The 142,285-nt window shown below is 50.3% G+C and overlaps 1 protein-coding gene and 1 pseudogene across 2 annotated transcripts; one reads left to right on the top strand and one right to left on the bottom strand.

Annotated features, from left to right (window-relative positions):
* Positions 1-3,597: 3,597 nt before the first annotated feature.
* Positions 3,598-6,947, bottom strand: LOC126059969 (perforin-1-like; annotated as a pseudogene).
* Positions 6,948-21,627: 14,680 nt separating this feature from the next.
* On the top strand, positions 21,628-126,727 carry ADAMTS14 (ADAM metallopeptidase with thrombospondin type 1 motif 14). 2 transcript variants are annotated; one of them, XM_049855787.1, is made up of 22 exons: positions 21,628-21,713; positions 23,583-24,025; positions 59,972-60,128; positions 68,088-68,278; positions 85,740-85,823; positions 86,575-86,722; positions 88,850-88,955; positions 91,785-91,928; positions 92,933-93,065; positions 94,451-94,564; positions 96,742-96,890; positions 99,187-99,362; positions 102,737-102,870; positions 103,272-103,395; positions 104,395-104,475; positions 110,546-110,709; positions 111,761-111,929; positions 112,453-112,585; positions 115,186-115,393; positions 121,698-121,827; positions 122,175-122,279; positions 124,780-126,727. In XM_049855787.1, the coding sequence occupies exons 1-22, from the start codon at positions 21,632-21,634 to the stop codon at positions 125,244-125,246; spliced, it is 3,642 nt and encodes a 1,213-aa protein (XP_049711744.1). In that variant the 5' UTR covers positions 21,628-21,631; the 3' UTR covers positions 125,247-126,727. The 2 variants fall into 2 exon arrangements, with proteins under 2 accessions (XP_049711744.1, XP_049711743.1); XM_049855786.1 differs by having other exon boundaries at positions 124,777-126,727.
* Positions 126,728-142,285: the final 15,558 nt, after the last annotated feature.

The raw sequence follows: 142,285 nt of genomic DNA, 5'->3' as shown, positions 1-142,285 counted from the left end.
AGTTCGTTTGATGGGGAAAGGAGAGTCTCTTCAATAAATGGTGCTGGGAAAATTGAAATTTCCACATGCACAAAAATGAAACAGGATCCATTCCTCACACCATACAGAGAGACAAATTCAAAATGGATTAAGGACTTAAATGTGCAAATCGAAACCATAAGATCCTTAGAAGAATAAACAGAGGTAATGCTGTCAGGCTTAGCTTTCAACAATGGATTATCTAGTATAATAACAAAAGCACAAACAGCAAAGACAAAATAAATAAATAAGACTTCATAAAAATAAAAAATTTTGTTCATCAAAAACTTTACAAAAAAATGAAAAGACAAGCTACCAACTGGGAGAATATTTTTAGAAACCATACATCTGACAAGAATCTAATAACCAAAATACACATATAAAACTCTGACAACTTAACAACAAAAAGACAAATAATCGTAAAATGGACAAAGGACTTGGAAGGCATTTCACAAAAAAAGACATTCAAATGGCCACCAAACACATGAAAAGATGCTCAGCGCCATTAGCCATCAGAGAGATGCAAATCAAAACCACAATGAGATACCATTTCGCTCCCACTGGAACGTCTAAGTTAAAAAAAAATAACAGAAAATAATGAATGTTGGCCAGTATGTGGGGAAATTGGAACCTTTATTCATTGCTAGTGGGAATGCAAAAGGGTACAGATGCTGTGGAAAGCAATGTGGCAGTTCCTCAAAAAATTAAAAATGAAACTACCATATAATTCAGCAACTCCCCTCCTAGGTGTATACCCAAAAGACTTGAAAGCAGAGACTCAAAAAGAGACTTGTGCACTAATGTTCATTACAGCACTATTTACAATAGCCAAAAGGTGGAAACGACCTACATGCCCTTCAACAGATGAATGGATAAACAAAATGTGGTACATACATACATACAATGGACTACTACTCAGCCGTAGGAGAAATGAAGTCTTGATACATGCTATGGTGTGGATGGAGCATGAAGACATGCTGAGCGAAATAAGCCAATCACAAAAGGATAAATATTGTACGACCTTACTTATATAAAAAGACGAGAAAAGGCAAATGTATAGTTTTTTAGTGGTTTCCGGGGTGGGAGTGAGGGTAAAAGGGAGTTAACGATGTTGGAAAAACCGCACTGATTAAGGGTTGGGTTGCACAGTCAATTATCGTGATTGCTATCAATAAAAAGGTGAATTGGCGAAAGTTGTATTATAGATGTATTCACAACATCAGCAGTAACAACAACAAAAGAACAGGCGCTGACTCTGCTTATATGCAACCAAAAACTTCATGAGATTTGGTTCCTTGGTTTTGAGGTTCGGGGTTATGGTTTCATGGGACATCCCAGTTAATTGATCTAATAATGTATTCTACTTCCTAGCTCGTTTCGTAGGGTCTGGCGTCTTTTTTTTTTTTTAAACCTTTTTTTTTGTGTCTGGGGCCTTAATAGCTTTCAAGGCGCAATAGTTAGTCTCTACTGGCCTGGAGTAACAGAGGAAGAGGGGGAGTCAGGAATAGGAGGAGGATATGGAATGTGTGGCTAATCGCCTCCATGAAAAACTGCCTCCTTTGCCATCAGACCAGGAGAACTGGATGGTGTTCAGCTACCATTTTTGAAGATTTTGATCAAAGATTCCATAGAAGAATTCTCAGCAAGAGAGAGAAAATGCAGAACAGAATTTCAAACCCTCGTAGAGTCCAGACTTCCTGGGGCCATGGAGTTTGTATGAATCCCTGAAACTATTGCCCTGAGATCATCTTTAAACCTTAAACCAGAAATATCACCCAACATCTTCTTAAAACCAAACAATAGCTTAAATTGACTAGTAAAAAAGGTCTGCCTGGAGCATTATGCTGTTTTAAGAACTCTCTATATGGGATCAAACTGACAACATCAACTTGATAGGAACATTAGAAAGCAGTGAGTTTATGTTAATGGAGGAGGAACAACTCAGAAAAAGAGGGTGAGAATGGTTACACAACTCAAAGAATATAATTAATATCACTAAATTGTACATGTAGAAACTGTTGAACTGGTATTTTGCTGTGTACATTCTCAAAAAAAAAAAGTGAGGGAAAATGCTATTTTAAGTTTACCAGCCGTCCCCCCTCCCCCCCATTTAATTTGGGGTAGAGTCAGAAGACAGAATTTATCTTTGGAGCAAAGACTGAACTTTTGTTATAGAAAAAGAACATTAAAAATGGGCATTAGAGAAGCAGAGGAATAGGCGAGACCCCGAAGGGCCTCTGGGGACAGGAACGATCTTGAATGGAAGCTGGTCTGAGTGGGAAATGAGTGATGGAGGGATTTTTCCTGAGATTAGGCCCCCCCAGACAAGGCTTCAGGGCCTGGCCTCCAGCTGAGGGCTGAGGGAGTGTGGTTATCTCCTCTCCCACTAGGGCTGGTAATGCACCAGGCAGCAGGTGTGAGAGGGTGCTGAGTCAGTGGCTGGTGAGTCTTGAGTCTCCTTGGAGGTGTTGAGTCAGGAGACTCCGTGTGCATCAAATCCAGTGAAGCCTTCTTTGCTGTGGTCTAAGTCCACCTTCTACCAGGCCAGAGGCAGAGTGGGAATAAAAGGTGGGCTGAGCAGGGACCAGCAACGTGTGGAACTTGCCACCTTTCCTCAGGGGCTGGCAGAATTTACCTGGATGGGGAAAGCTTGGATAAAGCCTGAGTTCCTCTGGTCAATTTGATAAGGGCTTGGATGAAAGCAAATCGGTTCATGGAGGGAAGAGTGATCCCTTAGAGTTGGAGAAGGACAAAGGATTCCATGAGTCTAAGGCACTTCAGAAGGAGGACATCAGTAGAACGGTCCATATTGCAGAAAGACTTGTATGAATCTTTCATTTTCCTTGGAAAGAGTTTCCATCAAGAGAAATGGACTCAAGACAGTCATGTTTTTGTTTCTTGCAACCCCAAACCAGCTTCTGCCAATTTCAGAGTGTTATTTTTCCATAAATACACGCACTTGGAGAGGGTTATTAGGACTAGGAGGAGATGGAGGAGGTGGAGAGAGCGATAAGGAGGTAGGAACATCTCATTCCAGCACTGGAAGAAGGAAAGAAGGCCAATAAGTGGTCCGAGGAGATTTTGGATTTAAGCAAAGCGAGTATCACTGAAGCCTATTGGCTGCCCAGCAGCAAGGGGCTTTGAGAGGGCAGGCAGGACCAGCAGCAGCCCAAAGCCCACATTCCAGAATGCTCACACTTTGCAATGGGCCATCCTCATTCTCAGAGCGCGGCAGCCCCAGGAACCAGCCTCTCAGATCTTATCACCCACCGTCAGAGTCCAGTTAAGAATTTTATAAAAATTTGTGAATGCATTACGTTGCATGCATTCATTTCCAGAAAGCAGCTGGTGGGATGAAAAGTGGATGAGGGCCTGTTCCCATCCCTACCTCCCCCCACTAGCCCTTGATCTGCCCCTGCACCAGCCCCCGGGTAAATGACGCCATCTTTTTTCTCTCTTTCCTGGGACACAGGCCCTGGGAGCAGCTACGCACCTTGCTTTCCAGCTTCCTGGTGACCCAGCTGCTCTTGAAGAAGCTAGCGGGCCAGGCCTTGGGTGGGTGGGATGAGCCACCAGCCCTCACCACAGGGCACTGCTGTGGTTCTCCAGGCGCTCCCCTGTGACTCCCCAAGGGCTGTACTGCACGCACCTAAGACCTCTCAGGTAAGGGGCCCAAGTCACCTTGTATGTGAACTCCAGAGACCCTTCATTTAAATAACAGGTGTCTTTGATCTCTGACTTCTGGGCAGTAACCTTCCAGTCACAAGATCTGAGGAGGTCATCATTCCAGCCATAGTCCGAGTTCCAGACCTGCACCCTTAGGGGTCCCCTCGTGGCCAGGATCACCTCCCCAAAGCCCAAGGGTGTCATCCACCTGGGGTTGTCATTGTTCCATATGGTGCCTGTCCTCAGCTGCTGGTCACCAAAGAAGACCTCACATGGGTGTGTGTGACAGCGACACTGTCTCCCCACAGATTCCACACTTGGATGATGGTTATGTCCAGCTACCTGGGCCAGACCCCTCTGCCGAGGACAGCAGTCCTGGGTGGTGACCACCGGGCCATGGCATACGTACTGGCATGGGTCATCGGGGTTCTTCTGCTGCCCGGGGGGGGGGGGGGGGGCAGGGCCGGCTGCAATTCTTCCACCACGCCCTGTTCACAGCCTGCCTCAGGACCTCCTGCTACGGGTTGCGGGGAGGGGGCCCAGGAGTATGTGCAGAGGCTCCAGGCTGTAGTCCACCAGGCTGGGTGGGGTCTGCAGTGAGGCCACCCAGGGGGAGAACTACTCGGGCCCAGCCTGTTTCCCTAACAGTAGGTCATGAATGGAGGTGTGGTGGCCCCCAACCACTTTGGAATAGCGCTCCCTGCAGGCCTGGTAGAAGGAGCCTACCACCTTGTGCTACTGCTGCTTTTCCTCACAGGCCTTGGCTTCTGCTGAAGAGCCGGCTTTGCCACCTATGCTGACCGCGGCCTGGAGGCAGTCACTCACCCGGTTGTCCATGAGTGAGCCCTTCAAGGGCCAGCTTGCAGGTGCGCAGGAAAGTGATGGGTGAGACCCGGCACTCCAGCTTCACAGCCTGGATGAAGTGGGTGCCGTACTTAGAGATGAGCCTGAGGTAGACGGGCTCTGTGGAGGCGTTCAAGTCAGGGGGCAGAGTCCTGAGGGCCTCCGTGAAATCAGGGCAGAGAGGAGGAGTGTGCACTAGGCAAAAGCTGCAAAGGGAGAAAGCAGAGAAAAAAAAATAGAGACATCCATTAATTCATTTACACAAACTGATTGAGTACCAGTTCTGTTCAAGTTGATAAAAATGTATATGAAAGACCCTGAAAGTACTTTCCAATGGACTAAAGGAAGGAGATGAGCAAATGCCCCGTCACCTTTAGCGAGACAAACGCTGCAAAAGCAGAAGCGGCGCACTGCCCAGGGGGCTGGGTGTCTGGTATCAGCAGGAGGGTCGGTCAAGGCTCCATGGAAGAGCAAACATTTTAAGATGGATCTTGATGGACTCGTAGCCTTGATTTTGTTTGTTTTTTCCTGATTATCAAAGCAATAGTTGCCAATTTTGAAAATTTGGAAAGTACAGAAAAATCATTTGAATAATGTATTAAGCATTCTCCCATCCGAATTTTCCATCCACATCACCAAGAGCACTGACCTTCCTCTTAGTTACTGTCTGCTTGATTCTGACTCATGGTGACCCCATGTGGGTTAGAGCAGAACTAGGCTCCATAGGGTTTTCAACGGCTGATTTTTCAGAAGTAGATTCCCAGGTCTTTCTTGCAAGATGCCCCTGGGTGGACTCGAACCTCCAACCTTTTGGTTAGCAGCCGAGTGTGTTAACTATTAGCACCACCCAGGAACAACTCTTAGTAAACTAGCACTGCTCAATTAGCCTTGACCCAGGTGAGGTTTCCAGGTGGCATTTTGAGGGACTTTTGTTCTAGCCACCTAAGGCCTCCGTTTGTCCACATGTTTATGTCTGTATTGTCTCTCGTCGCAGATAGAAAGATGTTACTCCTTCCTCCTTACCAACATTACGCTCACCTTGACCTTTCCCCCAGCCCGGCAAGCTCCCCTGTGCCTGCTCACCTGTACAAGCAACACTCCACCAAGCTTGTGCTGAAGCTGTACTGGACCCAGAGCATCTTCTGGGCCATGAAGTCAGCTGCCTTGGAGTGTGAGACGGCCATGGTCACTGACGTGTTGACTCCCGACATTAGGGCTACTTTCAGCCCAACCCGCCAGTCATTGCATATGCTGCCAGCCACCTCCTGGACCACTTCCTCTGGAGAGCCGAACTTGGCATTGGCCATGTAATGGTGGCAGCTGGAGCTTTGGACATGCCAGTTGGTGAGTGCCGGGCCAGGCGCTGGAGGGTGCCCTGCTGCAGGGTGTTTTCACAGAGGGTGCAGGAGCCATCTGGCCACTGGAACTTATATGTGCCCCCTGGGAAGAAGCCTGAGCCACAGAGGCTGGTCACATCCATGTCCTCCCCAGCCAGCCATATGAGGGGTACAGACCTTTGAACATGGTGGCACTAGGAGCTGTTGGCCGTGCAGCTGTTGGCCAGCAACTGCAAGAGGAGGCTGCCCTGGAGGAGCACGCAAGTGGCCATGGATCCTCAGAGAGAGGCGACGCCATCTCCCATGGAGCTGAGTCCGGAAAGGCAACATAAGGAGATCAGGTATCTGTAGTTTCTCACCCTTTCCATACACTGCTCCAGTCCCCTTTCTAGCACTTCTATCTGCCGTCAGGAGTACCCCCGGGCAGGTCCCCTGTGTGGAGCTGTGGAGTGCACAACAGGAGCCAGGAATGGCTCAGCTCACGGTACTTAGGGGCTTTCAGGAAGGGAACAGGCTCCATTCTGGGGCAAGGGGTTCTTGGTCAAGCTGCATGACCAAACATCTCAGTTTGCCCGGGCGGCATCCTTTTATCAGTTTGATACCCTTTTGGAAGGAAACTTCCTTGCCGCCTCTCTTTAGGTACCTGGCTTCCCCACCAGCACTCACCTGGATTGTCCCTGACCCTGCTGCCAGGTGCCCCAGTCCAGTGCAGGGCACGGTGGAAGGAAGAAAAGAATGTGACTCATTTCTTCCCCTTAGCTTATGGAGACAGGTGACGTGTCAGGCCACGGGCTTATAGGGAGTATCTGTTGGAAGGCATTCCTGTGTATCTCTGTAGGAGCTGTCTCAACTTTTGTTTGGGACTACCTCTTGAAGAATTTTGACATAGCAAACAGCCTTGGAAGATAGACTCTTACCTCCCTCCAGGGCAGGGGCAGGCTTGTTTGCCGTCCCCTGGGGCAAACTCCAGGATGCTCAACAGTGACACAAACCCGCTGTGGGCACAGCATCCACCTGGGCCTGCCTCTGAATCACCCCGTGGGACTTGGGGGGCAAGGGCACCCACGTGAGCACGAAGCTCATGCTGCCTGCTGGGCTGTGAGCAATAAAGGCCTTGGTCTCTGACATAGGAGTTCAGTGTCTCCTGCCAGTACCTGTGTAAGACCTCAGACCCTCCATAGGCCTTGGCAGTTTTGGTGATGAGGATAGGATTGGAGAGTTGGCTTTCTGGAAAGGACAGGGCCCTATGCAGGCTGTGGAGTGGGGTATGAGAAGACCCCCAAAGATCTGATAACAAAGGCTATATCACCCAAATGGTGGTGAAGGCTGGGAGTAAGGATCCCACACCATCCTCCCTGTGAGCGAGGCTGTGAGGCTGGAGGTGGGATTGAAACAAGTTGCCAGAATGGTACCTTGGCTGTTGTTCCCTCTCCTGCAGGCAGGAGGAGGAGAAAGGGTCAGGAGTCCCCAAAGCTGACCAAAAGCTCTGGGTGGATGCAGAGCTGCAGGCTTCTGGGTACCAAAGCACAGGCGCTGCCCCTCCTAGCGGACTGATGACCAACCACCCACTGTTGGCATTTCTTGAGATTACTGATAAACTCACCTTTGCGGCCCTAGAAAGGAATCTGTGTCTTGTGTTTGGCTTTCTGGGCTATTTGCAGTTTGACAATGACGAATGGCATGTCTTTCATCACCAAAGCCATTCCAAAAGGGATTACCGGTCTCACTCTACCTGTCCCAGCTCCTCCTGGTCTGTGTGCCTTAGTAAGGCAGTCTGGTCAGAGCGAGGCTGCCCCCAGCGAGGGGCTATGTCCTCTTGGCTGTTTCCTGGTAATAATCAGGATGAAAGGGGTAGGGTGCTATACCCAAACCAAACCCACTGCCGTTGACTAGATTCTGACTCATGGCAACCCCATAGGTAGAACCGCTCCAAGGGGTTGTCTTGGCTGTAATCTTTATGAAATTCCCTAGGTGGTGCAAATGATTTGCACTTGACCCCTAACCTAAAGGTTGGCAGTTTGAAACCCACACAGCAGTACAGCAGAAGAAAGTCCTGGCAATTTTGCATCCATGAAGCTTGTAGCCAAGAAAACCCTACGGAGCGGTTTTGTTCTGTAACATGTGGGATGGCCATGAGTCGAAATCTACTCTGGCAATGGGTTTTTTTTGTTTTAAATCTTTATGACAGGGGCTACCTGAGTAAAGGTAGTGAAATCACTTTTAACCTGACATTGGGTCCTAAGGAAAGAAGCTATCCTGATTGGGTTTGCACTTGGTACATCCAGTGCTCCTGGCTGAAGGTCTGTGCTTCCTAACTGCAGCCTGTACTGCTCACACTTTGCTCCATGAACATATTATTATTACTATTGACGTGTTAATAGAAGAGGTTCTCTCCTTGGGGATTTGTTTTTAAGCCTGGGAATGCCCCCAGGTCCATAAAGCATGGTGGTGATGGTCGTCTTGGGCATGTTATGAAAGCAGATGGGGTTTTCTTTGGTAGCACCACTCTGCCACCATGGGCCTGGCCTGCGGTCCCCACAGTAGTTCAAGTGTGGATATTTTGATTCTACTCTCATCCCTAATCCACACGCTCCTCCTGGGAATGCGGTCACCCTGCTCAGAGAAATCTTTCGGTCCCCTGGAGAGAGCTGTTCACCCAGTGCAGAGGCCTTGGAGGTCAGTGCACCTCAATGCCATTCAATGCAATATGCATTTATTGAACACCTCTGTGTGCTGAGCTCTTGTGAGACAAAAGGTAAGTGATTCCTACCCTGGAGGAATTCATGAGAAATGCTTCAAAAAGAGGTGGTACGTCTTTCTCCAGATCTTAGTAAACCAGTTGCCACTGAAACAATTCTAACTCATGGCGACCCCATGTGTTGCAGAGTAGAACTGTGCTCCATAGGGTTTTCAAGGCCGTGACCTTTTGGAAACAGGCATATTTCTTCCAAGGAGCCTCTGAGTGGGTTTGAACACCAACCTTTCGGCTAGCAGTTGAGTACATAACCATTTGCCACCCAGGGACTGCCCAAACCTTAGTAGGAATCTCTTAACACTACGTAGGCTTTGTTGTGGTGGTGGTGTGCTATTGAGTTGATTCCGACTCATGGCGGCCCTATAGGACAGAGTAGAACTGTTCTATTGGATTTCCTTGGCTGTAATTTTTACGGGAACAGATTGCCTGGTCTTTTCTCCCGAGGAGTGTGGCTGGTGGGTTTGAACCACTGACCTTTCAGTTAGCAGCCAAGTGCTTAACGATTGCACCACCAGGGCTTCTTACATGGGCTTAAGAAACCATAAATAATTAATTCATGCATGCATGCATTCATTCATTGATTCATCAAGCATTTTTTGAGCATCTACTGTGTTCCAGGCCATAGGAAGGCAAGGGAAAAAGACTTCTCACGCACAGCTATTGAGCCAATGGATATTTCAGTGCAGGGGGTCTCACAGTAGACAAGCTACAAGCGTGGAGTGGAAGAAGGAGTGGTTGAGTGGTTTGCTGGTGGGAGGGTGTGGTGGCCCTGTGTCTGGATGTGTTTTATGGAGCAGGTGACCACTGAAAAAGGATTTAAAGGAGAGTCAGACCTTGCCAGGTGGAGAGGAGGCAACCCAGGCTGAGAAGACAGCCTGTGGAAGGCAGTGGCTGAATCACGGGCGGTCAGCCGCTCCACAGAGATGATCTCAACGACCCACTCCAGCTGCAGATAGGGCTGGGGGCAGAGGGTGGAAGTGGCTGCCTAGAGCAGCCCAGCCAGCTGACCACAGGGTTTTGACCAGGACTCTGGTCTCCTACCCCCCTGGCTGGAGGTTTTCTCTAGCTGGACAAACACTAGACATTCTGTAAAATGCCATCTTCACCACTTGATGAATCACAAGCAGGTGTAAGTTCAAAGCTTGACAATGGAGAGCAGATCCGGAGGTGCCCACTGTTCTGGGCTCTGTCTGTGGTGCAGGGCTTTCCTGTGGGCCAGGCACAAGCTACCTGCTTGCTGAATGCTTGCTGAATGCATGCTGCTTTTTCCATGGCTGAGTGAGGGGCACACAGGCCACAGCTTTCCACTTGTGACAATTCATATGAGAGCCTGTAAAAGCTCTGGGCACATTGGAAGGCAAGCATTCTGTAGGCAGAACTCAGGTAACGGTGGTGCCTGCAGTGTGAAACGGGGAGTTCCTCTGGAAATAAGCCAATGTAGATTTACCTCTAGGATCTTGGGTGGCCCAAGTGGTTTTCAATTGCCTGCTAACCTAAAGGTTGGTGGTTTGAACCCACCCAGAGTCTCTACGGAAGAAAGGCCTGGAGATCTGCTTTTGTAAAGACTACAGCCCAGGAAACCCTATGGAGCACATGCGATCACCATGAGTCAACAGCTGCTAACAACAAGATTCACCTCTGCCCGGGTCTGCTCTTTGAGCGGGAGCAGTGAGAGGCCTCCTCAGTCACTCAGGACCTTTCCGTTTTATGGAACTAAGAAGGAAGCAGAAATGCCAGTAGTACTCTCCCTCTTCTGCCCCTGGTTCTTAAAGAGCTTCTGGACATTTGGCTGGTTGTATGTATCATTTCTGGCAGGAGATAGGTAGTACTGTTCTCATTTAGCAGATCTAGAAAACTGAGGTTCAGAGAGGATGTGGCAGAGGGTGACATACTGGAGCAAAGTTAGCCATGAGCAAAGGGAAAAATCTTCACCTCTGTGGTGTGCTTGGAGCCCTGGTGACGCAGTGGTTAAGAGCTCAGCTGCTAACTGAAAGGTCAGCAGTTCAAATCCACCAGCTGCTCCTTGGAAACCCTGTGGGGCAGTTCAACTCTGTCCTTTAGGGTCACTGTGAGTTGGAGTCAACTCAATGGCAATGAATTTGGGTTTTTTGGTTTGTGGTGTGATTGCAGGGGCTCAATTCGACCATTGGATCACTACCCCACCAAGTTTAAAAAATACACATGTGCACAGACACACGTATGTATATACATATACGTAACCCATTAAACCTGTTGCTATCAAGTTGATTCGGACTCATAGCGACCCTACAGGACAGAGCAGAACTGCCTCACAGGGTTTCCAAGGAGTGGCTGGTAGATTTGAACTGCTGACTTTCTGGTTAGCAACCTGAGCTCTTAACTCACTGATGGCACACTGGTTAAGAGCTCGGCTGCTAACCAAAATGTCAGCAGTTCAAATCTACCAGTTGCTCCTTGGGAACCCTGTGGAGCAGTTTTACTCTGTCCTACAGGGTAGCCATGAGTTGGAATCGACTCGACAACAATGGGTTTGAAATATACATATACATAATATTAAAAAAAAACCAAACCCACTGCCATGGAGCCAATTCCGACTCATGGCAACCCCATGTGTTACAGAGTAGAACTTCCCCATAGGGTTTTCTTGGCTGTAATCTTTACGGGAGCAGATTGCCAGGTCTTTCTCTCATGGAGAGGCTGGGTGGGTTTGAATCGCCAACCTTTTGGTTAGCGGCCAAGCACTTAACCAAGGCTCTTTTATATATATATTGAACATATTATATATTTAAAAAAATACAGAGAATAATATTACAAGCACGTATTCCGCTATAACTTGAAGCTCTCACCCTGTTTGGCTCTAAAGACCCCAGTCCACAAACACGGTTTACTGGAATGCCTCAGTGTGGGTGGGGAATTCGAGAACAGGTTTTACATCTTAACACCTTTCTATAGCACGCTTCTGCTCCTGTTCCCTTCTAAGAACACCCCCAGTGTCTCCCAGGAACCCTCTTGGATAAAGGCCCTAAATATGGCCTTTCAGGCTCTCTGCAGCTGGATCCCTGCCCCCTTTTCCCCATGAGCCCCTCAGGCTCTTTTCTTCAGCCATACTGGCCTTAATTTAATTTCTTCCATCAGCCAAGGGTTTGTCTCTGCCTTAGACCTTCTCCCCATCCACTTGCCCTCGCTAACACCTGCGCATCCTTCAGGTCTCTGCTGAGATGGTGCTTCCTCCAGGAAACCTTCTCTGACTGCTCAAGATGAGTTTGGTGCCCCTTCTCTGTGCCCCCACAGTGCCTGTGACCACCCGCATCCCAGCATGTCATCCCCCACTCTGGAACGCCCTGCTCCTTGGCACCCAGCATTGTGGATGATGTTGTTTTGTTTTTAAAGAAGAGAAAGTTCTCATCTATTAGCTATAGATACTGAATGAGAGAAGACTTCTGGGGTTCGCTTTCAAATAATCCAGGGTTCAGAGGAAGGGGCTAAAGTTGAAATATGACTGGCCATGTGATGATAATTATTGAGGTTGGATGATGGGTAAATGTGAGATCTTCATGCAATTCTGTCGTCTTTTGTGTATGTTTAAAAAATCTTCATAATAAAATCTTTAAAAATGGGGGATGAAAGAAGCCTCTCTTCCATTACCTCTGGTCACTAGACAGTGAGTTCAGAACCCGAGGACCAGTCTACCATGGTTATCCCTATACCCCGGCGTCCAGCACAGAGCTGGGAGAGGGTGTGCCCACCAAGTGCTTGTTAAACGTTGAGCAAACATTGGAAGATAGAGCAGGAGAATCTGTGTCCTGGCAGTTGAGGGAGGAGCCCTGAACGGTTAGCGCTAGCTGAAGGAGACTTGACCAGCTCTGCCATTTTGCTGAGTTGGTCCATTCTGGAAGGTTGGAATCATCCTTGTCTCCTGCTTAAAACCCATTCACTACCCTTCCTCCTTTCTGATAAAAACCTGATTTTGTTCATCTAACGAGCAACCATGTGCTCCTGAGGAGGGGACTCAGCCCTCTCAGGGACTGGCTAAGGAAATAAATGAGGGTAAGTCTGGGCACTCACACTTGAAGAAAAAGTCTGCTACAAAGGTTTCTGGAAGGCCTTTACCTTGCTCGTCAAAAGGGGCAGAACAATACATGAAATTCTACAGGACAAATGTCCAGGTTTCTTCAACCAGAAAAAAAAAGGGAAGGGGAAACTGTTTAGATCACAGCCAGTAAACTTTTCCTGTAAAGGGTCACATAGTAAACATTTTAGGCTTTGCAGCCCATACTGTCTCTGACAACTACTCAGCTCTGCCTTTGTAGCAGGAAATAAGCCACTGACAATAAGTAAACAAATGGATCTGGCTGGGTTCCCATGAAGTTTATTGACAAAAATAGGCAGTGGACTGGCTTTGGCCCCAGGTGTAGTTTGCCCACCCACAGTGGCTCTGAGATACATGACCAAATGCAATGTATGGACTTTGGATCCCTATTTGAACAAACCAAGTCTTAACAACAAAACAAAAATGAAGGCCTGATTGATACATGCTACAATATAGGTGGAAACTGAAAACATTATGGGGAGTGAAATAAGTCAGTCACAAAAGGACAAATGTTGTATGATCCCACTTATATAAAATATCTAGAACAAGCAAGTATATACAGACCAAAGCTTATTAATGGTTACCAAGGTTGGGTGGGAGGGAGGGGAAAAGGAAGGTGCAAAGCCTAGGGGGACCGAGCTTCTGTTAAGGGTGATGGAAAAATTCAGGAATGGTGACGAATGAACAGCACGATGAACGTATTTAATGTCACTGAACAGTGCCTGTGACGATGGTTGAAATGGCAAGGGTTTTGTTACCTATATCTTTACCACAACAAAAAACACAAAACAAAGCACGTTTTTCCAACAGTTGGGAAAATCTGAACAATGATTGGGCATGAGATGGTTTTAAGGAGTTTATTGTTACTTTTGTTAGATATGACAAAGGCATTATGGCTTTTGTTGTATTGTTTTTGTTTTTTTGAAAAAGAGAGAGTTCTTATCTGTTAGCTGTTGATAAGAAATGGGAGATGATGCCTGGGATTTGCTTTCAAATAATCCAGCGTATAGAGGGGAGGGGGATAAAGATGAAGTAAGACTGGCCTTGTGATGATAATTATTGAAGCTGCCTGATAGGTAAATGGGAGATCCTCATGCTATTCTCTCTTGTGTATGTTTGAAATTTTCATAATAATATCTTTAAAAAGAGGGGAGAACAAGGCAGAACCTAGTCACATTGGGTAAACATGTGATGCCTGGAGCTAATGCAGCCATATTGTGACTAAGAGAAGACAAGCCAAAGGACAAGACTAACTACCAAGCATGGCCGAGTAGAAAAAAGGAGGAACTGGGGGCTTGATGATTCTGTTGGGCTGCCAAACTAGTTCCAGAACATGTCTGCTTCAGGATTTCTTGTTATGTGATATAATAAATTAAGCCATATTTAATTTGTTGTTGTTACATTTTAGCAAAAGCATCCTAACTAATCTACAAAGGGAACAGCATGGAGACCAAGTCACTCTTTGCTGCAGGATACCAGCCATGGCATCTAAAGGGGTAACAGAGTTGGAAAAAACTTGTGAGACATAGGCCCTTGCCAAATCTGAGTCCTTTTATCGCACCCAAGGGGCCCCAGGAAATGGAGGGGAGAGTATCTGCTTTGTGCCTTTTCTCTCTTGAACCTCAATGCCAGGGGCCGCACTGGACTTTGGTTATGAGGATGTTGATGTTGCAATCATAGACCTACAGTTTTGGGAGAGGAAATGACCGAGAGCTCCCAGAAGGACAGCTGGCCTTTCTGGCAGCCCTTATTACAAGAACAAGGAGCCCTCCTCTCCCTGTGCCCCTCAACATGCAGCAACCACAACCACACAACGTCTACACACAGGGCACAAACAGCATTGTTTCTAGCTGATCTCATGGTTCAGCCCGTCTCAGGGGTATCGGCTGTTCTATAATGGATGACAAATCACTGTGGTTAACTTAACCCTCTGAGTTTCCTAGATACAGCCATGAGACGCTTGCCAAAAGCTGTGCGGAGGGGGCCCTGGGAAGAGAAAGGAAAGGGGTGATGTGAAGAGAGGCCCTGAGGCCTGGTCTCTGGTTCATCTGGAAGCCCCTGGAGCTCTGCCCAGGCCCCTGGAGTTCAGGTCCAGCTCCAGCTCAGGCTTTGGAGACCGGGGATAGGAGGTGAGGGCCACAGCCTTTAACGAGGGGCAGACTACAGAGCCTCAGTTAGTGAGCCTGTTCCCTGACATAATTTGGCCCCAGTTTTCAAAGCTTTGCTTAGAATGGAGATTCTTAAATTTAAGCGAGCATCAGAATGCCCTGGAGGGTTTTAAAAACACAGACTGCTGGGCCCCACCCCCCTGAGTTTCTGATTCCATAGGCTGGGGTAGGGCCTGAGGATTTGCATGCCTTACAAATTTTCAAGTGAGATCAATGGCACTGGAGGTGGTGGGGACACCCCAAGGTGAGAAGCCAGTGCCCTTGAAGTGGAGTCCCTGGGTGGTGTAAATGGTTAACACGTTTGGCTGCTAACCTAAAGGTTGGAGGTTGTAGCCCACCCAGAGGTGCCTTGGAAGAAAGACCTAGTGATGTACTTCCAAAAAAATCAGCCATTGAAAACCCTGTGGAGCACAGTTCTACTCTGACATACATGGAGTCGTCATGTTAGAATCAAATCCATGGCAACTCATTACATGTTGGCCTTGAACTTCTTAGGAGAGCTGTGGCCCTCAGGAGGCTGGAGGAAGAGATCCACACTCTTCCTCCTCTTCCTTCTGGGCTGACATGTGAACTGAAGAGGAATAGTCAAAGGGCTTCACAGTCTTGGGTGAGAGGAACCAAGCGCCTGGATGTTTTCAGATCACTGGGTGGGAGTCAGAAGACCTGCGGTGTAATCCTGCCCCAGAACAACCTCAGTGTGACCTTGGGGAAGTTATCTCTACTCTCTGGGCTTCAGTTTGCCGCTCTGTAAAATGAGCGAAAGGACACTTTTTCTGTATGTATTATTTTTCAAAACAACAACAAAGTTTAAAAAAAATAAGGCAATAGCCAAAAGGTGAAAACAACCGGCAGGTACATCAATAGACAAAGGGATAAGTCAATTGGCAAAATAATTCTATTATGAAATCATTCTGCATCCCACTTTGAAATGTGGCGTCTGGGGTCTTAAATGCTAACAAGCGGCCATCTAAGATGCATCAATTGGTCTCAACCCACCTGGAGCAAAGGAAAATGACAAACACCAAGGCCACATGACAACTAAGAGCCCAAGAGACAGAAAAGGCCACATGAACCAGAGACCTACATCATCCTGAGACCAGAAGAACTAGTTGGTGCCCAGTCACAATCGATGACTGCCCTGACAGGGAGCACAGCAGAGGACCCCTGAGGGAGCAGGAGATCAGTGGGATGCAGACCCCAAATTCTCATAAAAAGACCAAACTTAATGGTCTGACTGAGACTAGAGGAATCCTGGCGGCCATGCTCCCCAGACCTTCTGTTGGCACAGGACAGGAACCAGCCCCGAAGACAACTCATCAGACATGTAAGGGACTGGTCAGCGGGTGGGAGAGTGACGCTGATGAAGAGTGAGCTAATTATATCAGGTGGACACTTGAGATTGTGTTGGCAACTCTTGTCTGGAGAGGGGATGGGAGGATAGAGAGAGAGGAAAGCCGGCAAAATTGTCAAGAAAGGAGAGACTGAAAGGGCTGACTCAAGAGGGGGAGAGCAATTGGGAATAGGGAGTGAGATGTATGTAAACTTATATGTGACAGACTGATTGGATTTGTAAACGTTCACTTGAAGCTTAATAAAAGTTATTAAAAAAAAAAAACACTAGGGAAACTTAAAAAAAAAAAATGTGATACAATCATACCATGGAATATCTGGAGCTGTAAAGAGAAATGAAGTCCTGATGCATGCCACACCGTGGGTAAACTCAGAAAACGTTATGCTGAGTGAAATAGTTGCGAAAGACCAAATACTGTACGATCTATCTTGTTGATATGAAATAAGTATATAGAAACCAAAGGTTGTTAATGGTTACCAGAGGTGGGAGGGAGGAGGAGAGGGGGAGTGTCCGTTTGGGAGGCATTGAGTTTGTGTTAATGGGGGGGGGAATATTCTGGAAAAGGATAGTGATAACGGTGGCACCACAAGGAAAATGTAATCAATCCAAGTCACTGAATTGTAAATGTGGAAGCTGCGCTGAAGATGTTTTGGTGAGTATATTTCCACCACGATTTAAAAAAAGAAAAAGAAAAATGAACTAGGTGATCTGTAAGGGTGGATGAGCCTGGAAGTTATCCGCCCCTCCCCCAGCCTGCACCCCTTTGTGATTTCAGCCAGCCCCTTCCCTGCTCCACTTAGAGCTTTCGCACCCCCTCCTCCCCCACTGCTTTCCAAAGCTCCAGGGTGGGGTGGGCCTGGGAAATCTCTCCCAGGCGTCAACAATCTGCCTGGAAGCTTGTGGGTTGGAATAAGACTCTGGTTTGTCTATGGCTCTGACGTTTACTAGCTGGTGTCGCCTAACCTGGGTTACCTCATCTGTAAGTGGGGATAATGACACTGACCTCGCAAAGCTGTTGTGGTAATTGAAATAAATATGTAAATGCCTGGCCAACAAAAACCAAACAAAACCCGTTGCCGTGGAGTTGATTCCGACTCATAGTGACCCTATAGCTATAATGCTCTTTGTTGTCATTGTTGTTATTTTCATTTTGTTTTCAAGGCTTGGGGGGACAAAAAGGCAACTCTTCTTTCCCACTCCCACTCTGCAGCCTGGTGACCTTCATGTGGTTGGTGGACTCAGGACTCGAAAGTGTGTGTCTCAGATTTTCCCCTGGAATGATTATTATGGAAAATGCGTAACTTCCCAAAATTTCCATGAACTACTCCTTCCCCAGCTCCTGCTCATTTGATTATTAATTTAACTAATATTTATTGAGGGCACTGGGAATACAGTGGCAAAAAAAAAAAAAAAAAAGCAACCCAGTGTGGTCCCTGTGGATTTCACAGTCCGGGAAGAAGCAGATGTTGATCAAGAATGGAACACGATCAAGTGAAACTCAACAGTGAGGAGGCTGGGAAGGAGGCAGAGCTTGTACAACAGGGGAATTGACGTAGCTGGGAGGCCTGAACAGGCTTCAGGAGGTGACTGAGGATATCTGAAGGATAAGCAGGATGAAGAGGGAGGGTAGAACGCTCAGGGCAGGGGGAACAGCCTATGCAAGGGCCTGTGGCAAGATAAGCATGGTTGAGTCCAAGGAGCTAGGCTGGAGGGCAGTGAGTGTAGGGGATGTGGAGGCAGAAGGGTTGGCAGGACCACCCCATGCAGAACCTGGTACACCAAGTTGGGAATCTGATCTTTATCCCCAAAGCAGTAGGAAGACTTCAGGTTTTACAGCAGAGCGGGTGACACGATTTGAAGTTCGTTTCAAGTATCTCCTCCACCAGGAATGCCTCCTCCTCTCGGCCTTCTTCTGGGCCCTTTCTTTCCCGGCAGCCCAGTGACCTCACTTGTGCCCCAGCTCCTTAATCTAGAGCACGTTTCTCTTTCCATTCCTACCTGGCCTTCAGGCTTTCTCTTTTAAGTGTCTGGGCTTCCCATTGGCTGCTGGTTCCACGCCCTGCAAACTTCTCACATCTTCCCCCACCCCCTCCCAGAACCTTGAACTGAAAGAGTTGGAGAAGTGTTGGGGATACGTTTGCAAGAGAAACGCCTAACCCATTCTCCCCTGTGAGAACTGCCAAGACGAGAGACTGGGAAACCCAGAACTTGCTTTCCTAGGAGGGTCCCAAGCTGACACCTGTGGGTGTCTTTGCTTTGGCCCTGTTCATCTCCAGAAACGGGGCTATCCAGCCATTCCCCACCTTCTACCCCAGATTCTGAGCTGTGCTCCTGAGTCCCCTCTTCCAAACAAAGGCTTCCTCAGTAGGAAAGGGCTCGGACACACAATACTTGCCAACAAAAGCAAGCACTGTAGCCCCGCAGAACGGGGTCGGGGTAGCCAACCAGGGAGAGGTTTTGCTAGAAAGCCCCAGCCCACAGCTCATGGGGTCTTGGCTGTATTGGGTCGCTTTAAACTTGCCCTGTCCGAGGCAGGAAGTAGGAGGTGGGAGAGGAGAGGGGGGCTCAGGCCATAAGTTTTCTGGGTGAGCTTTCCTAGGATTGTCCCGTAGCAGGGAAAAAGCAAGCAATCTTCGCGCCATGACTTTTCCCTCCTGTCCCCACAGGGTCTCCACTCTGCAGCTGGGAAAACTGAGACCCTGAGAAGGGAAGCCATTTTATCCTAGGTCATTTAGCAGGTTTGGGGAAGACGGCTAGAACCAAACAGCTCCAGCCTTCTTATCTCACACCTTCTCCACCAAGCTCCCATTATCTCCCTCTCTCACTCTCTCTCACACACACACACACACAAACACGCCCCTCACATTCTTGCTCCATCAGCCCTCACACACAAAACCCACAGCCTGGCTCTTGCCTTAAGGAATCTTAAAGGGCCAGAGGAGTCCCTGGGTGGTACAAATGGTTAGCACACTTGGCTACTAACCAAAAGGTTAGAGGTTCAAATCCACCCAGAGGTACCTTGGAAGACAGGCCTGGTGTTCTGCTTCCAAAAAAAAATCAGCCATTGAAAACTCTATGGAGCACAGTTCTACTCTGACACACATGGGGTTGTCATGAGTCAAAATCTAATTGACTCGAAGCCAACTGGTTTTTAAAAAAAGGACCAGAGAGAGGAGAATTAACTACTCTTTGTGAATTTAATATAAATCAGTTTGGTGGTGTCATTTCTGAATAACTGGGTGCTCTGATGTTGCCTGGATATTATAAACTTTGCATCTCCACAGGACTTCAGAGTTTATGTCCCTGTCTTCCCTGATCCTCACCTTTGGCAGGTGAGGTACTGAAACTCACAGAAGTAAATGACTTGCCCTTGGCCACATGGCCCGTACTTGGCAAAGTTCATTCTAGAACAGTCTCCAGACCCTCAGTGTTGTCTCTCTCTACTTCTCAGCCTTTACCCTGGGTTCTGTTTCTAGCTCTGCTACTAACACCTGTGTGGCCTGGGACATATCACTTCAGCCCTCTGAACCTGCTTCATAAAGGCACTGGACCTCCAGAGCCTCGGTGCCATTTCCTGCATCCTTTTCTTCATCAGCACTGCCTCTCAGGTGGCCCTGAGCCAGGTGCTGGGTCCACAGAGATGAAGAACCCACTCTTAGAGCTCAGTAAGGGTGTAAGACTGGAAGAGCTCACACGGGGAGAAGCATGCAGGAATCCGTCTTTCTCTCAGGGGCCCAGGATTCCCAAGAGAAGTCTGGTCAGATTTTTTCAACCCACAAGTCAGCTTCCCTTTAAGAAAGCCTCACAACAAAATGACTGAACTCAAAACCAGAAAGATTAGGGGGCTGCTTTATGTCCTTCACACAAAGATTCTTTATTCCACAGTTCTTAAAAAAAAAAAAAAAAACTCCTTTCTCCAATTCCCACTTCTTGATTGCTTGAAACAGCACTGGCTTGCAGACTGTGAGGAACACATTTACAGAGTTAAGCAAGTTGCACCAACTTTCTGTGGTCCTGGGCTGGTCACCCTGACTGCTGAGCCGGTCTCAGCACTGTTTGGATGAGGCATTATACCCACTCAGTATCCAGTCTCCTCTCCTTGCCTCTTCGCGCTTTCCACCTTGGGCTGTGGCAAGTGTTTCTGGTGCCATGAGTGGAAGTGGACCAAAACCAAACCCATTGCCATCGAGTTGATTCTGACTCATAGTGACCCAGTTATCATTTATTGAGCACCTCCTATGTGCATGGGTTTTTTTTTTTTTTTTTTTTTGTTTATGTGCTATAGGTCTCGGGGTGTCACAAACGGTTTGCACCTGACTGCTAATCTAAAGGTTTTCAGTTATAATCTACCTAGCAGCACCATGGAAGAAAGGCCTGGCAATCTGCTTTCATTAAGATTGCAGCCAAGAAAACCCTACGGAACAGTTCTACTCTGTAACACATGAGGTTACCATGAGTGGAATCAATGCTAGGACAACAGGTTTGGTTCTTTGGTTTGGTTTACTATGTGCTATAGTTAACACCCTTTTTACAGATGAGGAAACAGGCTCAGAGGTAGGGTTTCAGTCAGAGCTAACTGACTGGAAAGCAAGAGCTCTCAATTCATCTTGCTCTTGACTAGGATGCGGGCTAGTCATTGTACCCTGGGACTCAGGGGAGCTGCAGTCTGCAAAATGGATAGATCCCAGAAGTCAGTGGTTAGTGGAGACATGGAGACCACCACGAGAGACAGAGACAGGCGTCCTCTCTTCCTGAGGCTTACAGTCTCCCTTCACTAAAGTAGTTGGCCATACCTTCTGCCAGTGGCTGCGGAACAGCGCGGAGTGTGGGACAGTGGGCCCTACTGCCGAGCAAACAGTGCTCAAGGGCCAAGGAGAGAAGATTCGGACTGTCACTCTGGCAGAGGCGTCTGAGGGGGCCGTCGCCCCGCGCGCCGGGAGCCCCAGTCCCGGCTCCGCGTGGCACTTCCGATCCTGGGCCAGGCCACACGCGGCTCCGCGCCCCAGCCCCGCCCCCGGGCCGCGGCGCCCCTGGTTCCGACCCCCTCCCGGCCCCGCCTATCCCGGTGTGCCCACCCCCGGCCCGCCCCGCCGTCCCCTCGCCCGGCTACCGCCGCGTCCCGGAGCGTCACGGTATGAGCTGACCGGCCGACAGACAGTTGGCACCGGGGACGCTGGCGCTGAGTGACTGCACTCTCCCGCCGGCAGCCTCGGGCGCCCGGAGCCAGCGGTCCAGGCGGCGGTGCCGCGCGGGGGGCCGGAGCTGGCAGGCGGGAGGCGGCAAGGACCGGAGGAGGCGGTGGTGGAGGTGGTGGCGGAGGCAGGCCGGCTGGCTCTGGGGCAGCCCAGCGCGCGCGGCAGCCTCTCCCGTAGCCGGGGGCTCGGGGCTTGGGCGCCCACCCGGCCCGCATCCCCTCGCCGCCCCATGGCTCGGCTCCGCGCGCTGCTGTCCTGCCTGCTGTCCCTGCACTGCGGGCTCTGCGCCGCCGCAGGCAGCCGGATCCCAGGTGCGTGCGTGCGTGCGTGCAGGCGCGCGGGGCCCGGGGTGCACTCGGGGCAGGGTGGCCAGAGGGAGCCCGAGCGAGCCGGAGAGCGTCTAAGCGGGAGGCAGGCGGTGCGCACGCTAGGGCTGAGGTCACTTCTCCGTGTGCCATCGGCGCTGTCCCGCGCTTTATCTCCCTTTCTGGCACAAGAGGGAGGGGGGGACCCCAGGACAGGGCTTGGGAAGCGGGCCCGGCCGAGGAGGGAACACTGGGTATCTTTTTAGGGGCTGTGTATCTTGGTCTTTCTCTCTACATCTCTCTCACTATCAGTTTCTTTTCTTTGCACCCTTCTCTGTCTCTCCCTCTCCATCTTGTGTGTGTGTCTGACCCTTTCACACACGCAGGCAGGCCGGCAGGTGATTACCCCCACCTCGGGGAACACAGAAACACATCTACACACCTCTGCCCTCCCCCACCCCAGCCTTCTCACACTCTGGACAGACATCCTCACACACGGCAGGCACACTCCACCCTCACCTTGCAGGGTGGGGTGGCCCTCCTGGTGGCTCGGGGCATGGGCAGGAAGCTCCTGTCATTTTCAGGCAGGGTGCCTGCTGGCCTGTGAGCTCTGTCCACGCGCCAAAGTGAGGTTCCTTTTGCAGCAGACCTGGGGGTCTTCTGCTGGAATGGGTAAAAACAGGGGGGGAGAGTTAGCCCCCTTACCCATAACCACCTTGGGCATAGGTGATTTTCCGAACACATCACTTCTGGGTTTTATCAGTGCTGTGATGAGGGAGGCAGTGTGGAAATGAAAATTCCTCCCAAACTCCTATCCATGAATCACCAGGCCTGGAAGCCAGGGAGCTGTCATTCCCATCCGGCTGGCGGACTCAGGGAGAACGGTGTGAGGACGGGGCGGCTGGCGTGCAGCCTGGAGCATGGGGCCATGACCTCACACTTAATTCAGCCCAAATGGGCAGGTCACCCTGCGAGTCTCCTTTTATTTTTGAAGATCTATATTTACCCAGCTTGGAGCTGGGCCATGGAGAAATCTCTGCTGCCCCTGTGCTTCTTAAAAAAGTTTTCTTTCTAAACTTGGAAAAACAGAACCGTGTCTTCCCTCCCTCTCTCTCTGGCTCCTCCTTTCTCCTAGACTCGTGCCCACGGTCCCCTGGGTTTCTAGGTGTGTTTGTTTTGCCAGCTGCATTCTTGAGAGTGTAGTGAGGAGGGCCCTACCCCAGGTGGGCCGGTGACTTCAGCCCACTGGGGGAGTTTGGGCAGACCTGGCTTTTCTTCTTTGCCCTGGGGGCTTTTGGAGAATTTCAGTCCTTTCCGAGGCAGTCCCATGGTTGGATCACTGTTGCTAGAGTGACAGTCCTGTTTGGCATGGTTTTCTCCCCTTCTGCTAAGTTTAAAAAAAGGAGTCCCTGAGTGGCGCGAATAGTTAAGCTCTGGGATACTAATCAAAATCTTGGTGGTTTGAACCCACACAGAGGTGCCTTGGAAGAAAGGCCTGGCAATCTGCTTCTGAAAGGTCACAGCCTTGAAATGGAGCTCAGTTCTACTCTGTAACACATGGGGTCACTCTGAGTTGGAAACAACTCGATGACAACTGGTTTGGTTTTTTGGTTTAAGTTTAACAAGGCCCTGGGGATAGAGGGGGTAATTTATGTCCACAAAATATTTGAACACCATTCATCCAAGTGTAGAGACCTAGAGGCTCAGAAAGCAATGGATGGAAAATGGGTGAACTTGGGCTAAGGGGTGCATGCAGTTGACACTCAAGGTTGCCTACTAGGCAGCGCATCCAGTCTTCTGCCCCCATGGGATTTCAGGCTTCCCCTTACCTCTGCACGGACTGCATTGAAGTCACTCCTTGTTTACTTCCACCAGAACTGCGCCTCTCTGGAAAGCTCCACGACTATGGGGTGACGGTGCCCTGCAGCACAGATTTTCGGGGACGGTTCCTCTCCCATGTGGTGTCGGACCCAGCAGCAGTCTCTGCGAGAAGCACAGTGGTGGGTAGGCCACCCACACCACCGTCACGCTCCAGGCACCGCCGGGTGGCCCGCAGCCCCCTGCACCCCGACAGAGAGAACCTGCAGCCTGGCAGGATGGGACGCCACTCCCTGTACTTCAACGTCACTGTTTTTGGGAGGGAACTACACTTGTACCTGCGGCCCAACCGGCGGCTGGTGGTGCCGGGAGCTTCGGTGGAGTGGCAGGAAGACTTTCAGGAGCTGTTCCGGCAGCCTTTGTGGCAGGAGTGTGTCTACACCGGTGGTATCACAGGCATGCCGGGGGCAGCTGTCGCCATCAGCAACTGCGATGGATTGGTAAGGGACGAGCTTCTTGTCAAGCCGCATTCCCCCCACCACTCCCCTGCCCAAGCCCGGCCGGCTGAGCCAGGCCGACATGGTTTTCTCCTTGGCTGCCCTGTGTTTGGGATTCCTGTGGGTATACTGTAGTTGGAGCCAAGTCAGGGGATGTGCTGCCTTCCAGACAGAGAGCAGCGCACTTGGCCCGATGTGAAGTGGCTGAGTTGGGATAGGTCCTTTTTCTCATCCGTTCCCTTGTCATCCATGGGATCCATCTGGACCACAGCTTACCTGGTTGGGACCTTTGAGCCCAGACAAACACAGGGGTTAGGAAGGCGGGCTCTGGTGGCTGACTGCTGAGTTTGAATCCTGCTGAGCTACTTGCTAGCTATGAGGACTTGGATAAGTTACTTAACCTCTCTGCGGTTTTTTCCTTTACGCACAAAATGAGGATTTATTTATTCACTCTGCACATATTTACTGCACATATCCTGTGTGCTCAGCACTGTCCCAGGCACTGGGGGATATGGTAGAGCCTGGGCAGATGTGGTCCCTGCCCTCGTGGAGCTGCTGTGCTGGTGATAGCGATACGAACTACCTCTCCGGCAGCGCACTGGGTGGGTGGCACATGCCTGGCACGTGGTCAGGGCTCTGCATTAGCTGCTGTTGTGTGTTATTCTCACTGTTACTTCCTTCTTCTTCTCCTATGGACCTCTCTTCCCAAAGCCTGCTGGCTCTTTCTGGCTGCTCTGATGTTCCCTTTCTTAGCACCTCCCCTCCTCCCAGGTGCTGGGAATGCCCCCTGCTAGTTGGCTCCAGATTGCAAATGAGAAAGCCATAGGGTGGGTCCTCTCCCTCACTGTCAACTTGAGCTAGGTCTCCTTCCCCTCGCCACCGGTCCTGGGGGGGCTCAGGCCCTCAGGAGCCTGTGTGGCAGCCTCTGAGCCCCAGTGGGCAGCTCTTCCCATGGTTTCTACTTTGCCAGCGACAGCAGGTATGAGCTAATGTTTGCCAAGAAAGGACCTGCTTGTCCTCTGTCACACACCTTTAAGAGGGGTGAGTCAGATGGGGATGCTGGTAAGGGGGTGGGGGTCCCCTTCACTGGCAGGACTGAAAGGACTTCTCACTTATCAATCTCTTCCATCCTCAAGAGGTGTCTTCCTGCTGAATATCGTGGCTGCCTTTGTCTATGCCAGTATTTTCCAATCTTTTTTTTTTTTTTTCATTATTGGCCCCCTAAGGAGCCTTTTTGGGGGCATTGGTTGTTCAATGGTAGAATTCTTGCCTTTCATGTGGGAGACCTGGGTTCGATTCCCAGCTGATACACCTCAAGTGTAGCCACCATCTGTCTGTCAGAACAGGTTTCAGAGGAGCTTCCAGACTAAGACAGACTAGGAAGAAAGGCCTGGTGATCTATTTCTGAAAACCAGCCAATGAAAGCCCTGTGGATCACAATGGTCCAATCCTCAGTTGATGATGGGGAAGGTGCAGGGCTGGGCAGCAATTCATTCTGTTGTACTTAGAGTCCGGGGCCAACTTGACAACAGCTAACAGCAACAACAAGGAAACTTTTAAGAGATTTTTTCCTTAATCATCCCCCCGCCATGGAATTTTAATACCAGCACTCCAATCTCTGTCTCTTTTGTCACATGGCTGTCTTCCCTCTGTGTCTCTTCTCCTCTTTGTGTAAGGACATCAGTCATTTTAGATTAGGTCCCACTCTATTACAGTATAACTTCATGTTGACTAATAAAAGTCAGAAACCCTATTTCCAAACCAGGTCACATTCATAGATACTAGGGGTTAGGACTTCAACATGTCTTTTGGGGGACACATTCAAGCTGTAACACCCCTGCTTTGTCGCAAGTCAAGTTCCTGCCTACCTAGCAGAGGGGAGACCCCACATGTAGTAGTTTTAACATCTACTTGGTTGGTTTTCCAGAACACTATGGGTACTCAGTAAATGGGAATGATGATTATTTTTTGTATCGGAGGTGGTGATATTTGAATTGGGCCTTGATGGATGAGTAGAAGTTGGGTGGAGGCAGAAGATGGGGAGTGGCCTCTGCTGGGCAGAGGAAAGCTTGAGCAAGAGAGTGATGGTTGGACAGAGGACAGAGCGCCCTGTCCAGTGGGGCTAGGGAGTGGATCCCAGAAGCTGTGCTGGGCAGGTGGGCTTTGTTGTGACCTTGAGGGAATGCTAGAGGGGGCATGAGGCAGGGATGGACCAGCTTGCTGTAGGAAAAGAGGCTGGGCTGGGAGTTGGGAGACACCTTTGCATGGCTGTGTGGCCCCAGGCAAGTTGCCCTCCCTGTCTGGGCCCACTTGCCTCCTTGGTGCCTGGAGGAGGCTGGAATGGATGAGGTCAGGCCCCTTCTAGCTTGATATTGGTGCTTCATGACCATGGGGCAGGCCTGGCTAGAGGAATTTGAAGCCTGGCCGCTGTAAATAGACTCCTTCCTCCCCTGGTGGGTACCGGGGCCTGCTGGTGCCAGGCCTGGGCAGGGCTGCAGGTACAGAGCGGATGGAGAACTTCCCAGTAGAAGACATGGTCTGAACAAGCCCTGCTCTGTGTGGACAAGTCCCTGAGGTAGAGTCGACTTGATGGCAGCGGGTTTTGGTTGGGTGTGGACAAGACTTGCTGCTACTTGGCTCTTCACTGCTCTGGTGAGGAGTGCAGTGTCTAAACTGGTGGCCCAATTGTCTTTTCCAGCTGGAACCTACAGTGGTGGGGAGAGACCACCATCTTCCACTTCTGCCATCTGGTAGTGCCACTCGCCTTTGAGCCCCTGAGACAGATGCTGGGCAGGGTTGTGTGCAGTGCGGTTAATCAAGCTTAAGAGTGACCTCCCTTCCCATCCACTTTTCTGGAGGGCCTTGTATGTGTCACAGCTGGTGGTGGTGGTAGTGGGGTGGATTCCAGGAATGAGGAAGCCAGCATCCCTGTCCTGGATGAGTTCCTAGGCTAATTGGAGTCCCAGAGATGGAAGCAGACCGATTGTAATCCTGTGAGGGGCAGCAGCAGCGGGACCAATTTATTTTGGTTAGAGCATTTAGGAAGGCTCCCTGGAGGAGGTGGCATTGGCTCAAGATTATTCAAATATTGTAAATATGAAAGAGAAGTTCTGGATCCCTGGCCAGCAGAGAGAATGACTGACCCAGCCAGGCTTGAGGGTATTTGGGGCAGGAAATAAGGAATGTAGCAGAGGCCCAGTTCTACTCCCAAAATATTCCCTCTGGGATCAGGAGCAGCTACTCTGGGATGCTGTCAGGCCCGAGGGTCCCCAGATTGAGAAGCAACCCAGTGGCCACCTGTTCACAGAGCCTTCCTTAGGGCGCCCTGCCAATCAATCCAGGACTCCTCCCGACACCCTGTGACGCCCAACCTCTGTGATTGCCTATGGGCGGGGAGAGCCTGGGTCTTCTTGAGTCTTCTTCAGACTCTCTGTCAGTGTTTGTGGCTCTGGATTCCCGGGAAGAACATAGGGACCTGGGATGGGGGCCGGTTCTTTGGGTGCCCTAGAGGGAGTGTGGGCAGCAGGGTTCATCAGAGGGGGGTCCCCACTCCAGGGTGAGGCCATGTGACCCCTCCTGCAGGTCTGCCTCCCAGTGTCCTGGCCTTCTCCTGGCCTGGCTGTTCCTGCACTGGCAGGATCAGGGCTTGGCTGCACTGCGCTTCCCTCTTTGCTTCCAGAGCCTTCTGTGAGTCACGGGCCTGGCGTGGGAGCAGCCACACATGTAGGATTTGTCACCATCTGGTTCCGCTTTCCCCTCTTCGGATGCCGCATTTTTGACGGGTTACACTGAGTGGAGCCCTGGCAGGCTGTGTTGGGGGTGGGGGGCTGGCCCCCAGGCTGGCCTCTTCCAGCAAGTCACTGAATCTCTGAGCTCCTTTTGTGTCTAAAACAGATCACCTTGGAGCGGCTGGGGGCTGATAGGTAAAGGGTGTGGGGCTTCTTTCTAGGGTGATAAAATGTTCTAAAATGGACTGATGACGGTTACACAACTCTAAATGTACTAAAAACCATTGAATGGTACACCGTAAATGGGTGAGTTGTATGGCATTGTGAATTAGATCTCAGCTAGCTGTTACCAGAAAATAAGAAACAAAACAAAACAAAAAACGGGATCGCAAAACCTTCTTGTGGGGTTGCTGTGAGCATGAATGGTATTATACACATAAAGGGCCCGGCCTGCCTCTCAGTGCCTGTGAAGGGCATCGTGAGTATAATCCCAAGGAGGCAGTCTAACCCATTGCCCTTGAGTTGGTTCCGACTCATAGAGACCCTATAGGACAGGGTAGAACTGCTCCATAGAGTTTCCAAGGGTATAAATCCTTACGGCAGTAGACTGCCACATCTTTCTCCCAAGGTGGATTTGATCTGCCAACCTTTCAGTCAGCAGCCGAGCGCTTAACTGCTATACCACCAGGGCTTCTTGGAGGCAGTCTACGGTGGTGGAATGTATGAGGTTGTTTTACCCGGTACAGACTAGTTGTGTGACCTTCAGTAGTTTCTCAGCCTCTCCGTGAGGATTAAATGAGATGATAAAAAGTGCAGTGTCTGCTGTATGGTGGGGCCCTAAAAAATGGGCATCATTTCAGTGATCACTATGAGGAGTGAACAACGGTGATAAATACTAAAAATATTGTTAGAGTCCCTCCTACCGTGGGGATACATAGGTCATCGGGGTTATTGCTTCCAGTCATGTGTCTAGGAACCGAGGCCACCTCTGGTTCCTGGGCTGGCCATGCCCTGTTCCCTTCTGCCCTGCTGGGTTTTTTGCAGAGTGCTCCTGCGTGCGTGGGAGACTTGAGTATCACAGATGACCCGTAGTAACCCAGGTGCCTCCCTGGGCAGCAGTGCTGAGAGGGGCCAAGTGGAGTATCTGCTAAGCATCTGTGGGCCTCTGCCCCAGGCCAACTCTGGGCTGGGACACAGGGATGAAAGTCACCCCTCCATGCCCATACTGCAGAGCCCACAGTTTAAAGAAAAGGCTGACATGCTCATGAGACAGCATGGAACCACACAGACCATGCTAAACCTCTGTGGGAGTGCAGGGAAGCCGTATGGACTCAGTCGGGGCTCCTGGAGGCAGGTGCCAGGAAGGAGATGTGGTCCAGGGAGAGGACATTTGGGCTGGGTTTTAAAAGAGCTGGAGGATTTTTTCAAGCAAAGGGGTAAAAATTATGGGCATTAAATTTTTTTCTATGGTGGTAAAATAGAGCAAAATTTGCCATTTTATCCATTTTCAAGTGTACAATTCAGTGACGTTAATTACATTTACAATGTTGGGCAACGATCACCTGTCTAGTTCCGAAACTTATATCACCTCAAACAGAAACGCTGGACCTATTAAGCAATAACTCTTCACTCTTCCCTCCCCCTGCCCCTGGTGACCACTCATCTGCTTTGGTCTGTATGCATTTGCCGATTCTAGATAGTTCCTATAAGTGGGATCATACACTATTTGTCTCTCTGTGCCTGACTGATTTCAGTCGGCATGATGTTTTCAAGGTTCGTCCATGTTATAACAAGTATCAGGACTTATTTCTCTCTGTGGCTAGATAATACTCCATTGTATGGATATATTGCATTTTGTTTATCTGTTCATCTGTTCATGGACACTTGGGCTATTATAAATAACAGTGCAGTGAACGTTGGTACACAGGTATCTGTTTGAGTCCCTGCCCAGTTCTCTTGGGCATATACCTAGGAGTGAAATTGCTGGGTCGTATGGTAATTCTGTGTTTAAATTTTTGAGGAACCGCCAAAATTGTTTTCCACAGTGGCTGCTCCATTTTATATTCCCTCCGGCAATGCATGGGGGTTCCCATTTCTCCACATTTTTGTGAACACTCGTTGTTTTCCTTTTTCTGATAATAGCCGTCTTAGTGGCTGTGAAGCGGTATCTCATTGTAGCTTTGACTTGTATTTTCTTAATGACTAAATGATGTTGAACATTTTTTCGTGTGCTTATTTACCATTTGTTTATCTTCTTTGGAGAAATGCCTCCTCAAGCCCATTTTTTTGATTGGGTGGTTGGTCTTTTTGTTGTATGGTATGCATTTTTTTTTATGCATTTTTCAGGGAGGAAAATTGTATACCTTCACAGGGTTCAGGAATAGCGAGTCATCCCAGCTCTCCGTGGGAGAGAGGGAGAAGTGAAAATGTAGTATGGAAAATCACCAGGGACCTTAGACTTGTTCTGGGGCCCTAGGGAGCCATGGGAGGTGTGTAAGCTGGAGTCCTATGAGTATGTTTGGAAAAGGTACTAATCTTTCTAGCCGAGATGCTGTGTGGGTCGATTTGCCTGTGGCTTGTTGGTATCCTTATGACAAATGCACGCCCTGGACCCTGGAGCTGCTCCTTTGCTGTCAGTAAAGTGAATACGCTTTCCCAGTGACCCCTTGGGAAGCCTCTGGCTCAGTCCCACTTTCCACCCCTGACCTGGGGATGTGGAGTATGGAGGCCAGAAGTCTTGGCTGTGGCTGTGTCGCCACCCAGCCACCCAGCTGGTCTGTCCACATACATGTTGGTCTGTGGGCTGCCTGCCCTCATGCCTCTGGGAGGAGGGGGTGCCCTGGAGCCTCGTATCTGACCCCGCGCTGTGTAGGTCTCACCACCCTGCCCCACCTACTTCTCTGGCCTCATTGCCAGCATCTCCTTGCAGATGCCGGGCCCCAGCCAGGCTGGTCAGCTCCCTCCTCACCTCCAGCCTTTGCTCCTGCTGGTCATTCCTCCCACAGTGCCTTCTCTTACCTCACTTCTAGGAGGTGCATCACCCATCTCCACTACCTGGCTCCTAGAAATCAGAGACTGTGCCATCGTTTGCGTTCCTCTGAGCACCGAGCACAGGGCTAGTGTTTTAGTTCCCGGAGGCTGCTGTAACAAAGGTCCACAAAGCAGACGGCTTTAAACAACACTTCAGGAGGTCAGAAATCCAATATCAAGATGTCAGCCAGGCTGTGCTTTCCCTGAAGTCTCTAAGGGAACATTTTTCTTGTCGACCTAGGGGGGTCCTTGGTTTGTAGCTACAGCTCTACAATTTCTGCCTCTGTCTTCATATGGCCGTCTTCCCTGTATGTCTGTCTCTCTGTGTCACTTTTCCTTTTCTTAGAAGGACACGGTCATATTGAATCAGGTCCACCCGACTCCAGTATGACCTCATTGAACTAATTACATCCGCACAGACCCTGTTTCCAAAGAAGGTCATGCTCACAGGTGCCTGGGATTTTCAAACTTCAACATATCTTTTTAGGAGACAAAATTCAACCCATAACACAAGAAAGAGAAGAGGCCCACATAATAGTAGGGAGGGGTGGGTGTTGTGGCAAATTGGGGAATTCTAGTCTAGTGTTGCAAGATCTTTGAATTTTTTAAGGAGAAATCAGAAATATGAATTTGTAAGTAAAGTGTTCTAAGTTTTGTAAGTCAAGTGTTCTAACAGCCACAGCATGGCTGTTAGCAGTATGTATATGGGGATGAGAGTGTAACCCCTGGATGCAGACTGCCTGGATTGACATCCCAGCTCTGCCCTTTACACGCTGTGTGACCTTGGGCAATTACCTAACCTCTCTGTGCCTCAGTTTCCTTATCTTTAAAATGGGGCTAGTCATAGGACTCAACCTCATAGAGTTGTCATGTATATAAAGGGTTTAGCACAGTACTCAGTACTCATTGCTATTCATTGGAAACCCTGGTGGTGTAGTGGTTAAGCGCTGCAGCTGCTAACCAAAGGGTCGGCAGTTGGAATCCGCCAGGCGCTCCTTGGAAACTCTCTGGGGCAGTTCTTCTCTGTCTTGTAGGGTTGCTATGAGTCGGAATCGACTCGACAGCAGCCGGTTTGGTTTTTTTTTTTTTTTTTTTTGGTTTATTCAATAATGACGATTTATTGGTTGTGTTGGGGAGTTTGAGGAGATATGCGGCAGAAAAGAAGAGGAAGTCAAGAGCACCCCATTGGTCTGGCTGCTACCCCCCAGATTGCCTTGAGGTCTTCAGCTTGCAGGCAGAGCCTATCCTGGGGAAGACTAGCAGGAGTCCCAACCTCACCCAAGCCTGCTGGTTTTTCTAAGGGTGCAGTCACAGTTTTTATTCTTACCTGAACATTCCCGCTGGCAGTTCTGGAAAGGCAGGGTCTGAGGCTTGGTCCCCATGTGTCCTTAAGGCTCTGGCATGGGCCTGACCAGGGTAGACTCTCAGCGACACTGGGTCTACCGACCAGGAGGGGAAACGTGAGGAGTCTCGCTCTTGGAGGGGATGTAAGGCGCACGTCTGGATCTTTTCACCCCAGTAGATGAGGAGGAGCATCACATCTGTCACTCTACCCCTGGCCAGAGATGACAACTGGGTCATGTACTCCCAGGGGCCCCCTCCTGTGCCCTGGCAAGCCTAGCAGATCAGCTGTGGCCCGGGGGCGAGGGGTGAGGCCTGCTTGCCTTCCTGCCCTCAGCATTCCCTTCACAGGCAAGTTTCTCTCTCCGTGAGTGTGACCTGGTTTCTCATGTTTGTTATTCACATAAACCAGTTCCCTGAGAAACACAGCCCGAGACTGTCTCTGGGCCTACTTTGCAAAACTTATGCATGTAGAATGAAAATAAGGAATTGTCTATTTGCGGAGGAGGGGGGAGTACCATGACCTAAGGTGACCTGCCATGGTGACCATGGGTCTTCAGTGGGGAAGTTGGCCTATAGCTCCCTCTTGTTCTTTGTACATTGGTCCTTCTATGGCCACTCCTTGATTGTGGAGGTGTAGGGCCTGGAGGCCGCAGGTAGGGGCAGTGGTCAGGACAGGCAGCCAGGTTTTCCCGGAGAGACAGGCAGATGGGGAAAGGGTTCTGCACTTGCCCCCTTGGTAACTGAGTGCCTGTATCAGTCGTTCATTGCTGTGTAACAAACCAGCCTGAACCTTAGGAACTTAAAACAACAACAGTTAATTCTTTCTTATGATCCTGTGGTTTGACCAGGCGGTTCCTGGTGGCGCCTGGTTCCTCTGGAGGGTTGGCTGGCCTGGCAGGTCCAAGCTGGTCTCATTCACATGTCTGGCAGTTGATGCTGGCTATTAGCTGGGCAGCCTCAGTTTTCCTCCATGTCGCCTCTCATCCTCCAAAAGGCAAGACAGGCTTCTTTCACTCCAGCCTCAGGGTGACATTCCAAGAGGGCAAAGGTGGAAGCTGCAAGGCCTCTTAAGACCTAGCCTCGGAAGTTGCACAACATCACTTCTGCTGCATTCTGCTGGTCAAAGCAAGTCACGAGGCCATGCAGAGTCTCTGCAAAGAAGCGTGTGTACAGGAACAGAAGGAATTGCTGCAATCATCTTAGCAAACATTCTTCCGTGTTGACCTTTAGGCAAGTGATTTGACCTCTGGGAGCCCCAGATTCCTCATCTGTAAAGTCGGTGTGCCTAACTTATGGTTTTGTTGGTTAGAAAGCGTGTACTTAAAATGCTGTCAGCGTGCCTGGAACGATAATGGTAACTTTTATTATTATTATTGCTGATGTCTTGAAATAAATAAGGAAACTGAGCATGACCCAGAATAGATTTGTTTCCAGACCCTGGATGTCCATTCCAGTGCCCTTGCTCTTGCTTCCTAGAAGGCCCCATCCTGTCTGTGCCTCTGTCTGAGTAGAGTCCAGCGCCTGGGTCCCGGGTGGTTTTCCAGTCCTCTAGGCGGCCTTTTTTTTTTTAGGCGGCCTGGTCTTGTAGGGTTTCACCTCCGTAGTCTACTCCTGGCCCTGCTTCACTGTCTGCCCTGGATTCAGATATGGAATACAAGTCAGCTGACCCCTCACTGCTGTGCCCCTGGAGCAGGGCCTTCCATTCCAGCAAGGGCTGCTCTGGGGGCTGGTTTTATTGTTCTTTCTCTGCATCTTCAGGCAGTGGCTGGAGGGAGGCGGCCTCTGGGCTGCCCTGGGGCTGGTGATGTGGCAGGGGCTCAGCTTGCCTTTCCATCAGCCTCGCAGACCCAGAGTGGTAGAGGCCCAGTGGTGGGCTGTCAGTGAGGACCCAGGGAATTTCCACATTCCCTGGCCTCCGCAGTGGAAAGTTCCCAAACCATCTCCAGGCCCAGCATTCCATTTCCCGCATGTGGGCTGGCCCTGCCTGCAGAGCTCTAAGAAATAATAATGATGATGATGATGATAATAATATTTACAGGCTACCTCACCCCTGGCAGTCCAGAAAGCTCCCTGTCAACACAAACCCAGCATCTTCAGATCATCCTCGCATTATGAAAACCTCCTGTCCCGAATCTCAGTTCAGCGGAATTTCAACAATTCACTCTGCCTTTGGTCTCAGTTGTAGACAGATGTGGTGGGAAGAAACTTCAGGCGCCTCTAGGTCCTGTCTTCATTTTTCACATGAGGAAACCGAGGCTCAGGGAGAGAAAGAGACTCACACGCAGGGCCACACAGCAGGTGAATGTCAGAGCCCAGCAGGGTCCAGGGTCTCTGATGCCCAGTCCAGTGCCTCTCCCGTGATCCCACGTGGCCTCTCCTGAGTCAGTGGTAAAGCACTGAGTATATTGAAATGGAGGAGCCCCTGTGTGGTGCAAATGGTAAACACATTCAGCTGCTAACCGAAAAGTTGGTGCTTTGAATCCACCCAGTGGCACTTCAGAAGAAAAGCCTGGTGATCTATTTCTGAAAAATCCACCATCTAAAAACCTATGGAGCAGTTCTACTCTGACCTACATGAGATTGGAATCAACTCCACGGCAATGTCTTTTTCTTTATTTTTTTTCTAATAGTATGTGAACTAGGAACTCAAGTCACAAACCATGTGACGGCCAGTGATACGCGGTAGCCATAACAACAATTTCCGAGTGATGAATGCTAAAAGCAATTGGTCCAATGGTTGCCCTCTGTGTGTGTGTGTAGGGGGGGGGGGTCTCATGGGAGTTCTTGGGCCTGGGTACTTATTCAAGCTGTTTACACAGCCCCCACAGCGTTTCCAAAGGTTGGAAGGAGGGAGGACAGCAGGGTGGGGTGCTCAATTTTCGCATGTCATTCTCATCCGCAAAACTTGGAAAGCAACTGAGAAAAAACAAATGCACAGTTAGTGGGATTTGAAACTCGGGGAACCTTTTGGCATGTTTTGGCCCAAGATACCATTGCTGCTCGCTGCCTTTTCCATTTTCAGAATATTTAGGGGTGGGGTGGGGTGCTGTTATGTACACATGATTTGTCATGGAACATTAAAAAAAAAAAAACCCTGTAGTCTAATTTTCTTCCGCATTCAGTAACACAACTGACAAGGCAACAGAAGGGGTCCCTTTCAGAGACACAGCTGAAGGCGCAGTGATTTGTCAGGACACGGTGAGGCCTCAGTGAAACCCTGTTTAAGTGTGTTGGTTGAAGCCCTTTGTCAGCCTTTGCTTTTCAGTCAACCAAATATTTACGTCTTTGATCTGACTGGAAAAGTCCCACCCCCTCCCCACCCCAGCCGCCCCAGCCCAAAGTCCAGGTTCATTACCGTCCATGCTCTGGATTGGCTCCACCAGCCCAAAGCGGCCTGTGTTCATAGCCTGGCAAACCGCTGGCCTGGACCTGTGGAGACTTTGATACTTTGTCACCTCATAATTCATGGGGAGACTTTGGGTAAAATACGCTGCCACTAATCTACGGCCACATTTTGTTGGAGAGCAAATCTCTCGTTAAGGGCGATATACCCAAGGGAGCTCAAACTGGAAGTCTGACCCAGAGGATGTTGATTTAAGGTGGTTTCATTCTGAAGGCAGTCTCAAGGCTGGGAGCAGTACTTGTCCTCCTGAAACTCACATCTAGAAGACGGACAGACAGAAGTACCTGGAAGCAGGGAGGAGGGAGCAATGCTGGCCATCTGAGCTGGGCCGGAAGGGCTTCCTGGGGAGTTCACAACAGAAGCAAATGTGTGAAGTGTGTGAACACGTGGGGCCCGTGGGTGGAGCAGGCACCGGGCAGACGTTTGTTTGCTAGTGGTCTTAGTTTCCCAGGGCGGCCGTACGTAACCACCACAAAGTAGGTGGTTTTGAAGAACAGAAATTTATTGCCTCACAGTTCTGAGGCTAGAAGTCCACATCAGGGTGTCGGCTGTGTTGATTCCATCTGAGGGCTCTGAGGGAGGGACTCTTCCATACCGCTCCCCTAGCTTCCGATGACTGCCAGTGATCCTTGGCGTTCTTCGCCTTGTAAATGCATCTTCCCGTGGTGTCTTCCCCTGTATCTGTAACTGTGTCTGTTCTCCTCCAGTATGACCTCATGCTAACCTAACTGGTAACATCTCAAAGAAGCTATTGCCAGACAAGGTCACTTTCCTTTGCCCCTCTAGATGTATATCCCTATGGCGTCTTCCTCCTTCCTGTAATTGTCTTCCTCTCTGTTCTCCCCTTTTATAAAACACAACTCAGAAGGGATTAGGACTAAGACCCACCCTACTCTGGTATGACTTAACAGATAATATTTACAAAGAAGGACTTGATTTCCCCAAACGGGGTCACATTCACAGGTACAAGAATTAGGACTTCAGTGTATCTTTTGGGGGGCTACAATTCAATCTATAACACTGCTAATTCCAAAGGGAACCAAACAAGGCTTAACAAGAATGACAAGTGTTGGGGTGGTCTGAGCCCCTCTCTCTCCTAGATTATGGCAGTGGCCTTCCTGACGGACACCCCTGCTTCCACCCTTGCCCTCTGCAGTCTATTCTCCAAGAGCAGCCTGAGCTGTTGTGAGCTGTTGGTGAGTTGACCCTGGCTCATGGCACCCCATGCACATCCGAACAAAAACCTGCCTGGTCCTGCACCATCCGGGTGTTTGGCTGGGGATCAGACCGTTGTGATACATAGGCTTTTCAAAAGTAGATCACCAGGCCTCTCTTCCTAGTCCTCCTTAGTCTGAAAGCTCTGCTGAAATCTGTTAAGCATCATAGTGACTTGCAAACCTCTCTCCCGCAGAGTGGCTGGTGGGTTCAAACCGCTGACCTCTTGGTTAGCAGCTGAGCACTTAACCACTGCGCCACCAGGGCTTCCTGTTTGATGCAAAATGGCAGAGATATACATGAACATGTATGAATGGGAACCTGGCGAATGGGCCCGAGTGCTGGAACATGGGCATTTTTGTTGCTAGTAACTAACAGGGCTTAACACAAACTAACTTCAGTAGAGGTTCAGCGTTCTGAGAAATCTGGAAAACTTGCCAGTGGAGCTGGTCCCTGGGCAGGATGAAAGATGGCAATGTGCCACATTGGATGGGGCTTTGTAGTAAACGGTGTTTCCTCTGCTCCCCGACTTGTGCAGAGGAACGCAGTGATGCATGGAGGGTGAAGTATCTTAGGGCACGAGAGCTGCACCCAGCACAGGGGCTCAGGTGTCTGGGTCCCTGGCTCTTTCCATTCTGTCGTGCTCCCCCTGCACTTCTGAAGGGAACCCTGCCTATCCCTCCACATCCTTCATTTTACCTCTCAATACAGATCTGCCATGTGTGTTAGACCCTGTGACAGTGAGCATCTTACCTGCACGATCTCACTTAAGGAAGACATGGTTGAAAACCAAGTCAGCACCCCTGGGCCCAGCCAATTAGGGATTGAATGAAACAACCTCTGCAGGAGGGAGGCCTGGCTGGACCATGCCCGTCAGGGCCCTATCTCGGACTGCCCTCAGCTGTGGGAGGGACTGGAGGTGCCTTTCCCTGGGTGCGCCCCTGCTGTCAGCTCCCCCTTGCATTTGACCAGTTGGGGTCCAAATGCAGAGCCTTACTTGGTGAAGAAAGCTGCTCCTCAGCTCGGGGCCTGGCAGCCTGCATGGCCTCCTGGCTGCTTCCTGTCTCCTTGTCCCAAAGCCACTGGGCTCTGCCAGGACTTGGGGCCAAGCAGGGCCCAGGTGACGCTCCCAACCCTGTGGTTGGTGAGCCAGGGTAGTGACAGAGGGGAAGCCTTTGGAGCACGTGGCTCTGGGCACTGGGGAGTGGAAAGTGGGGGTGGCTGCAGGCCTGGCAAGGGCTGCCCTGGGCTCTGGCTGGACTCCAGAGTGGGGGTTTGCAGCAGAAGCTCATCTCTGAGCACCTGCGGTGTGAGGCCCTGCCTGCCTCTAGGCTGGGACCCCTGCCACTGGGGGTGAAGTGGTCGGGGAGGGGGGGTAGGAGGGGAATAAGTAGAAAAAAGCAAGCACACTTTTTGGGGGGTCTCTGGATGGTGCAAATGGTTAACCCTCTGGACTGCTAACTGGAATGTTGGAAGTTTGATTCCATCCAGAGGCATCTCAGAAGAAAGGCCTGGCAATCTCCTTCTGAAAAATAAACCATTGGAAAATCTATGGAGCACAGTTCTGTTCTGACACACATGGGGCCGCCATGAATTGGAATCAGTCATTGCCAGCGTCAGCATCACCATACAGCTCATACTAGTAATTGTCCCCACTCTGCGCTGTGGGCTCCCCAGCTGGGTTGACATCGCTGACTTGCCGTTGGCTGCCCGGCAGACCACGCCCCATACTGCCCTGGGCGGTTTTGGTGAATCACAGTGGGGTTGTAGCTGGTAGGGCAGGAGGTCAGTGAGTTGTAAGACAGCACGTAGGGTGCAAATCATAGATGTTCCAGATGATCATTAGTTTCATTCCCCCAGATGCACTCGATGCAAGAGGTAGGCAGGAACCCAGCCTGGTGCTATCCCCCTTCCCTTGCTTAGGGTCTGCACCGTTGTTCTTTCCTCTCTTTCTTACCCATTTCCTGTATTATGACTAACAAATTCAGGTCAGACAGCCCCATGCTGCTGCTACTCTCTAAGCAAAACATGGGTGGATCACTCAAACATTCCTTTTAGTACCATTCCATTGCTTCAGAGCGTCCAGGATTTAGATCCATGGTCCTCAGCCCTGGCTGCACATTACAAACCCCTGGGCAGCTTTGAGAAAATGCTGATGCCCTTGCCTCCCTCACTGAGATTCTGATTTCATTGTTCTGCGGTGTGGCCTCGGTGTCAGGAGTTTGGGAAACTCCTCAGGTGATTTCAATGTGCAATTCAGGGTGAGAACCACTTTGGTGTCCTCTTGGGCAAGTCTACTGTGTGTATGACAGAGAAGCTGGGGTCAAGCAGGTAAGCCAGGCCGAAGAAGGGAAGAAAGGAGAACACCGCCACTCAAAGGCCCTGAGATGGGCATTTCTTGTTCACTATTTCATTGAATCCTCCCAACAATCCTTTGGCTTTAGATGTGGAAACTGAGGCTAAGAGAAGGTGGGTGACTTGCCTGAGCCCCAATCTGGGCAGGGGCCTGGCTGGGAAGGAACCCCTGTGCAGCCTCCTCTACCTCATTAGACGGCAGGAAGTTGGGGAGAGAAAAGGAGAGCTGCATTGTGTTTGTTTCTCTCCCTTTTCAGTTTTGTTTTGGGGGAGGAGGATTACACGGTGATGACCTGCTCCCTGTAGTAATGCGTGTGTTACGGATTGAATTGTGTCCCCCAAAACGTCTGTCCACTTGGCTAGGCCGGGTTCCCAGTACTGTGTGATTGGCCTCCATTTTGTCATCTGATGTGATTTTCTGTGTTGTAAACCCTACTTCTATGATGTTAATGAGGCAGGACTCAATCTACAAGATTAGGTTGTGTTTTGAGTCAATCTCCTGTGGAATATAAAAGAGATAAGCAAGCAGAGAGAAGGGGGGACCTCATACCACCAAGGAAGCAGAGGTCCTTTGGACCTGAGGTTCCTGAGCTGAGAAACTTGTAGATCAAGGGACGATTGATGACAAGGACCTTCGTCTAGAGCCGACAGAGACAGAGAGCCTTCGCCTGGAGCTGGCGTCCTGAGTTCCGACTTCTAGTCTCCTAAGCTGTGAGAGAGTAAATTTCTGTCTGTTAAAGCCAGCCACTTGTGGTATTTCTGTTACTGCAGCACTCGATAACTGAGATGACATGTGTCCACAGACATCCTGCGAAGAGTTGGCTTTCCTTTTGAGATAAGGAAAATTATAGCAAAGTTAAAAAAATACCTAAGACTTTAAAAAAACAGTTGCCGTCGAGTCGACTGTGACTCATGGCAACTGCACGTGTGTCAGGACAGGACTGTGCGTGCTGCACAGGGTTTGCGATGGCTGAGTTTTTGGAAGCATAGCTCCGGGCCTTTCTTCTCAGGCACCTCTGGGTGGACTCGAACTGCCAACCTTTTGGATAGCAGCTGAGTGCATTAACTGTTTGCACCACCCCAGGGACTCCCCTAAGAGTTTAGAGAAAAGGCAATTGCTGGCAATTTTGCCACCCAACCTTCTGTCTCTGCGTGTGCTTTTTCATCTTTACAATTACCCTGTTCCCGTCTCTCTTTCTGGGTAAGGACTTAGCCCTCCTAAGGGCACTCAGCCACTGGTGTTTTTTTCTCATGGATTTCTTTCAGTTTATAGGCAGGTGGAAGCCAGTCCACATTGGAGCCAGGAGTTAAGGACACACCCTCACTTGGTCCCAGGTTGTCGCTCCCATCACTGGACCACCGGCTCCCCCCGTGAGCCACTGGGGTGCCAAGAATAATTTGGACGATGGTCGTGGCAGGAAAGGAAGATACTTGAATAGCCCTTGCTGCACGGCAGGGACCATTCTAGGCGCTCCGTGATATTACTTTCCTGGAGCGACCCTACAAGATAGGTGCTGTTATCATCCTGAGGCACAGGGATATTACATGATGGAAGAATGACAGAGCCGGGATTTGAACCCAGCCTCTCTGGCTCTAGGGCCTCTGCATTTACCCACCAGCCCCACCATATTGCCTTTTCTCTCCTGAGAAGGATTCTTGCTGCAAATGGGCTGAGCCCAACAGGACCTCAGTAGCCTTTCACTCAGCATCTCCCAGGTCGTGCAGTCCAGTGGCCATGCCAGATAACTGCGTCCAGCTGGTGGAGCCTCTCCACTTCCTGGTGTTTCTTCTGCACCTCTGGCCTGTTCCGGAGTTCTCATGGTACCAGCGTGGGGCGTGCCAGGACATGCCAGTGCAGGGCCAACCTGACAGTTCTCCATCCTCCAAGTGCTCCTGCTTCTTGCCTGTCCCCAAGGCTGTGGCTCCATGTTAATCAGCTTCCAGACTTTCCTTGGCTGGGGCCCGAGGCCTTGGCAGCCCCAGCCTCCAGCACAGCTCCTGGGGCTCAGGGCTTCCACATCAGGTTTGAATTATATGGAATCTCAGCATCACAGGCCTTCATCTGAGCCACCCTGACTCATGCTTCCGTGGAAGCCGGTAGCCTAGGCGCCTCATGCTTGTGTGCCGTCTCCCTGCATGTGCGCCATCTGCCTGCCTGTGTGCCGTCTTCCTGCATGTGTGCCGTCTCCCTGCATGTGTGCCATCTCCCTGCATGTGTGGCGTCTCTCTGCAAGTGTGTCGTTTCCATGCATATGTGTCATCCTATGTGTTGTGTTGCCTCCGTGTGTGCCTGTTGGTTCTGCATGTTTGTCATCTCCATGCATACATGTGATTACCATGAGTCTCTTGTCTCCTCCCATGTCCGTCTTGTCTGTGTGTGTTGTCTTCCTGCATGTAGGTTGTTTCTATACATGTGTGTCACCTTGGGGCGTGTGTGTCCTCTCCATACGTGCTGTTCATTTCCATGTGTGTTGTCCCCATACACGCATGCCATCTCAGGGGCTGTGTTCTCTCCCTGCATGCATGTTGTTGTCATGCATGTCTCATAGCTTTGTGTGTGAGTGTCATTTCCACATCTATGAGTTGGAATTGACTCGATGGCAGTGGGTTTGGTTTGGTCATCTCTGTGCATCTCTGTCGTCTTCACTTGCACGTGTTGTCTCCATATGCGTGTGTCAGCTCTGTGTGTATGTGTGATCTTTGTGCATGTGTGTCACCTTCTGGTATGTGTGTTGTCTCGATGTATGTGTGTCAGTTCATGGGTTCCTGTCATCTCCCTCCATGTGTCATCTCCATATATGCATGTTGTCTCCACACGTGTGTTATCTCTGTACCTGTGTGTCATCTCTGTGCATGTTGCCTCCCTACATGTGTGTCATCTCTGCACATGTATGTTTTCTCTGTACATATGTGTCATCTCTGCATGTGTGTCATTTCTGTGCATGTGTGTATCAGAGCACACATGTTCTCTCTGCTTAGAGTTTAGCAGCATGATCTACACATACAGCTCAAACACCCTGATGTTTTAAAGCCCAGCCCAGGCCCCATCCTCCAGGAAGCCCTCCTCCTTCTAGAAACAGTCACTGTTTGCGCCTCTCACTCTCCACTTAATCTCAATTGCCAGGTCTGATTTCCTGACTTAATTTCCTTGAGAACAGAGGCTGGCCTTTCCCCCTCTTCCTTCCCCCCATTAAGCCCAGCCTGTGGTAGAAGCTTCATAAAAACATAAAGATGTCTTGAGTGAGGCTGAAGGTGGGAGGGATCTGGACCACCTTGAAGAGTCCTGGCAGTGGAAGTATTCCCGGGGTCTGGGGGTTAGTAATGATTTAGGTCTTGTTGGGTGCAGCCCTGGGTTTTCAGCTGAACTGACCATGACAGAACCACATGAGAACTTGAAAAGACTCAAACCCTTGGGTCCCGCTCTTCCCTTGATTATTGGCTTGAGCAACTGGGAAAATGATAGTGCTATTTACTGAGATGGAGAAGACAGGGGAGGACTAGGTCTGGAAGTCAAACCAAGAGTTCTCCTTTCAAGTTTGAGATGCGTAGTGGAGACCCTGGGCTTCTGTCAAGAATAATAATGTATTATATTGCTATGGAATCATATGCAATTATTATGGAATCATACATATGGTCAGGAGCCCCTGGGTAATGCAAACGGTTAACACACTCAGCTCCTAAACAAAAGGTTGGAGGTTCAAGGCCTGGCGATCTACTTCTGAAAAATCACCAGTTGAAAGCCCTGTGGAGCACAGTTCTGCTCGGACACACATGGGGTCGTCATGAGTTGGAGTCAATGGCAAATGTATTTTTTATATGGGATCAAGGCCAGAGATGCAATTTGGGAGTTATCTGCAGATGCATGATATTTAGAGCCATGGGATCAGGGGAATGCCTGGGTAGAGCCTGTGGCTGGAGGAGCTGAGTAGAACCAGGTTAAAGTCGTGATCATGGGCTTTGGTCACACCGAGGGTGAACCTGGTGAGGGCAGTTTCAGGGAAGTGGTGGCTTTAGAAGCCCATCTGGGGCAGGTAGAGAAGAGATACTGAAGTATAGAAGTGAAGGCAGTGAGTGAAAATGGTGTGGGAGTGGCGCCTAATCTCCTCTAACTTCACAAGGGAGGAAGGAGAATCAGGATCAACAGCCTAAGGCTGATTCCTATGAGGTGGAAGTCAGACATGCCTCCTCTCTCCGCCATCTATACCAATTTCGACACCAACTGTCACTCCACGGGCACTCTCTACTTCTCTGCTGAGTTCAATAATTCGTTGCAGTGTCTCACAGAACTCAGAGCCGTATCAAGGAAATGGCTCACATGGTTGTGGAGGCTTTTTGTTGTTGTTAGGTGCCATCGAGCCAGTTCCAACTCATAGACCCACGCATGACAAAACGAAACGCCGCTGCGTGCTGCACCATCCTCGCAATTTTTGCTATGTTTTAGCCCATTGTTGCAGCCACTGTGTCAGTCCATCTCACTAAGGGTCTTCGTCTTTTTCGCTGATCCTCTACTTTACCAATCATGATGTCCTTCTCCAGAGACTGATCCCTCCTGATAACATGTCCAAAGTATGTGAGATGCAGTCTCGCCATCCTTGCTTCCAAGGAGCATTCTGGTTGTGCATCTTCCAAGACAGATTTGTTCATTCTTTTATCAGTCTATGGTATATTCAATATTCTTTGCCAACACCACAATTCAAAGGCGTCAATTCTTCTTCTGTCTTCTGCCGGGGGCCAGCCTCAGCAATGAACAGGGTTACCAGAGGAGGGGTAGAGTTCGGCGAAAAAAGAATGAGCGGTAGAGTGTCTTATATTTTCATTCTGCAGAAAAAAAAGGCTCTGCTCTTTATTTTTTACATGGTCTTTTATATCATAAGCTTACAAAAGCATAACATCGCATGATCAATAAAGGGGCAGTACAAGATATAATCATAAACATCATTTCCCAGAGACATAATTTTCCAAGTGACACATAGTACAGTTCCGCATACATACACAAGTACAATGAGTTTTTTGTTTAATTGAAGAGAATATTTTGTTGATATATTTTTACACAAAATAATAATTGACTTCATATTGCTTTACACTTATGCTTAATTTTGCAATACCTTCCACAGTTTTTATAACAATTAATCTTTTTGCAAAATCATTGTTACATAGGCTTTGTCCATCTTGTCCAGGGTGGTCAAGTTCCTGAAGTCCAGCCACTTTGGGTTACGTCATATTGTCCACGATTATGCCAAGGACAATTAGCCCAATCTCTATACCCAAAGACCAGTCAAGCGCAGCAGTGAGCGGGGTGGACGAGAAAGTTGACCTGTAATTGGCTGAGAGATTGGCTGAGAGAACTCACTACCTTTTGTTTTTCCACTTTTATGGGGTCATGTGTGGGTGGTGGTTTAATCACAAAAAAGGGCCTTGGTAAATACCAGGATTTCACCATCCTATTCTTGTTTTCCATAGTCGAGCTATTTGTTTTTCCCCTAAGACAACTTCATGTTGATCCCCAAGTAACACACGGGCTGTCCCTACCCGAGATTTCACCAGGGGATTATGAGTAGGACGCCCCCCGTCCAAAGGTCCCTAAATCTATAATGGAATTTTATGCTTATACATTCTGCTATACACAGGCTGAAAATGAAACAGACACATAACACAGATGACAGAGATATTCCTGACTTTTCAGGAATTCTTCGATGTTTATGCTGGGGGCAGTGGATGCAGAGGGGCCGCCCTTGCAGCCTGGCTCCCAGCAGTCTTCCTTATTCATTGTCCAGCTTTCACATGCATACGAAGTGATTGAAAACACAATGGCTTGTCAGGCTGCACCTTAGTCCTCAAGGTGATATCTTTGCTTTTCAACACTTTAAAGAGCTCTTTTGCAGCCATTTTGCCCAATGCAGCACGTTTTTTAATTAAAAAAATTTTTTTTATTGTGCTTTAAGTGAAAGCTTACAAATCAAGTCAGTCTCTCATACAAAAATTTATATACACCTTGCTATATATATATTTTTTTATATATACATACTCCTAGTTGGTCTCCCCATAATGAGACAGCACACTCCTTCTCTCCACCCTGTATTCCTGTGTCCATTCAGCCAGCTTCTGGCCCCCTCTGCCCTCTCATCTCCCCTCCAGACAGGAGCTGCCTACGTAGTCTCATGTGTCTACTTGAGCCAAGAAGCTGACTCCTCACCAGTATCATTTTCTATCTTATAGTCCAGTCTAATCTCTGTCTGAAGAGTTGGCTTTGGGAATGGTTCCAGCCTTAGGCTAACAGAAAGTCTGGGGACCATGACCTCCAGGGTCCTTCTAGTCTCAGTCAGACAATTACGTCTGGTCTTTTTATGAGGATTTGAGGTCTGCATCCCACTGTTCTCCTGCTCCGTAAGGGATGCTCTGTTGTGTTCCCTGTCAGAGCAGTCATTGGTTCTAGCCAGGCACCATCTAGTTCTTCTGGTCTCAGGCTGATGTGGCCACTTCTGTCTTTTGATTTGACTGCTGCTTCCATGGATGTTGATTGTGGATTCAAGTAAAATTAAATCCTTGACACCCTCAATCTTTTCTCCGTTTATCATGATGTTGTTTATTGGTCCAGTTTTGGGGATTTTTTTTTTTTTTTTTTTATGTTGAGGTATAATCCATACTGAAGGCTCTGGTCTTTGATTTTCATCAGTAAGTACTTCAAGCCCTCTTCACTTTTAGCCAGCAAGGTTGTGTCTTCTGCATAGTGCAGGTTGTTAATGAGTCTATCTCCAATCCTGATGCCCAGTCTTCTTCGTATAGTCCACCTTCTCGGTTTATTTATTGGCATACAGGTGATGAAAGGATACAACCCTGATGCACACCCTTCCTGACTTTAAACCATGCAGTATCCCCTTGTTCTGTTCAAACAACTGCCTCTTGATCCCTGTACAGATTTCTCATGAGTCTGATTAAGTGTTCCGGAATTCCCATTCTCCACAGTATTATCCACAATTTGTTATGCTCCACACAGTCAAATGCATTTGCACAGTCAATAAAACACAGGTAAACATCCTTCTGGTGTTCTCTGCTTTCAGCCAGGATCCGTCTGACATCAGCAATGATATCTCTGGCTCCACGTCCTCTTCTGAAACCGGCCTGAATTTCTAGCAGCTCCCTGTCAATATACTGTGGAGGCTGGCAAGTCCCAAATCCACAGGCCCAGCGTAGGCTTTTCCTGACTCACGTGGACATCGGGGCCGACAAACCCAGATTGGTGGGCCAGATGACACACAGCTGGTTCACAAGGATGTGGAAGCTGGTGCATCTGGTCAGAGGATAGACTACTGGCACATGGGGCTGCAGAAGCTGGTGAATCCCAGAACTGGCAGATCGGATGGCAGGCTGCTGGCTCAGGTCCGAAGAACCCGAGGTCAGCAGTGATGCAGGATCCAGGGGCAGAGAAGTAGAGAGTGCCTTAGGAGGAACCTTTGGTGTCAGAACTGGTAAAGACGATAGAGAGAGAAGGCGTGTCTGACTTCCATCTCCCAGGAATCAGCTTCGGGTTGTTGATCTTGATTCTCTTTCCCTCTTGTGAAGTTAGACGTCAGACACCATGCCCACGCCATTTTCACAGTTGGTGTCAGAAGCGGGCACCTTGCAATGACTCCAGACTCTTGGAAGCATGTTGTTGTTGTTGTTGTTAGGTGCCCTCGAGTTGGCTCCGACTCACAGCGACCCTATGCACAACAGAATGAAACACTGCCCGGTCCTGGACCATCCTCACAATCGTTGTTATGCTTGAGCTCATTGTTGCAGCCACTGTGTCAATCCACCTCGTTGAGGGTCTTCCTCTTTTCCGCTGACCCTGTACTCTGCCAAGCGTGATGTCCTTCTCCAGGGACTGATCCCTCCTGACAACATGTCCAAAGTATGTAAGACGCAGCCTCACCATCCTTGCCTCTAAGGAGCATTCTGGCTGCACTTCTTCCAAGACAGATTTGTTCATTCTTTTGGCAGTCCATGGTATATTCAATATTCTTCGCCAACACCACAATTCAAAGACGTCACCTCTTCTTCGGTCTTCCTTATTCATTGCCCAGCTTTCACATGCATATGATGCAATGGAAAATACCATGGCTTGGGTCAGGCGCACCTTAGTCTTCAGGGTGACACCTTTGCTCTTCAACACTTTGAAGAGGTCCTTTGCAGCAGATTTGCCCAATGCAATGCGTCTTTTGATTTCTTGACTGCTGCTTCCATGGCTGTTGATTGTGGATCCAAGTCAAATGAAATCCTTGACAACTTCGATCTTTTCTCCATTTATCATGATGTTGCTCGTTGGTCCAGTTGTGAGGATTTTTGTTTTCTTTATGTTGAGGTGTAATCCATACTGAAGGCTGTGGTCTTTGATCTTCATCAGTAAGTGCTTCAAGCCCTCTTCACTTTCAGCAAGCAAGGTTGTGTCATCTGCATAACGCAAGTTGTTAATGAGTCTTCTTCCAATCCTGATGCCCCGTTCTTCTTCATATAGTCCAGCTTCTCACATTATTTGTTCAGCTTACAGATTAAATAGGTATGGTGAAAGAATACAACCCTGACATACACCTTTCCTGACTTTAAACCAATCAGTATCCCCTTGTTCTGTCCAAACCACTGCCTCTTGATCTATGTAAAGGTTCCTTGTGAGCACAATTAAGTGTTCTGGAATTCCCATTCTTTGCAGTGTTTTCCATAGTTTGTTATGATCCACACAGTCGAATGCCTTTGCATAGTCAGTAACACACAGGTAAACATCCTTCTGGTATTCTCTGCTTTCAGCCAAGATCCATCTGACATCAGCAATGATATCCCTGGTTCCACGTCCTCTTCTGAAACTGGCCTGAATTTCTGACAGTTTCCTGTTAATATACTGCTGCAGCCGTTTTTGAATGATCTTCAGCAAAATTTTAGTTGCGTGTGATATTAACGATATTGTTCTATAATTTCTGCATTGGGTTGGATCACCTTTCTTGGGAATAGGCATAAATATGGCCAGGAAGCTGTCTTCCATATTTCTTGGCATAGATGAGTGAGCACCTCCAGCGCTGCATCTGTTTGTAGAAACATCTCAATTGATATTCCATCAATTCCGGAGCTTTGTTTTTCACCAGTCCCTTCAGAGCAGTTTGGACTCCTTCCTTCAGTACCATCGGTTCCTGATCATATGCCACCTCTTGAAATGGTTGAATATCGACTAATTCTTTTTGATATAATGAGTCTGTGTATTCCTGCCCTCTTCTTTTGATGCTTCCTGCGTTGTTTAGTATTTTCCCCATGGAATGCTTCACTATTGCAACTCGAGGCTTGAATTTTTTCTTCCATTCTTTCAGCTTGAGAAATGCCGAGCATGTTCTTCCCTTTTGGTTTTCCATTTCCAGCTCTTTGCACATGTCATTATAATACTTTACTTTGTCTTCTCGAGAGGCCCTTTGAAATCTTCTGTTTAGTTCTTTTACTTCATCAATTCTTCCTTTTGCTTTAGCTGCTCGACGCTCAAGAGCAAGTTTTGGAGTCTCCTCTGACATCCACCTTGGTCTTTTCTTTCTTTCCTGTCTTTTCAGTGACCTCTTGCTTTCTTCATGGATGATGTCCTTGATGTCATTCCACAACTCGTCTGGTCTTCGGTCACTAGTGTTCAATGCGTCAAATCTCTTCTTCAGATGGTCTCTAAATTCAGGTGGGATATACTCAAGGTCATATTTGGCTCTTGTGGACTTGCTCTGTTTTCCTTCAGCTTCAGCTTGAACTTGCATAAGAGCAATTGATGGTCTGTTCCACAGTCGGCCCCGGCCTTGTTCTGACTGATGATATTGAGGTTTTCCATCATCTCTTTCCACAGATGTAGTCAATTTTATTTCTGTCCCCCACATGTCTGTCAGTTTGTCGTACTGTGGGGGCTTGCATGTTGCTGTGATGCTGGAAGCTATGCCACCGGTATGCAGATACCAGCAGGGTCACCGATGGAGGACAGGTTTCAGCTGAGCTTCCAGACTAAAACAGACTAGGAAGAAGGACCTGGCAGTCTACTTCTGAAAAGCATTAGCCAGTGAAAACCTTATGAATAGCAGTGGAACATTGTCTGATATAGTGCTGGAAGATGAGCCCCCCAGGTTGGAAGGCACTCAAAAGATGACTGGGAAAGAGCTGCCTCCTCAGAGTAGAGTCGACCTTAATGACGTGGTTGGAGTCAAGCTTTTGGAACCTTCATTTGCTGATGTGGCATGACTCAAAATGAGAAGAAACAGCTGCAAACATCCATTATAATCGGAACCTGGCATGTACGAAGTATGAATCTAGGAAAATTGGAAATCATCAAAAATGAAAGGGAATGCATAAATATCGATATCCTAGGCATTAGTGAGCTGCAATGGACTGGTATTGGCCGTTTTGGATCAGACAATCATATAGTCTACTATGCTGGGAATGACAACTTGAAGAGGAATGGTGTTGCATCGTCAAATAGAACGTTTCAAGATCTATCCTGAAGTACAACGCTGTCAGTGATAGGATAATATCCATATGCCTACAAGGAAGACCAGTTATTCAAATTTACGCACCAACCACTAGGGCCAAAGATGAAGAAATAGAAGATTTTTATTAGCTGCTGCAGTCTGAAATTGATCGAACATGCAATCAAGATCCATTGATAATTACTGGTGATTGGAACGCGAAAGTTGGAAACAAAGAAGAAGGATCAGTAGTTGGAAAATATGGCCTTGGTGATAGAAACAATGCTGGAGATCGAATGATAGAATTTTGCAAGACCAACGACTTCTTTGTTGCAAATACCTTCTTTCACCAACATAAACGGCGACTATACACATAGACCTCGCCAGATGGAACACTTGGAAGCATGGGACTTGGGAAGTGAAACTTTCAGTTCTTGGGTGGTTACTTAGGTTATTGTTATCTGTAATGGCTGAAAGGAAAGTGAGAGATGGTATGCTGCAGCTAAGGGGAGAAAAGCCACATCTGGAGTGGTGAGGGGCAAGGGTCAGGCCTGTTAAATGGCATGATTGGTAGGGGGCAGCAGCTAGAGGCCCAAGGCCATATGCGTATGAATGGGTGGAGAAGATGAAACTGGAATGTTTTTTAAAAGGGTCAGGTGTTTATCTGAATGTACTATGAGTATTGGATGCTTCTCCTACCTAGTGTTGTAAACATAAAACAGAAATCCTCACAACTGGACAAATAAACAACATCATCATAAACAGAGAAGAGACTGAGGTTGTCAAGGATTTAATTTTACTCGGATCCGAAATCAACACCATGGAAGTAGCAATCAAGACATCAAAAGACGCATTGCATTGGGCAAATTGGCTGCAAGAGATCTCTTTAAAGTGTTAAAAAGCAAAGATATCACCTTGAGGACTGAGGTGCTCCTGACCGAAGCCATGGTATTTTCAATCGCATCATATGTATGTGAAAGCTAGACAATGAATAAGGAAGAGCTAAGAAGAGTTGATGTCTTTGAATTGTGGTGTTGGCGAAGAATATACACCATGGACTGCTAAAAGAAGGAACAAGTCTTTCTTGGAAGAAGTACAACCAGAATGCTTCTTAGAAGCAAGGATGGCGAGACTGCATCTCACATACTTTGGACATATTGTCAGGAGGGATCAGTCCCTGGAGAAGGACATCATGCTTGGTAAAGTAAAGGGCCAGTGAAAAAGAGGAAGGCCCTCAAAAAGATAGATTGACACAGTGGCTGCAATAATGGGCTCAAGCATAGCAACAATTGTGAGGATGGCACAGGACGGAGCAGTGTTTCGTTCTGTTGTATGTAGGGCTGCTATGAGTCGTAACCGACTTGATGGTACCTAACAACAACAACAATGTTGTAAAACAAACCTTAATGTATGATAGAAGTTATATTGGGTATTATAGATTACAGAGGGCTTGCAATTCAGCCTTCAGCCAGTATTTGATCAGATATGCTAAAAGGGGAACTAGGATTTGCCTGAAAAAAACAGAGGCTTTTTGTTTCAAGCCAGTAGACCTGTGCATAGAGTGGGGGCTTAGGTCAAAAACCTGAGCCCCACCCAGATTTTGCATTTGAAAAGACATGCAAATCTATTCAGCGTGCTGGGAAAGGAGAAGCTTTGCATTTGAAGGAAAGAGCTGCAGAAAAAAATAAAATCAAATCAATGTTCTGCTTTTTGAATTTCCAGCAAGCAGTTTGCCTTTGGATGCATTGAAGCAGGAAAAAAGACAGTGACCATCAGAAGGAGCCCCCTTCCATGACTGGAAGTTAAAGGGAGCCAGTGACCTACCTGGGTCCACTCATGAGTGGACGTGGGGGAAGTGCAGCAGTGAGGAGACAGGCTGAGTTTGGACATGTTCCATTCGCAGCTGTTGACTAGCCCATGGGGGCTAGGGATGGGAGAGAGAGAGGAAGGTCTGGTTGGTCAGAAATGCAGGGAATTGTGTGGAGTTCTGAGCTTAAGGGTGGTGCCTGTTGACCTAGCCCATTGCGGCTAGGCATGGGAGAGAGAGAAAGGGCCGGCTAGTCTGAAGTGCTGGGAGGTGTGAGTGAATTCCTGAGCCTACATGACCTAGCTTGGATGGCTAGGCATGAGCTGACCAGAACTTGAGTGAATGAAGAGAAAGATGTTTGACACTGGGAACTGGTGTAGATTGCTGCAAGTCAGTGGCTTCTTCTGGACTGAACTTTGCTTACGGAAGCAGATGCTCAAAGTTCCAGTTGGAACAAAAGATTCTTCAAGGCCAAGGAATACAGTCTCCTCAGAGAACTGATTTGATAGGGATGGGAGATTTAAACATTGGCTATCCAAAACTGGGGGTTGCGGGGGGCAGGAAGATAAAGGTATGAAGTGCCTGGTTTACACACTTTTGTAGGTGTGGTTACACTCAAAATGAGAGGGACAGGGAGGATCCCCACTGAATAGATTCTTCTTTTCCTGTTGGATCTGGGAAAGAGAGAGTGGGGGAGGATGCTGGTAGGATTATATGACTCAGCTGTGAGTGTTGATTGTTAACGGGGTTCAACGTGATTGTAAAAAATGTAATTGTGGAGGCAGGAACTGTGAAAGAGTGGACTAAGAGGGAGGCACTGCTGGACTGGAGTACAGTGGCCACCGAGCCTAAAGTCTCTTAAAGGTTTTGCTATGCTGATACCTGTGTGAGGCTCAAAGCAAGGGAACATTCTTCTCTCAGTCAAATTTTATCAGACGCTAGGAAGGGCGAAGCTGAGATGACTTTTGGAGAACCTGACCAGATCGGATGGATACCTGCAGCAGACGACCTGAATGGCTGGTACCTGAGTAGTCTCACCCTTAGAACCCTTGCGCTACCTACCGCAGGACTAATTGTTAATGACTGTTTTGGACTGGTGTGATGGTTAAGGTTGTGTGTCAACTTGACTGGGCCATGATTCTCAGTGGTTTGCAGTGATGACGTAGTTCGGCAGTCGTATGATGGTGTAATCACTTCCATGATGAGATCTGATATAATGTGATCACCTCCACGATGGGATCTGCTATGAGTAGCCAATCAGTTGAAAGGGAGTTTCCTTGGGTGTGGGGCCTGCGTTGAACATAAGTGGACATTCTGGCAAGGCTCGTGGGCTTTTGCCTGCTTTGGAGCCTGCGGCTGGCTCGTGTGGGTTTGAACTCTGGCTCTTGAGCCAGCAGCCTACCTGCAGTCTTGCCTGCAAATCTGGGAATTCATCGATCTTCACAGCCTGTGAGCAAGAGCCCTGGTCTCTGACCTGCGGCTCTTGGGTTTGCCAGCCCCTGCAGATACGTGCGTCAGGAGACGCCTCTATCCTGACTCAAGGACCTGGGGTGTTCCAGCCTCTACAACCATGTGAGTCATTTCCTTGATATAAATCTCTGTATGTATTTATATGCTTGAGTGGTTTTGATCCTTTAGAGAACTCAGTCTAAGACAACTGGTAAAATGATTGGGAGGGACAAGTTAATCCTTCAATTATGAAAGGGTCAATGGCTAGAAGAGCTAGGGGGTGGCCTGTAGTGCAATGAATTACTTAATATGGCCCTTCTAGCCATGGTCTTTGTGACTCATACAGTGATTGAGTAAGTAAAAAAAACCCAAACCCAGTGCCGTGCAGTCGATTCCGACTCATAGCAACCCTACAGGACAGAGTAGAACTGCCCCATAGAGTTTCCAAGGAGCGCCTGGTGGATTTGAACTGCCAACCCTTTGGTCAGCAGCTGTAGCACTTAACCACAGTGCCACCAGGATTTCCAGTGATTGAGTGGGACTATGCAAATAAGGTATATGGAACCTGTGATTGTTGAGGTTATATGTCAACTTGGCTAGTCCATAATTCCCAGGATTGTGTGGCTGTCTTCCATTTTGTGATCTGATGTAATTATCCTCCATTTTATGTGTTGTAAATCCTAACCCTTATATGTTAACGAGGCAGGATTAGTGTGGGGTGTGTCTTGCAATAGACAGCTCTGCTGTGTAGGGAAGCAGAGAAATGGGGCAATTGCTGGACAGGGATAGAGCAGGGGAGTTTTAAAGATAGGAGATGCTTGAGTGTGCTTGTATGTGGATGGGAATGATCCAGGAGAGAGGGAGTGGGTGGTGATGCTGCAGAGAGGGATATGATTGCAGAGCTATGTCCTTGAGCAGGTGAGAGGACGGCAATCCTGAGAACGAGGCCAAAGGGCCACACGTTGCCCCTGCTGCAGGACGGAGGTGAGGGAGGGCACAGCTGTGGGAGGACTGTTCACTGGGTGGTGGGAGGATAAGGAGCCCATCTGTTGGCGTCTGTGTTCTCTGTGTGAGCCGTACTGGAGAACTACAATGTGGACCTAACAGGGAAGAGCAGACGAATGGGCGGCCAGCTCCCCCCACCCCCGCTCACTCGAGGTTTGTGGGCACTGATTTCAAGTGAGTCCTAAGTCAAGGTGTCCTATGTCAAGGCATCCTAAGTCAGCACCTGTGTGTTTTCTCCTGCAGTGGCAGACAGGGTGTAGGTGGATGGTTGGGTTGAACCAGGGTGTAGGCATCTCTGGGAGAGTAGGATGGAGGGAAAGGGGCGGAGAGTTTTGGGTCTTCGCGCGAGAGAGTTATTATGCATATGGACCAGGCAGTCCAAGGTGCCAAAAAGGGAAGTGAGGATTTGAAGGGGAGGGGCAATGGATGGGAGGCCTTGATGAAGTTAATGGATAGATGGAGTCAGAGTCAGAGCTGCACATGGCGGTGGCAGAAGGGAAGGAGATACTGCAGTTGCAGTCTCCGAGGTTGGAGCAGGTGATGCAGTCTGGTGAGGGAACAGCGCTGGCTGTGGCTGAGGATAGTGCAGAAGTTGTTAGCTGGGTTGGGGTGAACCAGCCCTGCCTTCAGGGATCCCTGGTGGAAGCCATTTCTGATCCTTGCTCCCATCACATGTATCACCTCAGCCTCCAGTTGCTGGGGGGTTTGTTCCTTTTCTGACAGTGGAACAATTTCAAGCAAGAATATGCTCTCCTTGGGAGGTGGTGGGATGGTTGGGTGGGAGGTGGCTGACTCTTCTTTCTCCTTGGGGAAGATGGCCCTGGATAAGCTGGCTTTGGAAAGAAAAGGAAGAGGAGACCTGGCCCCGCTCCTCACCTGGCTCCACTGGAACCACCGTGTTGAACTGGGCCCTCCTCTGATAGCTGTGAGTCAGTAGCAAACCAGAGCATTTGCCAAAGTTGGGAAATCTGAGGGGCAACGAGGGGGCTGGGGACCCACCCCCTTCCCAGAGAGCCTGCAGCTGTCCTCTCAGCCAAGCCCAGGACACCTGCCTAGATTCCAGGCTGGGCCTTGTGTAATATTCTCTCCAACTGACTCAGCACAGATGGAGCCCTGTACTTGTCAAGCCGGGACTTCTGCACAGTCCATGGACATGTGTTCTGATTCTTGGGGGATCTCTTTGTGTGGTACCCCCTGAGGGGGTTTGTTGGCTCATTGTATCCTTGCCTTTCAATACATGTGCAAACACGTGCAATTTGCGAATAAACAGATTTATGCATTCATATACACACATACATATTAATTTCAAAATAATTCGGCTTCAATTGTCTTGTTAAAATATTTGGGACCTCATCCTAGTAGTAGACAGCTACCTGCTGACCAATAGAACTTGCTCAGTTATGACCCATGGCAGGTACAAGGTGGTCTCTAAGACAGCATCCACGCGGCCTTGTCTCCTTCGGCTGCGCAGAGATTGCACTCTGGACTTGGTAGCTTCCCTGAGAGGAACCGGGACTAGAGATGCTCAGTTAGCAGGGCAAGGAGGCCTCTGGATGAAGATGCAGCAGGAGGTGTTGTCTTTGCAACTAAAGTGGATGTCACCAGCCACACTGCAAGATTCAAAGAGGTCCCTCCTCCCATCAGCCACACCACCAGAACAAGTTGCCTCGAGTCACTTCCAACTCATGGCGACTCCCTGTGTGTCAGTAGGACTGTGCACCATAGGGTTTTCAATGGTTAATTTTTTCTCCAGAAGTAGATTGCCAGGCCTTTCTTCCAAGGTGCGTCTGGGTGGAGTGGATGCAAACCTTTCTGTTGGCAACTGAGCACGTTAACCATTTGCACCAGTCAGAGACTCCCACCAGCCACACACCTTACAGTAAAGACAAATTAAAGGGAATTTGGAGTACAGCTGAGGTCCCTGCGTGGTGCCAACGGTTTGTCCTTGACTACTATCCTAAAGGTTGGTGGTTTGAACCCACTCAGTGGCACCAAGAAAGACCTGGTGAACTGCTTCTGCAAAGATTACAGCCAAGAAAACCCCATGGAGCAGTTCTACTCTGTAATACACGGGTTCACCACGAGTCGGAATCCACTCAACAGCAGTGGGGTTTTGGTTTACAGTGCACTTAAGAGTGATAAAAGCTGCCTATTGGAGAGTTTCCATTTGGAGAAGTTGGTTGTGGGCCTGTGTAGTGCGTCACTCAATTGAATGTAATCAACTAATTTTTGTTTATCATATGAAGAATCTTTCTAAGATATATTTCCTATTTATTTACTGTTTCCAAAAGAATAAGGTATAGGTGGAAACAGATACGGCTGACTTCAGCCTGCTAGAACTATTTCCTTTTTATTTTACAGAAATTTGATTTTAGCGTTTTAAAATTAGCCCCCGTTTTTCAGAAATGTAAACATCTCATGAATGGAGAGATGAGAGTAATTTAGTGAGGAGGCACAGCCAGAAAATTCCTGTTGCCATTCTGTCTGCCCCGGACGGTGCCTGGTTTCCTGAACCACAGAGGGCCAGAGCTGGAAGGGAACCGAGGCCAAACCTCTCATTGCCCAGATGGGGAAACTGAGGTCCGGTGAGGAAGGGAACCAGCCCATCCTGTCTCCGGATCTCATGACCCCCTGGCCTTCCTATTCTCTCCCCAGGAGGGTCTCAAAGGCCCAGGGAAGCCCAGACCTGGACCAGAACTGCCTGTGGGGCCCAGCATGGTGTACAAGAAGGGACAAGGACAATTTCTTGGGACATTCTGCCTTTGATCCCTGGGGCTTGATGGGTCCGCAGTCACAGACTTATTTCCTATTCGTGTATTATGAGGCTTGGGCCTAGCTCCCTTATGTTCTAAACAGTTAACTTGTTGGGGACAGGCTAGATTCTTTAACCTTCCCTGGGGAGAGGCCTGAGGCTGTGGAGGATGGGCCAGACCCAGGAATCCTGGGGATCCCACTTCTGGTAGAGGAGAGCTGAGGGTGAGATGTGGGTGATGTGTGAGTGGGTGGAGGCTAAGAATCCTTTCAGCCTGAGGGCTGGGTGGGGAAGGGGCACCATCTGGGGAGTGGGAGGCGTTAGTTCCTTTTATGGGTTGAAATGTCTCCTCTGTTCTCACCTCCCGTTATGGGAGGTGGGCTGACTTCCATGGTATGGCTTTGTACAGGGGTGGGAAGTGAGCTCCCTGCTTGCCCTGTGTGGTCAGACCAGACCCAAGGCCCAGGGGTTTGCAGATGGGACCACGAAAGGAAGGTTTCCTTCCTCCACATGGCCCCCAAGGGCAGAAGCAGACCCAGGGATGACCTAAGGTTAGTGTAGTGTGGTGGTTAAGAACCATACAGAGCTGGGCTTACATTCTAGTGTTCAGTGACTTTGGGCAAGTAACTTAACCATTCTGAGCTTCTTGTTTGCTCATCCACGAAATGGGTCTAATATTAGTGCCTACACCGAATGGCTTTTGGAAAGATGAAATAAGATAATATATGTAAATACATAATAAGTGGCAGGTACTGTTATTAATAATAACAATAGAATAACACTGTTTATAAATGGTGGCATGTCAGATGGTGAGGTTTCAGCTGAGTAAAATGTTGGGAGCATCCCTGCAAAGAACAGGTTAGATCTTGAGGGAGGAAGCTCTCCGTCACTGGAGGTGCCCAAGTAAAAGTTAGAGGTCCTGTAATTGGAGATTTTGTCGAGGTAGTGAAGCCTCGGCCTCAGACTGGGGCAGGCATGATGGTCTTGAAAGGTCCGTGATTGTGGGCTGGAAAGCAAAGAGCAGGCTGGAAGGCAGTGGCTCGCAGCCCAGCCTGACCCCCATCTGGATCATTCTGGAGCCTCATATGAAGCACTAGACCTGGCAACCATGCTGAGTTCTCAGGCCATGGAGCTGGGAGTCCCAGATTTTGAAGGGTTCTCATTGTGCATTTGGTTAACGAGGTCCCAGAGAGGGGGAGGGCTTTGGCAAGCCTGGGTTGGTGTAACTGTGACTGGATGAAGCAGAAGCCCTCTGACTCTGGCTGTGTGGGTCTCTTGCTTTTCTTGTCCTGGGGCTGGTTGGAACAGGGCGAATTCCCTCTGGGTATCAGACCAAATCTAAGAACCAAACCTGTTGCCGTCAAGTGGATTCCGACTCAACTCATTGAGACCACGTGGGGCAGAGTAAAACTGGATTCGAACTGCTGACCTTTTGGTTGGCAGCCACAGCTCTTAACTGCAGTGCCACCAGGGCTGAGCATCAGACAGGGGTGTGGAAAGAAGAACAGATGGAGTAGCCGTGGGGTTTGTCTGAGAGTGGCCCTGCAGGCCCTCATGGAAACAGAGCTGGAGGGGCCTGCACAGGCCAGGCATGCAGTAGCTGTGGGTTACACCCTGGACCTGGAGGCCACCAGCCGGCTCCCTGTCCTACAGCCTTTGTATACCCTGGGAGACGGGCTTCCTTTGTGTGGGAGGGGGTTCTGCACACCCTCAGGGGCAGAGGCCCTTTGATTTGGCAGTCACTCATTGTCCAGGTTCAGACTCACCTTCTGCCCGTGGACCTGCCTGCCTCCCAGGTCCCCAACATTGTCCTTTATGCCTCTGCACTTAGGCCCAGAGTAATGAGGTTTAGGACACACCCTACACTGATATGGCCTTATTAACATAACCAAGAGAGCCCTATTCCCAAGCAGGATGACATCCACAGGTAAAGGGCTTAGGATTCCAAACATATTTTGGGGAGACACAATTCAATCCTTCACGGACACTGACATTTTAACAAACACACCAGAACCTTTGCAGACAGTGGAGTGTCACCTGGGGACACCTCAAACTCATTCCAGTAACACTGCTGTTTTCCCCTTGAACACTTTTTTGGAGTCCTGATTGGGTCTGTTTAAAAGGCACAGAGGGCAGGTCATCTTGGTTTTGACCTGAAATGGTGTTGCTGGAAGGGACATAAGAAAGATTTGCTGCCACCGGGAGGCTCAGTGGTGGTGGGTGTCCAGTAGGTTTTGGAGGCTGTTCCCTAGAAGCAAACTCAAAATGGGCTGAGGTGGGAAAGTTGGTGACGTTTAGTTGCATAAAGTGGCTGCTTTAAGAAGGGGCCGCTTCTGTTCTTATGGAGAAGGTCCAATAGATGTATAAAAACGGTTCCTTCTTTTACCCCTCTGTGTTCACAGCTGCATTCCCAGTGCCTGGAGCAGTGCCTGGTATAGCAAGCATTCAATACATATTTGTTGAATGAGTGAACAAATTCAGTGAATATTTATTTATTGAGGGCCTACTGCTTTCCAGGCACTGTGGTAGGTGGGCTGGCTTTATTACCTCACAGAGATGACGTGTGTGTTTGTATGTGCACCTATGCGTATGTTCACACATGTCTGGTTATGTATTTCATTGGCCACTATGATCACTGCCTTCACTGGATGTTAATTACACATTTGCTGGGCTTGGCCAGGGTTATATTTTTTATGTTTTTATTTCCAAGGCCAACACCTGCTTTTTTTTTTTTTTTTTAAAGGAAATATTTTGATGCAGGCAAAAAATTAGATTTAAAACAGTATGCAGTCCTGCTGCAGTCTCCTGGCTGGTTCAGTGTTGGTGAACATTTGATGCCCCTCCTTGGGCTGAGAACTTGTGCATGCAACGTGCACACACACACAGAGCTTTAAATCTAAATTAATAGTACTCCGTGTTGGAGTGAGGACCGGCACCCACCTTCAGGGTAATTAACCTTTGCCGCTAGGATTTCCCTTCCTCTGCCTGTAGGAAAGATCCACGCACTCTTGCATGGGGTTGGATGTGGTTCTCTTGTGTGTATGTATACATATCCCTTACAGCAGGAACTTTCATGCCCCCACCCCCTTTAAAACAATGGAACCCTTTGTTTAAATGAAATTTTATGTGCAACCTCATGATTGCATTACACAGTAAAAGTAAGTCTGCTTTGCTTCAAATGAGGATGGGGTTCCCTTGCTCAGTCTTCCCGCACTTCCCTACCAGGGTCTGAATATTACCTCCTGGAGTTCCAGGGCTCCCCGAGGCCCTAGAGGAAGAGGCTGTCCATGTGTGTGGCTGCGAACACTGCACTCACAAGTACTTCCCTGTGCATCTGCTATGTATTCACGACTCTTCTCTTCTCCCTTGCACCCCCTCTTTTCCTTCCACCCACTGTGTCCTTGGTTCAGGCTGGCCTGATCCGCACAGACAGCACCGACTACTTCATTGAGCCTCTGGAGCGGGGGCAGCAGGAGAAGGAGGCCGGCGGGAGGACACACGTGGTGTACCGCCGGGACACTGGCCAGCAGGAGTGGGCAGAACTTCACGGGGACCTTTACAATGAAGGTAGGCTGGAGAGGGACTGCGACTCTACCTCTCTCCATACCTCCATGGGGAGGGGGTTTAGTAACTTCTGGCCTTCACCTTTCAACTCCTAACCTCAGTCTCCTCATCCGTAAAATGGGACTGGGCCACATAGACCTACTGTACTAGCAGGGGAACCCCAATGGGCTTTAGGAGCTACTATAAATGGCTGGAATTGGGGGCCAGAGGAGCTACTTGGGCCCCCATAACTCTGGTTCACAGGACCGTTGAGGCCTCTGAGGGTCTCAGCATTGCCTTGCAAGGCTATTTCTCAGCCAAGGCAGAAGGTGGAATGGCCACAGTTAGCTCTCCCCGATAAAAATCATCTCAACCCCCTAGGAGCCACAGGAAGGAAAATCTGAGGATGTCATAGAGAGACTGCGCACTGCCAGGGCTTCAGGGTCAGCTTTGTGTCCAAGAGAATATTTTGAAATCCTGGCTCCAGCACTGATGGCTGTATGACCCCAGGCGAGTTACTTAACGTCTCTGAGCCTCTCTTTCCTAATCAGCAAAGGAGGGTTGGTCACGGTCTACCTGCTGAGGTTGCTATGTGCATTGGTGAGAGTATGTATACAGATCCCAGGTGGAGCTTGGCAGGCAGTAGGTGCTTGATAAGTGGCTTACTCTCATTACAGTGTTGTCATTAAGGGAAAGTGGTGGTTCAGTGGTAGATTTCTCACCTTCCCTGCGAGCAACCCGGGTTCGATTCCCAGCCAGTGCACCTCATGCTCAGCCGTCACCTGTCTGTCATTGGAGGCTTGGCTGTTGCTATGATACTGGACAGGTTTCAGTGGAGCTTCCAGACTAAGATGGACTAGGAAGAAAGGCTTGGCAATCTGCTTCCAAAAATCAGCCAGTGAAAACCCCATGGATCACAACCCTGTTGTGCATGGAGTTGCCATGAGTCAGGGGCTGACTGGACAGCAGCTAATAACAGCAGCCAACACTGACATGTTAGGATGGGAGCCCGCTGAGAGGAGGATGTCCCTGCACACACACGCACCCCTGCCCTACGACTGGAGCAGGAGCCTGCGCAGCCGAGGACTCAGGACTGTTGTTGAGCTAATGCAGGAGTGGCTGCGACATGCTGCTGGTCCTGGGCCCGTGGCCAACTGCATAGTCGAACTTAGCTCTGTCACAAAGACCCTTCAAGCAAGAGCGGACCAGAAGGCCCAGGGTGGAATCTGGTGGGGAGTAGACCGCACCCTGTTGTTAGGGCCCTAGCAGGGCTGGGCGTAGCATGAAGGAATGCCTGGAAACCATTTGTCTCCAAATACAATGCCTCTTTTGAAGCTCCAGCTGCTCTCAAGTGTCACTCATAAGAGAAGCCCAGCACCCAGAGGTGTGGAGGGCTTTTATAGGCCTGGGGGTAGGGTTAGGTGGGGGGGGGGGGATGAGGGGCCGGGTGGAGCCTTGGGTGACTTCATGGGTTTCCTGATCAGGCTGGTGGCTGCACCACCCCCTGTACCACCCTGGGAAGATGACAAGCCTCCCTTGGGTTTATTTTATTTCAGGCCAGTTTTGAATCAAAGGAGCTTGAGTCACCCCAGTTGCACACCCAGCTCACCGGCTGTCACCCTGATTGCAGCCACATCACCCACCACCACAGTGGGCAGCTGGGAAGACTGACCCCAAGCCTGGTGGAGGTGGAGTCCAGAGGCATGAGGGCACTGATAACCTGCCTGCCCTCTCATCACGTGGCCATCTCAAACCCCGTGGGCTGAGGGTGATGTCATACTTTGAGCCCAGCCTGCCTGGCCTGTCTGTCCTTCCTGAGAAAGATAAGGGGTGATAGAAAAAGGACTCTTGGAAACCTGTGACCTGCATCCTGTTATTTTAAGACCAGGACTGGGTGTGAGTCCAGTGAGTGGAGAAACTATTGTGGGTACGCCTGTCTCCATCAATATTCTCATTACGGCTAAGACGGAGGCTCTTACCTCACTTCCTTAGGTCCACTTTTGGCCAGTAGAGAAAGGTCTTGGAGGCTGGTGGCCAGTAAAGAGGCTGGGAGGGATCTCCCTCAGCCTGCGCCTCTTCCTTTCTCTGCCCATCCCTGTCCTGTATCAGCCCAGCTCAGACGCCCTCCCCTGGGCCCCTCAGCCCCCTGGATTTCTCCGGCATCTGCCACCCCCAAAACAGGCTGTGGAGTCCTCAGGGACAGACGCCAAGTCTTAATCATCTTTCTCTAACTCACGGGATCTCTTCTGCCCCATGTGGTCTGTCTAGCTATCCTGCGTTGGGGGTGCATCAGGGAATCCATCATACTGTGTTTCTAGCTGAGCTGTGGTCTGTGGAGGGCTCCTGCCTCCTGGCCTCCGCTCTAAGGGACTGACGTGTACCCATGACCGTGAGGGGTGGAGGGGACTCTTCCCCCTTGGCACGCAGGGCGTGGCTATGGCTGCTGCTTCCTGAAGTGAGCACGGGTGCACCCCTTCATCCCTGATGACCCCCCAAAGAAGAGTTAAATTCTTTACTCAAGGCTCTGATGAAAAATCTGAACTATTCAGAGTGTAAGGTAAGATTCCCTGGCTTGGACCACCTGGTGAGAGCTGGCCCTCACCCCCTGAGCACAGGGACTCCCCTGTGGATACTGCCTGAGCCCTGGAGCCCTGGTTGCTCGCAGGCTCCTAATGCTACTCTCTCCTTCCTCAGCCCACAGCCCAGCTCTCTTTTTAACCCCTTTCTGCCCTCCGAGTCCCTTTTGAGGAGGGAACTGGCCCTAACGGGCAAGTGCCCCTGTGATCAGAGTTCCAGCCCCTCAGACACCAGACAGCTCATCCCTACAGGTGCAGCCAGCCAGGTCTTGTGCTGAAGCTGCTGCTTTTTTTTTTTTTTTAATTTTTATTATTGAGAGAACACTTATGTAACATAAAATTCACCATTTTGTGCACCAATGTTGTGTAACGATTACCACAAATAGAGAAAGACAAAAATTAAAAAAAAAAAAACAAAACCCATTGTCATCGAGTTGATTCTGACTCATAGCGACCCTGTAAGACAGAGAAGGGCTGCCCCGTAGGGCTTCCAAGGAGCAGCTGGTGGATTCAAACTGCTGACGTTTTGGTTAGAAGTTGAGCTCTTCTGCAACATTTCCGTCACCCTTCCCACCCCCCCAAAAACCCCTACCCATTAACAGTCACTCCCATACTCCCCTCCGCCAATCTCCTGGCAACCACTAACCCGCTTTCTGCCTCTGTGGGTTTGACTGTTGTGGACATTTCCTATAAATGGGATCGTGCAAGAGGTGTGGTCCTTTGTGTGGTTTCTTTTACTGAGCATAATGGTCTCAAGGTTCATCCGTGTTGCAGTGTATTAGTGCTTTATTCCTTTCTGTGGCCGAATAACATTCCATTGTATGGATACAGTACAGCCATTTATGGACATTTGGGTTCTTTCCACTTTTTAGCCATTATGATTAATGCTGCTTGGACACTCGCGTATAAGTTTTTGTGTAGACCTATGTTTTTATTTCTCTCAGGTATATACCTAGGGTCATATGGTAACTCTGTGTTTAACTTTTTGAGGAACTGTCAAACTGTATTCCAAAGCAGTTGTACCATTTGACATTTTCTTGGGGCTTCTTGGGTGGACTCATTCCAAGCCTCGCAGCAGCTGGCTGGCCCTGCTCTGCCCTGAAGGTTACCTACTCCTGGCCTGAAGGATGAGAGTGACTTGACAGAATGTGGTTGCTGATGCCGGCAAAAAAAAAGGCCTCCTTCAATTCGCTCCACGCCTCTACTGAGAGTGAAATCTGGGCGCACCATGCTGCTTCCTCGGCAGGCCTGGTGATGTGGGAGCAGAGGACCCGAGTGTAGACCCTGGGCTGCTGCGTGAACCCGCCGTGTGACATGGCATCTTAGTTACCTAGTGCTGCTGTAACAGAAATGCCACAAGTAGGTGGCTTTAAAGCACAGGTTTATTTTCTCACAGTTCAGGAGGCTAGAAGTCCAAACTCAGGGTGCTGGCTCTCTGTTGACTCTGGAGGAATGGTCTCTTTCAGATTCCGCTCCTCGGCACCTGTCTTCTCCCATTCGCGCGTGCGTATCTCTGTGTCTGATCTGCTCTTTTTATAACTCAGAAGTGATGAGGTTTAGGACTCACCATACACTGCTGGGCCTCATTAACATAACAAAAACCCTATTCCCAAGGGGGATCACATCCACAGGTACAGGGGTTAGGATTCCAGCACATGTTTTTGGGGGACACAATTCTATTCCTGACTCTCTGGGCCTCCCTTCTGGCAGACCTGGCAGGAAGGGCTGTGAGGGGTCAAGTTCAGTATTTTACTTGCACTGCTCAAGCTTTCAGCACTGCTCCCATGCTGGGTGACTTATTTATTCTCCCTGTTCCATGCAGAGAGCCCTTGCCTGTCCTCCTCCCCTTCCGGGGGTCCTCTTCCTCCCCTTCTGGGGGTCCTCCTCCTTCCCAGGAATTTGTCTTGGGGGGCTGCTGCACTCTCCCTGGATTCAGACGCCAGGCCACCGATGCTGTGTGCAGGGTGGACTGCAGGGGACCCTCACTCGGGTGAGCGAGGCCTGAGACCCAGCCTGAGCCCTGCTCACCAGGCTGCACCCCACCCAGAGGGCTGGCCTTTTCTGATTTCTGGCCAGTGGCTACACAGTTTTCCAGCTCTGCAGTTTAGGGGTCTTTTCCTCTGCACTGTATAGCACCAGTAAAACTAGTTGCCCCTGAGTCGATTTGACTCACTGTGACCCCATGGGTGTCGGTAGAACTGAGTTCCCTGGGGTTTTCATTGGCTGATTTTTTGGAAGCAGATCCCCAGGCCTTTCTTCTGAGGCACCTCCTGGTGGACTTGATCCTCCAATCTTTCAGTTAGCTGCTGAGCACATTAACCGTTCGTACCACCCACGGACTCCTCTAGAGCCACTAACTAAAGGGAAAATAAGAAGAAAACGGTATCGCTGAGCCGTGTAGTTCCTTGTTGCCCTGCCCGCAGATTTCAGCCCCCGAAGTACCCACGTCTGTAGACAGCTTAGAGGTGGAACTCAAGTCTCTGCTCGCTGACTCAGCCGCGAGGGTCACCTGCAGCAAGGGTAGTGTCATGGCGTACTTGCTCCCGTGTTTAGCACACAAAAAAGACATTGGCTTTCTCAGGCACAGTTCCCTCTGGTTGGGGCCTCTTCTCCGTGTTCTCCAACAGGGTGTCTCTTGCTCATGGTTTGGCCTCAGCTTAGATGTCACCTGTTTCAGAAACCTTCCCCAGCTCCCTGGCCCTGGATTAGGTCTCTGGTGTGGAAGCCTTCTCTAGTCAGCCCTATCCTGGCCTTTGATGCTAGTATACAGTTTTTTTTCTGTCACCTCCACTAGACTGCAGGTTCCCCAAGGGCAGGGGTCCCACCTTCATTACCCACCCGCCATCCCTCCACCTAATAAATATGGGACCACTCCTGTAATCATACCCTTTGGTACATGCCGTTGATATGTCCTCACCCCTGGCTCACTACCTGGTGTGCTGTCAAATATTTATGGATAAATGAATGTTCTTAGAAATTGGTGACCCAAGTTTCAAAACTTCAGGGTGCAATGGTCAGAAAATCATTAAGAATTAAGGCTTTGAGGCTTCTCTTGGAAGACCCCACCCCCATCTTGCTTTCGAAGTCTTCTGAGGGCTTTCCCCCCCAACAGTGTCCGCATGTACCTCACTCCACTGCCCCAGTCAATCCTATTCCAGTCTCCATTCAGACTACAGTGTAAGTGACTGGCAACAGTTCAAAGTGTTATCTTTCTCAAGCATATGTGCAGAGTGGCAGTTAAAGATGATGATGGCTCAGAGCATGGGCTCTTGATTGAGACAGACCAGACAAGTGACTTAACATCCTTGAACCTCAGTTTGTTCACCTCTATAATGGGGATAGTAACCTGATCGAGCTGTAAGGACTGGATTAGATGGCCCATCACCTGTTTCTGTAAATCAAATTTTATTAAAACACAGACACAGTTATTTGTTTATATATTGTCTGTGGCTGCTTTTTTTTTTTTTTTTAATTTTTATTGTGCTTTAAGTGAAAGTTTACAAATCAAGTCAGTGTCTCATACAAAAACTTGTATACACCTTGCCATATACTCCTAGTTGCTCTCCTCCTAATGAGACAGCACACTCCTTCCCTCCACTATTTTCATGTCCATTCAGCCAGCTTCTGACCCCCTCTGCCTTCTCATCTCCCCTCCAGACAGGAGCTGCCCACATAGTCTCATGTGTCTACTTAATCCAAGAAGCTCACTCCTCACCAGTATCATTTTCTATCCCATAGTCCAGTCCAATCCCTGTCTGAAGAGTTGGCTTTGGGAATGGTTCCTGTCTTGGGCTAACAGAAAGTCTGGGGACCATGACCTCCAGGGTTCTTCTAGCCTCAGTCAGACCACGAAATCTGGTCTTCTTACGAGAATTTGAGGTCTGCATTCCACTGCTCTCCTACTCCCTCAGGGGTTCTCTGTTGTGCTCCCTGTCAGGGCAGGGCGGTCATCAGTTGTAGCCGGGTACCATCTAGTTCTCCTGGTCTCAGGCTGATGTAGTCTCTGGTTTATGTGGCCCTTTCTGTCTCTTGGGCTTGTAATTACCTTGTATCTTTGGTATTCTTCATTCTCCTTTGCTCCAGGTGGGTTGAGACCCATTGATGCATGTTAGATGGTTGCACGCTAGCGTTTAAGACCCCGGATGCCGCTCTCCAAAGTGGGATGCAGAATGTTTTCTTAGTAGATTTTATTATGCCATTTGACTTAGATGTCCCCTGAAACCATGGTCCCCAGACCCCCGCCCCTGCTACGCTGGTATGGCTGCTTTTAAGGAGCCTTTGTGGTGCAGTGGTTAAGCACTTGGCTGCTAACCAAAAGGTCAGCAGTTCAAACCCACCAGATGCTCTGCGGGAGAAAGATGTGGCAGTCTGCTTCCATAAAGATTACACCCTTGGGACCCCTATGGGGCAGTTCTACTGTGTCCTATAGGGTCACTATGAGTCGGAATTGGGTTTTTTTGGTTTTATAGCAGCTTTTATGTTTCAGTGACAGAGATGAGTAGTTGCAAAAGAGATCATATGGGCCATAAAGCCGAAACTATTTGCTCTCTGGTCCTTTCCAGAAAAATTTGCCAACTGCTGGATTACATACCTGTTGCCATCGAGTCGATTCCAACTCATAGCGACCTTATAGGACAGAGTAGTACAAGTTAATAAGTGCTAGTTAAATAAATGGAGCCCTGGTGGTGCAGTGGTTAAGAGCTTGGCTGCTAACCAAAAAGTCGGCAGTTCGAATCCACCAGCAGCTCCCTGGAAACCCTATGGGACAGTTCTACTCTGTCTATAGGGTCACTATGAGTTGGAATTGACTTGACAGCAACAGGTTTGGTTTTTGTTTTGTAGTTAAATTAATGAGTATTTTGCTTTTAACTAGAACAAAGCTGTGATGACGAAATTGCAGGCCTTGCCAGTGATGGGGACTGGTTTGAAAGGCATGTGTGCACTCTAGTGGCTCCTGAGACTGCCCTGCATAGCTTACAGTGACCCCATCATTTTTTCCCTTATCAAGACGTTTTCACCCACTGCCACCTCTGAGTTTTAGAGCAACCTGGTAGGATCAAGGAGTATTCTCCCTCTGTAACAGGAGAGGAGATTGAAGCTCAGAGTAGTGAAAGGACTTGGCCGAGGACCCACCACGAGATAGGACCCACTGGGAGCTGGAACCCAGGCTTTCTGGCCCCTGGGCTGGTTCTCATGCCTCTGGTGCTGCTGACTCAAAGACTCAGCCATGCCTTCGTGCCAGACAAGAGCTCGTACCCTGCCCTGGTATGGAGTGCAGCCCTCACTGCGCTGACCAACAGAGGCAGGGAAATGGCGCGTGTGACAGGGCAGGCTGTGACAGAGGGCAGGGTGGTCTGGTGGGCAGCGTCACATGAGTCTGACCTCTGACTCTCCATCCTGCTTCCAGCCTTTGGCCTTGGCGACCTTCCCAACCTGCTGGGCCTGGTGGGGGACCAGCTGGGCGATGCGGAGCGCAAACGGCGCCATGCCAAGCCGGGCGGCTACAGCATCGAGGTGCTGCTGGTGGTGGATGACTCGGTGGTGCGCTTCCACGGCAAGGAGCATGTGCAGAACTATGTCCTCACCCTCATGAACATCGTGAGTGTCGGGTGCCCTGGGACATTAGGGGGTGGTGTGGGCCACTGGATGGAAGACTTCTCTTGAGCCTGGTGTTTCCCGGGATAGACTTGGGGGAGATGTAGATACCTGTGCAGAGGGGGCCCCCAGGCCATCAGCGCCAGCCCCTGGCAAGCTGGAGCCTGCAGGTGCATTGAGAGCCTGGTCAGGCATGGCCTGGGGCCTCGCTTGCCTTAGAGTTGGCAGGAAGTCCCAGAGGCTCACCACCTGGAGAAAGTCCCAATCCCAGGGCTAGGGAGACTCTCCAAGGGGCTGTCGATCTGCGAGGGGGGGATCCTGGGACCTTTCAGGGCACCTGTGTTTTCATACTAATATCTGCTCTTGGGTTTGTTGTAAAGGTTCAATGAAATACTAAATGTAGAGTATTTAACGCATAGAGTACTCAGGTAATGTTTTCCATGATTATTATCATGGGCTTTGTTATCAATCTGTGTGTCTATGCGTAAGTTGTCCTTTGTCTCTCTGTCTAAATGTCAGCTCCTTGAGGGCAGGGACTTTGTCTCATACTTTTTTGAACCCTGGCAAAAATGAGCCATTGAGAACCCTGTGGAGCATAGTTCTACTCTGACACAGACAGGCTCGTCAGGAGTCGGAGTCCATTCAGTGGCAACTGGCAACTCATCATACAGTGCCCGACACCTGGTAGGTGGTCAGGGAGAGTGGAAGTGAGTGGTGTCTAGGAGAGAAGCAATTGTCAGCAGGTGGCAAGATTTTCGTCGGCAATGTCCGAATCTATACAAGGCAGGAGGGGGAAGAGGGTGTTGGTGAAAATCAGCTCTAATTACAGGAGTTCCAGAGAGAGGTCGGTGCCAGAAAGTCTGCCGCCCACTAACTCCTTGTTTGGATGTGGTTATTCCTCTATGCTTTAAGCCTAGCATGTGCTTTGGGACACAAAGAGCAAAGGCTACGGCTTGGAGCTGTTTGAGAGAGGTTGGGGCAGAGAGGGAGAGTGAATATGAACATGAGCACCCCTACCGCACTTGACCACCCACCCAGACTCTAGAAATTCCAGGCCCGAGCTAAGACCACACAGCTGAGCACAAGCCCCGTTATTGGGAGGCCAAATTGAGGGCCAGGTTGGATGCTGGAGGAGCAGAAGGGGAGGCCCACGGAAGACTGTGTGGTTAAGGTTGTGTGTCAACTTGGCTGGGCCATGATTCTCAGTGGTTTGGAAGTCATATGATGTTGTGATCACTTCCATGATGAGATTTGATATAATGTCGTCACCTCCATGGTGGGATCTGCTGGGAGTAGCCGATCAGTTGAAAGGGAGTTTCCTTGGGCGTGGGGCCTGCATCGAATACTAGTGGACATTCTGGCAAGGCTCGTGGGCTCTTGCATGCTCTGGATCCTGCAGCTGGCTCCGGTTTGTTTGACCTCTGATTCTTGGGGACTTGAGCTAGCAGCTTACCTGTGGTCTTGCCTGCCGATCTTGGAATTTGTCAATCTTTGCAGCCTGTGAGCAAGAACCCTGCTCTCTTACCTGCCAATCTTGGGTTCACCAGTCCCTGTAGCTACTGAACCAGAAGATGCCTCTATCCTAACCCACAAACTTGGGACATTCCAGCCTCTACAACTGCATGAGTCCTTTCCCTGATACAAATTTCTCTCTGTATATATTTATATGCTTTACTGGCTTTGCTTCTCCAGAGAATGCAGCCTAAGACAAAGACCCTGTGGAGCCCTAGGGTGCCAGAAGCTTGGGTCTTATGGGTCCTAAAGCAGAAGAACCCAGAGGTGTGTGCAGACCCTAGTCAGAGCCCTAGAGCCCTTCAGTTTGTTTAATGATAGTTTTCAGCCAAAGGAAAGATCATGACTCTCATTTAGCAATAAAAACAACTGCTTGCTAAAGAATTTATTCTACTCATTAATCAGTGAGGGAATCAAGCAGATGCTATAACCGGTTGAAAAGAGACCTCAAAGAATAGAAACGTTTATTACCGGTACCGGTTGCTGTTGAGTTGAACTGACTCAGGACAACCCCACGTGTGTCCGAGCAGAACCGACTCGGGACAACCCCACGTGTGTCCGAGCAGAACCGACTCGGAACAACCACATTTGTGTCCGAGCAGAACCGACTCAGGGCAACCCCACGTGTGTCCGAGCAGAACCGACTCAGAGCAACCCCACGTGTGTCCGAGCAGAACCGACTCAGGGCAACCCCACGTGTGTCCGAGCAGAACCGACTCGGGACAACCCCACTTGTGTCCGAGCAGAACCGACTCGGGACAACCCCACGTGTGTCCGAGCAGAACCGACTCGGGACAACCACATTTGTGTCCGAGCAGAACCGACTCGGGGCAACCCCACGTGTGTCCGAGCAGAACCGACTCGGGGCAACCCCACGTGTGTCCGAGCAGAACCGACTCGGGGCAACCCCATGTGTATCCGAGCAGAACCGACTCGGGACAACCACATTTGTGTCCGAGCAGAACCGACTCGGGACAACCCCACCTGTGTCCGAGCAGAACCGACTCGGGGCAACCCCATGTGTGTCCGAGCAGAACCGACTCGGGACAACCACATTTGTGTCCGAGCAGAACCGACTCGGGGCAACCCCATGTGTGTCCGAGCAGAACCGACGCGGGACAACCCCATGTGTGTCCGAGCAGAACTGGGCTCTGCGGAGTTTCCAGCGGCCGATTTTCTGGGAGTAGGTTGCCAGGCCTTTCTTCTGAAGCATCTCTGGGTGGCTCAAACCTTCAACCTTTTGGTGAGCAGCCAAGTGTTTTAGTCATTTGTAGCACCCAGGGACTCTGGAAAGCATCAATAGATCAGGAATATGGAAGTAAATGTGCAAATGGAGCCTGTCTTAGTTATGTAGTGCTGCTGTAACAGAAATGCCCCAAGTGGATGGCTTTAACAAACAAGTTTATTCTCTTACAGTCTAGTAGGCTAGAAGTCCAAATTCAGGGCATCAGCTCTAGGGGAAGCCTTTCTTTCTCTGTCTGCTCTGCGGGAAGGTCCTTCTCGTCAATCTTCCCCTGGACTAGGAGCTTCTCTACACAGGAACCCCCAGTCCAAAGGACACGATCTGCTCCTGGCATTACTTTATTGGTGGTATGAGGTCCTCCTGTCTCTCTGCTCACTTCTCTCTTTTATATCTTTGTATACCTCAAAAGAGATTGGCTCCAGACACAATCTAATTTGGAGTTTACATAACTGCTGCTAATCCTATCATCAACATCATAGAGGTAGGATTTACAACACACAGGGAAATCTCATCGTGGACAATAATACAATACTGGGAATCATGATCCAGCCAAGTTGACAGATATTTGGGGGGGACACAATTCAATTCATGAGAGAGACAAATTGTTTTTTTCACTGGGAGGGAAGATAATTTAGCTTCCACTAGAGGAAACCCCATGGGGCAGTTCTGTTACCGCAAATTGCGAGTTGGAGCCGCCTGCCACAAACGGGCAATTTTTGAGACGGGGGTGAGGTGGGTACCAAGAGCTTTATTATATGTACCGGTATATGGAAACAGCGGAGAATGATCTCCTCCTGAAGCTGTCTGTCTTGAGAAGCTGCAGTCCAGCTGGGGTTTTACAGGGAAAAGGGGACACAGGTTTTAGGAACTTGTGGAATGTCTATTCCCTTTCTGTGTGGTTTAGGTGATCATGTCTCAAACATGTTGATCTTTTCCTGCCATTATCCCATCAGCCCATGGGGTGACTGGCGCCATCCTGATGAGCATCGTCCTGTTTGACAGGCTTAGATATCACTTGTTTTTCCACGGTCCTAGGGGAAACATCGGTTAACATTTAACTTTTAGAGGCGCTAACAGCAAAATTATACTTGGGAGACAGAGACAGGCCAGGGAAAGGAAAAATGGCGCAGGTTCTGTTCAAGATAATGGCTAAGCAGCCTGTTCCAGTTCTACTCTGTCCTATAGGGTCACTATGAGTCAGAATCCACTTGATGGCAATGGGCAAGTTAAGAGGAGGTGGTATTTGCATGTCTATAGACAGGAGTTCTGCATTGCTCTCAGTGCTCTCAATTGTAAAGTAGCTTCTGTAGAATTGGAATCAGATAGGCTAGGCGGAATGGAACTGTGGACAAAGCATCGTTTCCATTGAAGTAGATTTTTTTTCCCCTATAATATTGAGACCCGGACCAGGGGCCCAGGTAGAGAGCCACTGTGGGTGCCAGATGGCTGAAAGTCTGGTGACTTCGCTGACTTAAAAACTGAATCCTCAGCTCCTGGAGCAGGGTGGCAGTCCCACTTCTGGATTCTGGCTACGGGGGAGAATTCCCAGCAGCTACGTGGTGGGACTCTGTCCCCCACGCAAGGACTGCCCTTACTACCTACTCTGACTTTCTACATTTTAGGTGGGAAGTGGGGGGTGTGAAGAGAACTCCTAGGGTGCAGAGTGGTTGAGGGTGGGGTACTCTCCCTCCCAAAAAAAACAAAACTCGTTGCTGTCAAGTCAATTCTGACTCATAGTGACCCTACAGGACAGAGTAGAACTGCCCCATAGGGTTTCCAAGGAGCGGCTGGTGGATTTGAACTGCCGACGTTTTGGTTAGCAGCCGAGCTCTTAACCTCTACGCCACCAGTCTAGGAAAATAACTCTTTCTTTGGTGCTACCCTGGCTTCTTTATCTCATCTTTCAGAGAAATCCTGCAGTCTTGGGTACTTCCATCAAGGATTCTGTTGCCCCTCTTCTCCTTTGATATCTTTTGGTTGGGTGCCGTATCAGTAGGTCAGCAGGCTCTGGAAGGGTGGAAAAAACTTCCTGGAGCCCCAAGTCTTTGCTGTTATCCATTCATCTGTTAAGAGCCAGGTGCTGAGCTTCCTCATTGGGCCCTGGGCATTGGGCAGTGTCTTAGTTATCTAGTGCTGCTATAACAGAAATACAAGTGGATGGTTTTAACAAAGAGAAATTTATTCTCTCATAGTCTGGTAGGCTAGAAGTCCAAATTCAGGGTGTCAGCTCCAGGGGAAAGTTTTCTCTCTCTGTTGGCTCTGGAGAAAAGTCCTTGTCATCAATCTTCCCCTGGTTGAGTAGCTTCTAAGTGCAGGAACCTCAGGTCCAAAGAATGCACTCTGCTCCTGGCATTGCTTTCTTGGTGGTATGAGGTCTACCTGTCTCTCTGCTCGGTTCTCTCTTTTATATCTCAAAAGAGATTGGCTCAAGACACAATCCAATCTTGTAGATCTCATCAACCTAACTACTGCTAATCCATCTCATCAGTTCATAGTGATAGGATTTATAACACATAGGAAAATCACATCAGATCATGAAATGGTGGACAGTCACACAAATACTGGGAATCATGGCCTAGCCAAATTGATACACATTTTTAGGGAACACAATTCAATCCATGACAGGCAGGGTGGGGTGTCAGTCAAGGCTCTTGAGGTTACAAGTGACAGACACCCAACTCACACTAGCTTAAGGCAGAGGGATTTATCGGAAGGAAGCTGCTGGCAGCACCCACAGACACTGCAAGAACTGTGAGGCAGCTCTTCTTGGTGGTGGTGGATTCCCTCCTCTCTGCTTGCTTCTGTCTGCATTCTTTCTTTTAAGGTAAAAGGTGTGACTCAAGTAAGGGTGACTTGACTTGAATAAGGATGGTAAGGGTGGTGGCTGGGGTAAGGGTGTTGACTTGAGTCACACCCTCTAGTAAGGCAGTGACTCAAGATATATCCTACCTCATTCCTGCCTCATTAACATAACGGACGACTCACTCCCAGATGGGACCATAACCACAGGCATCAAAAACCAAACCCTTTGCCATCGAGTTGATTCGGACTCATAGTGACCCTATAGGACAGAGTAGAACTGCCCCATAGGGTTTCCAAGGCTGTAATCTTTATGGAAGCAGACTGCCACATCTTTCTTCTGTGGAGTGGCTGGTGGGTTTGAACCACTGAGTTTGCAGTTAGCAGCCAAGTGCTTAACCACTGTGCCACCAGGGCTCACAGGCATAGAGGCTAGGATTTATAACACATCACAAAATGGAGGATAATTACATCAGATCACAAAATGGAGGATAACTACATCATTACATAACTACCAAATTGTATCATTACATAACTGCCAAACCACTGAAAATCATGGCCCAGCCAAGTTGACACATAACCTTAACCATCACAGGTTCCATATACCTTATTTGCACAGTCCCACCTAATCATTATGTGGGAGTCACAAAGACTATGGCTAGAAGGGCCATTTTAAGTAATTCACTGCACCACATAAGCCCATGACCTATCCCAGCTCTCTTGGCCAAATTAACATGTTATGACTTCTGACCCTTGACCTCTGACCCATGACTCACTGTCTTGGCCAGGGAGCATCCTCAGCTTCCACCTACGACTGCGTTCCCAGCCACAGGGTCGTCCGTGTTCCTTCTCTTAACAACCTGCCAGAAATTGGGTGAGGAGGAGGGTAACTGTCTACACAGAGGTTCCTGAAGGCCCAGTGAGGCTGGTTCTTCTGCTCATCTCTGGTTTTCCTGGTGGATGTGGGAATGGAAAGAGGCTCGGGGTGGGCAAGGGGTGCAGTTGTGGCTGAACTTCTGCAAGGGCCCCATTTCCTCTGCAGAGCATCTTCCTCAGTGCTGTGGACCAGAGGAGAGGCTGACAGCACTGAGATTGGCTGGGTCTACAGAGCTGGTGCCAGGACAACCTGCTGTGGCCATGGGACAGGAAGTGGAAAGTGGGCTCTGGCTTCCTGGGTGCAGGAGGACAGCCCACCAGGGCTCCAGCCTGGGGAAGGGAGCGGATGGGGGACCGACAGCCTGTGTCTCCCAGTCTCTTGTCACAGGGGACCAGCACTTCATCCTGTCCATTGTGCGGAGCTTCTATTTGGCTGGGTGCTTGAAACACTGATGCCCTTAGGGGATTTTGCGGAGCCAGCACAAAGGGTGTCACTTGGCTCTTCCCTTGGAGTGCCTGCCTGCCTCTGACCATGTCTGATCCTGGTTTCCGGGGCCAGGCTGGCCTGGTGTGATCAGAGAGGAGATCTCTTTCCCAGGATGCATGGTCCCATTGTGTTAGCCCGGGGAGGGCCAGAAACCCTTAGTGAAACACTCCATATTGTCTGATGAGGCCCTGGTCCCTGGGTTCTCAGGGGCAGCTGTGAGGCTGCGGCAGGGTTGTTCTGCCCGTTCGTCTTTTAACCTGGGGGTGTGTTATAAATATTCACGCAGCTCCAGATGACAGGCAAGGATTCCCTCCTTATCCTTCACTGTCATGCTGGTGGCCCACATGAACTTGCCTTGCTCTGTGCCTCAGTTTACCTATCTGTGCAAAGTCACTTTCCTTAAGGCTTCTTCAAATTTCAGGACTAGGGAACCATTTGAGCTCTTCGAAACAAAAGGGGCAATTGTTTGCAGTGTTTAGTGAATGCCTGTTGTATGCCTGTTTTAGAAGCTTGGGTCTGGCTGCCAGTACAAGCTCAGCCTCATTAATTAGGGAACGATTGAGGGCCCCTCTCAAGGGGCGGGGAGGACTTTCTAGAGGAGGTTAGCATTGAGGCCAGCCTTGGAGGAGAGGGAGATTTGGTGAGGTGGAGAACATGCAGGCCAAGTGTGATGGAGGCAGGAGTGAGGAGGCCGACCTGTGGGTGGGAACCAGTGGCAGAGGTCTGCAGGGAACTCTGGGGAGTCCTGTGGGAGCAGGATGGTCCAAGAGGCAGTAGCACAGGCTTTTGCATGGAGGAAGAGTGTGAGGAGCAGTTCCTGACGGGGGTGCCTGTCTTAGTCATCTAGCTTTGCTACAACAGAAATACTGCAAGTGGATGCGTTTAGCGAGCAGAAATTTAGTCTAGGAGGCTGGAAGTCCAAATTCAGAACACCAGCTCTAAGCTCAGGCTTGCTTTCTTTTTCGGTTCTGGGGCAAGGTTCTTGTCGTCAACCTTCCCCTGGCCTAGAAGCTTCCTAGCACAGGGACCCTGGGTTCAAAGGATATGCTCTGCTCTCAGCACCTCTTTCTTGGTGGCATGGGGTCCCTCGCCTCCCTGCTGGCTTCTCTCTTTTATATCTCAAAAGAGATTGACTCAAGGTACAACCTAATCCTGTACACTGAGTCCTGCCTCATTAACATCATACCAAAAAACCAAACCAAACCCATTGCCCTTGAGTCAATTCTAACTCATAGGGACTCTATAGGACAGAGTGGAACTGCCCCATAGGGTTTCCAAGGAGTGGCTGGTAGATTCGAACTGCTGACCTTTTGGTTACCAGCGGCACTCGTCAGTCTCTCATACAAAAACTTATATACACCTTGCTATATACTCCTGGATGTGCTCTCCCCCTAATGAGACAGCACACTCCTTCTCACACACCCTGTATTTCTGTGTCCATTCGGCCAGCTTCTGTCCCCCTCTGCCTTCTCATTTCTCCTCCAGGCCGGAGCTGTCCACACAGTCTCATGTGTCTCCTTGATCCAGGAAGCTCACTTCTCACCAGTGTCATTTTCTATCCCTGTCCGAAGAGTTGGCCAGCAGAACCCTAAGGTGCTGCACCACCAGGGCTCCATGGAGGTTAAGATTTACAACACATAGGATAATCACATCAGATCACAAAATGGTAGACAACCACACAATACTGGGAATCATGGCCTAGCCAAGTTGATTTACATTTTTGGGAGAAACAATTCAATCCGTAACAATACTCAAGGTTGATTTGAGCGGGGAGAGGATGGAGGCCAGAGACCAGCTGAGGCTGTGATGGGCTGGTGGAAGGACGGGACAGGAGGTCGTTGGTGCTGTCTGGAACCATCACAGTATGGTTCCAGTACCTACCTCGTGTCAGGCACAGAGCTGACCACTTTAAGCCTGCACTCATTGAATCCTCACTACAGCGTTAGGCAGTCAATATTCCTTTAACCTTGAGGCTAAGCGCCTTGCTAAAAATATACACAGCTAACAGGTGACGGGGAGTCCCTGGATGGTGTAAATGGTTAAGCGCTTGCCTGCTAACCAAAAGATGCCTCAGAAGACAGGCCTGGTGACCTGCTTCCAAAAAATCAGCTATTGAAAACCCTAAGGAGCACAGTTCTACTCTGACACACATGGGGTCACCACAAGTTGGAGTTGACACGAGGAACCCGGTTTTTTAACAGGTGGCAGAGTCAGGATTCAGACCCAGATCTGTGTGATTCCAAAGTTTGTGTTTTTCCCTTACTGCTGCTGTGGCGAACTTGGGGCCAAGCATCTCTGGGCCAGAGGGAGGAGGAAGGTCCTGGCACGGGAGAATGCTAGGCCTTGATGGAAGACCTTCTTCCTGGAAGGGGTCTCTTAGCAGAGTCGGGGTCCTGAAGCTTCACCCTGGCACCTTTCTAGCTGTTGGCTCCTGGCTATAGTCGGGCCTGCTGCAGAGAGAATCTGGCAGTGCCTGGCCTGCTGGAGCTGCCAGGGGCCTCTCCTTGGCCGGAGGATGACGCACTGAGTCTCTGGAGTGAGGAATTCCCTGCAGGGCCTGGAGCTGGAGCAGAAGGAGGGCGAGGAGAGGGACAAAGAGACCCTTTCATGGGTCCTCACCAAGCCAGTCTGCAGCCAGAAACTTCCGGTCTCTGTTTTCTCCAGGACCCCTCTTGGCAGCCCACCTGTCTGGGTGGTAGGCTCCCTGCCCACCCCTCCAGTACAAAGGTGTTGGGAACAATTGCCAGCCGATGTTGGCTGCAGCCCTGCCAGGGTCCTAGTGGCGCCCCGTCTAGGCCCGAGAGGCCTGGATTCTGACAGCTGTCAGACCTGGGACTTGGCAGACTTGGCTGGGAGGGTGGCATCCTGTTGGCACTTGAAATGTGTTAAATATTCGTGCTCAGGGCTGGTTTTGAACACCCTAGAAACTGCTTTCGTGCCGACAGTCTATGTTTCTTTGCCAGGCCTTTTCCTTTCGGGGAGGCGTGAGCCTCCGAAGCAGCGCATCCTTCCTGCTCGTTGGAGGGGTTCAAGTCCCACTTCTTCCTTTCTTTCTGGTCCTTTGCTTTTGCCCCCTCTCCTCGCCAGGAGACTTTGTATTCGTTTTGGGGGCACTCAGAGACTCCAGAAACTGTCTTTTGATGAACAGAAGTTTTTAATTTTTATAAGGTCTCATTTATTTGTCTTTTGAGGTTTGTGCTTTTGTTACATATTAAGTAATCCGTTGTTGAAAGCTAGGCCAGATAGTGTTTTCCCTGCTTGTTCTTCTAAGAATTTTGTGATTTTAGTTTGCACGTTTAGGTCCTTAATTCATTTTGAATTCGTTTTTGTGTATGGTTTGAGGCATGGATCCTCTTTCATTTTTCTCCATGTAGAAACTCAGTTTTCCCAGTATCATTTATTGAAGAGACTCTTCTTTGCCCTATCAAGGACTTAGCACCCTTGTCAAAAATCAGTTGGCCATAGATGTGTGGGTTTATTTCTGGACTATCAGTTCTATTCCATAGGTCTATGTGTCTGTTTTTATTCCAGTACCAGACTGTTAGGATTACTGTAGCTGTATGTTTTAAAATCAGAAAGTGTGGGTCCTCCTACTTTGTTCTTCTCTTTAAACCTCATTTTAGCTATTTGGGGCCTCTCACCATTCCATATAAAGTTGAGGATTGGTTTTTCTATTTCTGTAAAGAAGGCTGTTGGAATTTTTATTGGGATTGCATTGGATTTATAGATCGCTTTTGGGTAGTATTGACATCGTAACAATATTAAGCCTTCCAATCCATGAATATGGAACGTTTATTTAAGTCTTCTTTAGTCTCTTTCAGCAGTGTTTTATAGTTTTCATTGTATAAGTCCTTCACATCCCTGGTTAGATTTATTCCTAGGTACTTTCTTAGATGCTATTGTAAATGGAATTGTTTCCCTAATTTCCCTTTCAGATTTCTCATTGGTGGTATGTAGAAACCCAACTGATACTGTTTTGGCCTTGTACCCTGCAACTTTGCTAAATTTCTCTATTTGCTGTAGACATTTTCTTGGGGACTCTTTTGGGTTTTCTATACATACGATCATATCATCCACGACTAGAGATAATTTTATTTCTTCTTTTCCAATCTGGATAACTTTTATTTATTTTTCTTGCTTTATTGCTCTGGCTAGGACTTCTAATACAATATTGAATAGAAATGGTGAGAGCAGGTACCCTTGTGTTGTTCCTGATTTCAAGGGGAAAGCTTGCAGTCGTCCTCCATTATATATAATGTCAGCTGTTGGCTTTTCATCTATGCTCTGAATCATATTGAGAAATTTTCCTTCTATTCCAATCCTATTTAGGGTTTTCATCAAGAAAGGGTGCTGGATTTTATCAAATGCTTTTTCTGCGTCCATAGAGATGGTCTTGTGGTTCTTTTCCTTTGTTCTATTGATGTGGTGTATTATGTTGATTAATTTTCTAATGTTGAACCATCCCTGCATTCCTGGAATAAATACTGCTTGGTCATGGTGTATGACTCTTTGTTGGATTCTGTTCGCTAGTATTTTGTTGAGGATTTTTGCATCCAAAAAAAAAAAATTTTTTTTTTTTTCGTAAGAGATATTGACCTCTAGTTTTCTTTTCTTGTGGTGCCTTTGTCTGATTTTGGTATTAGGTAATGTTTGCTTCTTAAAATGAATTAGGGATTATTCCTTCCTCCTCTATCTCTTGAAAGACTTTAAACAGGGATAGTGTCAATTCTTCTCTAAATATTTTGTAGAATTCTCCAGTGAAGCCATCTGGTCCAGGACTTTTTGTTGAGAAGTTTTTGATCACTGTTTCGATCTCCTCACTTGTTATGGGTTTGTTGAGACTTTCAATTTCCTCTTGAAGTCAGTTTAGGTAGGTTATGTGCTTATAAGAATTTGTCCGTTTCATCTACGTTATCCACTTGGTTGCCATACCAGTTATCCATAATAGTCTGTTTATGTAATACTCTTTATTTCTGTCGGGTCAGTTGTAATGTCTCCTCTTTCAGTTTTTATTTTGGTTATTTTCATCTTTTCTTCTTTGTCAGTCTGGCTAAAAGTTTGTCAATTTTATTGATCTTTTCAAAGAACCGACCTCTGGTTTTGTTGATTCTCTTTATTGCCTTTCTCTTTTTGATTTTATTTATTTTTCCTCTGATCTTTGTTATTCCCTTGGTTGTGGTAGGTTTAGGCTTAGTTTGCTCTTCTCTTTTGAATTCCTGGAGTTGTCAAGTTAGGTGGTTGATTTAAGATCTTTCTTCTTTTTTCATGCAGGCATTCATTGTTCTAAGTTTCTCTTTGAGTATTGCCGTCACTGCATCCTGTAAGTTTTGGTATGCTGTTGTACTACCATTTTCGTTTGACTTTAAGAAAGTTGTGATTTCTCTTTTGATTTCTTCCTTGACCCATTGGTAGTTTAATAGTGTGTTGTTTAATTTCCATACTTTGTGCATCTTCCAGTTTCTTTTTTCTATTATTGATTTCCAGCTTCCCTCTGTTGTGGGCAGAGAAAATACTTTGTATGCTTCAATATTTTTATACTTATTGAGACTTGCTTTGTGACTAACATGTGGCCTCTCCTGGGGAATGATCTATGTGCGCTGGCCAGTGGCTTATTCTTTGGTGATCAGTCATTTCTCTCTTGATGCTTATAAGATTTTCTTTTTGACTGATGTGTGCTTTCAAAGATGTGTGTAGGTATGGGTTTCTTTTCATTTCCCCTGCTTGGTATATGTTGTACTTCCTTTATTGGGAGGTTCATGTCTTTAATCAGTTCTGGAAAATTCTCAGCTACTATCTCTTTGACTATGGCCTCTGACCACTACTTTCTATTTAGTCTCCCCTTCAGGGACTCTGCTTAGACTTATGTTAGCTCTTCTCATTCTGTCCTCCATGTCTCTTTACCTCCCATTCTTATTTTCCACCTTCCTGTATCTGTGATACATTTTGGGTAATTTTTTTGGATCTTCTAGTTCACAAATTTCCCCCTCAGCTGTATCTAATCTGATAACCTGCTAAGCCATTCACTGAGTTTTTCAATTCACCTATTATTTCTCTAGGTGAAGTTTTATGTGATTATTTTTAAACCATGCCTAATCATTTTAGCGATCTCTTATTCATTATACATTTTAAAAATCTTTTATTTCTTTAAGCATTTCATACATAGTTGTTTTGTAATCTGTCTGTGACAGAATATTGGAAGTTGTGAAAGTATACATCTGTTATTTGTTTTTCCTGCTGATTCTCATTTACAGAGGCTTATTTCCTTGTATGTGTGGTAATTTTTTTATTTTGAGCTCATATTTAGTTCTTAAGCTGTAGAAATCCCTGGGATCTGAGCTGAGGATGTTCTCATTTGGAGAGAAATTATTTTATATTCTGCAGAGCACTGTGATTTAATTTCTTGGCTGGCATTTCCTCAGCTGTATAGGTAGTGTGCCTTTGAACTCCAGACTCAAGTGAGAAAGGACTCATCTGTTGTGGTTGTACATTGTCTCAGAGAGAGCAGAGAGGCAGACAGGTGACAAGTGGATTTTTTTATAACCCACCCTTTCACGTTGGGTATGGCCCCCCTCAGAGAGTCCCAGCTTAGTGAGGAATCATAGGTTGAGCTCTCCCATGTGCCTGGGCCTAAGGCTTAGGCTCTGGTCTCTAAGATGATGTTAACCCTCAAAACTCTAGGTTCCTGCCCTCAGTGTTTGTCTTAGAGCAGCTCTAGCTCTAGGCTTCACAGCTCACCATTCTGGTTTCAGCTTGCTCTTCATTTATTGGACCATGGGGAATTTCCATTCCTTTCTCGCAAGTTCAGCAATGCATTTAAACGTGAGTTTCTTATTGTTGATCCAGAAGCTGGTTGTATCATGGTAGGGCGCCTTGGGGAGTATCTGGCCTGCTCTACTGACTTGTCTACCTGGGAAACTGAGGCCCAGCAGGGTTGGCCCTTGCCCATGCCCACACTGTGGGTGAGGAACGTGAACCAGGCTGAGAACCTATCTCCCGACCCCCACTGCTGTTCACCCCGTGACGTGTGGTCTAGGCCGCCAGGCCTCAGCTGGTCCCGTGGAGGTCTGTGGAGGGTGGCTGTAGTATTAAAGGCTTTGGAGGGTTCACTTGGGGAGAAGTCTCAGACAGACCGTGGTCATCATCTGTTCCTGGGAAGGGAGCAGGCGTGCTCAGTGAGCTTTAAGAGGAGATGGGGACGGTGGAGAAGATGGACAAGAAGGCTGAACCAGGCTTGTGGCGTGGAGAACTTTCAAATTGCTGAGAGCTCCCCCTGCTGGCGGTGTATGAGTGTGTATACATCAGATGGGGGTTGACCTCGGTTACCCTAACAGCAAATGACTCTGGCGTTCTTTTGGTGCAGTTCTGTGTGGCTCTTGCCCGCCCATTCCCTTTGCCAAGCCTGTGTCCATCTCTTCCAAGGGTCCATGGGATTCTTGGTCCAGGGATCATTCCAGCTCCTTTGGCAAGCCATGCAAACTCCTTTCCTCCAGACTCCTGTGGTATGACAGGTGAGATCTGTGCCACAGAGCTCAGTATACCAGCCACCTGAAGCCCTGGGTCTCTGGGTTGTTTTTCAGAGTGCTGAGTAGCCTTTCCAAATGGGATGTTGTTTTCTGCCTTCTCAGTATTTGCATTTAGGCCAGTTTCCTGGGAGGTGGCATCTGGAGCCCCCCATTCAAGCCTCCACTAATGTTGGACAGTTGAGCTCTGATTCCACCTCTGGCCCAGGAGGCAGCGGCCCCTTCCACCAGTCCCACTCTGAGTACCTCCCAGCATCCTGCGGCTGGAAATCTAGCTATCGGAACAGGATTCATTGAAGGCCTTGGTGGGTGGATTTGGCCTTCTGAGTGTGGGACAGAGATGAGTACACAGAGGAGGATTCTGGCAACAGCCTGCCTGATCTACCCTTGGAGAGAGATGAAGGCAAGACTCCTCTCTTTTCCTGTCTCTGGACGACTGGTGGGTTTAGGTGTCAATATGTGGGGCACAGATGTGGCTGCTGGAGCACGCACTGCCCATGGAACCATCCTTGGCCTGCACAGCTACACAGCACAGCAAGGAGGCCCTGGACACAGACTGCACTCCCCCGTGTACATGGAGGCCATGGGCGTGTTGGAGGGGGTGAGAAGTTGGGATGATTTAAGAGTCTTCCTCTTGCACAACGATTATCATCTCAGCTGATTGCAAAGAGTCCTTAGGTTTGAATCCCGGCAGAGAGAAAACATGTGTGTGGCTGACTGGAAACCCGCTCCCCACCCTTGCCCTGCTCTGCAGATCCTTCTAGGACAAGCTGGGGTATAACGGGTTGAGGAGGACATGGTCTCTTGATGCATGCCATTCTTCTCCTGTGGCTTCCTTGCTCCTGCTGAGGGAAGGGCAGAAGGGCTGGCAGGAGGCCCCTCTGCCAGTTGGACTTTCCATCATCCCTTGTGGTAGCTGTTGGGGCGCCTGGTTTCCCACAGCAGCGCCGGTCTCCAGTCTCACTAATCAGTGGGGTCCAGACACGGGCGCCAGGCAGGCCCAGGGCAGGGAGCCTGGTACTGGCTGCTCCGGCCAATGTGCTCCTGGATGGGAGCAGCTGCCAAGCCTGGGCATAAAGGAGAGGGGCTGAACTGGGTTTCTGGGGCATACGCGTCCTTTGCTGTCGTGGCTCTGTGCTGCAGCCTGGCTGTCCATACCTGGCTGGCCCAGGAGGGCTTGTGGGGCCCAGGAACACGACTGCAGCTCCCCCTCTCCCAGGGGCTCTCACGCATGTGGGTTGGAAGTGCTGTTCCTCTACATTCCATTGACAGCAGCCCCTTTGTGGGTTGTAGGTTGGTGACTGCTTATGAGCAAAAAAGAATTGGTGGCTGAAGGGTATGGAGAGACAGAAGTGATGAAAACAGGAACACAAATGACACTTCACCCCGCCTCCCAGGAAACAATGTGGGTGGGAGTCAAAGGCTGGGTTCTGCTTGTGTTCCCATCCCTGACTGTCCCCGTGGGCCTCTCTGCCTTTTGTGGCTTACTTGTGGTTCCCAGACATTTACACACCACGCCAGCCCAATTCCAAACCATTACTATCCCCATTCTATAGAAAAAGAAACAGAGGTTCTAAGGGGTTACCTGACTGGCCCTGAGGCACTCAGCTCAGAAGGAGCACAGCTGGGCTTTGAACCCAGGACTTTAGTTCCCAGTAGCTGCATTGCTGCACCATTCACTGTTGTGTGCTTTCCGGCAAGTCACTTCTCCTCTCTGAGGCTCTCAACATGCAGCAATAGGAGATTAGTTAAATGAGTGATGGTCCATCCGCACGCACACATTAAAGATTGTGCTTTTAAATACATAGAATAATGTGACATGAAACAAGCAAAATACAAACAAGTATATTCAGTATGGTCCCAATTTTGTAAAATAACCTACGCACACCCATGGAAGAAAGAATGTTAACTGTGACTATATATCTGACGAATAATAGTGAAGTTGGTTTAATTGTCTTCACTTACTTGTTTTGTACTTTTCAGAATTTTTTATAGTGAAATGTTTTATACTCAGAAAAAAAAAAATTTACTTAAAAATAGTTGGAGTTCTCTAGTAATGGGGTTGGCACCCTCAGGTAGGATGAGCTCCCTCTCCTTGGAGGTGGGCAAGCTGAGTGTCGTTTGTTGTGAATGCTCACTGTACCAGGGGCTTTGGGTCCCTGGGCGTGTGGGAGAAAGGAATCATCTAGACCAGTGCTCCTGAAATTGGGCCATGTATAAGGGTCACCTGGGGACCTAGTTCAAATTCAGGTTTTGATTCTTCATGTCTGGGGTGAGGCCTGAGATCCCGTGTGTCTAACAGGCCCCCAAGTGATACTGATGCTGCTGGGCCAAGCTCTAGAGCGCTTTTCTCCCTGAATTTGCCCTGAAGGAGTGCCCACTGCTGCTGTCCCAGTGCCTGGGCACCCTAGGGCAGACAGATTCTTCCAGTAATAATTGGAAAGGTACAGAGGGTTGTTAGGATGAGTGACTTGAACTGGGGTTACTTGGGCCAGGTGACGTTTCTGGAAGGGGCTCTTAGAGAAGATAAGAGTCGTGGTCAGAGGAGCTGGGTTGAGACCAGGCTCCTCCATACTTCGGCTTTGTGGATAGAGCTCAGGGTTTGAACCAGACAATCCAGGATTTGAATTCCAGCTCCACATCTTGCTAGTTGGGTGTATTTGGGCAAGTCAGTTTGTCACTCTCAGCCTCAATTTCTCTGCAAGTGGAAATACGAATGCTGGCCTGACAAAGTCACGGTAAGGATGAAATGAGAGAACATATCTTAGGTACCTAGCACATACGTGTGGTACATGGTAGGTCCTTAACCCAACCCACTGCTGTCGAGTCGATTCTGATTCGTAGTGACCCTACAGGACAGAGTAGAACTGCCTCATAGAGTTTCCAAGGAGCGCCTCGTGGATTCGAACTGCCGGCCTCTTGGTTAGCAGCCATAGCACTTAAACACTATGCCACCAGGGTTTCCTTAGTAGTAGGTCCTTAGTAAACACATTTCCCCTTAAACGGCATTCTCTTCTCTCCTTCCAGGTGGACGAGATATACCATGATGAGTCCCTGGGGGTCCACATTAACATTGCCCTTGTCCGCCTGATCATGGTCGGCTACCACCAGGTAACACCCCTTGGCAGCAGGAGGTGAAGGGCTGGGTGGAGGGAATAGCATCTAGAAGAAACTCTGTCTTAAGCATCAGAATTCTGAGACGATTAGAATCGAGGCTTTGGTGGAGAAGGCAGTTGGGGGTTGGTAAGTGGAGACTATGGGTGCCCTCCAATCTAAGGAAGTGACAATCCTACGCCCTTATAGCTGGAAGGCCCCTCTCCTTGAGGAATGGATGGGGAAACTGGGGTTCAGAGGGGGCAGCGAGGAGTCAAGTCCTGCCTTGGTTGAGCCCTGGGCTCCTGGGCTCTGCAAGCTTAGAGCAGTCACTCTCTTCCAAATGGGGGCGACAGCAGAGCTTTCCTCTGTGAAGGCTCAACTTATGAAGATCAACTAAGATAAAGTGAAGGTAAAATGCCAGCACAGGGGAAATGCTCAGTTAATATTTTTCGTTATCCACAGAAATGTTTAACAACCCTCGCTCTGCAGGTTAGTTCAGGGGATTAGAAATAACATGTGTCGAGTTCCCAGCAGACACACGTGCTTGGCGCGTGAATGTTCAGTACTTGTTCCCCAAAGTAGGGAGGACTGTGTGCGGCAGCAGCTGGGGTCAGGACAGCTGGGTGACCTTGAGAGAGACACTGCAGCCCCATGGGCCTCAGTGTTCTCATCTCTAAGTGGGCGGAGAGTGGCCTGGGTGCCCCCTGCGGTCACTGGGGCCTCTGGGGGCTCCGCCCCAGTGCTGATCACCTCCCGGCCCCTGCAGTCCCTGAGTCTGATTGAGCGTGGAGACCCTTCACGCAGCCTGGAGCAGGTCTGTCGCTGGGCGCACTCCCAGCAGCGCCAGGACCCTGGCCACGCTGAGCACCACGACCATGTCATCTTCCTCACCCGGCAGGACTTTGGGCCCTCAGGTACGCAATGTACTGTATTTGCTGTGGCCAGGTATGTGCCGCTCCCAGGTGAAGGCTCAGGGCTGAGCCTGGGCATGAGTGGGCTCTCTTTGGGGCCCACTTGGGGAGGTTTGAAGGGCAGCGTTCCCATCTGCAAAAAAGTCCATGGGACTCTGGGGACAAGACATAGATGAACAGGTGGGTGGGCTTTGAAGTGCCTCCTTGGGGACCAGGGGAAATGAAGGGGCCCCAACTCTGACCCCTGCTGTCTTGGCTGAGCCTGGAAGAACCTGTGAATGAATGGTCAGGCCCTAGGCCCTGTGCTTAGTGTCCCCAAGCCCTTAGTGGTCTTCAAGATGCCTCTGCCCACACCATGTCCATCTGTCCTCATTGCAGCCTGTGGCATAAGTAGGGCGGGGCTTGTGTGGGCTGCAGAAAAGGAAACCCATGCTCTGTCCCCAGCTCCAGGCCTCACTAACCCAGTCATTTAAGATCACTTCATCCCGTGGACTCCAGTTCTCCCAGCTGTTGAGTGAGGGAATAATACCAAAATTTGCCTGCTCCATTCAAAGGGCTACACGAGGTGTCTGTGAAAGACTGTTGATAGCTCTCAGCACTGTGCAAACATTATGAAGCTATGATCGCCCCTAGCTTTCCATCTGGGGAAACTGAGGCACAGAGTGCTACAGTGGCTTGTCCCCATCCTGTAGGAGAGGGGAGACAGATTAAAGACTCAGACTCAGATCTCCAGGCTCACAAGTTGAGGGCTTTCTGCTTTATTCTGGTTTGATGGTAAAAATGAGTCAGCCAGCCATGCTCCTACCCAGTGAGCTTCTTGTCTAAATCATTGAAGTCCCAAATGTGGGTTCCCATATATGCGAACTCACACATACACAGATACACACACGTGTGTACACAGACAGACACGTGCACACACGCAGTGTATGCACAGATACACATATAGACTTGCACACACAGACACATGCACACACAGACACACAGACTTGCACATATGCACACACAGACACATGCACGCACACATATACATGTGTGTGCTTACATCAGAGGTACAGCAAATCCCAGACCTCAGCATAATAGAGGCCCCAGAAACCTCCCCACCACAGCCTTATCCTTTTAACCCCCAAAACCGTCTGGAGTAAAGGAACATTTCAGCAACCCTGAGGGTAGAATAGTTGTCTGGGCAGCCACAGGCCTGGGCAGGGAGTGTAAGCAAGGAGCACTCTCTCTGTCACCTGTTCAGTTCTGTAGGACCTCCCCTAGTCCAACACTATCTCCTAGCCCATGAGGAGGCCCTAGGTCAGTCTGGAGAGCTGGCCCCTGGAACCACCTAGGACTCCATATCTGTTTAGTTAAGGGCTGGCGGCAGCCACAGGCCAGCCCCATAGCTCTGCCCACGGTTTCCCAAAGATGCTGCTCACTACCGTTACTCCGTTACTGCACTTGGCCCATGTGCTCCCCCACCCACATGCCCACTTCCCCACCCTAGAAACCTGTCTCACCTGCCCTCAAGGCCCAGTTCCCACGCCCCCAGTCAGTCATTCTCTGGCCCCCTGAACTCCGGTTGAAAGCATTCCCTCTTCCATGTCACTCCTGCACAGCCTGCTTTCTTCCTGGAATTTGATCCCTTCTGGCTCACACCTAATCGCCTGCTAAGCCACGCTCTCACTAAGTCTGCCCAAGTGTTGACTTGGATGGTGCTTGGATCTGATTCCTTTCTGCTGTCCCTATAGTATCTGACACAGCACCACCCGCCCCCAGGAAGCAGCGGAGCTTGTTTGTTGACTGATTGAGGAACTGACTGGCTGTGGGTGGGGATGCTCAGCCAGAAGTGGTGTGTGCAGACTCAGGTCCTTCTGGAATCCCACTGCCCAGCTGAGAGCAGGGCCTGGGAGACTCTGGGAAGCTGCTGGCCAAGAGGGAGCCGTAAGCTTTAGGTGGTGGGGCAACTGGCCCAGGTTTGTTCTGTGGCCAGGCAGGACTTTGCAAGTGTTCTTCCTCCTCCAGGGACCCTCCAGCAGAGACCAAGCTCAGATGTCCCTGCAGTGGCCCAGCTGGGGGCAGACCCCCAGGTGTCCTCCTTCTCCTGCCCATGACCTTACTCTGCCCTTTCTCCCTCTCTTCCATCAGGGTATGCGCCCGTCACTGGCATGTGCCACCCCCTGAGAAGCTGTGCCCTCAACCATGAAGACGGCTTCTCCTCAGCCTTCGTGGTTGCCCATGAGACTGGCCATGTGTAAGTGGCAGCAGGAGGGCGGGCAGTCTGGTGGCCCTGTGACTTTGGGCCTGTGATGTGAGCTCTGAGGAGGCCTGTGGGTGTAGAGGGCTTTGCTTCAGATCAGGCCCTGGCCTTGTGTCCCGGGAGATGCCAGAGGATCCAGCCTGTGGCTGTGGTGCAGGGACCCAGAGCTGCCCGTGAGGGAGGCCCTGCCCCAGCACTGTCCTAAGGGGGAGGGAGCCAAGGGACCAGGGGACCACAATTCTGGGCCCTCATTGGGCACAACCTCCCAGTGTCAAGGCCATCACAGGCACGTGTCTTCTCCCTCCAAGTGGTCTCCATCTCTGGCCTCCCTTCATCTGTCCACATCTCAGGGCTCTTCTGAACCCCGTTCCAGCCCACATCAGTGCTCAGCATACCCCAGGCAGCTTGCCTGAGCCCATCACAAGCAGCACACTCAGCGCTTAGGCAGCAGCCAGGCAAAACCTGGGTCACTTTATGCCCAGACTTGGGTTTTGTTTATAGCATACTTGTCTACCCATTCAGCAAATATTTATGAAGGACCTACTGTGTGCCAGACCGTCTCAGTTATCTAGTGCTGCTATAACAGAAATACCGCAGGTGAATGGCTTGAACAAAGATAAATTTATTCTCTCACAGTCTAGTAGGCTACAAGTCAAAATTCAGGGCATCAGCACCAGGGGAAGGCTTTCTCTCTCTGTCAGCTCTGGAGGGAGGTCCTTGTCATCAATCTTCCCTTGGTCTGAGAGCATCTCAGCACAGGAACCTCTCAGGTCCAAAGGACGTGCTCTGCTCCTGGTGCTGCTTTCTTGGTGATATGAGGTCCCTATGTCTCTCTACCCACTTCTCTCTTTTATACCTCAAAAGAGATAGGCTTAAGACTCTATCATCTTATAGATCTCATCAGTATAACTGCCACTAATCTGACGTCTCAGTGAGGAGGCTGGGGCAAACAAATGATAAATCTCCCTAGTGTTAGACGGTGCCTCCCGACCCTGGCTGTCCCAGGGGCAGGGCTAAGGAACAGATTCTTCCAGCCCCCAGCCCAAGACCACAGGCTTGGAAGGAGCTGAGGAAAGGAGAGGAGCAGGTGAACTGAAAGGGCAGACTGCCGCCCGTCCCGCCTTAGCCCTTTCAGCACAGGGCCCTCCCTTCAGGCTTTACTCCAGCTCGGCCTTCATGGGCAGGGCGCACCTCCTTGGCCTGGGCCTCGGTTTCCTCATCTATGACGTAGAGGCTGACACTGGGAAACCTCTAAGGTCCCTTCCTGCAGTAAAAGCTGATGGTTCTGTGTATTCCTGGTGCCAGGAGCTTGTCTTTCTGTGGGGAGGAGTCCGCTCTTCCCTGTGGTGGAGAGACGCAGTCGAGCTCTGTGAACTAAATCCTGCCTGGGTCCTGCGCCATCCCCGTGAGCAATTATGGATCAGACCATTGTGACCCATAGGGTTGTCACTGGCTGAAAATAGATCGCCAGGGAGTAGGTTGCCCGGCCTTTCTTCCTAGTCCATCTTAGTCTGGAAACTCCACCGAAGCCTGTTTACTATCATACCAACATGGAAGCTCCACTGACAGACAGGTGGTAGCTGCACAGGAGGTTGATTGGCTGGAAGTGAAACCCGGGTATCCCCCTTGAAAGGTGTGGATTCCACCACTGAACCACCAGTGCCCCCATTTACGGTCAAGCTTAGAGGCCCATTTATCCACCTGGTGGTCGAGAGTAGATGTGGCCATCTGGGAGTATTTAAGAATTTAGAACCTTGGGGCTTTGACATTAAATATAAAGAGCAAACTCCTCCTCCCCGCCCCCCAAGGTAATAGTTAACCTTTTGGTCCTTTAGACTTTTTTCCTACAGCAGAGGATATACATATTTATATAAAGAAAAATATATACTTACATAAATGTAGAAAAATATACATTTGCATTTTTGAACAAAATTTTTCTTATAACCTGTATTCACTCAATATACAAAGTCTTCTTTCCACATTAATGTCATTTTAATGGTTGCAGTTTACTACATACTATGAAATAGTTATTAAGTTATCCAGTCCTCTATTTTAAATATTTAGTTTTGGGGTTTTTTGGGGGTTAATTTCTCCCTATGTTAAACAATGTTGCAGCGATGAATGTCCTTGTAGCTAAATCTTTTTCTTTATTTTTATTGTGGTAAAATGTACGTGACAATACATTTGCCATTTCAATCATATTCACGTGTACGATTCAGTGGAAGGGCAGGCTTTTTCATTTCACCCATCACTTTAAGCTTACCTAACGTGCAAAGTTCTGTGCTGAGTATAGTGGGGTCTTGGAGAAGCTCAGGAGCCTGGCCCACAGAGGTGTCTATTCTGGTGCCGAATCAGGTAAATAAGACTCCGTTCTCGCAATCGAAGACCTTTGGGCCTTGTGGGAAGACGGCACCTGAGTTGTTAAATGATGGTGCAGGTGGCCCCTGCTGTTGGAAGGCAGCCCGCGGGTGGGGCCGCCAGGGACAGCTTCCTGGAGCAGGAATGGGGCTTGAGCTGGCCCTGGATGCTGTGAGGCCGGGAGTGGGGTTTGAGGAGGAGAAGGGCATGCTGGATGTAGAAGACAGCTGGCAGAAAGGCTTGAAGGACAGAATAAGCCCGACCCCACAGGGGCCAGACAGCAGCCTTGGAGAGAGAGAAGTGATCCTCCTCCCCACAGTCTGGTTGGGAAACGAAGGCTGGGAGGTGCAGTCCGAACCTGTGGTCAGGGCAGCGTCTCCCACCGCTGGTCCGCCAGCCTTTCTCAGGGCAGCCGCCCAGGGTGAGACTGAGGCCTCCCCTGCATCCTCCCCTCCTCTCTTCCAGGCTCGGCATGGAGCACGACGGCCAGGGGAACAGCTGTGCCGATGAGACCAGCCTGGGCAGTGTCATGGCGCCCCTGGTGCAGGCGGCCTTCCACCGCTTCCACTGGTCCCACTGCAGCAAGTTGGAGCTCAGCCGCTACCTCCCGTAGGTCACTTCCGCCCTTAGAGCCTGGAGGGGGGCCTGGCGCCTGCCACTCGGAGCAAAGGGCACACCGTTGGCTGTCCACCCCAAGTCACCCCCACCTCCATATCCGCCTACCCCCTCCCTAACTTGACCCTTCTGTGACTCTTCTAGCCCCCCTGCACCCCCACCCGGCCTGGCCTAAGCACCCCTTTAGCATCCCGGGCGCGTTAGCCCAACGCTCCAGTGTGCGCAGGTGCCACCTGCATAGAATTCTTGCTAAAAATCCAGATCCCCTGGCCCCACCCGAGATGCTAAATTAGTCTGTCTGCCGGGGTTGGGCCTGGGAACCTGGCTTATCAAGCACTGCAGGCAATAATCATGTATGCTGAAGTTTAGGAGCCACCGGGCTGGGGGTAGGGCACCACTGGGTCCCCAGGGCCTCAGTAGGGGCCTGCCCCACCCCAGCCCCCCAGCCTTAATCCCAGCAGCACACACTCAGTCCCAGCCTTACTGATCGACTTCGGGGGTCTCCAGGGACATGGAGGTACAGGGCGAGTTTTAGATTCGGGAGGCCTGAGAATGGGTGCCAGACTGGATTTGGGTGGGGGTGGGTGGAGGCAGCATCGGCCAGGGCCCCTGCCCAGTGTGCGTCCTGAATGGGGGCTGACTTTTCTTTTCCCCTCCGTGTGAAGTGGGTCCCCAAATTGTCCACAGAGCAACCCTTCATCTTGGCCATAGTGTGACCCCTAATGTGGGCAAAACTGACCCGCTAAGATACCTGCAAGCCGAGCCTTAGCCCTAGTCCCTGGGTGCCCTTCCAGACACAGACGCTGGTGGAAGCAAGGTCCCGAGTAGGCGTGGGGATGCTCAGGGCAGCCTGCTCCTGGAAAACCAGCTCCCGCACAGGGCAAGTGGCTCTTTCAGGCTTTCCTTTTTCCTTAGCCATTAAAACCCCCCAGCCCCTAGGAAAGGAGAGCTTGGGAGTTTCTGCCCTGGGCCTGGCTCACCCCTGTCTCTGCCGGTAGCTCCTACGACTGCCTTCTGGACGACCCCGTTGAGCCGGCCTGGCCCCAGCCTCCCGAGCTGCTTGGGATCAACTACTCAATGGATGAACAGTGCCGCTTTGACTTTGGCACCGGGTACCAGACCTGCACATCGGTGAGTGCCCACATTCTCTGCCGGGGCCATATCTTGTGTTCCAGGCTGGGCACTCACAGAGAACCTTCCACCCAGCCGCCTGGTGGCCTGGTGATGGACTGGGCAGGTACCCCGGGGGTACAGGGTGAATGCCCGGCCCCCCTGCCTCCTCTATGCTCTGTCCAGGTGCACCGGCGGGGGGGCAGGTGTGTGCAGTGGCTTGACAATGCCTTTGCCTAGGCAAGATGTAGGCGTGGGTAGGACAGAGTGGGCTGATGGGTGTCTGGCTGGGCTGGTAGCTTCTGCAGGGTGGTCTGGGTATCAGGTCAGGTGCTGGGCTCTGGCCAGGTGGAGCAGTTGTTCCCACGGCCTGCTCTTCAGGGGTTTAGCGGAATTCTCCTGTACCCACTCCTCTCTTCTCTCCAGGGGGGCCAACTCCGTGTTCCCCTCCATGCCTGGGGAGATAGATACCAGGGGGCACAACCCTGTCCCTACCCTGAAGGCAGCACAGGGGACAGCCTGGACGTCAGACAGAGCCACCCAGGATAGAACTGAACAGCCACTGAGGGGGTGCGTAGGCTGAGGCTCCGAGAAAGGATATCTCAGGGTGAGGGCTTTCTGGAGGAGGTGGGCCTTGGTGACCTGAGAGCCTCAACTCCCCATCTGGGAAACACAGGCTCCTCCTCACCCCTGCAGAAGCAAGAGGCCCTGCTTGGTAGTATGAGGAGTCCCTGTGTGTGGCCATCTTCCCCACTGTCCAGGCCACAATGGATACACAGTGTGACAAAGCACTGCTTCAGGCTGGAGAAACAGCCTGGGCCATGGGGTTTAGATGCCCAAATGCTGCCATTTGTAGGATGCTGGTGTCACTGGCGGAGAATCGTAGGAGAGAGTATTAAGGCAGTCAAGGCTGTCCTGGACAGTCTGAGACATATGGTTATCACCCTCCGCCATGGCTGGGTGTCCTCAACCCTTGTCTGGGTGCTGAGACCAGCAGCCCTTCACTGCCTCCCACACACACGGGGCTTAGGGATTGTGGGTGGGCCCAGACCTCCCCAGAGCCCCTAACCCTGGTCCCAGCTCAGTGACAGAAAGGCTTCTGCACAGGCAGGCAGGTAAGGCTTGGGGAGGGGCCAGGACAGTTTGGGCTGTAGCTGGGTCCCTTCTTATCCTGCCCTGTTGGAGAGGGCAAGGGTCGCTTTAGGCTGTGGGTGCTTGGGGTGGAGTCAAGCTTGAGTGTGTGGGGCTCTGGGTGCAGGACCCATCCTGTCTACCTCACAGTGCTCTGGGCCCCACACCTATCACATGCTCCTCTCCCCATCATTGCCCTTTATTACCCTGTGGACACCTGTCTAGAGCTGCAGAGCCAGCCCAGTCCGGTGACCCCAGTTCCCCTTGCTACATAGTTCAGGACCTTTGAACCCTGCAATCAGCTGTGGTGCAGCCACCCGGACAACCCGTACTTCTGCAAGACCAAGAAGGGGCCCCCACTGGATGGGACCGAGTGTGCGCCGGGCAAGGTATCTGCGGGACTGGGCCGCAGCAGGGGGCCCTTCCTGGGGTGCAGGTCCAGGGCACATGAATGTGGGGGTGGGCAGTGCTGAAGGATAGGTGAGCACCTAAAATACAGGTAGGTATGCATGGAGCCTTCGCACGTACTCATGCCCATTTTCCTTTCATGCCTCTCACACCCTTTGTGTAACACCACAGACATTTGCTGCTAGTCCTTTCCCAAGTATGACGTTGTCTCATAGCCCATTTGGCAGGCATCCTTACTCCCATTTTACAGATGGGGAAAATGAGGCCTAAAGAGCTCAAGGAACTTGTCTGAGGTCACAGAACAGGGAGTCAGTAGCAGAGAAGGAATTGAGGGAAGATTCCATGTGCCCTGCCAACCCTCCTACCCCCTTCTCATGCTGTCTGTTTCTCTCACACGTGTGCCTCACCCCCAATGCACACACAAATCTGCCTTTTCACATATTTCCTGGCATGTGCTGCTCTCCCGCATGTGTGGGTGCTGGGGCTTCATCTGCCGGGGGGACCTCATGGCTGGGTCCGAGAGCCCTGAGCTGGGATCCAAAACCACCTCTGCAATATTGCTAGCCCGCCCTCGATCACTGTGTGGACCAAGCACTGGACTGGTCCAGGCCCCACTGAGCCCTGGCCAGGCGACCCACCTACCTCTCAGTTCTGAATCATGTCAGAGCATCTGAAAGAACCCTGAGGGTATGGGGCATTAAGAGGCGGGGGCACGATTATGGTTCAGCATCAGCTGTGAGCCCAGCCACAGGCGACTGTAGATTATTCTGCCCCCTCCAGCCTGCCCTCTGCCCTCACCACAGGCACATCCGTCTCATGCCTGCCCTGGGGCTGCACCCCTTGACACGTGGATGGGGCTTCCCTGTGCTCCTGTGAGCCCTACACCTGGTTACACCTGCACAGGTGTTATACCTGCACAGGTGTTTCTACTTCCTAAGTTTTCCCAGGCATTTTTAAAGCTCCAGGCCCTCTCCAGCCACAATTTCACGTAACTGCTGATCAGTGACTCAGTTTTAGATGCATATTGGGGTCCTCTGGGCAGCTTTAAAAATCCCCCCGCCCTTACCCAGGACAGGGAGTGACTGCAGAAGGGCAGGAGGGATCTTTTGGGGACGATAGAAATATTCTAAAATTGGATAGTGGTGATAGTTGCACAACTCTGTAAATTATGAGAAGTCCTTGAAGTGTACACTTACGCAAGTAAGTTTTATGGTATGTAAATTATACTGCATTCAAGCGTTTTGAAAAATCCCTACCCCTAGATATCCTGACTAAAATGGTCTGGGGGTAAAGGCCAGGCATGTGGAGTTTTATAAGCTCCCAAGGTGATTCCAAGGTTGAGTACAAAACGTAAACCCAAACCCACTGCCGTCGAGTGGATTCTGACTCATAGCGACCCTGTAGTTAATCTCTTGAAAAAGACCTGGAGAGTTCTGCTGTATTTCTTCCCCGTTGCCCTGCAGGAAAAGGGAGTGGAGTTAACTTTGGCTGAGGCCTGCTTTGAGACTGTGCTAAGTGCTTTGTGGGTGTTAACTGCCTTCAGTTCTTAGAATAGTCACATTTAACAGGTAGGTAAACTAGGCTCAGCAAGGTGAAGTAAATTCTGCCAAAGCCACACACAGCATGTAAGTGACCGAGCTGGGGCTCAAACCTAAGTGTCTCTGACTTGAGTGCACATACTCCCTTTATGACAGGCTTGGCTCCCAATGACTTTGGGAAGGTGATTTCGAGGTGTGGAGCCGAGATCAACTCCCGATAACGTGGGGAGATTGTGTCTTCTGTCCCCCACTAGCGCTTTATTCCACTCTTCTGGGAAGATGAACAAATAGTTCCATGTTTGTTGTCATTGTTGATAATAGCTACCATTTACAGAGGACTATGTAAAATTCCATGTTTTACAGTTGAGGAATAGGCTCAGAAAGGTAACCCATTTGCCTAAGTTTACACAGCTCAGGGCGAACTTAGACTTCTGTCTAACCCCAAAGCAAAGTGTGCTCTTAATCTCTCCTCTCAAGGCTCCCTCTCCCCTCTTCCCCATCCCCGTCTTTGGTCAAGCCCCTGGTGCCCACCAGCCAGACTGGGTGCCCGTCGGGTGGTCTCCATGGCAGGCCAGGCAGCAGTGGCTGCAGGGTGACCTCACACCCTCTGCTCCACCCAGTGGTGCTTCAAAGGTCACTGTATCTGGAAGTCCCCGGAACAGCTGTATGGCCAGGATGGAGGCTGGAGCTCCTGGACCAAGTTTGGATCGTGTTCAAGGTCATGTGGGAGTGGAGTGCGATCCCGCAGCCGGAGCTGCGACAGCCCCCCGTAAGTGTGCTTGGTTGTGTGGGCAGGACAGGGGACCCCTCTTAAGGGTGAGGGCATGGAGGGGAAGGCAGAGGGGGGATGGGGCAAGGGGCAAGGGGCAAGGGAGGATGCAGGTGGTGGTGCATTCTAACGGGTGAGAGCCTGAAAACGTGGGGTACACATCACTCACACCTGCACCATCAGGTCACCCTCTGTAAATGTGTCTGAGCCAGAGATTCTCAAACAGTCGTATGCAGAAGATTCCTTAGAGGGTCGGGTGGCCCAGGAGTCCGCCTGTTTAACAAACCTTGTGTGATTGGACCCTCAGGCTAAACATTGAGAACACACTGATCCAAACTCTCAGTAAGGCTCCTGGGTGGGACGGTTTGCACTCGACTACTAAACTAAAGGTTGGCGGTTCTAATACACCTAGCAGCACCTTGGAAGAAAGGTCTGGTTATCTACTTCCATAAAGATTACAGCCAAGAAAACCCTATGGAGCAGCTCTACTCTGTAACGCATTGGGTTACCAGGAGTCAGAATCGACTCAACAGCCAAAGATTTTTTTTTTTTTTCAAAGTTTTCAGTAGCCACATCTTAGGAGAATAAATTCCCCAAGTTTGTTTTCTACCACATGAAGCAAAACTTCCTTTCGTTATTCTTAACTTACTTCTTTCTAACATCAAATCCTCCTTACCACCCCTCACAAATACCAGCATTCTGGGGAGAACAAGTCCATCTCTCCTCTCTCATCCCCTCTGTGAATTGGAACTTCTCAGCCCCAGCCTTCCATGGCCTCTATCTTTCAAACTGAAGCAGCCTGCTTTAGAGCAGCCTCATGAGAGATAGAGGCAGCCCAGGCTCCAGAAACTAGGGATTCTGAACCCCCAAACAGGCAGGACCTGGCCTGACCCCCTCACAGTGCTGAGTGCTGAGTACTGCAGACCCCAGACTCCTAGAACCCCAGTGACTATAGAGTGGTCATCCTCCCCCAGCATCCATTTATGCCATATATTTACCTCCAGAAATGGGCAGTTCGCTAGCTGTTGAAGCAGGCTCTCCTTTGTCAGATGGCTATAGTGATGTGTTAAAAATATGAGTCAAAGTGACTGGCTTGTAACTTCTACCTGCAGGTGGTACAGAGGCCAAAGGTGTAGAAAGGCCCAGCAGTGCCTGCTCCGGTAAACCAGCCTCACAGTCAGGTCAAACAGTTATCCTCTTGGCCAGAACTACCATTTATTGAGCTCTTCCTCCGAATAATAACTTTTTATTTTATGAAGCTTAAAGAAAGAATATGTGTCTTCTGAGCACCATGGCAGCACAGATTAAGCATTTAATAAATGACAGCTTTTGTTACAATAATTATTGTTACAGTGTATCTAGCACTTTCTCTGTGCCAGATATGGTGCTAAGCACTTAAGTCCATAAACCCGATGCTGTGGAGTCGAGTCTGACTCATAGCGATCCTGTAGTACAGAGTAGAAATGCCCCATAGGGTTTCCAAGGAGTGGCTGGTGGATTCCATCTGCAGACCTTTTGGTTAGCAGCCAAACTCTTAACCACTGTGCCACCAGGGGTCCACTTAGGTGCATAAACCCATGTCATTCTCCCAGCAGCGCTGTGAGCTGGGTACTATTAACCTCGTGCACTTGGATGCTTTTTTCAGTAATCTTACGCAGTCCTTTTAACTTAATGGAGAAGAAAGTGTAGATGGCTTTCAAATACCTTTTCTTATTTATTCTCCACAGACATGCCAGGCAGTAGGTAAGGGGTATTGTGGTCCCTCTTTTATAGTGGAAGGTAAGGCACAGCAAGGTTAAGTGACTTGCCCAAGGCTGCACAGCCAGGACTTGGAAACCAGCTCTTCCGACTCCAAATCCGAGTCTCTCTCTACCACTCCTTAGTGTTTTAAGATAGTAAATGGAGGTGGATACAAATAGGAGTAGTTGGGTCATTTATTGCTTATTGAAGTTTTGTGTAATGGATTGAAGGAATATACAAAAATAAATAAGACAAATTTCTGTTCCAGTCCATGTGGAAGGGCTGAACCTCTCTCTGTCTTACACACCCACTCGTGTGCACGCACACACACACACACACACAGTGGAATAGGAGGCATATGCCTAAAGGGCAGAGCAGTCAGAGAGCAGGCGATGGGGGTCACTCTCTAGTTTATAAGTTAGTGGAGCCCTGTTTTTTGCTACTCTAAAAGGCTGAACTGCCCCTGGTGGCCATATGGAAGCCTGTTCCCCCCCAACCCTCCTCAGCCTCACCTTCCCAGACAGCAAGGTCATCAGTCTCTCTGTGTCTGCCCCAGCCCAGCCTATGGAGGCCGCCCGTGCTCAGGGCCCATGTTCAAGTATCAAGTCTGCAACAGTGAGGAGTGCCCGGGGCCCTACGAAGACTTCCGGGCCCAGCAGTGCGCCAAACGCAACTCCTACTACACCTACCAGAATACCAAGCACACCTGGGTCCCCTACGAGCCTGAGGATGGTGAGCAGGCCCTGCTTCCCCCTACCACCCCACCCCCAGCATTGGTCCCCCACCCCCCAGTTCCCTAGGGCATCTGCTGGGCCTACATCTTCCCAAGCAGGGCCTCCCACCATTTTCCAGCTATTGCAGCTGGGAACACACCTGGGCTCACCAGTGAGGGTGGAGGGATAGTTGGGGCATTGAAAGGGACATTGAGTCCGCAGATTACCTGTACCATTGTACGGCCTGTTCACTACTTACCTCTGGGGGCATCATCCTCATCAATGTCTCCCTGACTTGTACATTTATTATGATGGTTTCCTGGCAGATGTAAGTACAGACAGTCCTCGGGTTATGTACGAGATCCGTTCTGAACTGTGTCTTTAAGTTTTTAAGTCGAACTTGTAGGTAAGTCCGAACAGGGGCTTCTGGTTCTTATTAGCCTTACTTTAGTGCAAGAAAAGGCTCGAAGGCTTTTCAATGATTTAAAAGCTGCCTATGCGGCAGAAGAAGGGGATTATGATAAAAAATTTGTTGTAAATAGGGTTGGTTCTCTCGTTCCAAAGTAAGGACAAATATAACACTAAAGGGCAGGTAGAGTTGTCTGTGTAAGTAGGACGTCCATAACCAGGGACTGCCCATGAAGTGTCTTCAGGAAGGGGCACTTTGCCCCGAGGTGCCATGGAGGTGGCAACAGTGCTGGCTGTTGGGGTTGGGTGGCTTTCAGACATCTGTCCTTACCTGCCCATGGCACTGTACAGGTGTGAGTGCCCCTCACTTTATGTAACCAGCATCCCAGAAAGCTCAGTCCTGTTACATATCATTATTTTAGGCCATATGAATTGTGGTACTAACTGGTTCCCCTGGATGATACAAATGGTTAATGCACTCAGCTGCTAACTGCAAGGTTGGTGGTTCAAGTCCGCCCAGGGCTGCCTTGGAAGAAAGGCCTGGTGATCTACTTCCAAAAATCAGCCGTTGAAAACCCTATGGAGCACTGTTCTGCTCTGACACACATGGGGTCACCGTGAGTCAGAGTCAACTCCATGGCGACTGGTAAAATTGGATTACTGTTTGAGTAGTCACTGAAGGTGACTCGAAGGGCAGGCAGAAGGGAGTCTGTGGGTTTCTCCTACTGAACCCTCCAGGCTGTGCTGGGATAGACATAGGCTTCAGGACTCATACAGAGAGGCTCTGAACTTGGGTCCATGCTGGTGCCATTCCCACCTGGTTTTAAGCATCTCTAGAGATTTTTTTAGAGATGGCTCCCAGAGTGGCCAAGATAAGCCAGGGTAGGGCTGGGATTCACAGTGTCTTTGAGCCTTGTCTTAGTCATCTAATGCTGCCATAACAAAAATACCACAAGTGGATGGCTTTAACAAAGAGAAATTTATTTTCTCAGAGTTTAGTAGGCCACAAGTCCAAATTCAGGATGTCAGCTCCAGGGGAAGGCTTTCTCTCTGTTGGCTCTGGAGGGAGGTCCTTGTCCTCAATCTTCACCTGGTCGAGGAGCTTCTCAGGTGCAGGGACCCTGGGTCCAAAGGATGCGCTCTGCTCCTGGTGCTGCTTTCTTGGTGGTATGAGGTCCCCGACTCTCTGCCTGCTTCCCTTTCACCTCTTGAGAGATAAAAGGTGGTGCAGGCCACAGCCCAGGGAAATTCCCTTTACCTTGGATCAGGGAGGTTACCATCCCACCCTAATCCTCTCAACATAAAATTACGATCACAGAATGGAGGACAACCACACAATACTAGGAATCATGGCCTAACCAAGTTGACACATATTTTGGGGGGAGCACAGTTCAATCCATGATAAGCCTCCAGACTGGAACGAACTTAAACGGCCCTCTAATCCCACCTCTCTCCTGCCTGGCCAGGAGGCCCTGAGGAGCAATCCCCCAGCCTCTTGTGGGCCCTCATGGATGAACACTCACCCGTCTACCCAATAGCCCTCAGCCTCAGACAGCTCTGGTTAGAACCACTTGCCTCTCCTGAGCCTGGGGAGCCTCTTTGTATCCCTGGCTGCAGCGTATCATACCACAGGACCCTAAGCTCTCTGCCTGTCCTTTAGCAACACAGAATCTTCAAGTTAGAAGGTTGTCCATTGAAGCCAGGGCACAAACTCTGGGGCATCCTCGCAGGGGATGCCTTCCCTCCGTTTGGATTCCTCCTGTTCCGGGGAGCTCACCACCCCCTTGCCACTGCCACCAGCTTCCATTGCTGACCAGAGACCTGCCTGCCCAGGGTGCACTGGGCAGAGGCCTGCCTGAGTTCTGGTGGGTTTGAGCCCCACCCAGCCTAGGCCCCCCAGGAGTCTGCTGCCCGTGCATGAAATCCAGGCAGATTTGGATGTTGTGGCTTGAGTCCCAAGTGCTGGAGGCAAAAAATCACCAAGTGTCACAGGATCCCAGGGACCAGGAACAGGGACCCGCTCTGAAATCTCACTGAGGCAGGGGCTTGCTTTGGAAGCCTTCCAGGTCTGCTCAGAACCTAAACAAGCCATGGAAGGGGCTGGGAGGCCAGTGGGGCAGCTGGCTGTGGGCTTTTCCCAGGACTTTGAGACACATTCCAGGAAGTTAGCTAAGCCCCAACCTCCTTTTTTCTAAAAAGCATAGCAAGTGTTTATATGTTCTCTGGAATCTCCTTTTTAGGACATCAATAGCCCAGATAGAGAAGAGAACATTTCATCGTTAAAGCCAGAAAGGACCCTCTTTCCTCCCTCATTGCCACTCCATTTTACGAACCTAAATACAGACCACTCTTCTACCTATTTTCACATGGCCTTTTAATGTTAGACATGTCCAGACACACCTTCCATCATGACCAATGAAGTATATGTAGAGGTCAGAGCGGGACTTGAGCAGACTGTCTGGGTTACCGTGTGGCTGTGTGGCCTTGAGAAAGTTCCTTTACCTCTCTGGTCCTCATTTTCCTCCTCTGTAATGCTGGATCCACCCTCTTGAGATTTTGAGAGGTTTATATGAGTTAATTCACGAAAAGCATTTAAAGTGGCATGTCAAGGGTGTGTAAAGTTTTGGAAGTATCTGGTACACAGTGAGCATTTACTAAGTGTTTGCCTATTCCTTTATTGTTGTTGTTGTTATTATTATTTTATCACTTGATTTTTCTCAACAACCTGCTGTGGCATTTTGCTGAATAGAGATACTGAAAATAGGGACCTAAGGCTCAGAGAGGCCAGATAATTGGCCCAAGGCTACAGGCTAATAAGTAAGTGACGTAACAGGAATTTTTAACTCCCAAATCCACAACCAGTGCTTCTGCCCCTGCCTGAGCCAGCCCTGCACTTCCTGTGTAGACCAAGTGCCGGTGTCCTCCTGAGCCAGCTCCCATCCTCAGAGCTCCGCTGGGGACTCAGGATGGCTCCTCTCCCCACAGACACCCAGAAGTGTGAGCTGATCTGCCAGTCGGCAGACACAGGTGATGTGGTGTTCATGAACCAAGTGGTCCACGACGGGACGCGCTGCAGCTACCGAGACCCCTATAGCCTCTGTGCCCGTGGCGAGTGCGTGGTAGGTTCCCACTCCCAGCGCCCAACTTCTGCCCTTATGTGGAGACCGGGAGGACTGCGTGGACTGCCCTGACTTCTCCTGAGCTAAATAAACATTGCCTCACTTTCCCCACCATGAAACCCCTTTGATCCTCAAAACCCTGGCATGCTGGAGGGGTCACTACTCGGCCCCATTGGAGGGGACAGGAGACAGCAAGAACCATTACCACATCAGTTTTAAGACCTTGCCTTTGCCAAACGGTGAGCTCACAGAGAGCCTGTTCAGAGATGCTCTCAGTCCAGGGCTTCTTGCGTGGTTGGACACTGGGTCCACAGCAGTCAGGTGGCTGGGGCCTGGGGCCCACGAGGGGGGGCCAGGGTGGGCAGGGGACCTCTTCTCATTGACCTTGCCTCTGGCCTCAGCCCGTCGGCTGTGACAAGGAGGTCGGATCCATGAAGGCAGATGATAATTGTGGAGTGTGTGGTGGTGACAACTCCCACTGCAGGACTGTGAAGGGAACCCTGGGCAAGGCCTCCAAGCAGGCAGGTGAGCAGGCTGCATGCATGGTCTGGGGGCAGGCAGGAGGGACTGAAGTTCTGTTCCAGCCAGGGTCCCTCAGGTGGGCCCTCCTACTTGAGCCAGGAAGGGGCCCTGAAGCCCGTGTGAGCCAGAAGCTGCAGCCAGTTACCTCATCTGGGTGTGCTACTGCCCACATTTGGGGCTCAGTAGCTCAGAGGTGCATTTTCCTGCTAGTTGATGCGTTGTGCTAGGGGCTGAACCATCTCGTCCTTCCTGGGGCAGTTGGTGGGAGTGAGGGGTCAGACAGGTCTGACTAGGCTGGGCTGGTCATTTTATTTTCCTCTCTTCTCTCTCACCTTTTTTTTTTTTTTTTAAACCTGTAGTGCCTCCTGCTTTGAACACCTGGTGCCTCCAACTTCCCTTTTCAACTCCAATCTAGCCAAACTTGATATTGAAAAGGGCCAGGGATTAGTCCTTTACACCTTAGTATGAACCGAATACTTCCCCGTTGGGGATGTTACAGCTTTGCCTTGCCTCTTCTTGTGGTTGATGACTCTGAGAATGGCTAATTTCCAGGCCTCCAAAGGGGAGGGCCTTGGGGCCAGGGTAGCCCTGCTGGGTTTTCATGGCCTATCTCCTCCAAATCCTACAGTGGCTTGAGGTGTGAAAAAAACAAGAGACAAGACATCGGAGAAGAAAAAAAGGAAGGGAAAGGGCAGAAGTGAGAGATAGTGGAGGATCAAGAAAGTGGGAAATAATAGCAACCAACACACACACATAACAACCCTTTAGAGTTTACAGGACACATTAAACTAGAACATCTCGTTTGATCCTCACAACAACCTTGTGGAAAAGGTCCCAAACCTATTTTACAGATGAGGAAACTGAAGTTCAGAGGGGTTCGGTGATCAAATGAGATGTTTCCTGGAGCTTTAAAGCCCTGGGTACCTGGGGGGTGGGGGTGCTGGGTGGTGGGTCCCTCAGCTCAGGGTGCTCCCTTCTTTTCTGGATCCTCCTCTCTGGCAGGAGCTCTCAAGCTGGTGCAGATTCCTGCAGGCGCCAGACACATTCAGATCGAGGAGCTGGAGAAGGTCCCCCACCACATTGGTGAGTGCTGGTGTCCGAGGAGGTTCACTGGATAGGACAAGACCCTAGTGTAGAGGGGATTCTGCAAACTTGAGTAATGGACAGAGACCCTTTTAAAATTTGTTTTTAAGTTGACGTCAAACAGGTAACCCATTCACATGGTTCACATTTCAAAGGTATAAAAAGGGATCCAGTGAAGAATCCCCCTCCCGGCCCTGTCCCCAGCCTCTCACTTTCCTTTCCCAGGGGCTCAAAGGTATAAAAAGGGATCCAGTGAAGAGTCCCCCTCCCGGCGCTGTCCCCAGCCTCTCACTTTCCTTTCCCAGGGGCTCAAAGGTATAAAAAGGGATCCAGTGAAGAGTCCCCCTCCCGGCGCTGTCCCCAGCCTCTCACTTTCCTTTCCCAGGGGCTCAAAGGTATAAAAAGGGATCCAGTGAAGAGTCCCCCTCCCGGCGCTGTCCCCAGCCTCTCACTTTCCTTTCCCAGGGGCTCAAAGGTATAAAAAGGGATCCAGTGAAGAGTCCCCCTCCCGGCGCTGTCCCCAGCCTCTCACTTTCCTTTCCCAGGGGCTCAAAGGTATAAAAAGGGATCCAGTGAAGAGTCCCCCTCCCGGCGCTGTCCCCAGCCTCTCACTTTCCTTTCCCAGGGGCTCAAAGGTATAAAAAGGGATCCAGTGAAGAGTCCCCCTCCCGGCGCTGTCCCCAGCCTCTCACTTGCCTTTCCCAGGGGCTCAAAGGTATAAAAAGGGATCCAGTGAAGAGTCCCCCTCCCGGCGCTGTCCCCAGCCTCTCACTTGCCTTTCCCAGGGGCTCAAAGGTATAAAAAGGGATCCAGTGAAGAGTCCCCCTCCCGGCGCTGTCCCCAGCCTCTCACTTTCCTTTCCCAGGGGCTCAAAGGTATAAAAAGGGATCCAGTGAAGAGTCCCCCTCCCGGCGCTGTCCCCAGCCTCTCACTTTCCTTTCCCAGGGGCTCAAAGGTATAAAAAGGGATCCAGTGAAGAGTCCCCCTCCCGGCGCTCTCCCCAGCCTCTCACTTTCCTTTCCCAGGGGCTCAAAGGTATAAAAAGGGATCCAGTGAAGAGTCCCCCTCCCGGCGCTGTCCCCAGCCTCTCACTTGCCTTTCCCAGGGGCTCAAAGGTATAAAAAGGGATCCAGTGAAGAGTCCCCCTCCCGGCGCTGTCCCCAGCCTCTCACTTGCCTTTCCCAGGGGCTCAAAGGTATAAAAAGGGATCCAGTGAAGAGTCCCCCTCCCGGCGCTGTCCCCAGCCTCTCACTTGCCTTTCCCAGGGGCTCAAAGGTATAAAAAGGGATCCAGTGAAGAGTCCCCCTCCCGGCGCTGTCCCCAGCCTCTCACTTGCCTTTCCCAGGGGCTCAAAGGTATAAAAAGGGATCCAGTGAAGAGTCCCCCTCCCGGCGCTGTCCCCAGCCTCTCACTTGCCTTTCCCAGGGGCTCAAAGGTATAAAAAGGGATCCAGTGAAGAGTCCCCCTCCCGGCGCTGTCCCCAGCCTCTCACTTGCCTTTCCCAGGGGCTCAAAGGTATAAAAAGGGATCCAGTGAAGAGTCCCCCTCCCGGCGCTGTCCCCAGCCTCTCACTTGCCTTTCCCAGGGGCTCAAAGGTATAAAAAGGGATCCAGTGAAGAGTCCCCCTCCCGGCGCTGTCCCCAGCCTCTCACTTGCCTTTCCCAGGGGCTCAAAGGTATAAAAAGGGATCCAGTGAAGAGTCCCCCTCCCGGCGCTGTCCCCAGCCTCTCACTTGCCTTTCCCAGGGGCTCAAAGGTATAAAAAGGGATCCAGTGAAGAGTCCCCCTCCCGGCGCTGTCCCCAGCCTCTCACTTTCCTTTCCCAGGGGCTCAAAGGTATAAAAAGGGATCCAGTGAAGAGTCCCCCTCCCGGCGCTGTCCCCAGCCTCTCACTTTCCTTTCCCAGGGGCTCAAAGGTATAAAAAGGGATCCAGTGAAGAGTCCCCCTCCCGGCGCTGTCCCCAGCCTCTCACTTGCCTTTCCCAGGGGCTCAAAGGTATAAAAAGGGATCCAGTGAAGAGTCCCCCTCCCGGCGCTGTCCCCAGCCTCTCACTTGCCTTTCCCAGGGGCTCAAAGGTATAAAAAGGGATCCAGTGAAGAGTCCCCCTCCCGGCGCTGTCCCCAGCCTCTCACTTGCCTTTCCCAGGGGCTCAAAGGTATAAAAAGGGATCCAGTGAAGAGTCCCCCTCCCGGCGCTGTCCCCAGCCTCTCACTTGCCTTTCCCAGGGGCTCAAAGGTATAAAAAGGGATCCAGTGAAGAGTCCCCCTCCCGGCGCTGTCCCCAGCCTCTCACTTGCCTTTCCCAGGGGCTCAAAGGTATAAAAAGGGATCCAGTGAAGAGTCCCCCTCCCGGCGCTGTCCCCAGCCTCTCACTTGCCTTTCCCAGGGGCTCAAAGGTATAAAAAGGGATCCAGTGAAGAGTCCCCCTCCCGGCGCTGTCCCCAGCCTCTCACTTGCCTTTCCCAGGGGCTCAAAGGTATAAAAAGGGATCCAGTGAAGAGTCCCCCTCCCGGCGCTGTCCCCAGCCTCTCACTTGCCTTTCCCAGGGGCTCAAAGGTATAAAAAGGGATCCAGTGAAGAGTCCCCCTCCCGGCGCTGTCCCCAGCCTCTCACTTGCCTTTCCCAGGGGCTCAAAGGTATAAAAAGGGATCCAGTGAAGAGTCCCCCTCCCGGCGCTGTCCCCAGCCTCTCACTTGCCTTTCCCAGGGGCTCAAAGGTATAAAAAGGGATCCAGTGAAGAGTCCCCCTCCCGGCGCTGTCCCCAGCCTCTCACTTGCCTTTCCCAGGGGCTCAAAGGTATAAAAAGGGATCCAGTGAAGAGTCCCCCTCCCGGCGCTGTCCCCAGCCTCTCACTTGCCTTTCCCAGGGGCTCAAAGGTATAAAAAGGGATCCAGTGAAGAGTCCCCCTCCCGGCGCTGTCCCCAGCCTCTCACTTGCCTTTCCCAGGGGCTCAAAGGTATAAAAAGGGATCCAGTGAAGAGTCCCCCTCCCGGCGCTGTCCCCAGCCTCTCACTTGCCTTTCCCAGGGGCTCAAAGGTATAAAAAGGGATCCAGTGAAGAGTCCCCCTCCCGGCGCTGTCCCCAGCCTCTCACTTGCCTTTCCCAGGGGCTCAAAGGTATAAAAAGGGATCCAGTGAAGAGTCCCCCTCCCGGCGCTGTCCCCAGCCTCTCACTTGCCTTTCCCAGGGGCTCAAAGGTATAAAAAGGGATCCAGTGAAGAGTCCCCCTCCCGGCGCTGTCCCCAGCCTCTCACTTGCCTTTCCCAGGGGCTCAAAGGTATAAAAAGGGATCCAGTGAAGAGTCCCCCTCCCGGCGCTGTCCCCAGCCTCTCACTTGCCTTTCCCAGGGGCTCAAAGGTATAAAAAGGGATCCAGTGAAGAGTCCCCCTCCCGGCGCTGTCCCCAGCCTCTCACTTGCCTTTCCCAGGGGCTCAAAGGTATAAAAAGGGATCCAGTGAAGAGTCCCCCTCCCGGCGCTGTCCCCAGCCTCTCACTTGCCTTTCCCAGGGGCTCAAAGGTATAAAAAGGGATCCAGTGAAGAGTCCCCCTCCCGGCGCTGTCCCCAGCCTCTCACTTGCCTTTCCCAGGGGCTCAAAGGTATAAAAAGGGATCCAGTGAAGAGTCCCCCTCCCGGCGCTGTCCCCAGCCTCTCACTTGCCTTTCCCAGGGGCTCAAAGGTATAAAAAGGGATCCAGTGAAGAGTCCCCCTCCCGGCGCTGTCCCCAGCCTCTCACTTGCCTTTCCCAGGGGCTCAAAGGTATAAAAAGGGATCCAGTGAAGAGTCCCCCTCCCGGCGCTGTCCCCAGCCTCTCACTTGCCTTTCCCAGGGGCTCAAAGGTATAAAAAGGGATCCAGTGAAGAGTCCCCCTCCCGGCGCTGTCCCCAGCCTCTCACTTGCCTTTCCCAGGGGCTCAAAGGTATAAAAAGGGATCCAGTGAAGAGTCCCCCTCCCGGCGCTGTCCCCAGCCTCTCACTTGCCTTTCCCAGGGGCTCAAAGGTATAAAAAGGGATCCAGTGAAGAGTCCCCCTCCCGGCGCTGTCCCCAGCCTCTCACTTGCCTTTCCCAGGGGCTCAAAGGTATAAAAAGGGATCCAGTGAAGAGTCCCCCTCCCGGCGCTGTCCCCAGCCTCTCACTTGCCTTTCCCAGGGGCTCAAAGGTATAAAAAGGGATCCAGTGAAGAGTCCCCCTCCCGGCGCTGTCCCCAGCCTCTCACTTGCCTTTCCCAGGGGCTCAAAGGTATAAAAAGGGATCCAGTGAAGAGTCCCCCTCCCGGCGCTGTCCCCAGCCTCTCACTTGCCTTTCCCAGGGGCTCAAAGGTATAAAAAGGGATCCAGTGAAGAGTCCCCCTCCCGGCGCTGTCCCCAGCCTCTCACTTGCCTTTCCCAGGGGCTCAAAGGTATAAAAAGGGATCCAGTGAAGAGTCCCCCTCCCGGCGCTGTCCCCAGCCTCTCACTTGCCTTTCCCAGGGGCTCAAAGGTATAAAAAGGGATCCAGTGAAGAGTCCCCCTCCCGGCGCTGTCCCCAGCCTCTCACTTGCCTTTCCCAGGGGCTCAAAGGTATAAAAAGGGATCCAGTGAAGAGTCCCCCTCCCGGCGCTGTCCCCAGCCTCTCACTTGCCTTTCCCAGGGGCTCAAAGGTATAAAAAGGGATCCAGTGAAGAGTCCCCCTCCCGGCGCTGTCCCCAGCCTCTCACTTGCCTTTCCCAGGGGCTCAAAGGTATAAAAAGGGATCCAGTGAAGAGTCCCCCTCCCGGCGCTGTCCCCAGCCTCTCAATTGCCTTTCCCAGGGGCTCAAAGGTATAAAAAGGGATCCAGTGAAGAGTCCCCCTCCCGGCGCTGTCCCCAGCCTCTCACTTGCCTTTCCCAGGGGCTCAAAGGTATAAAAAGGGATCCAGTGAAGAGTCCCCCTCCCGGCGCTGTCCCCAGCCTCTCACTTGCCTTTCCCAGGGGCTCAAAGGTATAAAAAGGGATCCAGTGAAGAGTCCCCCTCCCGGCGCTGTCCCCAGCCTCTCACTTGCCTTTCCCAGGGCCAACCACCGTTGCCAGTTTCTTGTACACGTGGATGCCTTTTAAAGGAAAACCATTTTCACAGACCATATCAGCTGACTTTTTTTTTTTTTTGAATTGAGGCAAATTCACATAAAATTAAATTAACCATTTTAAAGTGAACTGCATATCATGCCACCCCAAAACTTAATGGTTTCAAATAATAACTGTTTATTGCTGCAATTCTGTGGGTCCACAATTTGGGCTGGGCTCAGCTGGGTGATTCTTCTCCTAGTCTCACCCAGATTCACTTATGAGAATGCAGTCCGCTGGTGGTCTAGGATGGTCTCACCACGTGTCTGATGGTTGGTACTGGCTGTCAGCTGGAGTGACAGGGCCTTGTCTCTGGCAGGCCAGCCTGGCATTATATACATGATGTCTGTCACATGGTCCTCAGGAGTAGCAAGAGAGGGCAAGCCCCAGTGTACAAACACTTTTCAAGTCTTTGCTTGTATCATGTTTCCTAATGTCCCATTGGCCAAAGCAAGTCACGTGGCCAAACCCAGATTCAGGGGGTAGGAAAACAGACTCTCTCTTGATGGGAAAAGTGGTAAAGTCAAAGTGCAAAAGGGGCACGTATACAAGAATGGGAGGGATTTGTGGCCATTTTTGCAGTTTATCACATGGACCCTTAAATTAATTTTATTAGAATGATACTTAAACACATAGTCATAAACTAGATGTCTACCCTTTATGCATAAAAGTTAAACGACAATAACGCCAACACATTAAAAATTAGAACCCCCAAATAAATTAAATCAATAAAGTTCAGATTAAGAACATTAATATGGTGTAAGAGATGATGTCCGCCAGGATCCAGAGGTAGGGATGGTGTCTTTGGGGACAGTAGAGTGACCTGCCTGACTGGGGAGGGCTCAGGTGGGAGGAGTGGCAGATAGGCAGGGGTGGTCCGAGGGAACCTCTGGGAAGGCCTTAAGTGTCACATTCATGGGCGCCCTAGGAGGGACTGGCTCATGCGCCCATTGAGGGGAATAGAAATCTGTGTGACCCTCTCCCCCCGCCCAGCGGTGAAGAACCAGGTCACAGGCAGCTTCATCCTCAGCCCCAAGGGCAAGAACGCCACGAGCCGGACCTTCATGGCAATGGGCCTGGTGTGGGAGTATGCAGTGGAGGACGCCAAGGAAAGCCTCAAGACCAGTGGGCCCCTGCCCGAAGCCATCGCTGTCCTGGTGAGCCCCTGCTTTCACCTCTCCGGGGTCGGAGGCAGGAATGCAGTTAGGGCAGGGTGACTGGTGCTGGGCCACATGGCAGGACTCGGCTGGGAGCTGCCCTCTGCTCACCAGACTGCCTATGCTGCCCCAGCCTGTCCCCCCAGTTTACTACCGTCCCCACTGCTGAGCTGGCATGAGCCATTCCAGTGTCATCAGCAGCCCGGGCCAAGGCCAAGGTGCCCTCTGTCCTGGGCCAATCTCCTCCTTTGTGCCCAGAGACTAAACAACCCCCTGCCCCAGCATGGCAAGCCAGGAGGGAAAAAGAACAGTTTTCTCTGTCAGACCGGAGGATGCCACACACAGGGAGTCTGTCTTCCTTAATGCAGGGTCAGAAGTGGGACCTGGGGGGAGCCGTCTAGGGGCAGGAAGGACAGGGATGGTTTGCCACCTGAGCTTAGGAGGGGCCCCTTGGGCCTGTAAGACAGCTGACCAGGGCTGCTGATGGACATTGCCCACCTCCTGAGAGGGGTACAAGCCACTGTCCTGGCTGGGCCCACCTCTGCCTGTGCCCCTCCACCTCAAGACCATGGAGAGGGCTAGTTGGACAGGTTTGCTAACCCAGCAGACCAGGCCAGGGCAGCTCCGTTTGCAGTGCCCTTGGCTCCAGCTGGGGGCAGGGAGACCTTGGGCAGCTCTGCTCCTGATGAAACCTTCACTAGTGGGGAGGTCCTGGAGGGCAACCATATTAATTCGATCCACATGTATTCCCATTTCCCAGTCTTGTGGTCTGGGAGTGTGGTGCTCCCGCCTCGTTCGAACATAGGTCTGTGGGAGGGGAAACATTAATCCCCTGGGCACACAGATGCTCTCAGGCTTGGTATACAGTAGGTGCTGAGCCTTACTGTGCTGCATGGCCACTGATCCGAGTGGACTCACCAGGCCCTGCTAAGCGCATCCTCCCCGCTTTCTCTGCTTCTGCTGTGACCCACATCCTTCTCTTTGGCACCCTGCCCTGCTGGACTCACTTCTCTGCTTGCCAGTCCTTGTGCCACCTCCCTGCCTCCCCCAGGTGCTCCCCCCAGAGGAGGGTGGCCCCCGCAGCAGCCTGGCCTACAAGTACGTCGTTCATGAAGATCTGCTGCCCCTTATTGGGAGCAACAACGTGCTCCTGGAGGAGACAGACACCTATGAGTGGGCGCTCAAGAGCTGGGCCCCCTGCACCAAGTCCTGCGGAAGAGGTACCGCCCATCCGGTCCGGAGCCCCAGCCACCTCATGGGGCAGCCCGGGGGCCTCCGAGGAGAAGGAAGCTGGGACTACCCAGGCGGGTCAGGGGCTACATTGTCTCCATCTTAGAGTCCCACTTGCTGCCTCAGCTGGGTCCCCCTAGCTCACCGTCTCCGGTGCCAGAGTGTGCAGCGCTTGCCTCAGTTTTTCCTTGGAACCCCATTCTGAGCAGGGCTCTTGGGACAGGGTTAGGGTGGTGCTAGGGCAGTATCCAGGGCAGGGTGGCTGCCCTATAAGAGCTCACGGACTGTGCAAGGAGGCAGCTGTCCAATGCCACATGCCCACTGGAGCTACCTGGGGCACTGATCAAGGAAGGCCTCCTTCACAAAGTGACCTGGGCAGGAGGGGGTGCAGAGGCACACAGGAAGGTGGGTTTGGCCCTCAGGCTCTCCAGAGGTTGCTGTCCCTGGGGCCCCAGGCAGGGCAATGAGACACTGGTGGACCAGGCCCATGGCAGCCTGCCCTCCTCCCCCCAGGTATCCAGTTCACCAAATATGGCTGCCGGCGCCGCCGGGACCACCACATGGTGCAGCGGCACCTGTGCGACTACAGGAAGAGGCCCAAGCCCATCAGGCGGCGCTGCAACCAGCACCCATGTGTCCAGCCCGAGTGAGTGCTCCCAGTCCCTGCCCGGATCACAGCCCCTCTCTCAGCCCTGGCCCCAGGAGGAGGGGCTGTTGAGCACAGAGGCATGCAGCCCTACAGCCCATCTTCCGGAGCCAGAGCAGCAGCCCTCCCAACCTCTCTGCCCCTCTGGGGTTTCTGGGTCATTAACTTCCGCCCCCCAGGAGAAAGAAGACGTTCCCTTTGTTCTGTCCTCCCAGCACTCTTTTACACAGGTGGAAACTACAGGTCCAGTTTGGAGACCTGGTTTTTGTCAGTGATCTGGCTGGTTCACACAGGTGAAGGGACCTCAGTGCTCCCAGCCCCTGGCCCCTGCCAGGATGCAGTTCCTCTCTGCTGGGTAATCTGGGGCACAGGGGTGTGGCTGCCCACTAGCCACCTAGCGCGCTCTAACCCCTGTGTGGGATTCCTCCTGTGGAGACAGGCTCTTTTGAGCACAAAGTCATGTCCTCGGGGTTAGTTGGCGGGGACTTCAGGGAGAGGAAAGAGCCATGATTTGTGGAGGAATCAAGGTCAGGCCTCTCTGAGCCCATTGCGGAGCCCACCCAGCGCCTTCTTAGCCCCACCCAGGTCCTGTCTCCCCGAGGCAGAGCTGAGAGTGCTGCAGGAGTCCTCCCTGGGTGGGGGCGGGGGTGCCGACTTGGCCTTGATGGGACAGCAGCTCCTCCTCCCTTGGCTAGGGGAACATGGGATCAGGGGCCCAGGTGGGAGCTGGGGCCAGCAGGTGCCCTGTGCCCAGCCTCAGCCCTCCTCCACCTGGACAGCCTTCATAACCAGCCCCTCCACACTCCTCTGGGACTTTTTACTTTATGCTGTTATTCAGACCATTTACCCACAAACATCTGTGACCACAGAGTGTGCAGTGTGTGAGCAGAGCTGGCCACGTGGAAGTGGGCAGGCCACCCCCGCCAACCCCTCCCCAGCTTAAAGTTGCCAGATGAAGTTTTGGGGATTTTTGTTTTTAAAAGGAAGGGGTTGGCTTTGAAAATATGCCTGAAAGAGCCCGGGTTTATTACTAAAAGATGCCCTGGGAAAGGGGGCAGGAGTTGGGGGAAGAAAAAAGCTTTGCTCTTGTCTGCCTCGGGCAATGGGCTCCTACTTATAAAGTTTTTGAAGATGTTTGAAAAAGAGCTTGTGGCTAAAAGACATCTGGAGAGTGTGAGCGTAGATGATCAGAACTAAAACCCTGTGGGTGAAGATGATGGTAGCAATAGTGCTTGCCACTATTAACTGCCTACTGCATGCCACAAGGAGCCCTGGTGGTGCAAACAGTTAACCATAAGGTCAGCAGTTTGAACTCATCTAGCGGCTCCATGGGAGAAAGACCTGGCGATCTGCTTCCATAAAGACTGTAGCCTAGGAAATCCTATAGGGCAGTTCCACTCTGTCACATGGGGTCACTATGAGTCAAAACCAACTCAACAGCACCTAAAAGCAAAGGAGCCCTGGTGGCACGGTGGTTAAGAGCTTGGCTGCTAACCAAAAGGTTGGCAATTCGAATCCACCAGTTGCTCCTTGGAAACCCAATGGAGCAGTTCTACTTTGTTCTATAGAGTCACTGAGTCGGAATTGACTCGACGGCAATGTTTTGTTTTTTTTTTTTTCACAACAACGTTGCATGCCAGGTGCCTTACTGATATGAAGTCCTTTAATTGTCCCAAGGGTCCCATCAGAGAGGAGAGATGTTCTACTATTATCCTTTCAGGACAGTGGCTTTTATCTCGCTTGTGCAGTGCTCGCTCTCAGCACCCAGGACAGTGCCTGCCCACAGTAGACACTCAAATGTTTTTTTTTTTCTTTTTTATAATTTTTATTGTGCTTTAAGTGAAAGTTTACAAATCAAGTCAGTATCACACAAAAACCCATATACACCTTGCTACACACTCTCAATTACTAGACAGCCTGCTGTCTCCCTCTGCTCTCTCTTTTCGTGTCCTTTTCGCCAGCTCCTAACCCCCTCCACCCTCTCATCTCCCCTCCAGGCAGGAGATGCCAACATAGTCTCAAGTTAGACACTCAAATGTTCATGGAGTGTTGAAAGAACCCTGATTTACAGATAGGGTAACTGAGGCTTGTCCCTGGGTAGCTCAAATAGTTTGCACTCAACTACTAATCTAAAGGTTGGCAGTTCAAACCCACCCAGCAGCGCCTCGCTGCTTACATAAAGATTATAGCCAAGAAAATCCTATGGAACACAGTCCTACTGTGTAACACATGGGCCGCCATGAGCTGGAATCATGGTGAAGGCAGTGGATTTGGTTATGTGTTCATTTGTTTTTTAACTGAGGCTTAGAGACATTCGTAGCTTGCCCAAGGACACTCAGGGTGCCAGGATTTAAATCTGCACTATACCCATTTTTCAGATGAGGTGACCAAGAGCAGGAGGGAATAGTGTCCTCTCTAAGGCCACCCAGGCAGGCATTGCAGAGCCAGGTGGACAGTGGTCTTGGCCCCCAAGCATCTCAAAGCCCAAACCCACACTCTAGTTCCCACCTGCAACTGTTCTGGGGGGTGGGAGGCAGCCCTCTGGGAGGAAATATCTCATGGTCCATTTCCCCTCTTCCTTCCACCCTGTCTGTCTCCAGGTGGGTGACAGAGGCGTGGGGCACCTGCAGCCGGAGCTGCGGGAAGCTGGGGGTACAGACGCGGGGTGTGCAGTGCCTGCTGCCCCTATCCAATGGCACCCGCAAAGCCATGCCAGCTAAGGCCTGCCCCGGGGACCGGCCTGAGGGCCGGCGGCCGTGCCTCCGCGTGCCCTGCCCAGCCCAGTGGCGCACCGGAGCCTGGTCCCAGGTGAGTGGCCTTCAGGAGGATGGGAGAGGCTGGACCAGAGGGGGCCTTCTAGGAGGCTGAGGGGGGAGGTAGTCTGGGTGGGGGGAGGTGTGGTGGCAGGAGTGGGGGAGGCAGTGGCAGAGGTAGGAGATCTGGTGTTCCCTGCAGGCAGAGAGCTTCTGGCTGAATTTCTTTCTTCCCAGATCTGATTGGGTTCTTCTCAAAACAAAGTGGAGTGCCCACCCCGCCCCGTGGCACAGTTCTGTGCTGGGCCCTGACATTCATTTACTGTCTCCTTTTCTCCTTTGAACTCACACAGAACTGTGAGGCATGGCCAATAGCCCCATGTTACAGATGAGCAGATTAAAGAGCAAATATTCACTGAGCAGCAGCTACCTGGCAGGCATTGCACGAGGAATGCTGGGAACCCAGCATCAACCAGACAGACTAGCTAGGGGCACACACTAGACGAGTGAACCAATGACGCGAGCGCTTGCAGAGTGCAGCGGTGCCGACAGCAAACAACAGCGACAGGAGATCTAGAGCGGAGGGTGGTCAGGGAGGGCCTCTCTCGGGAGGTGGTGTTTGAGCTGAGATGGAGGGATAAGGAAAGACCCTGAGGCAGGAAAAACTTGCAGTGTTTCAGAAACCGAAAGTACAGAGAGGCTGGAGCTTACCGACAGGGGCAGGGGCTAGCAGATGACATCGGAGAGGTTGTTGTTAGGTGCCGTCAAGTCAGTTTCGGCTCATAGCAACCCTGTGTGCCACAGAACGAAACACTACCCGGTCCCGCGCCATCCTTACAGTCGTTGTTATGCTTGAGCCCATTGTTGCAGCCACTGTGTCAATCCACCTTGTTGAGGGTCTTCCTCTTTTCCGCTGACCCTGTACTCTGCCAAGCATGATGTCCTTCTCCAGGGACTGATCCCTCCTGACAACATGTCCAAAGTATGTAAGACACAGTTTCACCGTCCTTGCTTCTAAGGAGCATTCTGGTTGTACTTCCTCTAAGACTTGTTTGCTCTTTTGTCAATCCATAGCATATTCAATATTCTTCGCCAACACCACAATTCAAAGGCGTCAATCTTCGGTCTTCCTCATTCATTGTCCAGCTTTCACATGCATATGATGCAATTGATAATACCATGACTTGGGTCAGGTGTACCTTAGTCTTCAAGGTGACATCTTTGCTTTTCAACACTTTAAAGAGGTCTTTTGGAGCAGATTTGCCCAATGCAATGCATCTTTTGATTTCTTGACTGCTGCTTCCGTGGCTGTTGATTGTGGATCCAAGTAAAATGAAATCCTTGACAACTTCAATCTTTTCTCTGTTTAGCATTGTGTGGCTTATCGGTCCAGTTGTGAGGACTTTTGTTTTCTTTATGTTGAGGTATATTCCATTCTGAAGGCTGTGGTCTTTGATCTTCATCAGTAAGTGCTTCAAGTCCTCTTCACTTTCAGCAAGCAGGGTTGTGTCATCTGCATAACGCAGGTTGTTAATGAGTCTTCCTCCAATCCTGATGCCCAGTTCTTCTTCATATAGTCCAGCTTCTTGGATTATTTGCTCAGCATGCAGACTGAATAGGCATGGTGAAAGGATACAACCCTGGCGCACACCTTTCCTGACTTTAAACCACATAGTATCCTCTTGTCCTGTCCAAACAACTGCCTCTTGATCTAGGTATAGGTTCCTCATGAGCACAATTAAGTGTTCTGGAATTCCCATAATTTGTTATGGTCCACACGGTCAAATGCTTTTGGATAGTCAGTAAAACACAGGTAAACATCCTTCTGCTATTCTCTGCTTTCAGCCAGGATCCATCTGACACATCAGCAGTGATATCCCTAGTTCCATGTCCTCTTCTGGCGGTTTCCTGTCGATATACTGTGATAGCTGCTTTTGAGTGATTTTCAGCAAAATTTTGCTTGCGTGTGATATTAATGATATTGTTTGATAATTTCCACATTCGGCTGGACCACCTTTCTCGGGAATAGGCATAAATATGGATCTCTTCCAGTCAGTTGGCCAGGAAACTGTCTTTCAGATTTCTTGGCACAGACAAGTGAGCACCTCCAGTGCTGCACCCATTTGTTGAAACGTCTCAATTGGTATTCCGTCAATTCCTGGAGCCTTGTTTTTTGCCAATGCCTTCAGAGCAGCTTGGACTTCCTCACTCACCACACTCGGTTCCTGATCATATGCTACCTCTTGAAATGGTTGAACGTCCACTAATTCTTTTTGGTGTAATGCCTCTGTGTATTCCTTCCATCTTCTCTTGATGCTTCCTGCGTCGTTTAGTATTTCCCCCCATAGGGTCCTTCACTATTGCAACTTGAGGCTTGAATTTTTTCTTCAGTTCTTTCAGCTTGAGATACGCCAAGCATGTTCTTCCCTTTTGGTTTTCTATCTCCAGGTCTTTGTACATGTCATTATAATACTTGGTCTTCTTGAGCAGCCGTTTGAAATCTTCTGTTCAGTTCTTTTACTTCATCATTTCTTCCTTTTGCTTTAGCTGCTCGACTTTCGTGCACAAGTTTCAGTCTCCTCTGACATCCCTCTTGGTCTTTTCTTTCTTTCCTGTCTTTTCAGTGACCTCTTGCTTTCTTCATGGATGTCATTCCATAAATCGTCTGGTCTGCGGTCATTAGTGTTCAACGCGTCAGATCTATTCTTCAGATGGTCTCTAAATTCAGATGGGATGTACTCAAGGTCGTATTTTGGCTCTTGTGGGCTTGCTCTGATTTTCTTCAGTTTCCACTTGAACTTGCATATGAGCAACTGATGGTCTGTTCCACAGTCGGCCCCTGGCCTTGTTCTGACTGATGATATTGAGCTTTTCCATCGTCTCTTTCCACAGATGTAGTCAATTTGATTCCTGTATATTCCAGCTGGCGAGGTCCATGTGTATGTTCACTGTTTATGTTGGTGAAAAAAGGTATTTGCAATGAAGAAGTTGTTGGTCTAGTAAAATTCTATCATTCGATCTTGGGCATTTTTTCTATAACCAAGGCTGTATTTTCCAGTTACCGATCCTTCTTGCTCCCATCTTTCGCATTCCAGTCACAGTAGTTACCAATGCATCCTGACTGCATGTTTGATGAATTTCAGACTATAGAAGCTGATAAAAAATCTTCAATTTCTTCATCTTTGGCCTTAGTGGTTGGTGTGTAAATTTGAATAATAGTCATTATTAACTGGTATTCCTTGTAGGCATATGGATATTATCCTATCGCTGACAGTGTTGTATTTCAGGATAGATCTTGAAGTAGTCTTTGTTCTTTTTGACAATGAATGCAACACCATTCCTCTTCAAGTTGTCATTCCCGGCATAGTCCAGTTCAAAATGGCCAATACTGGTCCATTTCAGCTCACTGATGCCTAGGATATCGATGTTTATGCGTTCCGTTTCGTTTTTGACAATTTCCAATTTTCCTGGATTCATATTTTGTACATTCCACATTCTGATTATTCATGGGTATTTGCAGCTGTTTCTTCTTATTTTGAGTCATGCTACATCAGCAAATGAAGGTCCCGAAAGCTTGACTCCATCCACATCATTAAGGTCGACTCTATTTGAGGAGGCAGCTCTTCCCCAGTCATCTTTTGAGTGCCTTCCAACCTGGGGGGCTCATCTTCCAGCACTATATCAGACAGTGTTCCGCTGCTATTCATAAGGTTTTCACCGGCTAATTATTTTCATAAGTAGACTGCCGGGTCCTTCTTCCTAATCTTAGTCTGGAAGCTCAGCTGAAACCTGCCCTCCATGGGTGACCCTGCTGGTATCTGAATACCGGTGGCATAGCTTCCAGCATCACAGCAACACGCAAGCCCCCACAGTACGACAAACTGACAGACACGTGGGGGAGGTAAGTGGGGGCAAATGGTGCAGGGCCTTGTAAGGGATTAGAATTTATTCTAACAACAATGGGAACCATATATATTTGTTTCCTAAGGGCTCCCATAATGAAGTACCACAAAGCAGATGGCTTAAAACAACAGGAATTTCTTGTCTCACAGTTCTGAAGCCTGGAAGTCCAAAGTCAAGTTGTCAGCAGGGCCATGCTCTCTCTGAAGGCTCTAGGAGAAGGTCCTCCCTTGCCCCTTCCAGCCCCTGGTGGAGTAGTTCCCGTGGTTCCTGGCAACCTTTGGGGTTCTTTGGCTTGTGGTTGCATCACCCCAATCTGTCTCCATCTTCATGTGGCCTTCACCCTGCTGTGTCTCTTCTCTTTTTATAAGGACACCCCTCCTATCGGATTAGGACCCACCCTGTTCCATATGATCTCATGGTAACCTAACTAATTACATCTGCAAAGACCCTATTCCCAAACAAGTTCATGTTCACAGGTACTAGCGTTTAGGGCTTCAACATATTTGGGTGAGTGGGGGGACACAATTCAGCCCCTAACACCACTGAGGGTTTTAATGCAGATATTACAAGCTGTGATTTCAGGTTTAAAAGATCACTCAGATAACCCTAGTGGCGTAGTGGTTAAGTGCGACGGCTGCTAACCAAAAGGTCAGCAGTTCAAATCCACCAGGCACTCCTTGGAAACCACATGGGGCAGTTCTACTCTGTCCTATAGGGTCACTATCAGTCGGAGTCGACTCGACAGCAATGGGTTTTCAGATAGCTCTGTAGAGAGTTTGTTGTTGGGAGGCCAAGGTAGACAAAAGGAGACAGTAAGAAGGCTGTTGAGTGATCCAGGTGAGAGTTGCTAGTGGCTTGGGCCTGGAGGTTGCCACAAGGGGAATTTTTTTAATGTCTTGGGTTTTCCCTTACAAATTTCATTTGATCAAGCCAGCAAGTGCAATGATGCTGTTTTAATAGCAAAACACTAGGAAACATGCCAGAGTCGATCTAGAGGTGATTAGACAGAGAAATCGTGGTCTGTTGATAAAATAATATGCAGCAAGAAAAATGAAGACCCCTGAACTGTACTTATTAACATAGATAAATCAGAAAAATAAGCTTAGGTGAGGGAGAAAAGCACTGCCATCTGATACGTCCAACGGGATGCCATTTAGTTGAAGTTTAAAAAGACACAGGGCAGTATTTGAAAATGTGCCAGAATGCTGACTTATTAAAGCTGGGGATGGCATTTGAATGGGCTTTCTTTAACTTCTTCTCTATACTTTTCTATATGTTTAAGATATTGTGTAATAAGAAATATTCTTAAATAACCCAGATCTCCACCCAACTCGTACAGATTTTATATTCTTCTCCATCATATATAGCTTTATTAGTTTTAATAAAAAAAAACAGATTTTGGGTCCACAAAGTACCCCATAGACAAAAGGAACAGAGAGATGCCAGGCAGAGAGAGACATTTGCCGCTTGTCAGACTGACAGAGCACTCGAGATGTTAGCTGCACTTAGTAGTTATTTTCTTGGGCGGATGAATGGACTGTGGCTCTGTGGGCCATGACCCCTTGTGTCTCCCTCTGGTTGTCTCTGGCCCCAATATGAGGTGGGGCCCTACAAGTTGTTCCTCACCCAGCTGGGAGAGGCCATTGTCAGCACTAAGACAGCCCAGTGACCTGGTCACATTGGGTAACTTTCTTATCTGGGAGTTTCCGCCCCTCAGCACCCCCAGACTACCCATTTACTGGAGTAAGAACTGTGAGGTCCAGGGCACGGTGTTGGAGCAGCCCTTGCAAACAGTAGTCACGTGTTCGTCTTCTGTTCCTTGCACCCCCTTTTCCGCTCAGCAAAGACTGTTGAAAATGTGTCTGCAAGCTGATTCTTGGCAAACTGAGTCACAAAGCCATTGAATGTCAGAGCCAGAAGGGTCTGTGGAAACCCTGCCACCCAACTCTCTTGATTTATAGAGTTGAAAACTGAGCCAGAGGGGCAGTGGGTGCCAGAGTCTGGGCCCCTGCATCCTATTAACAACATATCATCAAGGAGGTGGACCTGCAGTGTGGTGAATTGGAACAGAGAGTTTGCCAGGGTAATACAGAAGATAATTAACAACAAGACACAGACAGGCCAGATGCAGTGGACGAAGTAGTGCTGGGCTGGGGTCCCAGAAGACCCTTCTTGTGCCAGGGGACCTTGAGATCGTGGAAAAGTTCATGGGGTTCTAAGCTTGAGGCCGCAGTTCTTTACCAGCTGGCACAGGAGTGTTTGGGAACTGGTATGGCGCCCTGGCACAGCCATCTAGAAGTCCTTGCATGTCCCTTCTGGCCAAGTGAAGAATCAACCCTTTGTGCTCTTTCTGTCCCCGGGCATTGGCTGGACTTTGGCGCTCACTCTCCGCTTTCCTGTCTCTCCACCTCCCCCACCCCGGCACTGTGGCCTGGCTCTGGGCCTCCCACGGGCAGTGTTCCGTCACCTGTGGGAAGGGCATCCAGCAGCGGCAGGTGGTGTGCCGAACGAATGCTAGCAGTCTGGGGCAGTGCGAGGGGGACAAGCCGGACACCGTCCAGATCTGCAGCCTGCCCGCCTGTGGAGGTGAGTCAGGTGGGGGGGGCAGGCCCAGCCCCTGGCCTAGACTGAGACCCAGCCCCATCTTGCATCCTCGCTCCCTAACCACTAGTTGTTGTTCAGTCAACTCCAACTCATGGTGACCAATCTGTTTCAGAGTAGAACCGTACTCCACAGGGTTCTCGGTGGCTTCTTTTTTTGGACATGGATTGCCAGGCCTTTCTTCTGAGGCACCTCTGAGTGAACTCAAACCTTCAACCTTTCTGTTAGCCGCCAAGGGTGTGAATCATTTACACCACCCAGGGACGCCCTTCACCCTCTAAAAGTCCCAGATCCTAGAGCCCCTAGCCCATCCTTTTTCGCCCTGCTCACAGGAGGTCTCCAGAGCTCTACGGCAAAGGCTGACATCAGGGAACTTGTGACCCCGAAGTGGACCCCACAAACTGGACCCCTCCATCCCGTTGACAAGATATTATCAAGTAAAGTGCATTCTCAGGGCCCCGCCCCCCCTCCCTAAATGTTCAAGGCCATGGTGTCATGAGCAAGGGCCGTGGAGTCAAACCAACCCAGTTTCTAGTCTGTCTGTGTGACTTTAGCCCAGGTACGTAACCTCCCTGAATCTCAGATGCCTGACTGTGACCTGGGGATGACGGTAGCCAAAACCCACTGCTTTCGAGGCGATGCTGACTCCTAGCGACCCTGTAGAACACAGTAGACCTGCCCCATAGGGTTTCCAAGGCTATAAATGTTTATGGAAGCAGACTACCACATCTTTCTCCCACAGAGCAGCTGGTGGGTTCAAACCGCCAACCTTTCAGTTAGCAGCCGAGTGCTTGGCCACTGCACCACCAGGGCTCCTTATGATGGAAGTACTGGTCCATAATCCCTTATCTGCAATTCCAGAATACTGAAAGCTCTGAAAATGGAAAGGTTTTTCCTAAGTTTGCTGCAAACTCATTTGGCGCCAAAGTCTGACCTGAGCTAAAAAGAGGGAATTTATTCCTTGGCTATACAAACATTGCCTTATTTGTTCACAAGGTGATGGCCCAGACGCAGACATAACTGGGCGTGCTAGGTAACGGACAACATATGCGATATGAAAACACCTTTCAAAACCCCCAGAGAGTTCTGAATTTTGAATCACATCTGGCCCTAATATTTTTGGATAAACGTTTGTAAATCTGAGCCACCTTCAGAGGGCCCTTGAGAGGATTGGATGAGATAATGCTGCTCTGCCCAGCTGTCAGCTAACAACAGTGGTAGTCATTTCTCTCTGCTTCATGATCAGCCGTAGGTCATCCATCCAATCTGTTGAGCACTGCTTAGCCCTAGTGGCACAGTGGTTAAGAGCTCGGCTGCTGACCAAAAGGTCGGCAGTTCGAATCTACCAGCTGCTCCTTGGAGACCTATGGGACAGTTCTACTCTGTCCTATAGGCTCGCTATGGCTTGGAATCGACTCGACGGCAATGGGTTTGGGTCTTTTTTTGGTTTGCTGTGTGCCAGGCACTGCATTCTATGCTCCCTTCCTAGGTTCATTCTCTTTTCCCTTCCTCACCTCCCCAGGGATTAGGGTCTGGCAAGACGAGTAGCAGAAAGACCACAGGCCCTAACTCCTACTTAGAGGACCAGCTGGCTGTGTGTCTTCGCATAAATCTCTTAACCTTTCTGAGCTCACTGACCTCATCTGTTAAGTGAAGGCCTTGGACCAGATGTCCTCAAAGGACCTTCTGGATGCACCCTGGTGGCTTCTTTGCCCCTGTGCAAGTTCCTGGGTTTCCTCACAAGAGCTGGTAGTGGGGCCCGATTTTCTCTTCTATTCTAGAATTCTGGCTCCATCTAGTGGTCACTGGCTGTCCATTTGCCCTCATCTTACCCTGTTCCCCTAAACCTCTCTGCCCTGGGCAAAAATTAGTCAAAAGTAAAACTCCTACCTTCACCTTCTACCTGGAGAGACCCCACACTCACCTCCCTGGAGCAGTCACAGGCATGTTTTCAAATTAAATTTTAAGCAAAGAAAAGTAGTATAGAGAGCACCGCTCTATGCCAGGCACTTCATGTATGCTATTTCATCATTATTCAGTGGGACATGCAACACTGTGCCCATTTTACATGTGAACAAACTGAGGCTTGGAGAGTTTAAGTGACTTGCCTGAGGCCTTACAGCTTTTAAGTGGTATAGCCTGGGTTTGAACGTAAATGTGCTTGATTCCAAATTTACTGGTGGAGGGCTTCATTTTCCCGTGTGTGTTAATGGGTGGCAGGGTACTTAATCTGCTTGTCACTGAGTCGTCTGGGTATTTGCCTGCCTCTGCTGGGAGTAGATCAACTCCTTTGGGTTGACTGGGAGTGGGTGAGGGTTCCAGCTTCCATCTAGAGCAGAGTTCTCAAACTTTGCTGCAGGTTAGCGTCACCTGGGAAGCTTCTAAGAAGCCCTGTGCCAGGTGCAGCCCAGACTGCTCAGAATCTGGGCGTGGGAACTAGGCATGGGTTATTTGTAAAACCCTGGGTTATTCCAGAGCCTCGTCAGGTCCGAGGAGGAACGATGCTGGGCGTGGTTCTCAGATTTTAGCATGCATTGGAGTCTCCTGGAGGGTTTCATTAAAACACAGGGCTGGGCCCCCCCACCCCAGAATTTCCAATTTGTGAGGGCTGGACGAGGCGGAGAATCTGCATTCTAACTAGCTCCCAGCTGGTGCTGCTGCTGCTTGTCTGGGGTCCCTGCTTTGGGAACCTCTGCTATTGGGGATTCTAGTTCTTCTTCCAGATAATACAGGCTGTCCTGCTCAGGTGAGTTTCTCCTGTCAGGCAGCCCTGTGACCCCCTCTGGAAAGGAGCTTTATAGTGAGTCCAGCAGGGGAAGGGGTCGGGGACTGCCAATTGGTAGGGTGAGCGGGAGGTTGGGTCTGGGTCCTGGCATCAGGCTAATGGCGCCCTGTATTTCCCTCCTGACTCTGGACCTTGTACTGCGTGTGCAGCAGAGCCCTGCATGGGGGACAGGTCCATCTTCTGCCAGATGGAGGTGCTGGATCACTACTGCTCCATCCCTGGCTACCAACGGCTCTGCTGTGGGTCCTGTACCAAGAAGGACCCCAGCCTGACTTCACCATCGCCAATCCCTACCCCTGGGAGCCCTTTCTCAGGAACCAAGTCCCCTCTAGATGCTGTGCAGCCCACTGGGGGGCCACCAGGGCCAGATGGTCATCAGCCTGGTCTAACCACACAGCTTCCAGAACTTCTGGATACAAGCTCTCCCGTGACCCAGTACCACCTTGCTCCCCAGAAACTAAGCACTAGAGCATCCTGGGTCACCTCCCCTACCACCCAGCGGGGACAGCCTTGGGGCTGGACCGAGGCACTGACGTCAGCCTCTGAGGAGAAAGAGCAGCCCAAGGAAGACCAGAAGTATCCAGGCACCAGCTGCCCCACCACCTCCCTGATGACATAAGCTGCCTGTCCCATCCCGCCAGTCAAGTTTACAGGCCATGTGCAGCCCCAGGGACCCCAGCTCAGAGCACACACAGCAGGCAGGGGCCAGCACAGGCTTCCTTTTAAATTATTTGCCTTCTTGTTCTCCTGTGGGGCTGTGATACTCTTCACCCCCGGAAGGGGTGGGGAGAAGGAAAAGATCAGGGAAAGCCCTAATCTGAGATACCTCAGCAAGCAGTCCCCGGTGACAATTGCACCTCTCAGGGTCAGCTCGTGTCCCCTCCTCACAGTGGCCAGGGCTGCCCATCTTCACCAGAACTTGGGGGGACCCTTTTGAGGTCCTACCTCTCTGGCCCCTCTGCCTGGAAACATATGTGGGACCAGAGAAGGTGGGGGCTCACAGGGCAGCCTGAGATGAAGAGGGGGCTAGAGTGAACATGGTCATGAGGGTCCTCTCCTCACTAGCAGGGTTGGGGGTGGGGAGGGAGCAAGAAGGCAGTTTCGTCTCAGGCCCAGCTTTGCCAGCCAAGACCCAGAGGCAGAATCTAGCTTGTGTTGGCTGGCTGGAGGGGAGTTCTGAGCCAGCCGAGTCGGGGGCCCCACCCCCACCCCAACCTCATAGAGAAGGGGGCTCAGGACACTTGGAACCAGGTCTTCATCATCCAGGGGTTTCCAAACTGGTACTTGACCCCTGGCTGGACCAGGAACAGCAGCTGTCATCATCACTCCGGGCCTGGGAGGAGCCTGGCCCAGAGGGTGACCGTGTCACAGAGGAGACGTGATTTTTTGGACTGTGTCAGGCCCTTCCCACTGTCTGCCAAAGAACACTCTTGCTGGGTTCAGGCATCTCCTCCCACCTGGCTTGAGCTTGGCCAGAGTTTGCGGTGCTCTGGAGGGTGGTCAGGCCCCAGGGCTGAGGAACTGGGTATCCACTCATAGTAGACTCAAGTGGTAACAAGAGCTACCCAGGCCAAGCATCCAGGGCAGGACTGGTGCCTCTGCCCGATGCTGGGGCTGAGAGAACACTTGGTCCAGTACCACAGAGCCTCAGCCATGCTCAGCTGCCCTCCATGTTACCTGCAAGGGGCAGGTAACACCCCTAGACCCCTGGCTCTCAGGAAGCTGCTCGGGTTCCCAGGATACCTCTCAGGAGTCCTCGCTCCCGGAAGTCATGGAGAGGGCCTCCCAGACCCCTCACCAGGTGTTAGAGGTGCTTGTTGTCCTTCTCGCCCTCAGCCGGGGGAGGGGGCTGTTCAGAGCTGGCTTCAGGAATTGGAGCAGTGGAGCCCCTTGGAGAACAGAGACCCCAGAGGGGGCTCCCCTGGGCTTTCTCCGAGCTATCCTCCCCATCTCTGGGATGCTGGTGCACACAACGAATCATTCCTGTGAGAACCATGCCTGGCCTGTGTTACGTACTGTGTGTAAACTCTGTGCCTTTGAGATCTGGATGTTTTAAATTTTAAGTATTTATTAACATTGTCCTTGGTGTTTTGTTTTGGACCCCCAAGAAATTGTGTTGTGTGTGTGTTTCTTCTTCTTTTCACCCGTTTATTTTGGAAGAAAGGGACAACGAAATTCAGATCTCTTAATGTGCTGGGCTATGGCAAGACAGGAGCCCTGGCAGTGCAGTGGGTAAGAGCTCAGCTGCTTACCAAAAGTCAGCAGTTCAAATCCACCAGGCACTCCTTGGAAACCCTATGGGATAGTTCTACTCTGTCCTATAGGGTCCTGTGAGCAGAACTGACTCGACAGCACCTAACGACATAGCAACATGGCAAGATTATTAGGGGTGGGTGATAGGACAGGGAGGTGACTGGAGTCACAAGAGGACTTGACCCCCCCCCTCAGCCCTCCAGACTTGGCCCCTCACTCTGGGGCTTCTGTGTGTCAAGTCAGTTCTGACTCATGGCGACTCCATGTGTGTCAGAGTAGAAATGTGCTCCATGGGGTTTTCAATGCTGATTTTTTGGAAGTAGATTGCCAGGCCTTTCTTCCAAGGTGTCTCTGGGTGGACTTGAAACTCCAACCTTTATTTTTAACTTTTATTGTGCTTTAAGTGAAAGTTACATATCAAGTCAGTCTCTCATACAAAAACTTATATACACCTTGCTATATACTCCTAGTTGCTCTCCCCCTAATGAGACAGCATACTCTTTCTTTCTACTCTCTATTTTCATGTCCATTCAGGCAGCTTCTGACCCCCTCTGCCCTCTCATCTCTCATGCAGACAGGAGCTGCCCACAGTCTCATGTGCCTACTTGATCCAAGAAGCTCACTCCTTATCAGTATCATTTTCTATCCCATAGTCCAGACCAATCCCTGTCTGAAGAGTTGGCTTTGGGAATGGTTCTTATCTTGGACTAACAGAAGGTCTGGGGACCATGACCTCCAGGGTTCTTCTAGTCTCAGTCAGACCATTAAGTCTGCTCTTTTTATGAGAATTTGAGGTCTTCATCCCACTGTTCTTCTGCTCCCTCAGGGGTTCTCTGTTGTGTTCCCTATCAGGGCAGTCATCGGTTGTAGGTGGGCACCATCTAGTTCTTCTGGTCTCAGGCTGATGCAGTCTGTGGTTTATGTGGCCCTTCTGTCTCTTGGGCTTGTAATTACCTTGTGTCTTCAGTGTTCTCCATTCTCCTTTGCTCTGGGTGGGTTGAGACCCCAGACACTACTCTCCAAAGTGGGATGCATGAGCCTCCAACCTTTAGGTTAGCAGCCAAGTGTTAACCATTTGTACCACCCAGCGACTCCACACACCTGTTAGAATGGCTAAAATTGGAAAGATTGACCACATCAAGTGTTGGGAGGATATGGAGCACCTAGAATTCACATACGATGTTGGTGGGAATGCAGAGTGGTTCAGCCACTTTGGAAATCATTTTGACAGCAGCCTCTTACCAAGTTAAGCATGCGCTTATCATCCAACCAAGCAATCCCTCCCCCTATGTATTTTCACAAGGGAAAGAAAAAACGTTTGTCCACTAAATGACCTGGATGCAAATATTCATAGCAAGTTTATTCAAAATAGCCCCAAAGTGGAAACCACCCAGATGCACATCAAATAATGAGCGGATAAACCAATTACAGTACCTGCGTACAATGGCATATCTCAGCAATAAAAAGGAATGAACTGCTGACGCTTGCGTGTATAAATTAACTTGGATAAATCTCAAATGCATTATGCCAGGCCCAAAAGACCACATACTGCGAGATATTATGGAAAAGGCAAAACCATAGGGACAGAAAACAGATCAATAGTTGCTGGGGGTGGGAGAGGGGACTGACTGGAAGCAGGCACAAGGGAGCTCTTTGGGATGATGAGAATGTTCCATACAGTGATAGTGGTGGTGGTAACACACTGTATACATTTGTCAAACACATTGAACTGTGCACTTTTAAATGAATTTCCATGTATGTAAACTATATCCCAGTTTAAAAAAAAATTTTTTTTTTTTTAATTATATAACCTAGGTAATGGAAAGAGCCCTGGTGGCATAGTGGTTAAGAGCTCAGCTGCTAATCAAAAGGTCAGCAGTTTGACTCCACCGTCCGCTCCTTGGAAACCCTATGGGGCAGTTCTACTCTGTGTAGCAGCTGAGCACTTAACCACTGTGCCACCAGGGCTCCTTTATACAAGCATAAGATGGGATTACCATTGTTCCTAAAAATATGATTACCAATAGTAATATTAAGGGAGAGCTGGCCGAGAGAAGGTCACATCAGTTTGTCTGGGGGCTGATTCAGTCTGCCTCTCAGGGGCTCCTGCCAAAAGCCATTCAACGGCTTCCATCGCCATTGGAGAGAAGAGCAAAGTCCTTCCCATAGCTGGTAAAGCGCTTCCAGCTGGACTTCCTCGGGGCTGTTTCTCCAACCTCTGCTTCAGAGCACCTGGCACACTCATGTGCTTACCGCTGGGATTATTGAATAAGATTTGCCACCCCCCAGACTGTGAGCCCCATACGGGCAAGAACTTGCTCTGCTTTCGTGTTTGTTCACTGATGTGCTCCTAGCAGTGTGCTTAAAAAAAAAAGCCCATTGCCATCGATTCCAACTCATAGCCACCCTATAGGACAGAGCAGAACTGCCTCATAGGGTTTCCATGGAGCGGCTGGTGGATTCGAACTGAGGGCCTTTTGGTTACTAGTTGTAGTGCTTAACCACTGCACCACCAGGGCGCTGCAGCACTGTGCTGACACAGTAAATCAAACCCGTTGCATGGAGTGGATTCTGACTCATGGAGACCCCATGTGTTACAGAATAGAGCTGCCTCCATAGGATTTTCTTGATCTTTGTGGAAACAGATTACCAGGCCTTTTTTCCAGGCACTACTGGGAGGGTTCAAACCAACAATCTCTAGGTTAGTAGTTGGGTAGGTGCCCACTAAATGCAGTGTTTGCTGGATGAATAAAGGATATGCAGAGGTGGTGAGCTCTCTGCCTCCCTCCCAGGTCCCACGGGGCTCACTTCCTGTCACCAGATATCCCTAGGGGCGAAGTCCTGGAAACCAAGAGGTGGAGGACACCAGGGATGGAGGTGGGGAGCCCACAGAATCTCAGAGCTGGTTTCAACCGGTGAGGCAGAGTCTCCTGGAGGAGCCCATGCTGATGCATCAGGGAGGGGCGCTTATGCCTTCAGCTTGTACTGGCTCAGCCGCAGGAGAATGCGTACAAGTGCCTAATCCCCTTGTTGTGCAGGTGGGGAAGCTGAGGCCCAGAGAAAGCAAACGATTATCCCCAGACCAAATCAGTTATAGTAGAGCCCAGAAGTCAGTTCGCAGTTTTGTCTATGACTCTGAGAACTCAGCATCAAGGGTCCAACCCATCACAGGCTTGTGGGAGGAAGGGTGGGGCAGGGGGGGCAGTGGGTGGTGGCCAGGCACCATTCTAGAAGGGCTGGGCCTCAGCCTACATGGCGCGGCGTGTGTCCCAGTTAGCCTGGTAGAGGAGGAGCTGGTGGCTCTCAAGACAGGCCCTCTGCCCTCGCCACACAGTGGAGCGCTGCCCCAAGGACAGCGTGAACACAGTGGAGACCTCTCTGCAGGGAAGGTGGCAGCAGTGAGAAGCAGGACGCCGGCACCCCAGCCTCCAAGGCCCCTGCCACCTTTCAGTCTCAGCCTCCCACTCTTCCTGTAACATGTGCTTGGTTTTCTTGTCAGTCTCCACTCTGTCCTGGCCCACCCTTTCCTTCCTGCTTCACCGTCTTTGCTCAGACTGTTTCCCCCAAAGAATTCAGGAAAGTCCACCCCATCTCTGCCTGCTGAAACCCACTGCAGCTGCATCAGACGGGCATCATGCCAGGGGGTGAAGAAAGGTCTTCGGAGTCACGCTGCCCCGGGGTCATATCCCAGTTCTGCCCCCCTGCTCCCTCCATTGGCCGTAGACCCTTTGCTGTGCCCAGTACCCTCGTAGAGTTGGCCTGTGGTTTGAACGAGGTCCTGCATTATGGGACTTGGAACAGTGCCAGGCACATAGTTAAGGGTACTGCTGGGTGGGCTGCTATCTCCAGTCTTTAGGTTAGGAGTTGGGCACAAGTCGTTTGTACCACCCAGAGACCCTAAGAGCTCAATCAATGTGAGTAGTATTTCCCAGGCTGCTTCTTCCATGAAGCTCTCACCCATCTTCCCAAGACACCCTCAAAGGCGTCCCCTGTGTCTAGAGAGTACACCATCAGCCCCCTCCTCCGCTGCAGGCAAGATCAGTCTACATGTTTTACCCTGTCCACCCCCCAGATGGACCCTGGGCACCTTGAGCAGGGGCTATGTGCTTACAAGCTCAGCAAATTCTGCTAAACTGTGTTTATTTCTCCCGGTGCCAGAGCTCGTTGCGATCGATAGAAGATAGAAGGTATTGTTGCAGAAAGCGTACTCTTGCCTAAAGCTTTGTCTCATTGTTTATTATTCAGATCAGCCCCCCACCGACTCCCCCAGAAGCCCCCCAGGCTGCCCTAGCTGCCCCTTCCCTTTGCTCCTCCAGGCCCCCTTGCATCCTTGTAGGGTGGTGGTTCATCGGCCTCCATCACTAAGGGAGAAGCCATGGGAGCAGGGGTTGACCTCCAGCTCAGCTCCTGGTACAGGGTCTGTGATAAATGTTTATTGAATCATGATGGACACATAAAGGAGAGTGTGTATGGCCGAGCAGGGAGGGCAGAGGGGGAATTTCCCACCAGCCCCTGGTCTGAAGGGCTTGGCCTGGAGTTCCATCTCTTACCTGTAGGGCGTCTCCTCCCCCGACAGCTGCAAACACAGCCCCGTGGGGCTGGCCGACACCTCTGCCACCACCTCAAACACATTTTCAGCCTCGACCTCCAGCTGAGCCTTCAGCTCCGCCCAGGGAAAGGGGGCGTCCACAGAGACCTGGAAATCCACTGTCAGGGCCACCCTGATGGGGGACAGTGGTTGTTTTAGGATTCCTACTCACTTAGAGCCATTGTCCAGATAATCTGGGCCCCACACCCTGCTTTGGCCAAGCCCTTGCTGAGAGGAGACTGACAGGAGTCCCAGAATCTGCCACCCACTGGGGACAGGCTTGAGGAGAACCATTCATCTAGGGGCCCCCGGACTCCCCGCCCCAACTCAGGTGCCAGACTCAGAGTGCCTTCCTATCTGGCCCAGGTGTTGGCTCTCAGTTCCTGTACCCACAGGTTTGAGTCCTCCTGAAGTGTATGTTTGTCACAGTCTGTAGTCCCTACTGCAGAGGGAGGGCTTGTGGGACCAGGGGGTGCCATGTGGTTCCCTCCGCAGACCTGGGCTCAGCCGTCCCCTGACTTTGTTTATTCTCTGTTCAGGACTAAGGTGAGATGTTTTCTCCTCTGGGACGTGCCCTCCTCTGTGCCTCCACAGCACAGACACCTTTATATACCTTTGTCATGGATTGAATTGTGTCCTCCAGAAATATCTGTCAACTTGGTTAGGCCGTGATTCCCAGTGTTGAGTGGTTGTCCTCCATTTTGTGGTTGTCATTTTCCTGTGTGTTGTAAATCCTAATCTCTGCCTGCGGTTAATAAGGCAAGATTAGATTATGTGAAAGAGGATTAGGGTGGGATCGTAACACCCTTACTAAGGTCACATCCTTGATCCAGTGTAAGGGAGGTTTCCCTGGGGTGTGGCCTACACCACCTTTTATCTTACAAGAAATAAAAGGAAAGAGAAATGAGCAGAGACTGAGGGACCTCATACTGCCAAGAAAGCAGAACCAGGAGCAGAGCTCATCCTTTGGACTGGAGGTTCCTGTGCTGAGAAGCTCCCAAACCAAGGGAAGATTTGATGTCAAGGACTTTTCTCCAGAGCTGACAGAGAGAAAGACTTCGCCTGCAGCTGATGCCCTGAATTTGGACCTGTAGCCTACTAGACTGAGAAAATAAATTTCTCTTTGTTAAAGCCACCCACTTGTGGTGTTTCTGTTACAGCAGCACTAGATGACTAAGATGCCTGTCTTCACGCCCTCATTTGTCTTACCACCACTACTTGACCTGACCCTCTTCTCTAACGGGCTGGGGCTCCCTAGGGCAGGGGCTGAGTCTTCACTTTGTCATTCAATCGGAAAGCATTTACTGAGTACCTGCTATGTACAATGGGGACATATAAAGGTGCACAGGGCAGATGTGATCCTTGCCCTCCTGGAGCTTATAGCCTAATAGGGGAAGCAGCTAATTAACAAGTAAAGAATGAAGAAAAATAATTATAAGTAGCCTAAATGACCCATAATGCCCTTTTACTCACACAATTAGAAATAGTCCCCAGGCCCAAAATGTCACTTCTTACCATCTCCCTACTCCTAGTCAGAGTTGGTTTTTTTTAAAAAAAAAAGTATATATATATGTACATATAGTTTTTAAAGACATATATCTTGTATTGAATGGGAAAGAAAGAAAGAAAAAGAAAATTACAGTTTGTGAATGCGCTAAAGGAAATACACAGAGCAAGGCAATACGATAGAGAGTAAAGGGGTGCACTATTTTTGGATAAGACGGCCAGGGAAGGCCTCTCAGAAGAAGGGGTGATGGTGCTGAGACCTGAAGGACAAGAGAGAATGACACGCAGGTGCTGGGAAGGGTGTTCCAGGCAGGGGGGTGGCATGTGCAAATGCCCCAAAGCAGGAATAGGTCCATGGGTTCCTGGACGGCAGAGAACCAGGGGAAGGACTCATGAAGAAATGGATGAATGGGTGGGTGGGTGGGTGGATGGATGGATGAATGGACAGATGGATGGATGGGCAAGGCTGGGCCCTGTGGGTGGGGGAGGGAGTCGGGCAAGTCGTGGAGGGTTCTAAACAAGCAAATGACAGGATCTGATGTACATTTTAGAACAAATACCTGGAAACTCTGTGGGGAATAGATGGAGGGGGGCAGGAGTGAAGGAGGAAGATAGTTGAGAGGTCCCTGCTGTCCTCCAGGAGATGGAGGTGGCAGAGAAGATAGAGAAGCAGAGAGTCAGGATTTTGGAGATGGGCCTGTAGGCCTTGCTGACAGATTGGATGGAGGGGTCAAGGGTGGGCCTAGGTTTCTGGCCTCAGCACTTGGGTGGATGGAGGTGTTTTTATGTGGGTGACAACAGAGTCAAGAGCTATACATCTGATCTGCTAAATCTGAGGTACTCTTGAGCCCTGAAGGGGAGACTCAGGAGCTTGGGGGTCAGGGTAGGAGATGGGGGTGCGGGAGTTGTCAGCTCAGCTCAGTGGTGGTATCTGACTGCAGGGGATTGGAAGAATCGCAGCCAGGGAGCCGGCAGTCAGGGGAAAGACGGTCCGGGGGAGCCCTGTGGTTCTCTGAGGGTTAAAGTGCAAGAGGAGGAAGAGGGCCTCCAGGGGGCCTAAGCAGCACTTGTTTGCTCATCGAAGGGCACTGCTGGCCCTGGGAGGTGCTTGCAGGTGCCCATGACAGACTCCAGCTCTGGCATCACACTGGGCACTGCTGGGGGTCAGCAGGCATGGAGTGGGGGCTCAGAGACCTTGCCCACAGCCATCCTGGTTCTTCATGCTGTGTCAGGCCTCCATGCTGGGCCTGGACTACCCCTGCCCTCTGTCTGGCCAACCACCATCTCTTGCCACCACCCAGTGCCAGTCATGTACCTCCACCCAGCAGCCTTCTAGAACAGATATGTTCAGCCTCCCAGCACAAAACTCCTCAGCGGCTCCCCAGAGCCTCTGTTGGGACCAAGTCCAAAGTTCTTAGCCTGGACACGAGACCCTTCATGACTTGGCCCTACCTACTGTCTCTCCAGACTCATCTCCCCCCTCCCCTCCCCGGCCCCATCCCCTTCCTGCCCACCTTCATGCTGCACCCAGGCCCCAGGAAGTGCTTGCAGCTTCCTGGAGACCACGCTTTCTACTGTTTCTGGAGCCTTGGCCCTTTTATTGCCTACGCCCCTTTACGTATCGTGTCCTGGCCAATTTCCACTCATCTCTCAAGATTCAGCTCAAATGCCACCTCTTCTTCCTGGAAGCCTCCCCTGATTGCAGTATGTCTCCTACTTGGTTCACCCAGGGGTCAGAGAAGCTCTCCCCAGGCCTTACCTGCTGGTGGCTCAGGATCAGCAAATACCATCTGGCCATGGGTGAGGGCTTGGTGCCACTCAGGAACACACTGGCCACAAGGCCTGTGTAGCCTCAGAAGAAGGTTGTAGGACACAGCTGCATGCCCAGCAGGGTGACCAACATACAAGTGGCCACCTCCTTCAAGCCCAGGTCCATCTCTTCTCTAATGACTCCAGGCCCTCAGCCTCCAGGGACACCTGGTGCCAAGAGCCAGGGGGGTCAGTGCCTGGAGGGGCTCTGTCACCTGTGATCCCAGCACCCCCATCAGGGGCCTCGACTTGGGCTCCCAGGGCCAGCTCTACCACTTACCCAAACTTCTGTTTTCTCATCTGAAGAATGGGGACAGCATCAGTGCCCACCTCAGAGGGCTACTGGAGTCAGCCACGTTCCTGGCACACAGTTGAATCTATAGATGAGGAGGAATAGACATTCACTACAGCAGAGAACAGATGGGCTCTGGGGACAGAGCATGCAGAGGAGGTGGGAGGCACAGAAGGGCACCCCATCCTGTGGCCAGCACTCTGCAGCTTTTCCGTGGCAAACCTCTCTAACAGCCAGCCCCAAACCACCTCATCTGTACCCCCACTGCAAGCTACTGATGCAGAAATCATTTCAATACCTGCCAACTCCAAGCAGAATTTGGCAGGTGACACTGATACACACACACAGCTTCCCATGGGCAGGAAAGGACTGGCTTGGAACCACCCGCCCTGCAGTGGCTTTCTAGGAGGGGCTGGAGCCATCAGGAGCTGGGCAGCCCCCAGAAGTCTGACCTGCGTCAGCTGGAGCCCATGGCCGTGGCTGGACAGTGGAAGGTGGGGGTGCAGAAGCCTCCGCCGAGACATCTCCCCGCTTCGCCACATTCCCCACCCCCCTCGCAGCCCACAGAGCCACAACTTCTAACTGCGGTTTGACCCGACCACGCTGTGGCCCTAACCACAGTTTGAATTTGGTGCCGAATCCTGCTCATGTACGAACCAAGGTTTTGGTGCATGCACAAGACCTGAAGAGCTGTGTCCTCAATCTGTCCTTGAACCTGAACATGACCGACATGATTCAACATCCGGACCTCCAAATGTGGACATGGGAGGGCTAAGGGCGGAGAGTTCCGGGCACCAAACTCAATCCCCAGACACCATTGGAAATAAAAAGCTCCCCAAACCCCTCTGACAGCGAGCACGTGGCCTTATGGTCACTAGACCCCGCGTTGCTCCTTGTCTGCGCAGACAATAAATTTCCACTTTTTGTTTCCCTTGCAAATGGTGGTGTGGCATCCCTCTTATTTCAAACAGCTGATAGGAGAGAACTCTCGTTCGGTTATAGTGCTAGCCCCTCAGGAGCCCAGCCTTGGCGAACAGCAACCCTTGGCTGAAGGTGGAGTGGAGGTCAACAGCCGCTGAGTCACAGAGAACACACCTGTTGAACCGAGCAGCCCCTTCACCAGGAGAGGTGGAGAAGGAGGGGAGGGAGGGGAAAGGAAGGAGGGAGGGCACTGGGGTGGGCCTCGGGGCAAGGCTACACTGTGGGGACTCAGGGGCTAGAGGGTCGGTGAAAGGGCTGTCGCTGTTGGGCGAAAACCCCAGGTTTTGCTCGGCGTGACTTGTTACAGCCGATGAACAAGTGGCCAAGGTGGGAGATCAGAAAGACACCTTTATTTCGTTGTACAAGGAAAGGAGCAATCAGGACTGCTGCCTCCAAGACTGCTCACAGGCAGCTTGGAGAGGTGGGCTTTAACAGAGTGCAGACAAGGAAATGCAAATTCATCATGAATATTCAGGACTGACTTTCACGCAGGCGCTCAGAGCTTGGAGATGACTATACATTTTCTTTAGACAAGGGTTCGATCCCCCAGGATGGAGGAAGAAGTTGATTTTCTTTCATTAGGAGGTTAAATCTCCGCCCAGAGGCGGGTTGAGGCCATCTATGGCCCGTTCTGTGGTTGTCTTGTCAAGGACAATTTTAGAAGAATGTGTGGCTTATTCTGCTCCGTGTAGGAGGATAAGCCAGAGCAGGTGTCTCTCAGAAGGGTTGGGCTCTGAGGCTTCCTGCCTCATTCTCGGTCCTGCGAGAATTCTGGGGTGGCTATTTTTTTTACTGGTAAGCAGGTGGCAAAAGGATCTGGGGTATTGCTAGGTCTAAGTGAAGGCAGACCGAGGGAGCCGCCTCTCAGGGAGGGGCCTTGGTAACGCCCCTTGGGGGGGAAGGTGATGCCAAAGGAGGGGCCTGTGGTTCCAAGACTATAGAAGGCTGGGAGCTACCGTCCATGAATAAGGAGCAAAATCTGGAGGCTTCTGTGGGAGCTCAGAGGGAGGAGATGGTGGGGAGAGGGGAGAGAAGGAGGCCAGTGGACGTAGAATGCCACAGACCACCTTACCTGGGACTCTCAGCACAACTCCAGTAAAATCTCCGGAAATACCCAGATGCTATGATTGGATGCCTTGTAGCAATTTGTGCAGGAGCTAAATTGTGTATCCCGCTTGAGTGAGGGGCAAAGCAGAGGGACCCCCAGAGGCAGAGGGGTTTCAGACTATGCCTACAGGAGCCCCAGAGATCTTTGTTGTTGTTGTTGTTAGGTGCCCTCGAGTCGGTTCTGACTCACAGCGACCCCATGCACAACAGAACAAAACACTGCCTCGTCCTGTGCCATCCTTACAGTTGTTGCTATGCTTGAGCTCATTGTTGCAGCCACTGTGTCAATCCATCTGGCTGAGGGCCTTCCTCTTTTCCACTGACCCTGTAGTTTACCAAGCATAATGTCTTTCTCCAGGGACTGATCCCTCCTGACAACATGTCCAAAGTATCTAAGACACAGTCTCACCATCCTTGATTCCAAGGAGCACTCTGTCTTCCCTTCTTCCAAGACAGACTTGTTCGTTCTTCTGGCAGTCTATGGTATATTTGATATTCTTCGCCAACACCACAATTCAAAGGCATCAATTCTTCTTTGGTCTTCCTTATTCATTGTCCAGCTTTCACATGCATATGATGCAAAGGAAAATACCATGACTTAGATCAGGCGCACCTTAGTCTTCAGGGTGACATCTTCGCTTTTCAACACTTTAAAGAGGTCCTTTACAGCCGATTTGCCCAATGCAACGCGTCTTTTGATTTCTTGAGTGCTGCTTCCATGGCTGTTGATTGTGGATCCAAGTAAAAGGAAATCCTTGTCAGCTTCAATCTTTTCTCCGTTTATGATGATGTGGCTTATTGGTCCAGTTGTGAGGATTTTTGTTTTCTTTAAGTTCAGGTGTAATCCATGCTGAAGGCTGTGGTTTTTGATCTTCGCCAGTAAGGGCTTCAAGTCTTCTTCACTTTCAGCAAGCAAGGTTGTGTCATTTGCATAACACAGGTTATTATTGAGTCTTCCTCCAATACTGACACCCGGTTCTTCTTCACATAGTCCAGCTTCTCGGATTATTTGCTCAGCATACAGATTGAATAAGTATGGTGAAAGGATACAACCCTGACGCACACCTTTCCTGACTTTAAACCAATCAATATCCCCTTGTTAAGTCCAAACAACTGTCTCTTGATCTAGGTACAAGTTCCTCATGAGCACAGTTAAGTGTACTGGAATTCCCATTCTTCGCAATGTTATCCATAATTTGTTATGATCCACACAGTCGAATGCCTTTGCATAGTCAATAAAACACAGGTAAACATCCTTCCGGTATTCTCTGCTTTCAGCCAGGATTCATCTGACATCAGCAATGATATCCCTGGTTCCACGTCCTCTTCTGAAACCAGCCTGAATTTCTGGCAGTTCCGTCAACATACTGCTGCAGCCGTTTTTGAATGATCTTCAGCAAAATTTTGCTTGTGCGTGATATTAATGATATTGTTCTATAATTTCTGCATTGGGTTAGATCACCTTTCTTGGGAATAGGCATAAATATGGATCTCCTCCAGTCAGTTGGTCAGGAAGCTGTCTTCCATATTTCTTGGCATAGACAAGTGAGCACTTCCAGCACTGCATCCATTCATTGAAATTCCGTCAATTCCTGGAGCCTTGTTTTTCGCCAGTGCCTTCAGAGCAGCTTGGACTTCTTTCTTCAGTATCATCGGTTCCTGATCATATGCTACCTCTTGAAATGGTTGGACGTCGACTAATTCTTTTTGGTATAATGACTCTGTGTATTCCTTCCATCTTCTTTTGATGTTTCCTGCATTGTTTAATACTTCCCCCATAAAATCCTTCACTATTTCAACTCGAGGCTTGAATTTTTTCTTCAGTTCTTTCAGCTTAAGAAACACCAAGCGTGTTCTTCCCTCTTGGTTTTCTATCTCCAGCTCTTTGTACATGTCATTGTAATACTTTACTTTGTCTTCTCGAGTCGCCCCTTGAAATCTTCCGTTCAGTTCTTTTACTTCACCATTTCTTCCTTTTGCTTTAGCTGCTCGACACTCAAGAGCAAGTTTCAGAGTCTCCTCTGACATCCATCTTGGTCTTTCCTTTCTTTCCTATCTTTTCGATGACCTCTTGCTTTCTTCATGGATGATGTTCTTGATGTCATTCCACAACTCGTCTGGTCTTTGGTCATTAGTGTACCATGTGTCAAATCTATTCTTGAGATGGTCTCTAAATTCAGGTGGGATATACTCAAGGTCGTATTTTGGCTCTCGTGGACTTGCTCTGATTTTCTTCAGTTTCAACTTGAACTTGCATATGAGCCATTGATGGTCTGTTCTACATTGCCTCTTTCCACAGATGTAGTCAGTTTGATTCCTGTGTGTTCCATCTGGCGAGGCCTACATGTATAGTCAGTGTTTATGTTGGTGAAAAAAGGTACTTGCAATGAAGAAGTCGTGTCTGTCAGTCCAGAAATCTTTATACTGGGAATTGGAAGAGTCCAAGGAGATCTCACCTGGAATGCCACAGGCAGGGGGACAGAGAGTCACAGGACCACAGGGCCACAGGGCACTAAATGTGGAGGAGGGCTCAGGATGGGATACTCATTATCACCACATATACTAATGCTCTACCTTGGCCTGACATTGGCAGTTTGCCAGCGTGCAAGGTCCTTTCACTAAATAATTCCATTCTCTGTTTTATTTACACATCTGGACACTGATGGGCAGAGAAGTAAAAGGACCTGCCCAAGGCATTCAGAGCTGGAATGTGAACCCGTGAGGATGGCCTTGAGGCTCTGAGTGAAAGGACTTGGCCAAGGCCCCCGAATGGGGCATCTGCCAGGTAAGCAGCCAGGAGAGGTGCCTTGCACCGGCCACCCCTCCGGCAGTCCCTCCAGCTCCCCAGGACCCCTGAAGGCCGGTTCCCACAAGCCTCACTGCACTTATAGCTCCTCCAGGAGGATGTTCTCTTGTGGGGCCCGCCCCAGGGCCTGCACCAGGCGCCCAAAGCACTGAGCCCTGAGGATGCTGGCGGGTTGCTCAGAGGCCTCTACCAGCTAGGTGCCCACTGTGGGGCCGGGTTGGAGGGAGGGCTCCAGCTGTGGAGTGGGGAGAAGTGGGAGGTTGGGGGCGGCCTCATGCCCAGGGCATCCCTCATTCCTACCTACGCCATCTGCCTTTACCCACCAACTCTGGGCACTATCCTGCAGAATACCAGTGTGTTAGTTTACCAACTCTCAAGTTTCCCAAAGGCCTAAATTGCAAGATGACACAGAATGGTACTTCAGGAAAAAAAAAAAAAAAAGTTGTGATTCAAATTTTAAATGTAACCAGGGGAGCTCACTAAAGGAATCTCAGGGGGCTTTGGGAAAGCAGCCACAAAAGAAAAAGATTGTCATGTATAACAAAATGACTGGAACCACTTTTGCCTTTTAAGGGAATGGCAGAATTTGAATCATCCTTGAGTAAAGGAATCTCTAACCTGCTGGAGGCACTGGGAGAAAGTGAGGCAGGAGAAAGGGCCTCTTGTAATAGTGGAGAGCTGACTGGCACCTTCCTGCACAGGAGAAAGGGTCTGGAGATCCCTGGGCTGCGGGGGGAGTCCCTGGCTGGTGCAAGCAAAAGGTTGGAGGTTTGTGTTCACCCAGAGATGCCTGGGAGGAAAGGCCCGGTGATCCACCTCCAGAAATGAACCCCCGAGAACTCTGTGGAGGACAGTTCTACTCTGACGCACATGGGGCTGCCATGAGACAAAATCAAAGGCAACTGGTTTGGTTTCTGATTTTTGGAGGAGTGGAGAGGGTGGTACAGTGGTTAAAGCACTCAGCTGCTAACCAAAATGTCGGCGGTTTGAACCCTCCAGCCGCTCTGTGGGAGAGGGACGTGGCAGTCTGCTTCCATAAAGATTAAGAGCCTTGGAAGCCCTGTGGTGCGGGTTCTACTTGGTCCTATAGGGTCAGAATCCACTCGATGGCAATTTCTTTTTTTTTTTTTTTTTAGTTTTGGGGAGGGTGGGGCAACAATGACAGACAGAGAGCTGCGGGAGCTGGTGGAGGTGGCTGGGACTTTTTAGGATGCTGTTTGTCTAATATATCAAATGTTTAATTTCTCTCTCTCTCCCCTCAAGCCCTTAGGCTTATCCACCCCAAAATGAGATGCTTTGCATGAGTCAGGGTTTTTGTTTGCTTCGGTGGAAAGAGAGAAGGTTGGAAGGGCACCTGGGTGAAGATAAGGGAGCAGCCTGGAGGAGGGACCAGGGCCCAGGACAGCAGGAGGCTGGGAATGAGGTCGTGCAGGCAAGCCCCGACCCACTGCTCCGGGGGGCTGCGGAAATGCTGGGGAGGACACTCAGCTTTGCACGGAGGGTGCAATGGGGATTTCTGGGCAGTTTTATGATGCTCTTGAGGAGCAGGAAACCCAAGCTGACATTCTAAAAAACAGTTGCCGTGAAGGCATGGAAGCTCCATAGACACATCCAGACCCCCTGAGGGACCAAATTACTGGGCTTAGGGCAGTCAGGACCATGGTCTCGGGGGACATCTAGCTTAACTGGCATAACATAGTTTACGAAGAAAATGTTCTACGTCCTATTTCGGTGAGTGGCATTTGGGGTCTTAAAAGCTTGTGAGTGGCCATCTAAGATACTCACTCCACTGGTCCCACCCCATCTGGAGCAAGGGAGAAACGAAGAAAACCAAAGAAACAAGGAAAATATTAGTCCAAAGGACTAATGGACCACAACTACCACAGCCTCCACCAGACTGAGTCTACTACAACTAGATGGTGCCCAGCTACCACTGACTGCTCTGACAGGGATCACAATAGAGGGTCCCAGACAGAGCTGGAGAAAAATGTAGAACAAAATTCTAACTCACACACACAGAAAACAACCAGTCTTACTGGTCTGACAGAGACTGGAGAAACCCTGAGAGTATGGCCCCGGACACCCTTTTAACTCAATACTGAAGTCACTCCTGAGGTTCACCCTTAGGCCAAAGATTAGACAGGCCCATAATACAAACAATAATACACGTAGCTCAGCCATGTATATGAGACTAAACGGGCACACCAGTCCAGGTGCAAGGATGAGGAGGCAGGATGGGACAGGAAGACTGGGTGAATGGAATTGGGGAACCCAAGGTCCAGAAGGCGAGAGTATTGACACGTCATGGGGTTGGCA

This window comes from Elephas maximus, chromosome 16 (assembly GCF_024166365.1).
Source record: "Elephas maximus indicus isolate mEleMax1 chromosome 16, mEleMax1 primary haplotype, whole genome shotgun sequence".
Lineage (NCBI taxonomy): Eukaryota > Metazoa > Chordata > Mammalia > Proboscidea > Elephantidae > Elephas > Elephas maximus.
This window is presented reverse-complemented; position numbering and strand designations above follow the sequence as displayed.

What these genes read in the sequence shown, in the direction of transcription:
- ADAMTS14 (XM_049855786.1), top strand. Translation starts at nt 21,632, where the DNA reads ATGGCTCGGCTCCGCGCGCTGCTGTCCTGCCTGCTGTCCCTGCACTGC. An exon ending in CCGAAGCCATCGCTGTCCTG is followed by an intron (nt 110,710 to 111,760) that starts GTGAGCCCCTGC and finishes TGCCTCCCCCAG; the next exon opens with GTGCTCCCCCCAGAGGAGGG. An exon ending in GCACCGGAGCCTGGTCCCAG is followed by an intron (nt 115,394 to 121,697) that starts GTGAGTGGCCTT and finishes TCCCACGGGCAG; the next exon opens with TGTTCCGTCACCTGTGGGAA.